The following is a 144,179-nucleotide window of genomic DNA, read 5'->3' on the forward strand; positions in this document are numbered from 1 at the left end:
TTCTATGCCTGTTCAATCAGTTCCTTAACCTCTGAGCCCATCAGTTCGTCTCCACCCTATTTAGGAATATTTCTGATGTTACTTTTGAGTTGGATTTTAATAACTATGCAGGAACTTTTGTTGAGCTTTTTTGTAGACTTTTCAAAGAGATGGTGGAAAATAAAGTTTGTAATCACCTGTGGTCTATTATGAAAAGTATAGACAGGCATTGACAGTGAACAATCTTTTGGGTTTTATTTCAGCGCCAGGGCACACTACTCCATTATGCAGGATACCCTATTTGTATATATTATCACCCTTCTTTGTGGGCTTGCAAGGCACACATTAAGGATGACTTATGAGCAGGGCCACTGGGCAGGAGAGGAGTCAATTATCCAACAGGATCGATTAAATTCTACGACAAGAAAAGGCAAATGATGCTGTGTAATGTGACACATTTACTGATAGTATTGCTTCATTATTTTGTTATTTGTACATATATTAACACAGTTTATCAACCAAACACAGCAATAAGCAACACAAAAATGACCAGTCAAACTTTGCATAGAGTATTCCACTGCATGGCAACATTGCAGTGTTTTTGCAGCCACGGCCCGTGGAGGGAATTCCGGTGGGGCAGAAAGGCGGGTGGGGGAGGGACAGGGTGGGGGGTGCTACAAAACGGAATATGGATAATTGGAAGTAAGTAAACAATCTAATTCATAAAACGAATTTCGTAGCGCGCCCTGCATCACAAAAAGCGATGCAGCGCGCGCTACGAAATTCGTTATATTAATTAAATTGTTTACTTACCTCCAATTATCTATATTATGGTTTTTAGCACCCCCCCACCCAGCCTCGCACTGCCTTTCTGCCTCACCGGAGCTCCCTCCACGGGCCGCAGCTGGTTTTTTGTAACTCTTGATCTGTGTGAGCTAAAAACAAATTATTTTTGTTAAAATATGCAAATTAAGCAGCAGATGATGAAATATGTGGCAATGTGGCAAATCCATGATTGTGTGGAAAATGCTGCTGCCACAAAAATCACAAAATTCTTGTGGCACTGCATATGCTTATATATAAAATGGGCTTTTCTTGCATGGTAAAGGCATTTGTTATACTACGTCTCAGTTCAGTGTATTTAGACTGCAGCCTAACAGGAGCACCATGGTGCTCCTAGCAGACGTATATATTTGTCACATATGTTGTGGTTCTGAAAAATATGGATCCGTTACAGTACCGGACTCGAGAATAAAAACTTCGTCGAAATAGGACGAATTTGGTATCAAAAGACCGGAAATGACGAGTACATCAAGCACATGTATTTTCAGTATATTCGAGTGACAATTTCACCTCGAAATCGTCATTTACCTTCTGAACCCTTAATTGCATGTTGCCCTTTTCATAGGCCTTAATCCAGTCGAATTTGATTCCACAAGGACACGTACTCCTTAATCGACTTCTTCCTGACCCCAGTACAAGTTAGAACCATTGCCCCAGGTCGAGCTCGTTAGGTCAGTTCCCTCCCAGTGACCAAGCAAGATAGTATCTAGGCCCAACCGGCCATAAAGCCATTTCAGCACGCACACCTGCCATATCTCGCTCACATCTTTCTTCTTTCCTTTTCCTCATTTATTTTATGGTGGGGAGGTGACCATTTTTATTAGGGGTCCAGCGATATCTGATGAAATGTTGGGCCTTGCCGGATGATTTGTTATGGGCATCACAACGTGAAATATGTACATGTCATCATGACTCTGCTTTCTTTTGTAATCAGTAACCATAAATGAAATACCGCTCACCCAAGGAATGTTTCGCCAAAGGGCAAATGTTATGTATAAGAAGAGAAGCCTAACTTTGTGAAAGTGTGCAGTCTCCTGAATATACTGGCATTGTACTTCTAGGACCCTGTCACCTTGGTTGCAGCCAATAAACTAATCTTTGACTTCACCTAGAAGACTCTGAAGTTTCTGTGGGTCTGACTCAGGAGAACCCGAGGTCTTTGGTGTGTTGATCCCCTGGCACCGCTGGGTTACCGGTTCGGTACCGGTTCCTAAAAACCCAGTACCTCAATTGGCGCCCAACGTGGGGCAATTCCAGTGGTACCAATCAGCCTGAAGATCGTGAGGAGCTTCGTGTGAAAATTCCGGAGGAGGGCCCACCACCTCATCGACCCCTGCATGTCGACGTGGTCCGAAGGTCTTTACTGCGAGGTTCCCCGCTTCCCGACGGCTACAAGGACTGCTGCCCTGGCTATCGCACTGATGTTGGACCCTTGACATTTTCGGTAGAGCGAAACGCTGAGACGAGTCTTCTGGTGAAGCCATCGATAATTTTCAGTTAAGTATAAGTGGAGCGTCTCCTAGTCCTTAGTTGGACTTACTTTGTGATATCTTAGAGATACATAAAGGTTTTTATTGGTTCTTGCAAGTACCATAACCGAAGGATTCGTGTTTTCACGAGCAATATCGTAATCGATAACTCCTTTGAAGTTTTGGAACTAGACTAGAGAGAAAGGATGCCTAGTCTTAGACTCGGGAATTTGTTTTGTCTTGGTAATAATAATAGGGACTCCCGATTGGAGGACTCATGTCCGGTTCCTCCAGTTGGAACTCCGACTTACGAGCTATACGTTAAACATGGGGTAGGCCCCATCGTTTACAACGAGGTATGGATTAAATACACTAGGAAAGACGGTGTTTTAAAATGGCCCCAATATGGTAGCTTTGACTCTGAAATCTTAGACAACCTTGAAGTTAAACTCTTCAAAAAGAAAGCCCGGCCGGCGATGTTTGACTCTTTCCGCATATGGCGCAAAGAAGCCAAACAAAAAGAGATTAAATTAACTAAGAAAAATAAGAGAGAAGAGGGACTTTCAGTAATACAAGCTGCCGTGCAGTTTAAAGATAATGAGGAAGAGCAGATAAATGAACAATTGCACAGGCAACGTAAAATGGCAATAGATAAATGTTATCCAGTTTTGCCGTCTCTTCAGCAAGGGACAGTAAAAGAGCGTGAAAAAGACCAATTAATGTCGCAATTGTTAACCTCGCCACCGCCCTATGCGCAGAATGCTACCGCACCCCCGCAACCTTTAGTTGCACAAGCTGCGCCTCTGGCTTTTCCACAGCACCCACCAGCTGTTCTTCAACTGGCTCCTACTTCTTCGGTGCAGCCTCCTCTAGGCCCACCGACCAATTCTGTTGCTCCTGTGTTTTCTACGATCTTGCCTACTGTACTTTCTACAAATGCCCCTTCTATGATTTTGCCTAGTACCACATCTATTATTCCTCATACCTCTTCTGTCATCTCTGCATTCGCTTTACCTCACCCCGTTCTTTCATCTGTTTGTTCTTCCGTTTCACCTTCCTTTCGGCAGAAAATGGCCAGTACTGTTACTAATCTTCTTTTACCACTTTTCGGGTCGCCTGCTACGACCCCTAACATAGGAAAAAGACAGTTGCGAAGTCAACTGCCCGATTATCAAGAGAGAGATTCCCTGAATAATTTAGCTCGGAAATGGGTCATGGACACTGCAAAATATGATTTACAGTCTGTCATGGAAGTTTTCCATCAATGGGAAACAGCGACACAGAGATATGTGTTCGAACAGATGTGTGTTTTTCTTTGCGAAGATTTAGAAGACAATGATCAGGATTGCCTCCCACAAGAGATGTGTCGTATAAGGTTTCATTTTAGTCTGGGTATGATTGTAGGTCCCGATGTGGAAGAAGCAGTTGAAATGCTATTATCACATCGAAGTAAGGGGAGTAGTTCTGGGTCACCACCAGAATCTAGTGCATCTAGTAGGAAAAAGGCACGACAATACCCTATGAGAGAAGTACCCCCACAATGGAGAGAGGGTGACGCGACAGCTGTCCCACCTGTCCTGCCCCACTTTCACCGAGTATGGGTACATGTTCCATGGAAGCGAGCTGAAGTTTTAGCACTCAAACAAACACTACCAGATCCGCGTAAAAATCCTGCAGGGTACTATAAAGAATTGTCGCAAACTGCTGGATCATGCATTATGAATTTAGCCGATATCGATATGTTATTCGGGAACGTCGTTCCACAGCCTTTATGGGGAAAAATTCGTCATGAAGATCATGACCAGGAATTAGGTGACACGTGGGCTAATATTACTGTTGCAGATGCACGACAAGTTGGTGGTGCCAAGCCTGAGCCCCTGATAGCGGAATTACCTGGTAGGATAGTAGATTACATGAAGACAATAATGCCTGCGATACGTGTAAATTGGGATAAGTTATCTGCATGCAAGCAAAAGAAAGAAGAAACTGTGTCAGATTTCTTCACCAGATTTGAAGAAACATTCATTGACCACAGCGGTCAAGACATGACCACAGAAGGTGGTCAGAGATTGTTTGTCGATAAATTTGTGCACAATCTGCTTCCAGACTTGTGTAGAAAATTGAAAGATTCAGAAAGCTCTTGGGCAGTCTCATCTTCAGCCCAGATATTAGCTACCGCACAGTACTACGAGAATAGAGACAAGGATGAGAAAGATAAAGTAGAGAAGAAAACAAGAGAACTCAAAACGAAGGTTTTGCTACAGCAAGCCTATCCGCCACGAGGTGGTGGTAATAAAAATAACAATGGTCAGAATAACTACCGGAACACTTTTCAGCAGCCTCAGAGAAACTTGCCGAGATTCGAGTACGATCAAAACCGCGTAGGTCCCAATCAGTGTTTATACTGCAAACAAGAAGGTCATTACAAGTATGACTGTCCTGCCCTGCCGCAACGTACAAACGAGTTTTCTGGCGTAAGAGGTCGTGGTAGTCAGCAAGCGCCTAGAGGTAGAGGGCGTGGAAACACCCCTCAGGACGCACGTCCCCTTCCACCACAAAACTCTATGAACAGGTTTGACCAGCAAAATAACGTATCTGACAGGACAGCTCAATACTACGTCGATGAGTATTACCCAGAAAATGAGCAGTGGGAGAATAACGATTGCTAGGACAGCCTTAGACGAAGAGAGGGAGTTGTTTCAGTTCCAGTAGATCAGAGTGGACCTTACGTTGAGGTGATTACATCGGGTGTGTCAGAACCTTTTCTGTTGGATACTGGTGCCACAAAGAGTTCTATTATGCACTCCAAACTCCCTCGCGCACCTTTGTCTGGCGAAATGAACGTTTCCGTAGGTTTTTCTGGCGCCCCGGTTAGAAATCCGATTTCTGACCCTTTATCTCTTTCTGTTGGTCCTTGTGAATTCGAAGCACCCCTTATTTTGACAACAGGTTGTGGTGAAAATTTGCTAGGATTAGATTTGCTAAAAAGATTGTATGCGACTTTGTACTGTTCTCCCTCAGGAGTACAACTGACTTTAGGTAAGAAAGTGGTTTCTCCCATGTATTTGTCGAGAAATACGCTTCCAACAGAATTGACACTTCTTCCAGATATTCTTTGGGCTACTGGTCCGAATGATGTGGGTCTTTTAGAAATTCCACCATACGTTGTAACATTGAAGTCGAATGTCAAAATGCCACGAATTCCCCAATACAGAATATCCAATGAGGGCGAAAAAGCTTTGCTAGCGATTGTTTACGAGTTGATTGAGAAAGACGCAATTGAAGAAACACGAGGCAATGTTTGCAATAGTCCTGTTCTGCCTGTTTTAAAACGAACTGACCCTTCTCAGCCACCTGTGTATAGATTCGTGATTGATCTTAGGGAAGTAAATAAGATAGTGGTGCCACAATTCCCAGTTGTCCCCGACATTACAACATTATTGACTATGATTCCAGCCTCCGCATCATGGTTTTCGGTGATTGACCTGAAGAATGCTTTCTTCAGTATCCCGATTGCTGAGGAGAGCAGGGATATTTTTTCCTTTAGTTTAGGTGGTCGCAGTTTCCGCTTTAAACGCGCTCCTCAAGGCTACTGTGAGAGCCCCTCAATATACAGTCAAGCTCTGAAAAGTCAGCTTGACGCAATGGTTTTGCCCAAAGGTTCCACTCTCGTACAGTATGTGGACGATTTGCTCATAGCCGCGGATACTGAGAAAATATGTAAACTGGCCACATTGGCACTACTGCGTCATCTATGTGATCTACATCACAAGGTGTCACTTTCCAAGCTCCAATATTGCCGACAAGAAGTGACCTACTTAGGTCATCTCTTATCGAAGGAGGGAAGGAAACTGACCCCAGAAAGAATTCAGGCAATAGCTAAATTGAATGTGCCAAGAACACAGAGAGAAGTACGCGCTTTCTTGGGCATTACATCGTACTGTAGACAGTGGATTCCAAATTTTTCGTTATTAGCCAAACCCTTATTGGCACTAACGTGTACAAATACACCCAATCCCATTCCTTGGTCCGACGAGTGTCAGAAAAGTTTTCTCGAATTACGCACAGCATTATGTTCGGCCCCTGTGTTAGGTAACCCCAACTACAGTAAGCCCTTCACATTATATGTCCACGAGAAGGAGGGCTGTGCATTGTCTGTGCTGACTCAGTTACACGGAGATAGACAACGGCCATGCGCCTATTTTTCGTCAACTTTGGATCCGGTAGCACGAGCTTTGCCAAGTTGTCTAAGGGCCACAGCAGCAGCAGCTGTTTCTATTCGACAGTCTGCAGGCCTAGTAATGAATAATACATTAATCGTGATGGTCCCGCATGCAGTAGACACATTGTTAAATAGGACCAAGACACAGCACTTAACTAGTGCTCGACTGTCCAGTTACGAATTGACGCTACTAGCAAGCCATGTGCACATCAAAAGATGCAGTACCCTGAACATAGCCACATTGTTACCAATTGCTGAGGAATCAGATGCTTCAGAAAAGCACGATTGTTTCCTCAGGACGGAGGAGGAGACCAAAGGGAGAGTTGATCTATCCGACACTCCTCTCGCCGAATATGATGGTACATTATGGGTGGATGGTTCATGCTTTAAACTCCCAAACGGTAACGTGACTACAGCGTATGCTGTCACAACTTTGCACACAATCGTTGAAACTGCGCGAATACCACATGGTTCGGCTCAAGCCGCCGAACTCGTGGCACTTACGAGAGCATGTGTGTTATCAAAAGGAATGAAAGTGACTGTCTATACCGACAGTCAGTATGCTTTTGGAGTGGCTCACAGTTTTGGACGATTGTGGAGAGAACGTGGGTTCCTGACTTCGCATGGAGCTAAGATTCAGCACGGTCAGTTGGTGAATGAGCTTCTTGAATCACTGACGTTGCCCCTGAAAGTAGCAGTTGTGAAATGTAGTGCACACAAGAAAGTGATCGATGATGTTGGTCGTGGAAATGCATTTGCTGATGAAACTGCTAAAGAAACGGCAAAGAATGTGATGAGCCGAATGTATGTTGCGAGCCCAGAAAGATGGGCTGGCGATGTTGGAATATGTGAAGACACAATAGAGAGTGTGAAGTCCATCCAAGCTGAGGCCACGGAGAAAGAGTTAAGCATGTGGAAAGAAAGTACAGGGAGAATGGATGTAAATGGTTGTTGGATTGAATCGACAGAGCAACAAAGATGGTTGTTACCCGATGCGTATGTGCCTGCAGTGGTTACAATGGCTCATGGGATGGCCCATATCAGCGCGAAAGGGATTTGCGACTTGTTGGCCCCAGTGTGGAAGAATTCAGGGATTCCCAAGTGTGCAGAGAATGTTGTCAAGAATTGCATGGTATGTCTGAAAAACAATCCTGGTAGGGGAACCCCAACTCCAGCTGGTCATTTCGCACCTCCTACGTATCCGTTCGAGGTTTTGCAGCTAGATTTCATACACATGGAGAGGTGCAACAACTTAAAATATGTGCTCGTGGTTGTTTGCGCCTTCTCAAGATGGGTAGAAGCCTATCCCCTAAGGGACAATACTGCCTTGTCCACAGCGAAAGCCCTTGTGAAAGAGTTCTTCCCCAGGTTCGGAATGCCTAGAATGGTCTGGTCGGACAACGGAAGTGAATTTGTGGGTTGTGTGATGAAACGAGTGTGTGAAGGGCTAGGCATTAGTCAGAAGTTCCACGCTGCAAATCACCCCCAATCAGCTGGATTAGTGGAATGTTACAATGGCACGCTTAAACTTAAATTGGCCAAAATCCAAGCGAGCACGGGTCTTAAATGGCCCGACGCTCTACCCTTAGCACTCCTATCCACCAGAATGACTGTGCATTCGCGAATGAAGCTCAGCCCCTATGAAATAGTCTTTGGTCGGCCAGCCAACATATGGGGAGTGCCTAGGCCCACGAAGTTTAGCGAGCTGCAACACCCAATTTTGCTTGACTATTTGTATGAATTGACGGCTAAATTGCGTGTTTTATATCAACAGGTCCACAACACCTTGCCTCCGGTTTCCGAGACACCGGGTCACTCCATTGACCCTGGCACCTGGGTTCTGGTCAAGAATTTCCAGAGAACAAGAAACGACCAGCCCAGATGGACCGGACCTCACCTCGTCCTCCTGTCTACAAGGTCAACTATTAAGGTGGAGGGGAAGGCCAATTGGGTCCACGGGATCCATTGTAAGAAAATACCTTTCCCTCTGCCACATGACCAATGGGTCCGGACAGGAGGCACTGACTCAAAGCGCACAATTGATGAACGCGTAAAAGAAGACAGTAAGAACATTTTTCAAGAAACTACGCCGCCATCAGAACAATTGAACTCTGTGGAACCTGAGCTACTATTTCCGGACCAGACAGCACCCGGGAAAAGACGCTATAATTTCCGACCGAGAAAAACAGACTAAAGGAAAAGTGATTTATTTTTGATCCGAGAGAAAAACATGTGGACTAATAAAATAATGAATTTTTTCCTTCCAAAATGCTATTTTGAAAATGCAGATTCTCCCATCTAGGTAACTTGCTTATTTTTGTTTTTTTTTGAACCGCCATCCGGGTTCCGCTGCTAGGGTCGCGGTTGACTAAAGACTTTTGGGTGCAGCTGACAACAATAGGTTGCTGGTTCCAGTTGGTCGAAGGGAGCCACCCTAGACTGACGGAAGCATCCCTTAGCAGAAACAACCTACCGCCGCGGGCAGCACCTTAGAGAGGATGGAGTTTCCTGATGTGGAGAGAACTGCCAGACAAATGAGCTTTAAGCAGAGACTTTTGAAAACAATGAGAAAGAAAATTTTTATAATGATGTGTATTTTTATGATATTTAGCGTAATGGTGTTTTTGATAAGCTATGTTTTATTCTCTTCTCATATGACATTCACGCCTACTACATCACCCATACCTCCCCCTACTGTTTCCTCTCATTCTTTCCACTCTTTGCCTGACCACGAATCAAATAGGAGATTAGAGTTCCTTAATAACTCCTTCGTTCAGCTATTACACCAACACCAACTTGTAATGAACACAACCAACTGTTGGGTGTGTGGTCTCATGCCCCACACCACGGATAGAGGTATCCCCTATTTGGTCCTGCCATTTAGTCACAATGGGTCAGTATGGGCATATAGGACAATGTTCATATATGCACGAGAAATCCAACCCCTACGTTCTGTAAAAGACAACCTCAAGACTAGCGCCCTAGTGAAGGGTATAGTTGACATGATCAAGGAAGTGACTTCTTACGAAGATACCCCAGACGATGAGATACTTGCATATGTAGGTTGGAATGTGACCGGATATGGCACTACACTAAGTGAGAAACAGCAAGCTAAGAGATCGTCCCCTATCTGGATCGTGCCCCATCAAGGTCACCTGTGTCTGCAAGGTATTGGTAGGAATCCCAGAGCTCAGCTAGGGAAGAGTGTCTGCACAGAAACGTATGTTTTTGGATCTCAGACTTCCCCCGCCTTTTTAGCCGCAAAGGGTACTTATTTCATCTGTCACGATAGAGCCTATACATGGTTGCCCCCTGACTTCTCGGGCTCATGTTTTGTCTCATTCCTGTTACCTCCCACCTACACAGCAGCGGCGGATTACCATCGGACAAGGATAGTCCGAGGTGTTTTGAGTAAAGAAGACACTGCGGGTCAAGAATTTGGTGACTTTGCAATGGGTATTCTGCCGTTCTGGGGAGCCATGGTTAACAGCAGAAACATAAGGCAATTGACAAGGGTAGTTGAATCCACTGTGATCGAGACTGCCGGTGCCCTTAGTAACCTGACTGCTGAGCTCCAGTCGGATCGACTGATGACCCTTCAGAACCGGGTCGCTTTAGACGTAATACTTGCGGACCGGGGTGGAGTATGCAAATTGATCCAGTCCAGTTGTTGCATTTTCATTCCAGATAATGCTCCAACAGTGTACGGGGCCATCTCCAAACTACATAAGATTTCCGAATCTATTCATGTGGATAACGGAGATTGGTCATTAATGGGATGGCTCTGGGGACTGATATCTGCCTGGGGATGGAAAATTCTGATGGTCATTGGGATGGTCTTAGCCATTCTTTTCCTGTTCTGTCTATGCATACAGTGTGCTCCTGCAATATGTGGCCTCTGTGCTACATCATGTGTAAGGAAGCCTGTGTCAAGACACGAACTCAGCACTAGAATGATGTTGCAGCAACACCTCAATGACTTTAGGAATATAGATCTGGACTCAGATTAACATAAGGATAGATTAATTGCCTATGTAAGGGCAAAAGGAGGGTCTGTGGTTCTGAAAAATATGGATCCGTAACAGTACCGGACTCGAGAATAAAAACTTCGTCGAAATAGGACGAATTTGGTATCAAAAGACCGGAAATGACGAGTACATCAAGCACATGTATTTTCAGTATATTCGAGTGACAATTTCACCTCGAAATCGTCATTTACCTTCTGAACCCTTAATTGCATGTTGCCCTTTTCATAGGCCTTAATCCAGTCGAATTTGATTCCACAAGGACACGTACTCCTTAATCGACTTCTTCCTGACCCCAGTACAAGTTAGAACCATTGCCCCAGGCCGAGCTCGTTAGGTCAGTTCCCTCCCAGTGACCAAGCAAGATAGTATCTAGGCCCAACCGGCCATAAAGCCATTTCAGCACGCACACCTGCCATATCTCGCTCACATCTTTCTTCTTTCCTTTTCCTCATTTATTTTATGGTGGGGAGGTGACCATTTTTATTAGGGGTCCAGCGATATCTGATGAAATGTTGGGCCTTGCCGGATGATTTGTTATGGGCATCACAACGTGAAATATGTACATGTCATCATGACTCTGCTTTCTTTTGTAATCAGTAACCATAAATGAAATACCGCTCACCCAAGGAATGTTTCGCCAAAGGGCAAATGTTATGTATAAGAAGAGAAGCCTAACTTTGTGAAAGTGTGCAGTCTCCTGAATATACTGGCATTGTACTTCTAGGACCCTGTCACCTTGGTTGCAGCCAATAAACTAATCTTTGACTTCACCTAGAAGACTCTGAAGTTTCTGTGGGTCTGACTCAGGAGAACCCGAGGTCTTTGGTGTGTTGATCCCCTGGCACCGCTGGGTTACCGGTTCGGTACCGGTTCCTAAAAACCCAGTACCTCAATGTGGTGGTGTAAATATACACTGGACACCACATATGACGTTTGACTTTCAAGACCATAGGCAAACATTATAGACCATTCACAATTGACTTAATAGGATGTTAAATAGGCACAATATGGAGTTCCAATGCACAGCACATGTTTAAGAGGGAACTACACACACATTCTATGGCTGCTTAGCAATGGTAAAGTGCACAGAGTCCTATGCCAGCAAAATATGATTCAGAAAAAGGCAAAACGTCTAGAGGCCACCATGCAGAAAAGGTAGATTTTCTACATGGGCATTCATGCAGACCCTATGCAAAGAGCTCATTGGGAATGACAGAACACCATGTCCAGTGGGCATGTGGTAAGATCTCTCACTGCAAGGCTGAGACAGCCTTGTGTGCTCCGATTGCAATGGAGCTGAGCACATAACTCTGGGAAAAAGTCAGATCATATTAATAGAGCATCTAGGTGCAGGCCAAGATCAATACTCAGTGAATTTATGGCTGGGTCAAATGTTGAGCTTTGCGTCTGAGCTTACTGGGCACAGATGAGAGCTATTCTGGGAAAGCTCTATGACAAAGGTGCTGTTCAGGCACTGACTGAAGGCTAAGACACATAACCAGGGATGCCCAGGAATTATTCTCAACTGCTTTGGTTTTAGAGTAGTTGAACACAGGGCTTGGATAAAGGCCAAGTCCTTCATTTAGAGGGTGGGGAGCACAAGGCTCGCCTTCTTTACTAAACCCTGTAGAGTGGCAATGTTGGTGTTGGGAAAGCTCTTGGTGTAAGGTGTACGTTTCTGTCATGCACCACATTAACTCCCCATGCACCCCAATGCAAACAGGGCAAAGCCTTTGATTGGAGCTAGTAGGCTTGGCTTGCTGTACATGACACTAGGCCATGTCCCGCACCGTGTGGCCCTTCTTTAAAACTCACAGGACACAGCCTTTGCATATTCCCAGTGGGCACAATGTAAAAGATGCTGAACACCACCAATCGCTGCAGCAAGTTCTACTGCTTTTGGTGATGGTCAATAGGCTCAAAGTACAGAGCGCGACGGTCATCTGTAAGCCGATCCCCCTTGTCCACGTGGCCTGCTGGGAATGCCATCTATTCAGGAGGAAAGCTGTCTTCCTATGAGAAGGTTCTAGAGGTCCAAAAGAACTCATGTCCAGAAGTCATAAAGTCCCACACTCAAAGTATACTCCAGTGGGAAGCACATAAGGGATTATCATCAAACAAATCACAAAAAAAATCTCAATTAATTGAACTGGTGAGATGGACAAGGACGGTTTGCTGGTGAGTGCATCTGCTGTATGCTTACCATGTGAAATGCCTCTTTCAGCTATAGACAGGCAGCATTTATCCTATAGAGAGCAGTAGATTGTTTGTAGTGGCGTAACACAGCCCCCCCGCAGCCCCCGCTGTGGGGGTGGCAACCTCCAGGAGGTCCCCTCAGCACAGTACTCTGGCTGGAGAGCCCCTGATTGAGTCCGGAGGGGGGCCCTCCACGTACCTTGCAGGGGGACCCCCTCAAGTTTCGTTATGCCAGTGTTTGTTTGTATTAGAGTTGAAACATCTATGGCTTTTCCCAAATAGATTATTTTTTCAAATATTTGTATTTACAAGTTGGGGATACTTAGTTCCTGCACATGCACTCTGTATTCCTTTCTGACTTTGCACTTTGCCGCCTGCACAGAATTTTCAGTGAATAATAACATATGTCAAATGAATATATGACCATGTTGTTAAAATAGTGATATGGGCCATATTATTTATCGGTTGCACTCAGGCCTGGACTGGCCGTTGCGGGCACCGGGCAATCCCCTGGTGCGCCGCATGGGTGGGGGGCTGCTTTGCCGTTTTTGTTACAGGGCCGTTTCGGCCCTGTAACAAAATCGACCGAAAACCAGCCCTGGCAACGAGCTCAGCCACACCCCCGGACTCACCCCCCCCCCCCCCCCCCCCGAGGGGGGCCGGCCGAGCACTCTGGCCCTGGTTGCACTGTTCATGTTTGGACCACGGCGCACCTTTAAGCAGGTACACCGTTTGCAAACATGAACAGTGCACTCAGTTACAATGAATGCGCTATCCTCTGTGCAGTCACGGTCTCGAGCTGCCGTGGGGGACAGCACATTCAAAGAAGTAAAGAGCAGCTACTTTAATCAGCTGCTCCGTGTTTCACAGTGCAGGCAGCACCCTGGACGTGTCAGAGATGCCCCTGCAGGTGTGTGCAGTGAGTGACCCTCCTTGCCGCTCTCAGGGGGCGCACCGACAGTTGTACTACCTTTTTGTGGTGCAATGTGAGTGCACCTCCTGACAGCTTCTATGCTTTTACACCCATGCCCATAATACAGCGTGAGCGCAGAGACAAAGAGATTCCCTAATTTACATGGGGCCGTTGTACTTTGTTTAATACCGTCCCAGGCCTCTTTATTTTATGTGCTATTTGAGACAATATACTCATTTGGAGTGAGCTGTGGGAGACTCTCCAAACGAAAAACTCTCATTTGAAGTTAACCTCGGGGAGCCCTTGTTTTTGCTATTCCCAAAGGCAACACTGGTGTGCAAACAGCATTTGTAAAGCAATACTAAATGGCTTTGCTAAATATTAACAATATAGGTTTTTATTCTTTAATCTATCTAGTAAATACAGAACAATTTAAAAAAATGTTAATATAGATATTTTGTTTGTATGCACGTATGTATTTATGTATGTAAGTACCTGGCATTTCTAATGGGCAGAGCTAGCCAAAAGGCAGCGGAGTACTGTACAGTGTCTAAGACAAGCATAAAGTCAATGGGTGATAGGAGTGGAAGGTAGGTTACATTTACATAGGTTGCAGATAGTTACATATGTATCAGTAAGGTATCTGTATTTCAATAAAATGAGGTAAGCTTGGGTTGTGAGATCAAGGGTTTGTGCTTTTTATTTTTAATCAATTCCTAAGCTGTAGTCCTTTGAAGGATGTCCCTAAGAACAGATATGAATTATCCTAGGTACAAATTGCTGAGGTAACTAAAGTAGTGCAATAGAAATGATAACATTATTTCCCGATTTGCATGGTCCAAAATATCCAGATATCTCATTGGATCAGGGCTGTGATTTCTAATGATGGCATCCCATTCATTATTCTGGATGCTATGGGTATTCTGTAGATAGGTAAGGGGCTATTGAACTCTTTTGAAGAATGATAAGGTAGTAAAGAACTTGGGGGCATATTATCAAGGACGGGCGATACATTATCGCCGCTTTTATCGGCAGGAAACTGCCGATAAAGCAGCGATAATGGGCTTGATAATATGCTCTATGAATTCCTATCGAAGCCCATGTTAGATGTGAAGACATCTAACATGGGCTTCAATAGGGATTCATAGAGCATATTATCAAGCCCATTATCGCTGCTTTATCGGCAGTTTCCTGCCGATAAAAGCGGCGATAATGTATCGCCCGTCCTTGATATTATGCCCCTTGGTGTTCCTGATTGTCTAGTAAAGGAATTTCACCAAGCAATTTGTTTATGGAAAATTCAGGGTGTCAAAAGATGGTCAATATTATGTAGTCTGCAGCCTGGAATTGTGAGGAGTGGGATGATAAAGCTCCAGGGGATGCATTATAGCAGGGGTACTCATAGTACGGCCCGCGGGCCGGTGGCGGCCCGGCAAGCCTTCCCTGGAGCCCCGCGGACATTGCACACATCATACCAGTGTTTTAATTTTTTTTTTTTAAAGAGTGTCTGCAAACTAAGTTGCAGCAGCGCGACTCAGAGACTCTGCTGCTCTGTGGGGGCCGGCCGGGGGATTCCTGCCATAGTTGGAGTGGAGCTGCAGGGGTGCTAAGAGGTGAACAACACAGCCTCATTAACATGCTAATGGTCTTTTAAAGACCTGTTAATGTGCTCAGTGCGGCTATGTGTTCCGAAGCTGTCTCAGCCGGGGCTGACACAGAGGCAGGGTGAGATGACAGAGGGAGAGGGAGGGAGAGGAAAAGAAAAGGAGACTAAGTGAGGAAGGGAAAGGGAGAACGGGTGTGGGAGTAAGAGAGGGAAGGAGGGAAAGGGAGGGTGGAAGCAGGGCTCAAGTCGAGGTACCACGCGGGTGGAAGGCGTCCCCCCACTTATTTTACCTGGAGCTCGATAACTGGTGCAAATGGAGCAGCACATTCACTATTTGGCCTCTCTGGGGTGAGATTGGAGCTCATTCAGAACGCTGCTCACGCGCTGGCTTCGCTGATGAAATCGCATCTAAGGGGTGAGCGAGAGGAGGCAATGAATCTGATGGTGCAAGCCACCTTTCGTGACATCACTTCCTGTTGTGACGTCAGCGTCCCCCCAGTTCTTTTTTTAGGACTTGTGCCCTGGGTGGAAGGGAAAGGGAGGGTAAGGGAGGGAAAGGGAGACAGAGTGAGGGAGGGAAAGGGAGGGAAAGGGAGTGACAGTGAGGGAGTGAGGGAGGGAAAGGGAGATCGGGTGAGGGAGTGAGAGAGGGAAAGGGTAGGAGGGAAAGGGAGGGAGGAAGGGAAAGGGAGGGGAGGGAGGGAAAGGGAGTGACAGCGAGGTAGTGAGGGAGGGAAAGGGAGGGAGGAAGGGAAAGGGAGGGGAGGGAGGGAAAGGGAGTGACAGCGAGGTAGTGAGGGAGGGAAAGGGAGACCGGGTGAGGAAGGGAAAGGGAGACTGAGGGAGGGAAAGGGAGACAGAGTGAGGGACTGAGGGAGGGAAAGGGAGACAGAGTGAGGGAGGGAAAGGGAGTGACAGAGTGAGGGAGTGAGGGAGTAAGGGAGTAAGGGAGGGAAAGGGAGACAGAGCGAGGAAGGGAAAGGGAGACATAGCGAGGGAGGGAAAGGGAGACAGAGTGAGGGAGGGAAAGGGAGGGAAAGGGAATGACAGTGAGGGAGTGAGGGAGGGAAAGGGAGATCGGGTGAGGGAGTGAGAGAGGGAAAGGGTATGAGGGAAAGGGAGGGTGGAAAGGAAAGGGAGGGGAGGGAGGGAAAGGGAGTGACAGTGAGGTAGTGAGGGAGGGAAAGGGAGACCGGGTGAGGAAGGAAAAGGGAGACTGAGGGAGGGAAAGGGAGACAGAGTGAGGGAGGGAAAGGGAGTGACAGAGTGAGGGAGTAAGGGAGGGAAAGGGAGACAGAGGGAGGGAGGGAAAGGGAGACAGAGTGAGGGAGTGAGGGAGGGAAAGGGAGATGGAGAGAGGGAGGGAAAGGGAGACAGAGTGAGGGAGGGAAAGGGAGACAGAGTGAGGGAGTGAGAGAGTGAAATGGATGCAGGGAAAGGGAGGGAGGGAAAGGGAGGGAGGGAAAGGTAGGGAGAGAAAGTGAGTGACAGAGTGAGGGAGTGAGGGAGGGAAAGGGAGACGGAGTGAGGTAGGGAAAGAGAGACAGAGCGAGGGAGTGAGAGGGAAAGGGAGACAGAGTGAGGGAGTGAGAGAGGGAAAGGGACGGAGAGAAAGGAAGGGAGGGAAAGGGAGTGACAGAGTGAGGGAGTGAGAGATGGAAAGGGAGGGAGGGAAAGGAAGGGAGGGAAAGGGAGTGACAGAGTGAGAGAGGGAAAGGGAGACAGAGTGAGGGAGTGAGAGAGGGAAAGGGAGACAGAGGGAGGGAGACAGAGGGAGGGGGACAGAGGGAGGGGGACAGAGTAAGGGAGAGTGAGAGAGGGAGGGAGAGGGAGGGAGGGAGACAGAGAGAGAAAGAGAGCGAGAGAGAGAGATGCGTGTATGCTGGGTCTGGTGGCTCAGTGGATGAAGGTGTCCGCTGCAGGGACCAGTGATCAACCTCATGGTCAGTTTTTTTTAGTTGCTCTAGCCCCGCCCCCTCCCACACTGACCCCGCCCCCACTGATGCGGCCCTCGGACACAAACCACAGTGTAAATTTGGCTCAGAGAGAAAGTTTGTGAGTACCCATGCATTATAGAAACGGTGCACTGCCCCAGTCTACACCATGGATCTTCTTGTGCTAAACGGGACAGTGTGCCCAGTTGCGATCAATATTCTGCCCCCTAGAACAGCTGTGAACTTATGGCAGCACAGGGAAAAGTGCATTAATGAAAGGAGGAGAAGCTGTTTGAAGCAGCCGCTCTGTCTTTCACTGTGCAGGCAGCACCCGGCCTGTATTTGAAAGGGGGACAGAAATCTCTCTGTAGGTGGGTGGAGTGTCTGACTTCCCCACCTCCCAGAGGGTGTCTGGGTGTCTGTGAGACCCACTTAACCCCCTCCAGGGGGCTACCCTAATGGTCCGCACTGGCTGTGCACCACCTCTTTGTGGCACACAGACAGTGAGCCTCCTTGATGGGCTCTTTGCCTCTGCGCCCGCATCCATAATATGATGGGGCAACAGAGGCAATTTTTTGCTCATTGCTTGGGGGTTACTCCCCCATGCAAATGAGCGAGTATCCCCTGAAGATACTGCTGAAACTATATGTGCCAGTGCTAACTATATCACAGAAGGTGCCAGGAAATGCAACTACTGTCACTGTAATACCAAAGGGCCCTAGGGTGCAAGAAGTGGGTTCACACTCCTGTTGCAACCCCAGGGTACTTCATTGAATATGGGCCCAAGAGGCTTGTTGTAGCAGCCGAACTACAACGAAAGGGTTTAGGGTTATTTGCAGTAACCACATCTAGGGATAAGGGCAGGCCAGCAGGAGGTTTAGAAACTTTTGTAATTCAGTCTAAAGAGTGTAATATTTTTAAGTTCGATATTGTTCCATTACATATCTTAACTGTGGTGGTTGAATATAGAGTGTGAATAGTGCTTTCAAATATATTTTTTCTTTTGGAACCCACTGAGGTCGCAACTGCGGTAGCTGTGTTTAAAGGTTATGTAATTCTTAAGAGTAACGTAAATAATGAGGTTTTAAACAAATAGATGTTTTAAGTCACTTTTATGAGATTTTTATACAATTCCTTTAATAGCACATAATGTGGTGTAACATTTATATGGACATGGATTGTTTGAATAAAAAAATGTCATTCTTTCATCAATCATTCATTCATTCATCCATTCACTCATTCATCCATTCCTTACATCATGTGAGTGTAACATTTTTTGATGGAACTCGAAAAAGCCTTTAATGTTTCAATAAGGATTTTCGAGTGATGGATATTAGCGAAATGCTGCATCGGCTCAAATTTCTAACCTAGGCGGTATTTTGGTATCCTAAACTATTGAGCAAGACAGGGCTTTCCAGAAATCAAGAAAAGAGGCATAGATATTATATTAAACTGGCTATTTTTATTGTTTGATGTAGAATGTAAGAACCTATTTGTAAAGCTCCGGAGATATGATGGTGCATGCATTATTGGTGCAATATTTTACCTGAAATATAAAAATGCTATTTAATCTAATTAAATAAAAGAATTAGGAAGAAAGAATGCGAAATGAGAATTTGTGTATTTATATAAACTATTTGCAAACAGGGAGTGGAACGCTTGGGAACAGGAAGTGGATTTTTCCCGTTTGTTGTTATAAGGAAAATCATTTCAGCTTTTTTAGGGAACGGCAACAAACTCAAGCTCGTCAATAGATTTGGAAGTTTGTGGCCATGATGAAGTACACCACTTTTTTTCCTTTTTTCCTTACAGCATGAAGCAAAAAGAAGAGTGTAAACGTTTATGTTTGCCTGATTTACAGAGTTGCATTATCTTCGTTTTCTTTAATATCTGTTGTGGGGCATATTATCAAGGAAGGGCGATACATTATCGCCGCTTTTGAACGGCGATAGTGGCCTTGATAATATGCTCTATGAATTCCTATCGAAGCCCATGTTAGATGTGAAGACATCTAACATGGGCTTCGATAGGAATTCTATAGAGCATATTATCAAGCCCATTATCGCCGTTTTATCGGCAGTTTCCTGCCGATAAAAGCGGCGATAATGTATCGCCCGTCCTTGATAATATGCCACTGTGTGGGGTAAGTGCTTGCCTCTGCAGTAACCTCATATTAAGACGTTTTCACCTGTTTTTGCAGCATAGTAATTTGACAGACACGCCGTGGAACTCTGGAACCTCCTCGACACAACATCACCAGACATCGCCTTCCTCACGGAAACCTGGATGAACGCCTCCTCAGCCCCCGACATCGCCATCGCCATCCCGGACGGGTACAAGATCATCAGGAGGGACCGCGTCAACCAGACCGGCGGAGGCATCGCCATCGTCCACAAGAACACCATCCGCATCACGACCGACTCCAACGACACCTTCGCCGCCGCCGAGCACCTCCACTTCCAGATACACACCGACCCAAAGACGACCCTCAGAGGCACCCTCGTATACAGACCCCCGGGACCACGCACACAATTCAGCGAAGACATCACAGACTTCATCAGCCCGCACGCCCTCCCCTCCGCCGACTACATCCTCCTAGGGGACCTCAACTTCCACCTGGAGAACAACAAGGACCCCAACAACGCCGCCCTGCAGGACAACCTCGCCAACCTCGGACTCAAGCAACTGGTCAACACCCCCACCCACTACACCGGCCACACGCTTGATCCCGTCTTCTCATCCAGCAAGCACATCACCTTCAGCCACTCCACCGGACTCCACTGGACTGACCACAGCTGCGTCCACTTCAGCTTCAGAAGAACCACGACGCACCACCACCCGCAACAGGTCCCTCACAGAAGCTGGAGCAAGATCACCGCCGACCAGCTCACCACCTCCCTCAGCCAGAACCCACCCGCCAGCACAACGGACACCAACGAAGCAGCCCGCAACTTCACGCAGTGGCTGACCGCCTGCGCCGACGACCTCGCACCACTGAAGAACCCTCCCAGCAGACACAGAAGCAAGAAGGCCTCCTGGTTCACCGAAGAACTCAAGGACTCCAAGAAGAACTGCCGCACCCTCGAGAAAGCCTGGCTCCGGGACCAGACCACAGACAACATGACCGCCCTCAAACAAGCCACCCGCAAGCACCACCAGCTTATCCGCACCACCAAAAAGAAATCACTGAAGGAACGACTGGACAACAACGCCCACGACAGCAAGGAACTCTTCAGCATTGTCAAGGAGTTCTCCAACCTCAGCACCGGCAACAACAACATCACTCCTTCACAAGATCTCTGCGACTCCCTCGCCTCGTTCTTCCACTGCAAGATCGCCGACATCCACAACAGCTTCGGGGCGCCATCCACGCACCCAACCGTCGAACCAACGCCCCCCACCGCCACCCTCCGCACCTGGACCACGGTGACCACCGAAGACACAGCCCGCACGATGAACACCATCCACTCCGGATCACCAACCGACCCTTGCCCCCACCACGTCTTCAACAAGGCCGACTCCACCATCGCACCCCAACTCCGGAACATCATCAACACCTCCTTCAACACCGCCACCTTCCCGGAGAGCTGGAAGCACGCCGAGCTCAGCGCCCTACTGAAGAAACCAACAGCGGACCCCACCGACCTCAAGAACTTCCACCCCATCTAGCTCCTCCCTTTTCCTGCTAAAGTAATCAAGAAGATCGTTAACAGACAGCTTGCCGCCTTCCTCGAGATGAACGGATCCCTCGACCCCTCACAGTCCGGTTTCAGAGCCAACCACAGCACCAAGACCGCCCTCATCGCAGCCACCGACGACATCCGAGCCCTGCTCGACAATGGGCACTCATCCTCCTGGACCTCTCTGCAGCGTTCGACACTGTCTGCCACCGCACCCTAGTTCAACGCCTCAGCAACATCGGCATCCAAGAGAAGGCACTGGAGTGGATCATCTCGTTCCTCGCCGGAAGAACACAGAGAGTCCGCCTCCCCCCGTTTCGATCCGAGGCCACCGAAGTCATCTGCGGCGTACCGCAAGGATCATCACTCAGCCCCACCCTCTTCAACGTCTACATGAGACCTCTTGCAGCCATCGCACGCCAACACAACCTCAACATCATCTCCTACGCCGACGACACCCAGCTGATCCTCTCCCTCACCAGAGACCCCGACACCGCCAGAACCAGCCTACACGAAGGGATGAAAGACGTCGCCGAGTGGATGAAGAACAGCCGCCTGAAACTGAACTCAGACAAGACGGAAGTCCTCATCCTGGGATCATCATCCTCCGCCTGGGATGACTCCTGGTGGCCCCCCGCCCTGGGCACCACTCCCAAGCCAACAGACCACGCACGCAACCTGGGCTTCATCCTGGACTCCTCCCTCTCGATGACCAGACAAGTCAACGCCGTCTCCTCATCATGCTTTCACACCCTACGCATGCTCCGCAAGATCTTCCGATGGATCCCTACCGAAACCAGGAAGACGGTCACCCAGGCACTCGTCACCAGCCGACTGGACTACGGAAACACCCTCTACGCCGGCACCACAGCCAAGCTACAGAAAAGACTCCAACGCATCCAGAACGCCTCCGCCCGACTCATCCTGGACATCCCCCGACGCAGCCACATCTCCGGCCACCTGAGGGACCTGCACTGGCTCCCCGTCAACAAGAGGATTACGTTCAGGCTCCTCACCCACGCACACAAGTCTCTCCACGACCTGGGCCCCAAGTACCTCAATGACCGCCTGACCTTCTACACGCCCACCCGCCAGCTACGATCCACTAGCCTAGCCCTCGCCGCCGTACCACGCATCTGAAGAGCCACCGCCGGAGGAAGATCCTTCTCCTACCTTGCGGCCAAGACATGGAACTCCCTCCCCATCCACCTTCGGCTGACCCAGGACCATCTCGCCTTCAGGAGACAACTCAAGACCTGGCTGTTCGAGCAGTAGCTGACCCCTTCCCCCAAGCTCCTTGAGACCCTCCCGGGTGAGTAGTGCGCTATACAAATGCTATGATTGATTGATTGATTGAAATGTGCTGTTCAACCAGTAGATGAGCGCATTTCCATATTAGCTTTTCAAAATGTCATATTCATGTTGTTTGCAAACGCTCAAAAACAGATGTGTCCCCTCTTTTAAGAGCGGAGGAGCATCGCCCCTCTAATGCAAGCGCCACAAAGATGAAAAATAAAATGGTAATAAATTGAATTCAGTACTATTTAATTTTTTCTCTTTCCCCAACCTGAACCGAGTTTGGGGGCGGGCCACTGCAGTTGACTGGCAGTTGAGAAGTGGTGCTCAATCAACCAGGTGAGAGTGTGGATGTCACTTTGCCCAGCCTGAATGCGCACTATAAAGCACTCCAGCCGGCTGTCTTAGACAGCCGGGCGAAGAGCAAGCACAGGCCCCCAGTGCCTCAGTGAGTGTGGAGCCAGTCCACTGCAGCCAACCCTGGTGCTTCCATCAGGCTGCCTCTACGTCTACAGCATTAGAACAGCATCTTGATTGGAAAAGGGTAGTTGGCTGAGGCTCGGAGCCTGTGCTGGTGGAGCCACTGATAATGAGACGGAAAGAAGCACTGAGGGCAGAGGCAGAAGGTAAGTAAATCTTTTGATAATTTTCTAAATTTAATTTAATTTACTGACAGACACTGTGGAATACTGGAAGTGACTTCAGCCTTGTAGGAAGGTGGCTACCTGACTATGGTTACCCCAGATTTTTTGCCTTGTGTTTAGCTGGTTTTTGACTTAGTTGGCCTGGTTCCCTGCTAATCAGGGCCCCAGGCTATCTGCTCTCTCTGTAAAATGGATTCCATGTACCCTAGGTACATACCACAATTGGAAATGGACTCCTTGTCAGCCCCTGTACCATGCACTATAGGTGCTCAGGGCATAGGTGCCACCAAGGCCTACCAGGGGCTGCAGCATATCTTTTGCCACCCCTGGCTGGTTCTTAAATTGACACAACTGGCTGATCACTCAGCTGGGACAAGATGGTGTAATCACCTCTTGCTTAGATATAGTATACCTATATCTAAACCTATATCTGGACACATATAAACCTGTGAGCCACCCCTATGGAAGGCCTTATCAATCCTGGAGGCAGAGTGCGTGGTTTAATGTGAGATGGAGCTCTAGCATGAGCTGAGCCTGTTTGCAGCTGTCGGGAACAACTCCCTAAGCTGTTCCAGGATAATGCCATACCATATACTATTAAGTGCATTATAATCCTCGCGGTTATATAGCAACTTTGGTTTGGCTTTATCAAAACATGTCATGTAAGGTGTCATACGATTTGGAATACTATCCCCTCGCCAGTTCTGGTGACGGGGATAGCATTCCACCCCTCTAGAGGGAGAAGACATGTTACTTTACTGAAATGCGGTTGATTTTTAAAAGAGCCTCAGATCCACAAAATGGATGCTTCTGCCACAGACACAAGTCTGACCCCCTGAAGCTGACCGAAACTCAGCCAAGATGGCCTGTACAAAGGGTTTCCTGTCACAGGGAGGTGTCACACCACCCCAGACAGGAGATAGTGGATTGTAGCAGGGAGGTTTGAAAGAAATCAGACACTGCATGGGGAGCACAAGGCTGCCCCTTGCATAATCCGGCCAAACCGGTTCTGGGGCACACCAGCCCCTGTCCCAGCGCGGCCTGGATCAAAGGAAAGGGGTGTACCCACCCCCTTCCTGGGTCCCACCCATAGGAGGGGACCTAGCAGGTAATCCACCCCCCTAGATTGGTATAAGAATGGGAGCAGTGCCAATGCACTTCAGATTATCCTGATGAAACATAAGAAATGAAACTCTGGAACCTTCCACATCCTACTCAACATAGAAGACTGAATAATCTCCCTTGTGGTCAAGGAGTGACCACCCTGTGCAAACAGGCACCATCCAGCACCTCAACATCTGCTTTGTTGCAGTTCCTGCCGGAACTCGAGCGACAGAGATCAACGAGATCAAGCTTGCCTGCCTTCTAACAGCCCCATCCACAGTCCCTGCAGAGCTGAGACCTGTGGAGGCGACCGAAAGCGTGGGGCATGCCATCTTGAAAAGACCACGAGACGCTGACCGTGCAGCCCACGAGTGACCCTCGAAGCTGTACACCAAGGTTTGAGAAGCCCCAACCCTGAGCCACTCTTGCACCGAAGTTCACCCCTCTACACTTGACGAGTGCTGCGTGGGGCCCTTCTGCTTCTTTTGGCTCAACGCGTTGGCCCGGTCACTTGCCAGCTGGCTTGTGGCCCCTGTGCCGACGAAAACCGACATACGACTTGTGATTCTGGTTGCTCCAGATTTGCACCCACTCCCCTGAAAAGGAGTACCCACTCTGACCCTCCTGGTCCGAGTGAGAAGCAATCTTCCAGTTCCGGTGGATTGCTTTTGCCAAGTGTTGTTTGCTCCAATATTGAAGCCGACAGCGCCGACCGCGAGAGCCTTTGTGGGACAGATCGTGACCCGCTCCTGGACATTGCAGAGGCCCCAGAGCCCACGTGACAGTGGAGAGAAGCTCCTCAACAACCACCTGATTGCGCCCGACATTGCCTGGTTCCATCCTGGTTCCACCCTGGTCACTGCTGAGTGACCCAGACTCTGTCCCCTCTGCTTTCAGGTACTTTACGACTCTGATCCACCCTTGGATCACACCGGACACTTCTCCTTCCCATCGCCTGCAGCATCTTCAGCTTCAAGCACCCAGAACCTTCACGACGAAACCCGACGCCACTTCGACCCTATGCACCTGCTTCCTGTGGGTGAGGTAACATTGCAACGCCGGTGTTCCCACACTGGTACACACCTCTAGGGTCTGTGTTTAAAGTTTTGTCCTTCTAGGTTCAGCGGAAGTATCCTAAAACTCTATTTGTGTAACTTTTACGCACCATTGACTTGCATTGGTGCATGCGTGTGCTTTAAGCACTGCACCCGAATCCCGCGGGCTTTTCCCGACTTCAGCATTGCTTGTCCCGACTGCTCCCAGCGATTCCCTAGGCCCTAGGCCTAACCACTGTTTGATTGGTATCTCTTATACCACTTTCTTAGTATATGGTCTGAGTGGCCCCTCGCCCTCATCCATAATTGTGCAACTTTGTATGTTATACTGTGCTTTTGATTTAACGCTTGTGCTCCTTTGTTCATAAAGAATACTGGGGATTATTTTAAGTAATAAATACATATATTTTTATAATATATACTTGTGTGGTGTCCTTTCATTTGATATTACAGGACTGTGATTGGTAAAACAGCTCGCTTAACACGACCTCTTTAGTTAAGCCTTCAAGGCTGCTTAGTCTATGCTACCATTAAGATAGCTTGTCTACAAGGTTGACTTACAACCAGACACCATAAGGGATAGCTTGGACTGATACAAGGTGGCTCCAGAATTGGAAACATCATATATCAGGCCAACTTCTCACAAGCCTCAACCGTAGAGCTCTCAATTGTGGCCTGTGATATACGTTGCAGAAAACAGACCACGGTTTAGAGCTTTGGCATTAAACCTAAGGGCACTGCAGGGTTTTTTCAGTGCCTGTCAGTGCCTTCAGATGTTCACCTGACCAATTGTATTGGTTGGCAGCAGCCACTGCAAAAAACAATAGAAAGGGGTTCATGACCCCCATTTACTAGAGAGTCCATAATGCTGCTTTCAATCATAAGCTGAAATGGCCATGTTCATCATGTAGGGTCCTGTTGCCTTTACTAAGCTTATCAATTTTAATTGTTATAAACTAGCAGCTCCTGGTGCCATCCTCGCTCCTTGCAAAGTGAAATATGCTAACTACTGACAGATCACCTAGTCTGCTTGGCAGCATGTATAATATAGCTAGTATGGTGTCTTCTGTGGAGAGTGAGTGACTAGGCAGGATGTGCTGCGACCTGGGTCCATTTACTGAAGCCTCTTTCTTCTTACTTGTAGACAACAGGGCTACTGGAGAAGGGTGTTTGAGCAAAGGTGCGAAAAGGATGTGCTGAGAATTGGATCAATTCACTGACGCTTCCTACTTACTTGCAGGAAAGATGAGCACCTGGCTTTGGTTGTGCCTTCGGACTAATGGAATAGTAAGACTTAAAATTCCATGAAGCTGTGCAAAAGGGGAAGAAGAGAAAGACCCATATACTCTCAAACATTTGGATACATTTGAATAATAACAGATTATTCCTGAGACTTCTTAACGGATTACACACATTTCTTTTATGGAGTAATAAAGTGAACTAAAGACTAAGGGCCTCAGTTTACAAGTCCATTGTGCCACCGGTGCATTACTTTTTTAGACACACAGGTGGTGCATATGTGCCATATTTACAAGGCCACATAAAGTCACCCTGTGTGCAGTTTAATGGCCTTGTAAATATGGGCCCCTTTCACGCATTAATCTGCATGAAAGGGGCATTGGGTGGGTGTTCCCACACATCTATAGAACCTGACACATTCCCAGATGTACAAAGTGTCATGAATTTTTCAATGCGTCAGAATCCTATGCCTCAGGGGAGGCGTAGGATTGGTGCAATGAGGAGAAATACTTTTATTTTTCCTTGTTTTTGCTCTTTCTATGTGTTAAAAGGAGAATATTGCCTTTGATGGTTGTTTATGTACAGGAAGGTGTCCCATCCTGCACATAAAAAAGAACCCCTGCTATGCAGGCATCCTTGAAGCATGGTGCAAGGATGTCTGTGTTGGTGCATGGCTGCTGTTTGTGTGGTGGTGCAGGGGAGGACAGGAATGCCCCGGATCTTATGGATATGGTGCACTCCTGCCCTTTAATTTTGACTCACAACAGTGCTGCAGAAAGGCTTGATGTGTTTCAGTGCATCAAAAAATAGTAAATGAGGCCCTGAGAGCTAGAGAAAGACTCAACAATATATGGGAAGAAGTAAACAAGTTTGTCATAAGTGAACTAATACTAATAAACTTATACGTTTAACTACCAACCTGCTCTTGTTCTGTCTGGCATTTAATTACACCCCATCAACATTTGAGGCTCATGGAGGCTCAGGAAGGAAAGTAATTCAGCCACAGGTGTTTGCGGGATCACAACCAAGAGGCTGGCCAAGACCCCCAGCAATTCATGCCTTATTTGGAGACTTTTGTATTCTGATTCAGGAATCTGGTGGTTACCCAATTTAGAGGTATTTGGTGAATACGTGAGTGAGTAAATTGTGTAAGGATTGAGGCTAGTGGGATGAAGTGGGCTATGGTGACCTGGTGTGGCATGTTCTCTCAGTATATAATTTAATTTCCTAGTGGGGCTGATAGAGCGCGCAGGTCACCCGACTACAATTTACCAATACTCACCTGGGCCCATAATTCAATTTTTTCACAGTCATTGGATCAGGTAACCCACACTCTACTGCCAGTCTATTTTATTCCACTAATTCCTATACCATTGATTTACCAATCCTTGTCACTGGTACCTATTACCACAATGGATCAGGGAGTTAGTTGTAAAGAAAGCAGTCGATAACAAAATAACAATTGCACTCATATAATAACCACAGACTCAGGGAAGGTTTAAATTCTTTATCTAAATTTCATCATAAGTCATGATCCATAGATTAAATGCGATGAGGCTATCAATAACCAAGATTAGAAACAATGTATAGCTATGCAAAAGAGATATTATGCCAACCATTTAGCAAGTTGAAATAAAGGGAAGGTAAAACAGGGAACATGCTATTAAAACAGACTTGCACAATTTGTCTAAGGTGGGAAAAAAGAAGGAACATGCTATATAACACAACTTTAAGCAATTATCAAAGGGTGGGTAAAAAGTGGGAACATAATATGCAATCACGAAATCAATTGGAGCATATAACTATAGGGAAGGTAAGAAAATGGAACACACTATTAAATCAAATGAAAAATTCGATCTTCGCAAAGGGAAGGGTAAGAAAAAGAAACACATGCAATCAAAGCTTTTAAATTTTAGGGAGGGCAAAGAATAAGACGCAAAGTATAATGACAAACTACCCACACAGATATATATTTACCTAGAATGGTGTGATGACCAACCCTGGCCACGGGTCAGTTAAGGACAGAAAAGAACCCCAAAGTTGCAGTCGCCAGTAGGCCAGCCGGTGCAGATTAGAATCAGGACAGGGAAAACCAGATTTGGATCAGGACCGGACCTCCAAAGGTTAAGACCAGCACCCGCAGTTCAGTTGCAACGCCTACGCTACTCCCTCTCTGCAAGGAATCAGCCAAAACCCTGATTGGGTTACAGCATATACCAGCAAAGTGCTTCGCCAGCACTTCAGCTTCCCGAACCTCGATTGGGTCAGTAAAATCTTTTGACAGAGTGCTCCGCAGCCCTCTGCTCTTAGTCCCCTATTAAGTGCGTTGGGTCAGTGACAGGTCAGCTATTCGGACAAGTCGGACAATTTCTCTAGCTAAACCTACGCTAGTTATACTATTTTCCAGGTCAGGGTACCACCCCCCCATGTTGCAAGTGTAAGGATCCCCAATTTCGATTGGACAAAAGAGGAGGAGAGGTCATCATACCATACCAAATTTGAGACTTTTACCGTCTCGTATTCAAATTTACGTTCCCGCCCATCAAATTCAGGTTCACATGACGTCTTCATTCCTCCTAACAATAGATGTTCTATTTACAAATACATTGTATTTTTCCAGAGTTCATGGGGGCATTTTCCCAGGAGCATCTTCTCAGTCAGTCAGCTCCTTGGCCATAGTCCAAAGGCCACTGTTCTGGAGACTTGCGATTCTCGCGCAGTCGCAGTTTCAACAAATATGGAGTACAGCGTTATGAGACAGGCCAGTTTTCGAAGTGCAACATGAAATGGAAAGGAAACAGTTTTAGAACACAGAAATAAATGAATACACTGTATACCATGAATTTCTACTCTATACCCAATATTTTATAATAAACTATAGCATTAGGATTAGGCAGAACGAACAGCTTAGCAAAGCAGCAGTGCAGGCCTCTTGCATGTGACAACACAGAGCAGCCATATTACCTCTAGTGCGCAGAAGCAACAGATTCCCTCCAAAGCTGCGAGTATGTCAAGTCACGTCGATATGACAGACGCATGCGCAGTAGAAATTCCCGCATGGCAGCAGCCATTTTAAATGCAAGCATATTAGGATTTGTAAACACATAAGCAAGCTTCACTCGGATTCCCAATATTGAGGAAAAAAGGGGCAAATTAATAAGACAAACATGCTGATTACATAATTAGAGTTATTCGAGGTTCATGAGTTCAAGCAAGTCGCTTTTCGTGCAAATCCTTGCTCCATCAGGGCCTTTGAAACAAAAGGCTAAAGTGTGAACACTGGGAGCTTAAAATAGGATGTAAACACTCAAGCCTTGATTTGGGATGGTGCATTTGGGTCCCGCTCTGGCGGAAGTGAATTTTAGGGACTTGAAGTGTCGTACATGAGTCCTGAAGAGGTAAAACTAAGCTGTGGTTATATTGGTTGAGGTTGATCACTGGAATCCTGAAGAGAGCGGGAGTTGATGGATGTGAGGGGAATTCTCTGAACTTGGAAAACAAATTAAAGTGAAGGTGGGTCCTGTAGACCTGATGGGAGCGGAGGTCACTGGAACAGTGAGGTATCAGTGTGAATACTAAGGAACCTACAGAGATATAGTCATTAGCAATGTGATTTGAAGCACCTGATAATGGAATGATGGTCACTGTGGACCATTATGAGGAGAAGGCTCTTCCTACCGGTGAGGGGTGGTGGCTGTTTTACACAATATATGTAAGTGGTAGGGGCATGCTGTGATAGTGGGGCACTGTGGTCCTGAGTGGGAGAGGAAGGGACCTTTCTGAAATTATAGCATTAGATTCCTCCAGGGAGAGGACATATCAGGTTGTTAACCTGTGGCATGCATTTATTACATGTAATCTCCTTATCTCATACGTGTAACATGTATTGGACGTGCTTGCCACATTTGTATCATTCAAAGCCACCTGTCTGTTTTTTGCAAGTGAGAGTGTAAGTATGTCTTTGATCATTTGTGCCAAAAATTGGTGAGGTATTCAAAGAATCTTTAAGCAGGGTCCACAGTTAAATTGTGCAAACCAGAGACTGTAGAAAACTGGGTTTCGGGAACCATACTCAAGAAGCAGCTACAATTTCTAGTAGGGTGAAGTCACAAGCAATCCCCACCTGTGCTTAACCATCTGGTAGCAGGCTTAACTTAGAAAATATTTATGCAGCAATACAAACAGTAATACAGTGAAACCACACCAATTTAGAAATATTTAATAAATTATTTGACATCAAAACAACAAAAATCCAATTAGTAGAACAAGAGATAAACAATTATGAAGATTTCAGTAAAAATAATGCCTAGAAACACAAAGCGCCAACTGCAGTTAGGTGGTCATGCCGTACAGGGGCAAAGTCACAAGTTCAAGCCAACTGCGATTAGGGGTGGGCAGTGAACTCTGCTCCGCCAGCGGAGTTTGTGGAGTTTTGCCAACTCTGCGCTCCACTGGCAGCACAGAGTTTGCAAAATAACTCTGACTCCGCTGCGTGGCAGAGTTTGCCCCGTCACCAACCCCTACTTATTTGCCTCAGTTATAGAAGTGCAAACAGTGGACCATGGTGTCTTAGGCCACATTTAGGAAAAGGAAAGAAACCCTATCGGAGGCCACCCAACTCCTTTTTGTGCAGAGTTCTCATAAAGAACTTTTGCTGTAGAAAATATTGGCACTGTGAGGTAAACATATATCTTTCCTTCAAAATACCCATTCTGTTCATCCTGTTGTGCACACAATCTGCAGTGGAAATTGTTCAAGGCGCTTTACTAGGGGCATGGCAGGGTCACCTCACTATGGTGATTAACCCAGCAGATGGCTTACACCGTAACAGTAACATTTATGGTATTACCTCACGAAATAGGCGATCATGCCTATAAATTATAACACTTCTAATTACATGGGAGTAGTCGGGATTTGACTGTAATACTGTTCCACATCGCATTGATAGTTCTGACGGAGTTGCAATAAATCTGTCAAATGTCTGGTCCTGCACTTAAAGTGAAAATCATCATAATGGTGTTTGCTGCCCTACTCAGCAAAGAAATCTTTCCAGGATCCAGCAACTCAACAAGTTGAACTATACCCGCTACTTACACAGACAGTCTGTGAAGCTTAAAGTTGGCTGTCCGTTGTTGATCTTTTGACGGATGTCATTTGTCCACGCTTTCAGCACTTCTATGTCGAACAACAACTGATTCCCTGGCTCAATATATATTGGGCGTGGTATGGAAGGTGGGGCGGAACTGTCAATGTAAAACGTAAACTATGGTGAGAGGTTTAGCAGCATCTTAGCCAATCCTCGTACGCCGAATAGAATTCCGAACTGTTGACTGGCTGAGGTGTCGCACAAGCCTCTGTCTCAGTCAGGCTGGGAGGGTACAGCTGGCGGGTGCTGTCTTGTTCGGAGTGGACTGGGCTTGCTGGAGGCACTGGTCAGTCTAATAACCTCTCTGTGCCATACTTTTTCACTCTATGGTAAGTGAGACAAAAATGCACTGTGCAGTTGGCCGGCTTGTACCCATCACTGGTTGGCTGTGACTGGCCAAAGTGTCATGCTTGTACAGACTGATTGGCTTGTCTTCTCTTTGCTTTTTATTTTCTCAAGCACTTACTGGCATATTCTGGTTGAAAGAGCCGAGGCGGGATCCAAGGTTTGTAACTTTTTTTTTCTCCTTCCCTTCCATTGCCAGGAGTGGAGCCTCTTCAGAGAATATGGAAATGGCGCTTTGTTGAGTGACATAATGAGGCAGACTTTGGTTTGATGACATGAAAGGCTTTGGGGCAGGGTGCCTGTGCTTCCACACTGGGCGGTGCTGCTGCAAATGCTACAGGATGCCAAAAAGGGTCCGGCTTGTATATTTAAGAAACCCAAGCTGGACCAGCCTTCAACTTAGTATTTTCCTGTCTTTTCTGGGCTCCTCCACTGCTCCCAGCCACATGAAATGACTAAGCCTGAAACAAGAGGGCCTAGCGAAACTCCGCGGATGTCCACAGAATTTTTATTCAACTCCAAGGAATTCTGCGTAGTCAGGGCCGTTTCTAGGTGCTGTGCCGCCCTAGGCGAGTATTGAAAAATGCCCCCCCCCACTCCCTTTTTCAACCATCACTCTCTCCCCCGTCATCCAGGCTAGAAGAATAAATGCATTAGATAGTCTGCCATTTATTGCATTATTATCCTTCTACCTGTGTTTGGTACTCGTTTGTAACATGCACACGTCACTTTTCTCTTGTAACACACTGTTTTCTACCTCTTACATTTTGTTTGCTTTCGATGCCTGCACAAGTGCCACCAGTGCCTACGTAACGTTTGTTCTTGTGTTTGATTGTCCTCCATTTATTGCAGTATTATACCTCTATGTTTACTTTGTACGCTTTTGTAATCTGCACACATGTCACTTTTTCCTCCTGTAATGCACCGTTTGCTACCTCTTGTATTTTGTTGGCTCACGATTGTCACTTTTGCCTAATTTAATGTAACATTTGCTTTTGTAATTTGTTCACTTGTAATGTTCTCATGTATCAGTTCTGTTCCTATTGTGAAGCGCTCTGACACCTTCGGGTAAAGTCTGCGCTATGTAAAAACTATAAAAACGCATAAATAAGGGAAGGGGTTCTCTGCTCTTTCTTCTGCACACTCTCTTCGTGCTTCCTTGACCCCCTCTCCCGTGTCCTACTACTCCTCCAGGCTCCAGCCGCGCTCACATGCATGGAGATAGATTCTATAAGCCATCATCACCTCACCTCAGTCACAGGCCGGAGGCCTGGACATGGGGCCGCCACCACCGCCATCTTATGATTTCAAATCAATCTCAGATCTTTTTAGCCTGCCTGGCCTGCTGCAACAAACAGACCCGCCCCGCCCGCGCCACCATCCAAACCAAACCTCACCCAGACACCTGGCGTCAGTGCTACCTAACCCATACTCATGCTCACTCAGTGTTTTGCGCCAGCCAGGCCCACTCCGGCCGTGACCGTGAGGAGTGGACGGGCTCGGACAGGCTCGGAGATAACAGAAACAGATAATAATTCACACGTCTGCCGCCGCCTCATTTACAACATTAGCAAGCAGGCCTGAGTGATGATGAACAACGTCATTATTACATAATGATTCATTTGCAATTGAATTTGCATGCAATGCATCCGATCCGAAATATGTATTTAAATTTATTTTCGCAGCCAGCGGCCTTCTGACTGACTCACCGGTGCGTGCACTGCTCAGTCACGACGTTACGTATGTCCCCACGACCAGGCCTGCCCACGACCACTGTGCTGTTTGGAGGGCCGGCGGGAGACGGAGTTGGGACCGGACAACAAGACTGTGTGTGGCACTGGCAGCAGCAGGGTGGCAGCTGCAGTATACTATACTAATTATGGTAAATTGAATTCACGGCCATCACATGGGGAGCAGCGCGCCAGCCGACACACACAGTCCGACCGTCCCCCGCGTGCGCCGAGAGAGATGGTGGCACTGGTGCGCCGTGCGCGTCACCGTCACTGGGCTGTCCTCCCTGGCTGAAGAACTGCTCATGGATTGGCTAAAAATTTTCCCCACGGCCGTCATTGGTAGCGCTATCCAGCGCTACAAGATTGACGGCCCTGGGGACCCACACTTACACTACGCGGAGAATAGTAAGGCACTGGCTATTGCGGAGAACACGTTTTTGAGAAACTTAGTTTCACTTCCCCCCTCGACCCCCCTGAAACCACTATTTTATGATATGGGCAAAAAACCAATTGCAGAAATAGTTCAAATACTCCCTGTGCTATTCTGGGTGCGACTTAGACGGACCCCAGAATTGACAAATTATGCCCTAGTACTGGACGAACTAATCACTCTGAATGCTTCCGGCAAAATAAGGTGGCTCAACAATTTAAAAAAGCTGGTAGAATCTATAGGCCTGGCCGAGTCTTGGGCCTTGCAAGCCCCTCCCTCTAAACAAATTGTTAAGAAATTATATTGGGAATGGGCTGAGGGCAAAGATCTCATTACTTCAAGCTGGGGACCTCTGACAAACAACTTCCTCGTTCATAAACCCGGCAGGAAGTTGGAACCATTTCTGGATTTCATACAGACCCCCAGAGATAGAACCCTGTTCCTAAAACTGAGATACGGCACCCTCCCTTTAAAAAAATTCATAGAAGGGTGGAAGGGCAGGAGGGTTCATGATCTAAAATGTCCAGGTTGTTTGTGTCCGGTAGAATCCCTTGGCCACTTTCTGTTTGCTTGCAATGCCTATAAACATGCTAGGGCAAAATGGCTGAAACCTGTGTGTAGGGAGATGGGCGTTAGAGACCACATATCAGCTTTGCGTATTATTTTAACCAACACTACCTCAATGTTTATAGTTTGCGGGATAGCTAAGTATCTGGCCAGTGCTTGGTTTACACGATCTAGACTGCTTTTAATGACTTAAGAGTGCATCCCTTTAATATAATCTCTGTAGACTTTCTCCACTTTTTTAAACTAATTTTAATGATGATTTTTTTCTTCTAATGAACCTGTAGTAATACTTGTAAATGTTTAATGTGGTTTTATGTCTGTACTTTTATGATATATTTTATCGAATAAAGTATTACAACACTAGTGTGTCCGGGCCCGCACCCCGCTTTACACACACACGCTACGGTGCGCGCCACCCCTCGCCCCCGCCACTATGCTAGGGTGTGACGCTCGGCTCTAAACTGTCTGCGCAACATCATGATGTCACAAGGCAGCAATTGCAAACAGCAGGAGCGCTTGCACAGTGCACTCGGACTCCACTGCATGATTGATTTCCTGTTTCCTTCCAGACTAGTGCCACCCACAAACAAAATGCCACCCTCACCATTTTGCCGCCCTAGGTGGCCGCCTAGTCCTGCCTAATGGCAGAAACGGCCCTGTGCGTAGTGCAACTCTACGAACACTGCCCACACCTAACCGCGATAGAGCATGGTCCAGATACAGGAGCCCAGTTAGGCCCACTGAACAAGAGTATCATAAATTCTAAAAGCAGTGCATTGCATGGTCCCATGTTGAGGATGCTTTGTGCAGCGGCTGCTCCAAAGAGCTGCAGCAGCTAAGTGAAGCCTTGCGACAGGGATGCATTGAGCTGTGGTGATTCCGATGCGAGTCCTTGTGTCGGAGATGCATTACACAGAGGCAGTTCTGACGGGCTGCAACTGTGATGTCCTGTGTAAATGATGTGCTGTGCAGCAGCAGTTCTGAGGAGCGGTGGCTGCGATGCGAGGCTCTGTGAAAGGGATACATCACACAGTCAATCAATCAGGGATTTGTAAAGTGCACCACTCACCCGTGAGGCTCACCAGGCTCTGGGGAGAGGGGGGTCATTTCGGACACAGTGGTGGTTCCAATGGCCTTGCGTGGGGACGCATCGTGCTGCAAAGCCTGTGGTGTCCCTATGGCTTCAGGACAGGAGGTCATCCAACTGACCCTTGGAGATTCGTCTTAGAGTCCTGGGACACACAGGCAGGCTGGAGTCAGCAGGTCAGGAGCAGCAGCAGAAGAGTCTTGATGCAGCAAAGCAGGTCATGGGCAGAAAGCTCCTTGGTCAGCAAAGCAGTCTTGGGCAGCAGAGCAGCCTTATCACAGCTGGGTAGTGCTTCTTCTTGCAGGGTTCACTGGTCCAGAAGTAATCTGAATAGTTTGCCCACTTCGAAGTAGGAGAAAATTCTGGAGGATTCCACCCCAGAGGTTCTTGGAATTTCCTGCCTCCCTGCCCTGGTCTCTGATTGTCTGGGGTCAGAATAGGCAGAGCCTTTGTGATGTGAGAATGTGGCAAGTGACAGCTTCTCCACCGTATCAAGTCAGAGATAGTCTATCCTGCCAACCCATCTGGCCTTTAATTCTCTGTCTGGGAGCAATGCACAAAGGCCAACTGCCAGTGAAACATAGTCATGTGACACAGTAAACATCGGCTTCAGGCACCAAATAGTTAGGACAAGAAATGACAACTTTCTAAAAGTGGCATTTTCAGAATTGTGAATAAAAATCCAACTTTATCATTAAATGGAGCTTTAAATTACAAATCTTTAGAAACCAACTCAACTTTCCAATTGAACAATTAAAAGTTATTAATTAGAAGGGTAATAAGTTAATCCCGTTTTATTCTATGGGAGAGGCAGGCCTCACAGTAAAGAAAAACTAATTTTGGAGTTTTTCACTACCAGGACATGCAAACTTTAAAAGGACAAGTCAAATATTTTAGTGCACTGTTCCCTGCCTTCTGGGATGTTTAGGGCCTGACTTATGAGTAATGAATATGTAATAAAAACAGTGGTTTGGGTCTGACAAGAGGGTTGTCGTGCCAGGTCGAATTGGCAGTTCAAAACTGCACACACATGCTGCAATGGAAGGCCTGAGACCTGTTTAAAGGGCTACTTAAATGGTAGGCAATCAGTGCCGCAGGCCCACTAGTAGCATTTAATTTACAGGCCCTGGGTATATGTAGTAGCACTTTACTAGGGAGTTACATGTAAATTAAAAATGCCATATGTGTGTAAGCCAATTTCACCATGTTCAAAGGAGAGAGCACAATTGCCCTTAATCCAGCGAAAACAAAGTCAGCAAAAACATGAGGCTGGAAGGCAAAATGTTGGGGGGAAACCACTCCTAGGATATCAGGTCTAATAGAGTCCTTGAGGTAATTCCTGATTCGCTGCAGTATTTGCAACCATTGCAACCAATACCAGCACCAATTCAACATAATACAACCAGGTGCAAAAGAATTACAATTTTAGGTCAATCAAAGTGTTTTGATTTAAACATTTGTTTGGACTGGAGGCTTATCAATTTATCATCTTAGCTCTTCATGTTGTGTATGGGGTCTTGAATTTGACCCTGGATTCACAGATCACTCGGTGCACAAAAAAATTACAAGATAGTTTTACATTTTACACATTTTGTGCCTAATTTCAAGAAGGCCAGATGAAATGTAGCATGATATGGGACTAAAACTACAGATTCTAGATTGTATCTCCACACCTGAATCCAATCATTACAAATTAAGGTTACTGGAGTGCAAATAACTAGTGGTTCAGAAATTACTATGTTGTGTGCTACCGGTTGCAATTTTATGTTGTACAAAAAGGCCTTTTAAATGGTAAGTACATCGACTCAGTGCTTGGTGTTGCATTGTCCTAAGCACAGGAAAGTGCAAAATGTTAGTAAATACCCCCAAAGTGTGACATTTATTATTGAAGTGAACTCCCACATGTTGACAACTCATTTTGACTAACTTTTATAAACTAGAAAAAAGGCAAATGACCGATATAAAAAAAAAAGTATGTGTTTAGGATACATTCTCGTTCACACTATGTCAAGGAACCAATCATCACCAAAGACAACACAAACATTCATACCTTACTAATTAGCATGAGCTGGACAAACACTAATATGTGGATAGATACTATCTGTTAACTGGCTATCCCTATTGTCTCACCTTGAACGTTTTTTCACTTCCTGCGACAACTGTAATTATGAATAGATATTACATGATTTTATTATTGCATCGAGGTTCATTCCAAGGGGACTTCGCTATTGATTCCCTTTCTCTTGTGCAGGTGATTTGCTGGCAGTAGGTGGCTGTACATACTGCTTCAGTTTTATTCTGGGTAAATATTTTGATCCAGGGATTCCTTCTGCTGAACTCTTTCCTAGAATCAAATTCATGGATGCCAATTCACCAAGATGCCAGTGATTTCAGAAGTGAAAACACATATCCTTTGACCTTAATGACATCATTGGTAGTAACATCATATGACCTTTCACCATGAATTTTTCCAGGAGGCCATGTAAAGTGGCTTTAACCCCGATGACATCACAATAAGTGATAACCCAGACGTTCCATAACAACTGCACGATTATTATAACAAAACAACATTAAACATGTTTATTTTTTATGCCACCTATATTAGGGTGCCCTCATGACTTTTCAATGTTCTGAGGTGTAATACTAGCCCTGAATTGTAGTAAATTATTGAGACAAGTAAACCAGACCGCTTCTAAGAGAGTTGTGCTGTCATACCCGGGAAAAAATGTTTAAAAAATGGTGGCCAACTAGTGCAATTTAAAGTACACGTTTCACATAGATTTGTTAAATATTCACGTCCTTTCATGGTGTGCCAAGCCAATGAAACCTGACATTCCCCAGGAGTTGACCACATTTTTTCAAAATGTTCTATGGGTGCCCCAATATGCCAAAATAACATTGTACGAGGGCCAGCATTTTGTCATGGGTGTCCTCTTATGCCACAAATTACATACAATATACCAAAGTATGCATTGGCACTAATGCCATTTATTATGCCATGGGTGACCCTTATGTCTGGACATACTTCAGTGTGTCTGGCCAGCATTTGATCACAGTTGACCCCACTCATGACAATAATCACCTCCATTGTGCTTTTGCCAGCATTTTGCCAGAGGTGCCCCATGACAAGTATTCCCTCAAACATGATAGCTTAAGCGTTTTTTCACAGTTGCTTAATATGTCAAAATGTCCTCTATTATGCAATACCAGAATTTTACCATTACTCCAAGCACTACCTCTAGTACGAATTAACCCTAGTATGTCAGTACCAGTATTTTACCTATATTGTGAGAGTTAACTCCAGTCTGCCAATATGTTGTCACAAGTGCCTGTCAAGCTAAGGATGGCCCGCATGAATATTATGCTATGGGTGCCTCCATAAGACAAGAATTGCCTTCACTATGTCAAGGCAAGTGGCAGACTTGCACGTGTAATATCAAATTCTCACTCACAATCATTTACATTCATTCACTCACTTCCCCACATTTCTTCATTCTCACTCACTCACTTGATAGTCACTCTTACTCTCCCTCAGTATCATTTACTCTGATTCACTCTTACTCGCTCAGTGTCTCACATTATCTTTCACTACCTGTCATTGACTCTGACTTACTTTCACTCATACACACAAGCTTACATATTCACACACTTGCACATATATACGCCCTCTCACACTCTCGCCTGTAGGCATGCACACATCATACATTTAAAAGCATTTTTTACTTACCTCATCTTCCAGGGAAAGTCCCATTCCAGCTAATTGTGCTCTGATTCTATTACACTAATAGTGAATTATGCAATATCATTCTCGATTAATCTAATAAAGATTTATAGAAAACAAGGAGAGTGGAGCACCTACATGGGTGTGCTGGCCTGTCTTCCTTGCCTTGATTTTGTCATCTCTGAGGCCAGGGTTCGCCAATGCTGTGCCAAGGGGCCAAGGATCACAGCTGCAACCCCTTACAACACCTAAATGATGTCCATGGTCAAAATTATGCGTGGCACACATATGTAACTCACCATCTATTAACCAGTAGGCCACACTTCCCATGCAAAGGCAATGTTAAGCCTGACATAACTGAAGCTTTTCCAACATAGTCAGTCATGCCCTGTCTTAACACATGAATGAGAATAAGTGCAGATACCCACAGCTCTATATAAAAGCCAATTTCTGGCACTGAAGAATGTCGAGTTGCCTTGTCTTGAATACACTTCATTCCTCTTCGACCAACCTGCGCTTCATACCTTTTTATCTCACTGTTTCAGGCTCTTTTTAGGTTTTGCATGCGCTGTGCTTATGATTAGGTTTCTCTGGCACAATGCTTGGGCTGTGTTTGTCAAATATATATATAATTTAAATCTTAAAAGGGGCTTACATCTCGCCCTTACTTTTTGTGTGTTCGTCACTTACTTTTCCTTAGTTTCTGTTGGTTGTTGCCTGCTACATCCTCAATCAATCAATCAATCATAGCATTTGTAAAGTGCACTACTTACGAGTGGGGGTGTCAAGGCGCTGGGGGTATGAGGTGCTGCTACTGCTCGAAAAGCCAGGTCTTGAGGAGTCTTCTGAAGGTCAGCAGGTCTTGGGTCTGCCGTAGGTGGATGGGGAGGGTGTTCCAGGTCTTGGCGGTGAGGTGGGAGAACGATCTGCCGCCGGAGGTCACTCTTCGGATGCAGGGGACTGTGGCGAGGGCGTGGTCGGCAGAGCGGAGCTGGTGGGTGGGGGTGTAGAAGCTGAGTTGTCTGTTGAGGTACACTGGTCTGGTGTTGTGGATTGCCTTGTGTGCATGGGTGAGGAGCTTGAAGGTGATCCTCTTGTTTACAGGGAGCCAGTGCAGGTCTCTCATGTGGGGTTTGATGAGGCTGCGCAAGGGATGTTGGGGATCAGGCGTGCAGAGGCATTCTGGATGCGTTGAAGCCATTTAAGGAGTTTGGCCAAGGCTCCTGCGTAGAGGGCGTTTCCGTAGTCCAACCTACTGCTGACGAGGGCCTGGATGACCGTTCTTGTTTCATTGGGGATCCACTTGCAGATCTTGCGGAGCATGCGGAAGGTGTTGAAGCAGGAGAAAGAGATGGCATTGACCTGCTTAGTCATGGAGAGGGTGGAGTCGAGGATGACCCCTAGGTTGCGTGCGTGGTCGGTGGGTGTTGGAGCTTTTCCCAGTGCGGTTGGCCACCAGGAGTCGTCCCAGGCCGACGGGGTGGGTCAGAGGATAAGGACCTCTGTCTTGTCTGAGTTCATCTTCAGTCGGCTGTTCCTCATCCATTCGGCGACGGCCTTCATTCCTTCGTGGAGGTTTGTTTTGGCGGTGTGGAGGTCCTTGGTGAGGGAGAGGATCAGCTGGGTGTCATCGGCGTAAGACATGATGTTGAGGTCATGCAGTCAGGCGACGTGGGCGAGCGGTGCCATGTAGATGTTAAACAGCTTTGGGCTGAGCAATGAGCCCTGTGGTACGCGCAGATGATCTCGGTGGCTTCGGAGTGGGAGGGGGGAGGCAGACACTCTGTGTTCAGCCGGAGAGGAAGGAGGTGGTCCAATCCAGGGCAACCTCTTGGATCCCGGCATCATGGAGGTGTGTGTGTAGTGTGCGATGGCAGACCGCGTCAAAGGCGGCTGATAGGTCCAGGAGGATGAGGGCCGAGGTTTTTCCGTTGTCTAGCAGGGTCCTGATGTCATTGGTGGAGGCGATGAGGGCAGTTTTGGTGCTGTGGTTGCTGCGGAACCGGGACTGGGACTGGTCCAAGATGCTGTTCTCCTCGAGGTAGTGGGTCAGTTGTCTGTTGACGGTCTTCTTGATGACCTTCGCCGGGAACGGGAGCAGGGAGATGGGCCAGAAGTTCTTGAGGTCCTTGGGGTCCGCCTTGGGTTTCTTGAGTAAGGCGTGGATCTCAGCATGCTTCCAGCTCTCCGGGAAGGTAGCTGTCTCAAAAGAAATGTTGATGGCTTTCCGGAGATGGAGTGCGATGGTGGTGCTGTCTTTGTTGAAGATGTGGTGAGGGCATGGGTCTGACGGAGATCCGGAGTGCATAGTGTTCATGATCTTGATGGTGTCGTCGTCGTTAATGTTGGTCCAAGAGAGCAGGTAGTTGGTGCGGATGGTGGTCGTGGGGGCGGAGGTCTTGGTTGTTGTCGTGGCGGTTGTGGCGTTGAAGCTGTCGTGGATGTCTGTGATCTTGCGATGGAAGAAGGTGGCCAGTGAGTCGCAAAGGTCCTGCGAAGGTGGGATGTTGTTGGTGTTGGAGCTGGGGTTGGAGAGTTCCTTTGCGATTTTGAAGAGCTCTTTGCTGTTGTGTGCATTGTTGTCTAGGCGGTCTTTGGGAGGCTCTTTTGGCGGCTCTGATGAGGTGATGGTGTCTGTGGGTAGTGTTCTTGTGGGCTGAGTAGCTGTCCAGTGTACGTTCCCGGAGACAGTTCTTCTCTAGCTTCTGGCAGGTTTGCTTGGAGGCCTGGAGGTCTTCAGTGAACCAGCTGGCTTTCTTGCTGGTGTGGCTGTTGGAGGGTTTCTTGAACGGGACGAGGGTGTTGGGGCAGTCATCGATCCACTGTCTGAGGTTGCGGGCGGCGGTGTCAGTGGCGGTGTCGGTGGCTGTGTCGGCGGCGGTGTTGGGGTCAATGGGGTCGGCGGGTGGGCTTAGGGCGAGGGTGGTGGTTAGCTAGTCTTCGGTGACTTTGCTCCAGCAGTGGCGAGGCAACTGTTGGGTGCGGTGGTTCGTGGTAGATTTCCGGAAGGTGAAGTGGATGCAGTGATGGTCGGTCCAGTGGAGTTCGGTGGTGTGGTTGAAGGAGACGTGGGGGCTTGCGTAGAAGATGGGGTCGAGCATGTGGCCGGAGGAGTGGGTGGGTGTTGTGACGAGTTGTCTGAGTCTGAGGTTGGCTAGGTTATTGATCAGGATGGTGGAGTTGGTGTTGTTGTTGTTCTCGAGGTGGAAGTTCAGGTCCCCGAGTAGGATGTAGTCTGTGGCCTCAATGGCGTGTATGCTGACGAAGTCGGCGATCGAGTCGCTGAACTGTGGTCAGGGTCCGGGGGGTCTGTAGACGAGGGTTCCTCTGAGGGTGGTGTTGGGGTCGGTGTGGATCTGGAAGTGCAGGAGTTCGTCTGTGTTGAGGGTGTCGTCGATCTTGTAGCCTTCCGAGATGGCTATGGCGGTGTTGGGTGCCAAGGAGGGGTTTAGTCAGGTCTCTGTCAGGAAGGCGACATCTGGGGTGGTTGAGTCTAGTAGGTTCCAGAGTTCAAGGGCGTGTTTGCAGGCGGAGTGGGTGTTGAGATGAATGCATCTGAGGTAGTTGGGTTCTTTCATGGTCGGAGGGTTGGCGGGCCGGATGCAGGTGAAGCTGCTGTTCCGGCAGGAGAAGGGTCCTTGGGTGCACTTTGGGCGGCCAGGAAGCAGGTGTATGATCGTCCAGCTTTGAGTGCGTGGAGGGTGCTGGAGTCGTAGCGGAGGCAGGCGTCGTGGTGTTAGCGGGGGCCAGGGCTCCTGCCGCTTGGCGCGGTCCAGGCACAGACGGGCTTGCCTTAAGCGTGCCAGCGGCGCTGCCCCTGCGCGGCCTCCAAATAAGGGGAGGTGGGAGGGAGGAGTAGCTCGGAGGCGGGAGCGGGGTGGCGAATGGGCGAGTAGGGGGGTGGGGCTGCATGGATGCAGCGGTGGGAAAGAATGCGTGAGGACGGCAGGGGCAACAGAAGGCAGAGACAGGACACAGAAAATAAAAACAATAGCAGGAGGGGAAGAAAGCAAATTAAGGCAAATCACAGCAAACAAGCAGAATCCAAAAACAATACAGCAGCAGTGCAATAGGCAAATACTGACAAGAGCAACACAACAGCTTGGGTGGGCGACCTTCCCGAGAGCAGGGTCAAAGGTCGCTCCTTTCACCGCTTCGCGGCCTCCATATAAGGGGGAGGTGGGAGGGAGGAGCAGCTGGGACGCGGGAGCGGGTGGCGAATGGGCGTTTGGGGGGCGGGCTGCAGGGACGCAGCAGCGGAAAAGAATGAGTGAAAACGGCGGGGGGAACAGAAGGCAGAGACAGGACAAAGAAAATAAAAACAATAGCAGGAGGGGAAGAAAGCAAATTAAAGCAAATCACAACAGACAAGCACAATCCAAAAACAATACAGCCACAGTGCAAAGGCAAATACAGACAAGAGCAACACAGCAGCGTGGGGAGCCACCTGCCTGAGAGCAGGGTCAAAGGTCGCACATCCTGTTGTTCTTCGTGGGATTTTCTTATCAGTGGGAGCTTGGCTCAAGCACTCTTTTTCATCTGCTTTTTTCAACCTATTTGTTATTTGTGAACAAGCGTGTTTGGTGGCTGCATGTGATTTTACTTTTGTCCTCTGCCCTTCACCTAATTTCCCTGTGGCTTCCCACTTTTTTTTTATGTTGTACAACCTCCTCCCCCTTGCAACACTCTTTATCCCTATTTCTCAGATGGATGGCTAAATGCCCCTCTCTCTCTTTAATATCTTGGTTACAAGAAATGTGCTGCTCACTCTTGCAGAGCTGCAGGTGCATATACAGGCTAGTTTTTAGCCTTCTGTTCCCAATTGAAGCTGTCCGCAAGGAAATCTTGACGGGACCATCCAGCATAAAATGCGTCAAGCTCCCTTTTCACTAATTTTATATTGTCCCTCCACCCCCAATTTTGCAGAGGCCGCCCCCAAAGGGGGCCTCGAGGGTTGGCGCGATAACTGATGCCAGAGCCCCATAGGGATCTAGTTCCAACCACCTGGAAGTGCCCCGAAGTGGAAGGGGTGCTTCCTGCATGGAAACCTTGCACCAGAGAGGCGCTTGGTCACCTTGGCTAATGGGGGGGGCAGGTGATGTTTTGAACCCCCCAATCGGGCACCTGCCCGTCTCTGCGGGAATAATGGGGGAAGGGGGCTATAAGGTGCCCCTCCCCATTCTACAGCTCACTATTACATTGTAGAGCTGGGGAGCGGCACCAGAGGATTTTCAAGAGGATTGTCGAGTGTTGCGATTGTTGCTATCTTACTGGGTTCATTGCAGCATCAGGACAACTCTCCTCAGGTTCCACGTGGATCAAGCTTCAGAAAGTAGTTCCCCAGGCCTGCAGAGCTGCTGTGCCAGCAGAGCTTTGGAGTCTCGAGCAGCGTGCGGCGTCCGGCATCGGAACAGAGCATTGCGGCATCCAGGAAGAAGAGGTCGGACGACGCAGCGAAGGGCCGGAGGCCGTGGAGCAGGAATCCCCTCCACAAGGTACAACTGCATTTCCTTACTGGTCGCTGTAGCTCGGGGAACTGCATGCGCGTTCCTCTCCAACAACTTGGTCAGGAGCAAGTCCCTGCCCCGCCTACAATGATGCGGTCAGGCGGGGCGGCTCCAGCTAGGTTCACCTGCAGAGGTGAGAGGTGTTTCTGGATCAATTGGAGAGCAATGAATTATCTTTGCAGGCTTTCTCATTCCTTTCGTACACCAACCTGTTGGGCTCAAGAGTGCAGAGAATTCAAGTCTGGGACATAATTCTGTCAAGCAGCAGTGCTTATTCAGCACCAGTATATCATCAGGGAACGTCCCAATACTCTTGAGGGAGGCTGCAGCGGCCCGTGCTGTGGGTGGGCCAGACTGGCTAGCACAAGGGCATTGTAATGGCCTTCCATCTGAGCAGGCCACGGTTCGAACTTCACTTTCCCCATCCGGAGAGACCCAAAAACACACACAAAAAAACAGGGAGAGAACATTTGTCAGCTTTGACACTCGAGATCTAAGTCGGCATCCCCGGGGGCCAGGCTGAAGCTTCAGCACCCAGGGCAAGGGTTTCTGGAGCATACACATGCCCTGTTGACACGGGCACAACTGGGAACAGTTTTTGGTGGATACATAAGGCAGAAGCAGCCCGCCGCTTTGCAGGTCTCAACAGCTCAAATTTAAGGGGAAACTTTTTATGGTAGATCAGGGAAGCGTCTGAGGTGCCCCAGACCAGCTGGCTGTAGGCACACATGAAGGAGGCGAACGGGAGAAGATCCAAGCAACCACCTGAAGTCAACGGTCGGTTAGAATATGATAATGGCTTTAGATTAAAAATACAGACCAACCCTGAGATGGAATGGAATGAGTAGGACGTGTTTGGTTTTATACACACAATTATGGTGGAAAAAGAGGTAAAAACATGTGAACGGAAGGGCAAGCAGCCCTTTCAGGGCTCCGTTAACAAAGGCAAGGGCAGGACATGTTACAGGGCCAAAACATGCAACAATTGGAAATCCCCACCCACCCATGGGCCGGCGGCCATCTGCTGGAAATACGAGGCCAATAAGTGCACATGGGGGGCCTCTTGTAAGTTTCAACACATATGCTCCACCTGTGGGGACACACTGAGCATCAGGGTGCATACGCAAGAAAGCGTCTTGAGACCCTCACGGTTGAGTAGTGTGCTTACAATTCCCTGATCGATTGGTGATTGAAAGAGCTGAAAGGGGACAAGAAATAGCACTAGCACAGGCACAAGGGGTGTGGGGGGACTGGACGAATCGAGCAGTTACCAGCTAGCAGTGACCCCATTTAACAGGCCCCAGATCAGGCAGCTAGCGAACAAATAACATGACAAAGAGTGTGCAAGTAGGCTAGTAAAAGGTTTTGAGGAAGGTTTCGTTAAACCATGTGAGGGCCCCTTACCCTCAGGCAATGCCAACAATTTGAAGACATTTTAAATCATGTATCAATCTTTGATTTCTTTAATATCAATGCATCATCAAATTCCACATCAGATGTAGTTATTCACCTAGACTAATACATATAGTACCAAAACCAAACCAAAAGAAGAGGGTCAATAAGGTTTTTTAATCACCCAGTCAACCTAATCGTTACTTTCTTCTTATTTTGACCCAATCATAAATGCATAGAAAAACAATCTTTACATATTATTTTACAATAAACGGCGCAGCAAGAACAAGTGAGTAAATTGTGACAATTCGTGCATAAGTGAAAAAGTGCAGTATATACAAGTGATTAAGCAATGGGGATAAGGGTAGGAATCAATTCAATAGGCCAGATATTTTATAAATTCAAAAGTCATATAGTCCAGTGTGCTTGATTATTTAGCTATTTTATCCTGGATTCAATTAGCTGCTCCTCTATTTTTTAAGTCGTCGATGTTTTGACCCTAATTATGCCTGATTTGCAGGTCCGTACGGGTCTTCCTCAGGACAGGAACATGGGTAAGGGGGTGAGCGCCTGTCAATAAAACGGAAAGCGTTTGGTTTTGTAATCTGTGATAATTTAAAGGAACATTTAAAAATCGCATAGGCGATTAGGGGTTAAGGAACTCACCCAATAGTCTAGTGGTAGACTACTTTTCAAACTGTCTTGTTTCGAATTTTCATCAGGTTGGATTACATCAGATTATTCTGTAGGATATAACATGAATTTCAGGACAGGTTTCAATTATTACAGTCCTACGCATGGCTAGTGGTTTATGCGTTTCACACTTACCCAGATAAATTATTTCTGGATAATAAAGCTCATATTATTCAGTGTGATTCGCCATCTCTTTGTGCCTTAGCTTGTTTGTATTTTGATCGATCATCAACCGTCTGAAAGTCAAGTCAAGTATCCATTACTTGGAGCTATATTTAATAGATATAAGCAATAAATGTCAAATATCACCTAACCAACTTACCGAATCAACTTCGGTGTCTGTTGGTATCTCTCCACTCAATTCTTTAGTCGCATCGTGTTTGGTAATCTAGAGTTAGACGGAAGAATGGTGTCATTACCAAAGCTGTGTGTCGATTCCACCGGCATATAATCCAGTCTTAGAAAGCAGCTAAAAGCGATTGGACTCACCTATAGAGATAACATGCAGCCAGCTCGCGGTCACCGTACTGTCAAGTGGCGTTTCCGCATACAATCGTCAACCCGGAAGTCTAACAGATCATTTAACTCAACGCCTCTATCGCGAGGACGTTACGTCGTTGCTTAGCTACCAGACGCCAAATGATTCTAAGGGCGAAGAAGCAACGTCGTTGCTTAGTTACCAAACGCTCTATGGTCTATAGATGTCGGCCTGCTGACGTCATGGCGTCAAGGTATCAACATATTTGGCGTGTCCATTGCGTGTCCATTGTTAAAATTGTGTGTTAAATTCCAAATCAAACCTGATTTAATTGAATCCAATGTTACAACCAGCAATCAGTATCTAACTCCATCTGCAAATTGATGTAGTTTAGACTATGCAATCGGACTTTTTGGTCGGTTTTAACCACGATGCCTACATGAAGGAGCACAATACAAAGTCGATTTGAATTTCGACATGCAACATATTAAAACATATTAAAAACATAGGCTTGGGTATAAACATTGTTTTCCATCACACTTTCAACATATTACAATTTATGTACACAGTCTGGGGCGTTTTAATCGATAAGGTTGTATAAATACGCCATTACCATGAGAAGAGTATTCTCTTCTTATGTATACATTCTCAGTTTATGCAGTCAAAATTATTATATGCAGCATATTAAAAATTGGCCTAAGTTTTGGACACCATTATAGATTGTTTTCCATCACACTTTCAACATATTACAGTATATGTACACAGTCTGGGGCGTTTGATTAATAAAATTGTATGGATACGCCATCAATATGAAAAAGAGTAGAATATTCACTTCTCATGTGTACTTTCTCAGTGTGTACAGTCAGATCAGGATATCTAATGCAAAGGTCGATGACATGACAGTTGGCCCATCTGTCTGGCTATCTCCTCCCTCTCGTTGAGCCCTCGCTGCACGGTGTCTAGGCAATGTATCCATCTACATTCCTTGTAGTTTAATGATTTGGACAGTGAACCACCCCTGCTACCTATGGTTACTTTCTCCAATACTCTCCATTTAATCTCTTCTGGTTTGTGACCAAGTGTGTTGTAATGCTCGACTGATGGAGAACCCACTACGTTACACCTGATTCTGCTCATGTGCTGCAGAATTCGTGCTTTCACTTTCTGCGAAGTCTGTCCCACATATAGCATTGCACACGGGCACGTGATGGCATAAATTACATGGGTACTGTTGCAATTTGTAAATTGCATCTGTCGATATGTTTTGGTGTTATAGATGAAACTAGAACCTTCCTGACAGAAATCACACACCTTACAGTTTCCACATTTGTGATGACCCATCATTGGAGGAAGGTTAAACATGCTTCTAATGTCAGGTTGCTTCGGGGGTTCAAGAAAGGCCCTGACTACTGAGTCTTTTATATTCCTTCCTCGTTTGAAAGCAAATAATGGTTGATCCTCCGTCTTTACTTCTGTTGCCACCAAGTTCCAGTATTTCTGTATGATTTTCTTCAGGTCTGTGCTCCTCGTGTTATATGTGGTCACACAAACAATAGCGTTCGTTCCCTCTGCTTTCTCCTTGGTCTCGAGTCTACATCGATGATGTCCTAATGATTTGGTCTGGAAATGAAGTTGAACTAACTGAATTTCATACTTGGTTGAATAACAGAAATGTCGATATTCAATTTACGATGGCCCATAACAATGAGAAAATTGATTTTTTAGACCTTACATTTAGGGCAGAGAATGGACTACTTTACACCGATTTGTACCGGAAACCCATGGAGAGAAATACCCTCCTAATGTATGGATCTCACCATCCAAGAAATCTAAGGGATAACCTACCATATGGGCAGTACCTCAGATTAAGAAGGAACTGTTACCGGAGAAAGGACTTCTTCCATGAAGCTGACAACCTAACGAGGAGACTGAGGGAGTGTGGGTATCCATCTGGATTACTCAAACGCGCTAAGAAACGGGCATGGTATCAACCACGAGAGACTCTCCTCGAGACCAAGGAGAAAGCAGAGGGAACGAACGCTATTGTTTGTGTGATCACATATAACACGAGGAGCACAGACCTGAAGAAAATCATACAGAAATACTGGAACTTGGTGTCAACAGAAGTAAAGACGGAGGATCAACCATTATTTGCTTTCAAACGAGGAAGGAATATAAAAGACTCAGTAGTCAGGGCCTTTCTTGAACCCCCGAAGCAACCTGACATTAGAAGCATGTTTAACCTTCCTCCAATGATGGGTCATCACAAATGTGGAAACTGTAAGGTGTGTGATTTCTGTCAGGAAGGTTCTAGTTTCATCTATAACACCAAAACATATCGACAGATGCAATTTACAAATTGCAACAGTACCCATGTAATTTATGCCATCACGTGCCCATGTGCAATGCTATATGTGGGACAGACTTCGCAGAAAGTGAAAGCACGAATTCTGCAGCACATGAGCAGAATCAGGTGTAACGTAGTGGGTTCTCCATTAGTCGAGCATTACAACACACTTGGTCACAAACCAGAAGAGATTAAATGGAGAGTATTGGAGAAAGTAACCATAGGTAGCAGGGGTGGTTCACTGTCCAAATCATTAAACTACAAGGAATGTAGATGGATACATTGCCTAGACACCGTGCAGCGAGTGCTCAACGAGAGGGAGGAGATAGCAGACAGATGGGCCAACTGTAATGTCATCGACCTTTGCATTAGATATCCTGATCTGACTGTACACACTGAGAAAGTACACATGAGAAGTGAATATTCTACTCTTTTTCATATTAATGGCGTATCCATACAATTTTATTAATCAAACGCCCCAGACTGTGTACATATACTGTAATATGTTGAAAGTGTGATGGAAAACAATCTATAATGGTGTCCAAAACTTAGGCCAATTTTCAATATGCTGCATATAATAATTGTGACTGCATAAACTGAGAATGTATACATAAGAAGAGAATACTCTTCTCATGGTAATGGCTCGATTAAAACGCCCCAGACTGTGTACATAAATTGTAATATGTTGAAAGTGTGATGGAAAACAATGTTTATACCCAAGCCTATGTTTTTAATATGTTTTAATATGTTGCATGTCGAAATTCAAATCGACTTTGTATTGTGCTCCTTCATGTAGGCATCGTGGTTAAAACCGACCAAAAAGCCCGATTGCATAGTCTAAACTACATCAATTTGCAGATGAAGTTAGATACTGATTGCTGGTTGTAACATTTGATTCAATTAAATCAGGTTTGATTTGGAATTTAACACACAATTTTAACAATGGACACGCAATGGACACGCCAAATATGTTGATACCTTGACGCCATGACGTCAGCAGGCCGACATCTATAGACCAATAGGGCGTTTGGTAACTAAGCAACGACGTTGCTTCTTCGCCCTTAGAATCATTTGGCGTCTGGTAGCTAAGCAATGACGTAACGTCCTCGCGATAGAGGCGTTGAGTTAAATGATCTGTTAGACTTCCGGGTTGACGATTGTATGCGGAAACGCCACTTGACAGTACGGTGACCGCGAGCTGGCTGCATGTTATCTCTATCGGTGAGTCCAATCGCTTTTAGCTGCTTTCTAAGACTGGATTATATGCCGGTGGAATCGACACACAGCTTTGGTAATGACACCATTCTTCCGTCTAACTCTAGATTACCAAACACGATGCGACTAAAGAATTGAGTGGAGAGATACCAACAGACACCGAAGTTGATTCGGTAAGTTGGTTAGGTGATATTTGACATTTATTGCTTATATCTATTAAATATAGCTCCAAGTAATGGATACTTGACTTGACTTTCAGACGGTTGATGATCGATCAAAATACAAACAAGCTAAGGCACAAAGAGATGGCGAATCACACTGAATAATATGAGCTTTATTATCCGGAAATAATTTATCTGGGTAAGTGTGAAACGCATAAACCACTAGCCATGCGTAGGACTGTAATAATTGAAACCTGTCCTGAAATTCATGTTATATCCTACAGAATAATCTGATGTAATCCAACCTGATGAAAATTCGAAACAAGACAGTTTGAAAAGTAGTCTACCACTAGACTATTGGGTGAGTTCCTTAACCCCTAATCGCCTATGCGATTTTTAAATGTTCCTTTAAATTATCACAGATTACAAAACCAAACGCTTTCCGTTTTATTGACAGGCGCTCACCCCCTTACCCATGTTCCTGTCCTGAGGAAGACCCGTACAGACCTGCAAATCAGGCATAATTAGGGTCAAAACGTCGACGACTTAAAAAATAGAGGACCAGCTAATTGAATCCAGGATAAAATAGCTAAATAATCAAGCACACTGGACTATATGACTTTTGAATTTATAAAATATCTGGCCTATTGAACTGATTCCTACCCTTATCCCCATTGCTTAATCACTTGTATATACTGCACTTTTTCACTTATGCACGAATTGTCACAATTTACTCACTTGTTCTTGCTGCGCCGTTTATTGTAAAATAATATGTAAAGATTGTTTTTCTATGCATTTATGATTGGGTCAAAATAAGAAGAAAGTAACGATTAGGTTGACTGGGTGATTAAAAAACCTTACTGACCCTCTTCTTTTGGTTTGGTTTTGGTACTATATGTATTAGTCTAGGTGAATAACTACATCTGATGTGGAATTTGATGATGCATTGATATTAAAGAAATCAAAGATTGATACATGATTTAAAATAGCTATGTACATACCCGACAGAACCATTGTTCATACTAAAAATATACTGCCCAGGTTCTGAGGGATACTGGGTTACCCCATAAGAGACTTACGTAAACAATTTGAAGTCAGCGTTGCAGCACCCAGAGATAGTGCATCAGAAGATAGAAAAATAAATAGCCCGATAAATGATTGAAGGCCCCCGCCTCTCCCGTACCAAAAGGATTTGTGATCTCTCCATTGGGGGTGATTCCCAAGAAGGAAGCAGGGCAGTTCAGACTCATTCCGCACCTTACATTCCCGAAGGGGAGTCGATGAACGATGGCATCAGCCCTGAGGTATGTTCAGTGGGCTACGCAGCAGTGGATGATGCTATTGACCTCGAATGGGCAGCAGGCCATGGTACCCTCATGGCGCAGGTCGACATTGAGTCCGCATTCTGCCTCCTCCCAGTTCAGTTTAGCTTTCACCTGTTCGGTTTCCAGTGGAAGGGGTCCACTTACTTTGACAAAGCAATGGCAATGGGATGTTCGGTGTCCTGCGCATATTTTGAGCAATTCAGCACCTTTTTAGAATGGGCTTTGCAAGATTGGTACCCCGCAGGGGGCAAACTGCACTACCTCGACGACATCCGGTACGCAGGACCCGCCAGGTCAGTGGAGTGTGGTTAGACCCTGGCAGCATTCCAACAGCTAGTGGGGAGCTGGGAGTGCCATTGGCAGCAGACAAAACAGTAGGTCCTACCACCCGTCTCACATTTTTAGAGATTGAGCTCGACTTAATTGCAGGAACATCCAGGCTCCTACACATGAAAGTAAAAGAATTCAGGGACGACATAAGAAACTTGTGAGGTAGGGAGAAGGCAACCCGCCACGAGCTACAACATCTTATTGGAAAGCTCATTTTTGCGGCCAGAATCATCCCCGCCAGACGCCTAACAAAGTTAACTACCTGTCTCATGCACAAGCAGCATCACGTCAGGTTGGGGACTGGGAGAAGCACGACCTCATAATGTGGGACACATTCCTAGCAGATCTTAAGGGCTTGTTGATATGGAGCTAGGGTTGGGTGACAGCCAGGCAGATTGCCCTGTTCACAGATGTGGCAGGTAGCACAGGCTTTGGGGCAATCCTGGGGGACAAGTGGTGGGCAGGGCAATGGCCGGACAACTGGTGTAGACAGGGCGTCATCAACAACATCACATTTCATGGTGGTCTGGAAGTGAAATTTGAGGGACATGAAGCTGGCGCTCTGGTCCGATAACAAAGGAGTAGTGCAGGCAATCATAGGGGCACAGCCAGGTGCCCGGACACACTGAGGCTAATGTGTTGCTTGGTTCAATTACAGTTGGAAGGGAACATAGAGCTGAAAGCTTACCATGTACCGGGAGTGGAGAACGCAGTGGCGGATGCACTCTTTCGCTCACCGATGAGCATATTCGAGGAGCTTGCACCGGGAGCAATAGAGGGACATGACCCCTTTTCCAGAGGATTTATGGTCTCTGGCGGGACAGACTTGTTGATACTAGTGAACCAGGACCTCACCCCGAGGTGGTCTAGTGCTACAAGAAATATGCAGAGACCGTGATGCGGATAGGAAAATATACAGACACTGGGCAATGCAGGCGAGACAAGGAGGGCTGTTGAGCAGTTCATTCAGTGGGCATTCACAAACAAAAGGTCAAAGTCCTGGGCCCAGACCCACCTGTCAGCAGTAACACACTTCTCTAAGTTAATCACAGGACAGTATCTCACTGCCTCCTACTACATCAAAGCAGTAATGAAGGGTTTGAAGCACTAGGAAGGGGTAAAAACGGACAACCGGAGACCCATAGACTTTAATAGATTGGCCTTGCTCATTGACGCTCTGAGGGAGATAGCAAAGGACACACAAACTGTTCAAAGAGGCCTTTGCGACCACATTCTGTGGGGCATTTAGGCTTAGCGAGCTAGTGACACCAGCTATGACAGGCCCCACGGGGCATTGCCTGCAGGTAGCTGATGTCAGCCCCGGAACGGCAGTGGTGGAACTGCGGCTGAGAAGGTAAAAACTGACCAGGTCCGCAAAGAGGCAGTAGTACGGCTGGAGTGCATCAATGATCTCAAATATTGCACAGTATGCTGCCTACTAGCTTACATGGCATCACGCCCAGTGGGGGAGATCCCCTTGTTCAAGCATAGCAATGGGAACCTCTGGAGAAAATTCCAGTTCTCAGCAGTCATGCGCCAGGCCCTGTGCAGAGCGGGGCTCCCACCGGCTTCCTTTGGCTCTCATTCATTTAGGATCAGGCGGCAACCACGGCAGCCCAGCACGGGATGTTGGAGGCAAGGATTAAGGCCATCGGCAGGTGGTGGACCAAGGCAAACAGAACCTATGTGAGTCCCCCGCTGCTGTAAAACCCGGGGAGGGAGCACACGGGGGCATGACCACTGCAGCTCTTGGTCTCCTGACATTGTGATTATTGCCCCAGCAGGACAGTGCCCCCGGCTGGTATGGGTGGTGGGTCGCTCATTTGTTTCCCGGATGAATTTGTGGTGGCACCTGTACATACCATCTAGGTTGACCTACCTTTTCAATGAATCAGAGACCTGAGGTTTTCCTTATATATTGTGTTCAATCACACCATGTGAGTTTGTCGGCTGACAAATCTCCTCCACAAGTTGAAGAACAGATGAGTAGCACACCTACGAATATCGAGGTGAGCGCAAAAATGCCTACATAGCTCTCCCCCCTCGCTTTTAACTCTGACATACACGAGAGCCTGACCATATCTTATTACATTCATAGGCTGTCCTAATATATTCCAGTACTGATGAAGACCCGCCTTCGATGCACATAAATCAGCGCATCCCACATAGGGTCGAAACGTCGACGTTCTATCTATATATTCATTTGTACAGAGTCCCACAGAACCAAAGAATTAATTCATCTTCCTGAGACTATTGTGTTTTACAGATGATATTTCCTCATGTATTGTTTTGTTTATATCTATGATTTATTGTATGTTTGATTAAATATTTGGAACACTCAGTCACCAGTCACGACTCACTCACTGTATGCATTTTTAGTTAATGTTTTGTTTGTTTTTGGACAGCTTGGCTAAAGTCATTTTGAATTCAATACGGAAAAAGGTTGAATACTAAAAATTTATTTTTTTCTCCCTCTGTGGTCAGTGTCAGTTCTTCTGATATATCCTTCATTGGATATATTGTTTTTCCTTGTATGTATTCAGTACGTGTTTCAAAGTAATTGTGTTCCCAATAGAACCATTGTTGTTGTTTAATTTTAAATCTTAAAAAATTTAAATTCACCTGAAGCAATCTTTGCACATTGTACTTCGCACTTGGTCAGCTCGGCGTCTTCCCTGGTACATCAGGATTGTGCCGTTTGCGTGGAGGGAATTCTGACGCAGACCGGAAGTGCTGTTCTTTAGGTACAAGGCACAGCGGCAGTTAGCAGTCTAGCTGCTCAACCAGGTCCATAAATACGGATGCCTGCCTCAATGCGCAAGGGACGCGCTAGAGGATACTATTCCTCTTGTGTGTCCAGTGAACGGATCGCATGGCCAAGGGATCCCAGCAATTTTCTATGCGTTGTTACTAACATACTCTGGCTAAACATTGTAAATCTATTTGTGAAATCCATTTGTGAAATCCGTTTTTAAACTTGCCTAATTTAAAAACGTAAAAATTTAAAATGTACCTGTAGCAATCTTTGCACATTGTACTCCGCACTCAGTCAGCTTGGCATCTTCCCTGGTCCGCCACAGTTCTGTTTGCGTGGAGGGGATTCTGACGCAGACCGGAAGTGCTGTTCTTTAGTCACAAGGCACAGCGGCGGTTAGCAGTCTAGGTGCTCAACCGGCTGCATAAATACGGATGCCTGCCTCGACGCACAGCGGACGCACCGTTGGCGTGCCGAAGGCGCGCCTAAGGCAAGCCCGTTTTCGCCCATCCGCCCCCGACCGGGCCATGGGGCTTTCCTGCCTAAACTGTGAATGGGGATGCCAAGATGCCCTCACTCCACCCTTAGCAACAAACGTAACTCATCACCATAGCAGCCTGACACAAAAATGCATCTATTTTAACACCAGCTCATTTCCCGAACATAGCATGTAGATTTGTGACACACTGGACGATTTAAGCCCAGATCTGGCCTTCGCCACCGAAACTTGGCTTGACGACAATGACTCACCTGATATTGTTTCAGCCCTTCCACTTGGTTACAAAATATTAAAACAAGACAGGATAGGAAAGAGAGGCGGGGTATTGCTACTCAAGTAGGCTCCCATGAGATCCTAGCCTTTTCAGTTATGATCGGTGCCCGTATATTACTGGGAGGAGAAGTCATTTACAATCCTGCGGTCCAATACCCCGGACTATGCTCTAATTTACTTGCACAACTATTTCCTCTCTGCCTTAAACAGAATCAATTCCTGGTCATAGGTGATTTTAATATCCACTATGAAAACACTGCTAATCCAGGTGTTAAACACCTGGAATAATATATGGCCATAATGCAATTAACTCAGAGGATATCAGATCCAACACATGTGGCTGGACACACACTGGACCTAATGTTCTCAAATATAACAGTCATTAATATTCACGAAATTAAACCACTAACATGTACAGATCCTTAATCTCCTTTCCCTAGCTGTTCCTATTAAGTCATCTAAGGCTGAAGCTACACAACAATTAGGGATAAGGTTTTGGAACCGAATTACTCAGGAAATCTTTCCTATGCACTTCATTCACCTAGACCAGGACACATTCAATTCTCACTGCGCAAGCACCTCAGCCACTCTACTACAACAAGAAATAGAGAAGTCGCTTGACAAATGCGCCCCCAAACTGAAAAAAAACTACCAACTCGAGACCTGAAAAGTGGTACACTCCTGAACTAAAAATAAACAAATGAAAATGTCGCATTCTGGAGCATAAATGGAGACTGTCGAAGGACAACGTAGATAGGCAGAACTACCCAGCAGAACTGAAAATCTACCACCACGCTCTAAAAAATGCCAAAACAAAGTACTATACGAGAAGGATAAAAGATAACAGCAGCTCGTCCAAGGAACTCTATAAAGTGGTTCGTGAACTAGGTAAACCCACCAGTCTATCACAAACCGTGGCTCCTATGGTAGAGAACGGTGAATTAATAAATAATTTCTTGACTGATAAAGTGACAAAAATGTATGCATCCTTCGATAACCCTCCTGAAGATGATAATGATGACTAGAAAAATCTGGCTCCTCACCCCTCTGTACAAACTCGCCTAGACACTCTGACTCCCTTTTCAGAGGAGGAAATGACTAAAGCCATGATTGAGGTCAAGGCAGGATCCCCACTCGACCCTTGACCGCATTTTATTTTCTCCAAACTAGCACCAATTCTATCCCCCGTGTCACTGAAATATTCAACCAATCTCTGGAACAAGCGTCATTCCTAGACATTTGGAAGAAAACCGTAGTATTTCCACTATTAAACAAGCATTGGCATAGCCAATAGGTCTCGCCTTTGGGACCTTATAAGTGTTTAGCCATGCAACAGTTGATGTTGTTGCATCAAGGATATTGTACTGCATAACTAAATACTTATAAGGTCCCAAGGGTGAAACCTATTGGCTATGCCAATGCTTGTTTTTATATCCTTCCCTGATTAGGAACAGCCTGGGTTCTTACATGAACTGCATTTTTATCAAATCTGTTATATCAGCTGGGAAAAATAGTTCCACACCGAAAGCAAATTCACTTTCAGGGGAAATAACCTCAATACCCACTTCATTATTAACATAAATTGCAGTATTCTAGGCAATGCATTCAGTGTTGTATTTATCGTTGAAGACGCCCTAGAGGCCTCAATGGCAATTCCATCCCGTATACTATATATTAATTATGTTTTACCAATAGAAGGCATATTCACCCAAGACAGACAAATGATGAAAGGCTTGGAACAACTTATTTTGTTTTTTTAGAACGCCCAGACCCTTTCCTTGCATACGTGGGCTTATAGCCACTGTCATGTATGGTTATCTAGTCATGCAAGATAATTCTTGGCTACATTTTCTGTACAAATTATATTTATGTATTGAATTCTGCACCCTGCGCCCTCGGTCAAGCCACTACCACATCCAATGCTGACGCAGCCCTTGTCAGGCACTTCCCATGTCGGACCTAGGGAAACCTAGTGCCACAGCAGGAGTGCTGGAAATCAAGGCCCTATTGCGTATGACTGGAGATTGTCAAGTACTGATTCTTAACAGATCAAAGTCTATGTCTCGATCTCTGGTGTCTCTCTCCAATAAGGACAGTAAAGCAGAAGGCATTTCTAGTTTACGAACACCCATTCGGGTGCAACATGTACAGTTGAAGTTGAGCAAGCTCACCAATTTACCGTGTTTCAAGCGGAAATAAAATGCTTATTTTTATACTTGATTAGATGATGTACTCAACTACAAAAAATAACATTTAATTAAAAGTCAGTAGCAATAACAAACGATAAAAATTGCAGCGCATGTTGGCCTATATCTGGGTTTATAGTCTGTTTCCTGTACATGGTATTACCGTATACTATTTCACACCCTCCCCTCATCTCCAGCAGCCGAGCTTCCAAGACCCACTTTATATCAGAAGAATGCATTACAACAACATGGAAAACCAGGTTAACCCTTGAGCATCCGCATGCTACCGGTGCAATCAAGGAACAGCTGTGCAGCTTCCACCAATGAAAATATGCATCTCTTATCCTTCAGCAAGAATTATTGTCACTGCCAGCCGCACATAGGAATTTGATTTTAGTAAAGTACAAACTTGTACAAACGATGGGCCTCATTTATGAGGCCGTGCGTCACTTTTACGCTGCCGGTGCGTCACTTTTTGTGACGCACCAGCAGCGTAAAAAATGTGCCTTGTTGCACCATATTTACAAAGTGACGCATCTAGGTAGATGCGTCACTTTGTAAACGCCTGTGCTACATTATACCTATGCCAGGTATAATGTATGCAGGGGGGCCGTTCTGACGCAAGAAAGGGTCATAGAAGTGACGCAGTGAAATCTATAAGATTACACTGCGCCACTTCTAGGACACAAATGCATCAATTTCTTACGCCTGCTGTGAGGCAGGCGTAAGAAATTGATGCAGGCCCTTTCACACGGGGCTTGCCAAATGTGAAAGGACACATTGCTGGAGTTGCCTCACTTTTGTGACACACTCTAGCAATGCGTCACTTTTGCTCCATACAGATACGTTAGAAATACTGACGTATCTGTAACTCCTTGCGCCATGATGCGTCATACTGTAAATATGACGCATCATTGGTGTGCGCAAGGAGGGCGCAGTGAAAAGTGACGCATCGCTGTTTTCACACAGCGATGCGTCACTTTTCAGAAATGAGGCCCGATGCGTTTTAGACGCTTGATACATTCTTGCGTTCCTAAAAATGTATGAAACTGGTACTATGGTAAAGTGCTCCAAGACCTCCAAATCAAGTGCGCACTGTATGAAAGATTCAAAAATATGTGGGCTGCTGGACTATCCATTTGTAATGCAGGGATGACAGGAGTAACTACCCCCCCATTGAATTCCACGGAATGTTTTCGTTCCTCGCGAGTCTGCTGCAGCTCGGGGTGGTCGCTGTGCTGCTGGTGACCTTTGAGTTGTTGATAAAGACCCGTCCCCAGCTGCTGTAATGTACACCAACACTGTTGTGCTTAGAAAAAAAAAACATCAGGGATTTCAAGACAGGGCTTTAAAGTCGAATTAGAATGGACATGTAAAACCACACATCTCTTTTGTAGTTCTTGTTTACAAAAAAGGGATGTGTGGTTTTACATGTCCGTTCTAAGGGGGAAACACACGTTTTGCTTGTTTACTGACAAATACTTTAAAAGCAATAAAAGTATTTGTTAGTAAACAAACAAAACGTGTGTCAAGGGAAATATGCAACGCCTTAAACTAGCCAAGATTTGATTTTTTTTTTAAAAATCTAACATGCGGAGAGGATGAAGCTCCTCAGAACGCACGAACGCTAAACAGCAGCAGAGGTTTAATTTCTGCTTAAAAAGATGAGCAAGGGTGTGGTGAACGGAGAGGGATAGCGAAGATAATTTCTGCTTATTGGTCCACTTAAAAATCAAGCTTAAAAACAGTGCGAGGAAAGAGTAAATGTGGCTCGGTGAAGCGCGAGAGCTCAGCCCAGAGAAAGCCAAAGCAGGAAGTAATAAATGGCACCAAAATGAAAGCTGCGGCCACAAAAGTGGAAGGTGACACAAAACAGATGAAATGCTGGCTCCCAAGAGCAAATCGCTCTGGGAGTGAACATTTGCCTAAAAGCTGGGACATCCACACGCCTTTGGCCAATTGCGTACTAAAGCCAGACGCAAAGACTAATGGTGTGTAAGCACCACATGCACGAGCTTCTCCTGAAGCTGAAGCGATTCCAAGAGGTCGATTTCGTATAGCAGCGCATGCGCACTGCCATAGGCTCGACCTAAAAAAGCAGAACTTGGAATATATAACCCAGCTAACTATCGCCCCATCTCTCAACTACCTTATTTATCCAAAGTTCTGGAGCGCTTAGTTAATAATCAACTCACCACCTTCCTTGAATCTAACAACCTATTTGACCCTTCACAGATGGGCTTTAGAACCAATAACAGCAAAGAAGCAACTCTACTAGCTGTGTCCGATAACATCAGAACACTAGTAGACCAGGGCAGTGCTGTCGAATTGATCTTATTAGATCAATGCTACGGCTTTCAATACTGTTTCCCATAATAAACTACTCCAAATCTTATACATAAAAGTGATCTGTTCCAAAGGCCTATTATGGTTTGCCTCTTTTCTGAAGGATCAAACCCAAACAATTCAAATGGGATCCTGCACCGCCACCGCAAAGAGCATTAAGTACGAAATCCCGCAGGGAGCTACATAAAGTCCCACTCTTTTTAACGCCTACTTTTCATCTCTGGCGGATATCAGTAGGAAATGGGGATTTGATATTTGCTCCTACGCCGATGATACACAATTGGTGATTCCATTGATAGACAGGCTGACCAACACTGAAACAGAAAATAATCTAACTGTCTCACTGAACTCGCAGATTGGATGTCCCAACACTGTCTAAAACTAAACATCAAAAAGTCAGAAATTCTGCTCTTCGGTGGTGCCCAGGATATCTGGGACAGTAGCTGTTGGCCCCAGGCAATGGGCACTGCCCCAGACCCCAAGCGAGTGGCAAAAAATCTGGGTATCATCTTTGATGAAACCCTATCTATGCTGGACCAAGTACGCACACTGTGTGGTAAAACCAACGCCACACTGAAACTTTTCAGGTGACTCTTTCCTGGATTCCACAAAATTGCAGACAAACGGTCACCCAGGCTCTGCTCATGAGCAGACTTGATTATGGCAACTCCCTTTATGTAGGCATGGCTGACTATCTTTTCACCAGACTCCAAGTAGTTCAGAATGCTGCCGCCAAACTAATATGTAATAAAAAATATATATAGCTCAGCAACCCTATGACTGAAGGAATTACACTGGCTCCCAGTCCGCCAGCGAGCCAGCTACAAGCTCGTCTGTTTTGCGCATAAAACCCTCCATAACAAGGGACAACACATTTTAGAATTCCAAATCCCTTGCGTAACCTGAGATGACGCCATCTAGCTTTCGCCTCTATCAAGCACACTTCAAAGGCCAGAATGGGCGACCGGTCCTTTTCCAAATCAGCTGCGGTCCTCTGGAACAATCTACCCCTTGATCTTCGCTTGACAGAAGATTATCTACTGTTTAGAAAAAAATTGAAAACTTTCCTGTTCCCTAGAGACTGACTCTACCAATTATCAATTACATCTCACTCTAATCCGTCCTAGCGCCGTCCCCCGGGATGATTGATGCGCTCTACAAATACTGTAAAATACAAAATACAAAATAAAGTGTATTTTTAGGTCCCTTATGCAACCCATCTATTGTATATGATTATGTGTTGGCGTTTCGAGGCCAATTCTGAGCTACATGAGGACCATGGATGTTGGAGGCAGTAAGGGAGAAAACAGACAAGGGTCTTTGCAATAATCCAGAGAATTTAGGCTTTAAAAGGTTTATTGATCAGCACAGCATAAGGTCCTTGTACAGCAACAACAGGATGACAACTGACAGGCAATTCAGAATGCTACATGAGCAAAGCTCTGTTTAGAACATAGAATGCATTGGGGAACATAACATGTCGCATGCATTTAAAGGAGAAAGAGTAAAAGATTAAACAACAGTAAAACTCATGACAAGGATATAACAGTCTTGAAATTACGAGAATGCCATCCAAGCACAGAGAAATCCCTTTTGTTTCAGTGGGAAGAAAATGCCTGGTATCAACTGTGTGTGTCAAGTACTGCAACACCCATAAGTGATGGCATGTGTAGTCTACAACATTAAAAAAAACGTTTATGTTGTTGCAATGCAACTCCTACTCTGTAATTGTTGCACGAACTCGGTATTGTGCCACTTTACAAGAGCACCAATAACATCTCACATGTTCACATTAATTTTTTTCTTAAAGGGGGGGGTGAGATTAAGTGATTTGCCAAGAATCACAGGATGTGAAGGCGACGCTGAGTTTAATTTCCTATTTGTATTTGCGTGCAGCTTGGGCTCTGCCTGTTCAGAATCCTCATTTATCGAGCTTCAGCGTGGTCTGTTCTCATGTAGAGATTCCTAAACAGATTTGGGACTGTGCTCGTGAGCTGACCTGAGCATAAGATTGGGAGCTGGAGCCAAGCTGCTACAAGAAAACATGATGAGATTTTGAGCAGCAGCATGTTATAAATAGATGCCTGGCCTTGAAACACAGCTTGGCAAGAGAAACAGCTTGGTTCACTGCTTTAAGTGTCCTATGGGTAAGCAGTCAATCTGTCTCGTCAGTATAGAAAGGTATGGACTAGCTGCGTACAATCAGAAATTGTTTTGATTGAAAGGTTGATTTTCCTGATCGGAGTCTAACCTTTGTAATGTAAGTTCTTTTTGTAAACCTAAAACACTGAGTAGCTAGAGTCGAACTCATGGTTGGTAATGAGAGTTAAATTGCATCGTCCTTGGTAACTTCACAGACTTTCAGCTTGTAAATAGGCCTGTATACAACACGTCTGCTTTGCACTAGGGAGAATCTTTGGGCTTCACAGAAGCGCCCCAAAGGAATGTTATATTTATAGAATTAGTGCATCACTCAAATCTCTTAATGTTCTAAGGTCCATGAGTGAAAAGCTTACCAATCCTTGTGGCTTCCCGTGCAGGAAACTGCATCGCTGTTTTAGCGGCAGGAAACTGCAGCTAAAACGGCGATAATGGGCTTGCTAATATGCGTTATTGAATTCCAATAGAAGCCCAGGTTAGATGTCCTGCACATCTAACCGGGGCATCTATTGAAATTCAATAACGCATATTAGTAAGCCCATTATCGCCGTTTTAGCGGCAGTTTCCTGCCGCTAAAACAGCGATAATTTTAACGAGGTTCTTGCTAATATGCCCCAAAACTCGATGAGCTACTCACAGATGGAACTTGGAAACTCGAGCAGTGTTATTGCTTGCCAATATTACAAGAACTTTGCACTGGTGACAAACAACAGGGCAAACCCGTTTGTTCAAGACTTGCTGCTTGTTTTGAAATGGAATGAAGCAAACTGTACTTGCAAGATGGCTAAATGGATAAAAATACGTATATTTTCATGTTTTTTGTTGTAAAATAGGCTGTCTTAAAGGGGAAAATAATTTTATAGCGATATTTATATGTACAAATGGGAAAAACAACGACAAATCTGTTTGCCTTTTCCAAACTTTGTTCGTGGCTAAAATGCGGATAAAAAATTCCATAAGATGCATATAAAATGATTTAGAAGCTCAAAATTGTGCATATATGTTTAGCACTGGTACTGTAACACATATTTCCTGCGTTTGTACTGCTGCAGAAATGTTTCTCTAATAGGGAATGACAACTTTTGTAACATATTGATTTGGATACAGTGATAGGCTTTCTTCAAACACGTTTTTGTGCTCTTAAGGCACAGAAATCTGCATACCCCTTCCTGAATGTATGTGTGCTTTTTAGATCTCACCTACCAGACAGCTTTTAGCTGTTTGTTTGTGAAAGACCTCTTTTGGACCATACCAAAAACATAAATTGTGCTTAGAGCCCAACGATTGCTTGACATTAGTTGGCTTTATTGTCACTCTCCTGTGCTTGCTACTTATTCGATGGCTTGCCTTCCTCTTCTTGTGCCTGTCCATTCCTTCGAGCAACACCTCTTTACCATAATTTTCATTGGATGACTTGCTTTCTTTCACTGCTCACATTCAGGGAGCTAATGTTTTCTTTCTTTCAGTTCTCCATGAGTGCATGTATTCACTCCCTCGTATGCTGCTTCCTCCCAAACGCTTCCCCACCCCATGCACTCTCTGTTGCTCCCTCATCCTTACCCCTAAGTTCATCCATTGCTTTAGTCACATCAGCCCTTCCATTTCTATTTTAAGTTGAGCCGGAATAGCACATGAGCTGCATGCATGCATTATCACTTGCGAGACACTACTGTTTACAATAAAGGGCTTGGAATCCATGCATTGCTTACTATTTGCTAGCTTCAGTATAACTCTTCTTTGCAGCCTCCTAATTGCCCAGCGCAGGCCAGGTGTCACTTCCATTCCTTTCTGTGGAGTCCGGATCGAGCACAGATCAATTTAATTTATCTGCTGCTCACTCTGTGATTCAGGTATTATTTCTTCTTTTCCCCTCCCACTTCCCTAGACCTCATCTGCTGCTCGTTTCCTCCTCCCTCCCCTGTTCTGCTTCCTCCTCCCACTTTTTATTTTTCGTACGGCACAAGGCTAAAAATAAAAAAGAGTGATATGATGAGATAACATTGGCCGCATCATAGTGATTATTTTCCTTTTCTTAAACCATGTTGCCCAGCATTTCGCATTGACAAAGTCAATAGTTTGCAAATAGACTAAACATATTGGCTTTGCCATTGCTTGTTCATCACTGCTTTCTCTGTTTGCCACTATTTTACTATCTTTTTCTTTATTTTCTGTTTCTCCCGTTACTGTATTCCTCTCTCTTGGTTGGGGTCAAAGTCTGATGATAAAAAAAAAGATCCTGTTCGCAAAAATGAGTGTTCGTTGACCACCACCTGCACACATGAAAAATTGCTCACTATTCCAGCACAAACACAAATCAAATGAGTCCCATTTGTATATCGTTTAGAATTTGCCTGTTCTAAGGATCTTTTCTAGGTGCAAAATAACAGTTTTATGCTGCTAAAGCTCAGGTATGGAAAGCTGAATCCCGCAGACATTCAGGGGCAGATTTACAAGCCTCTTGCGCCACTTTTGCGTCATTTTTCCCATGTTAAAAGTGACGCAAAAGTGGTGCAAGGGACTTGCAAACCTGCCCCTCAGTTTTTGCATCTCCTGCTGCCCCAGACCTGTACCCAGGTGCCTACATGCAATGAATGGTTTGCTCTTAGATTGAGATAGTCATCCTTGGACTGCTATCACCTTGGAATGGTCCCATCTTTCACTATTCCTAATTCTTCCACATAAAAAAAATCTCTTGAACCTAAAGTCAAACTACAAGGCTCCCATGTAAGGTCACTTCCTTAAACATTGTGGAAAGTATTCCTCAAACACTTGGCACTGAATTAACATTAGCAGCTACTAATCCCATAAAATTTTAAACGTCTCAAGAGTTTTTGATCAGTCACCTGCAAAAGCCAGGTGATTGCCGCACAATTTACTTGGCAGCAAATGGCTGCCAGAGACATTCCAGGAAATCCACTGGAGATGTGTAGTGCTACTGACACACCTCCCGGTAATTCCCAGAAATGGTTGTAATGCTCCAGAGAGGCCCACTTTGCTGGAAGCCTCATTATGATATCCATGCCCCTATAGCGAGAAAAGCACTCACCTCGACTTTGGGCAAATGAGGATTAGCCAGACAGTCTGATCAGTGAAACATTTCTTGAAGTTTGATTTCAATAAGTGTGTATTGCAGCTACATCTAAATATAAGCTATGACTGTCCCTTTATGTCCAGCCTCCTGTCATTGTCTTACTGCTTTCTACAAATGTAAATGCGAGTGTTTAGGATTGATATGCAAATCACTGGCACTCAGTTTATACACCTTCTGGACCCACTCCTGGGGCCTCATTTATGAAAAGTGACGCATCGCTGCGTGAAAACAGCGATGCGTCACTTTTCACTGCGTCCTCCTTGCGACACCAATGATGCGTCATATTAACAGTATGACGCATCATGGCGCAAGGAGTTACAGATACGTCAGTGCTTCTGACGTATCTGTATGGCGCAAAAGTGACGCATTGCTGGAGTGTGTCACAAAAATGATGCAACTCCAGCAATGTATCCTTTCACGTGGGGCAAGTCCCAGGTGAAAGGGCCTGTGTCAGTCTTACGCCTGCTGTGAGGCAGGCGTAAGAAATTGACGCATTTGTGTACTGTACTGACCCTGTCTTACGTCAGAACGCCCCCCCCTGCATACATTATACCTGGCGTAGGTATAATGTAGCGCACGGGTTTACAAAGTGACGCATCTAGGTAGATGCGTCACTTTGTAAATATGGTGCAACAAGGCACATTTTTTACGCTGCTGGTGCGTCACAAAAAGTGACGCACCGGCGGAGTAAAAGTGACGCACGGTCTCATAAATGAGGCCCCTGAACCTGTAGGTAGCAGAGATGGGACTTCAGCAAAGACACGCACCTGCTCAGCAATGCCAGGCCCCATCCCTTCTGCCGCTTCATTTGGTATTTTATAAATTGATGTTCCTCTTTTCTATAAAATGTTTTCATTTTCTCACTTGTTAATTTACTTTTATGAAACTACTGCAGGAATATTAACCTCTACTCCTAGTTTAACAATGAATGCGAATGTGTGGTCTGTTTAATTATTCAAGCATTCTGAGTGAATGCTCTTTGTATTCACTTCTATGTATTTGAATATTTTGCTGGTCAAGAATTGTTCCATTGTTCTGGCAATCAGTGTGCAGGCAGATGGCCCTTCCCAACATTCATAGCACAATCACTTTTATGTTAGAGCTACTTTAATCTTTCTGTTTGACAGTAGTTTTTGTATTCTTGGGCGAACAGCTATTTTGCTGTAAATTTCTGCAGCTAGATATGGTGCAGCAAACGTCTGGCTCCTGATAAAAAGACGGCTCCGATGAGCCTTCAATAATAGAGATACACAGTTGTCAGCTAAGAAAAATAATGAGTAAGAAGCAGAAACACCAGTGACCAGAAATTACTGGAATCTTCCTTTTTTATAAAGAGGAAAACAAACTTTGAGATGCTGAAATAAATAATGTAGTAAACTAAAAACAAGAACAGTTGCAATCACATGTATGTTCCAAGGTGGCACTGTGAGGGACAATTTCAGAAGGACAGCGATGGTTTTATGAACCATGAAATGGTGCTAAAGTTCTCAAGAGTATGTGCAGTCGGTAGCTTATTGGAATCATTTGAACATAACACTATCTGGTGAAATTCAAAAGAAAATCCAGACACATTGAGACAAACTCAAAATGGCCCCTGTAGTAGACAAAGCAGTCATGTTATTCTTACAATCGTTAAATAGATCGTTTAGAGATTTAGGGGCGTATTATCAAGAACGGCGTTAAAATTTATTGCCGGTTTAGCGTCAAAAAACTGCCGCTAAAGCGGCGATAATGGGCTTGATAATATGTGGTGGAGAATTCCAATAGAGGCCCATGTTGACACCAGAACATGGACTTCTATTGGAATTCTCAAGGGCATTTTATCAATCCTATTATTGGCGCTTTAAGCAGTTTTCTGCCGCTAAACCAGCGATAATTTTTAACTCCATTCTTGATAATATGCCCCACAATTCTAAAATAAAGTGAGGAACTGTGAGGTATGGGCGTGGCGTGTGAAAGACAGAGGCTTCCCTTTGCCCAAACTTCCATTGTCTGACTACAGAAATTCCTGATCGTTCTGTACCTTTAAGCTAATTTGTACGATGCATATAAAAGCTGTTGGTACCGACTAGATGGAAAGAAGCACACTTGTGTAGCTGCATCAAAACAGAAATTCCACGCTGTCAGCTATTTCAACGTGTAGGCATATTTATTGCAGTTGATATGTAAACTTAGTTTAAAATGTGAACGCTTGAATAACAAGCAGGCACACATAAAATATACATTATTAGGCGCTGATTAAACGCAGTAAGAGACACATGCATTATTCCAAAGTTATTAATTTTGTGACAGAGTTTAAATTGCCATACATTACATCTGCATGAACGGCTCCAGACCCCCCTGCAGTGCAGAATGTCAGGCGATGATAACGGGGTGAGAAAGAAACTCAAGTCAAGGGTGAAATTTTAACTAATGCCAGCTGATGGAATTCCTTATCTGTCTTGACAGTGCAAATTCCAAAAGGACCTGAGGTCGTCCTAACGATGCCAGTCTAAACACCACAGCAATTAAGTCGGTCTCCGTTGAGCAGCCCTGTTTGTTTTTCATGGCCGCGCGGCTGTGGGCCCACGTGCTGGATCTGCAGAGGGAAGCGGTGAGATGCAGTTAGGGTTTGGTTCAGTGTTCCAGTGATGAAATGCGCGTGCCCAGAACTGCACAGCAAACGGAGGCAAGCGTCTGGCACACAGGTTAAGGGTTCATTGGATCCCGGAGTCAGGAAAAATCAGGATGCACCATTCAATGCAGGTAGGTCTACCAATGTCCTCACTGACGAGAAACGCCAAGGACACATGCATATTATTTAGACCATTGAGTCATACGGAAGCCTTGATGTATTCAACGGCACATAGCTCTCTCCTGATCACAAGTTTGCAACGGAATAATACCATAATATATGCTAATCAAACAATTTCTTTTTCCTCTGTCTAAATTGATTTAACTAGCCTAATTTTCACCAGCTTCCAGTAATTGCACTCCCTAGTTAGGTTTCAGCATCATTCCTATTTCTCCTAATGCCTAGTCGAGAGCTGTGCACAATACATGCCTCAATATTGATTTGCAAGTTTTCATCTTAGTATAATATTGTGGCAAGAAGTAAATATAGGTAAGTATAGATTTAGTATTCTGAACACCACATATACACATTGTTGGACTTGACCCTCTCACCAGGGGCACCACCAAACATTTTGCCTTGACTGAATTTGTTTCTGCTGGCCTTAGGACTCTGTGCACTTTACACCTGCTAACCAGTTCTAAAGTGCTTGTGCTCACTCCCTAAAAGATGGAAACATTGGCTAACACCTGCCTGGCATTTTTAATTTACTCATAAGTCCCTAGTAAAGGGGTATGCTATTTACCCATGGCCTGTATATGAAATAATATTGGGCCTACAGCACTTATTATGCCACCCGCTTATGTAGCGCTTTAAAACAGGCCCAAGGCCTGTGAAAAGAAGTACGACTTCAGGATTGGTGAGCACTTACTTTATTATGTCCCATCAAGGCAGCTCCCGGGCAGCAACTGCCAAAGCAAGACATTCCATGTTCCACGCAAGGAACAGTGCTACAGGAGAATTCTACAAGGTAGAACGTAATACAGATCCCAACACACCTCCCTTCCTATACAATAAAAGAAAAAAAAGAAAAAGAGGAGAGAAGAGAAGAGGGGAGTAATAGATAACAGGACGATAAGATCAATATAAGAGCAAGAATCAACAACTGAAAAACATAATATCATAAATGTATAACATATTCCTGAATCATAACCGGAGAAGATAACATTCTGGAAGAAAAACAAAGAATCATCAATGTATAACATAGTCTTGAAACTTAAAAAAAAACATAGTTAATCAATGCATATCATAGTTTTGAAACTTAAAGGGAGTACATCCCATCCTGGAAGGTAACTTTTTGAAAGAAGTTCAGTCTGAACCAACGTTCCTATTGGAAGGAACTGCATTAGAAGAAGAGCAACTTGGAGGAACAATAGATGCATAAGCAGGCTCCAAATGAACACCCATCTTCCCACCAACGTACACAGTTTTAGATTGAGGAACTACAGAAATGACACACTTGTTCCAAATCTTCCCATTCTCCAACACTATCACACGCTCTCTTACTTCACTCACCCTAGCCGGGGCTGAGAACCGAGAAGTCCCCTTGCAAATGAAGCCAGGCTTCTTAATTCTTACCCAATCTCCAACACACACAGGAGAAACTCTTTCAGAAACACTGGTGTACCTTGATTGAAGTGCAGTTCTCACATCCGCTAGCTTGCCAAGTCTAGCTTGATCGACTTCTTTCCTGGACATCCAATCTTTGTTCAACTGAGAACCGGCAACTCTTCCCCTAAGCAGAGTGAAAGGAGACATCCCAGTACTAATATGAGGAATAGTTCTAATTGTCCACAACATGCCTGCCATGGCCATGCGCCAGGGTAAACCATTCACCAAAGCCAATTGCAGTTGATCTTTGATAACACGATTAAAGCGTTCGAACAATCCGTTGCTGCGAGGATGATAAAGTGAGGTTAAAACATGTTTGATGCCATGCTCTTTGAGGAAATTTTGCATTCCCAACGACACTAACTGGGTCCTGTTGTCTGTCACTAGTAATGCAAGAAACCCCTCCCGGAGAAAAACTTCCTTGAGGAAATTAATGACAGACAAAGAATTTACACACTCCACAAACTTGATCTCGGGCCACTTGGACATATAGTCCACTAAGACAAGAGCACACAAAGGAGAACCTCCAGAAATCCCAAAAGGACCTGCAACATCGAAAGCCAATTTACACCAGAGTAGATTCTTGACAACAACAGGATCAATAGGAGAGGGATGAGTTACTTGAGTCTTATTACTCAGAACACATGCACAACAGTCCCTGACATAATGCTCGATGGACCGTCCACTCCGGGCCACCAAAAGTCCTCTCGGATTCTGCATTTCATAGCGCCAATACCAAGGTGACCTTCGTGAGCCAGATTTAAAACTTGTTTTTGCAAGCATGTCGGAAAGACCAGAAGACCACCCCTGCGTAAAATTCCATCCTCCATGGATAACTCATCACAAACCCTTTTGAAAGGAATTAACTCAGGAGACAAATCAATGATGATAGGCCAACCATGAACCAAAAAGTCCACAACCATCTTGATTTCACTGTCCTCTGACAGATTTTTTGCAACCATTCTCGCTCAGAAAGTGCATCTTTCACAATGTCAACAATGGCACACACAATGTCCAGATCCTCCTCAGAAGATTTGGTGATGTCTTTGACAAGGGGTAAACGGGATAGACAATCAGAAATGTTGTTTTTGACACCTGCAACGTACACTAAACAATAATTGAACACTTGAAGTCCGTATTGCCATTTGGCAATTCTTGGAGTGGCACGACCACCACCTTTGGTGGTGAAGAGATCCATCAAAGGTTTGTGGTCGGTCCTGAGGATGAATTCATTTCTCCACAGGAAATTCTGAAAATACTGAACACCCCACCATAAGGCTAACGCCTCTTTCTCAATGGTGGAGTAAGAACTCTCAGCACCACGAAGAGTCCTGGAGGCAAACCCAATGATCTCCTCACGACCATCACTTCTCTTTTGCATAAGAACAGGGCCAATCCTATGTTTCTGGTATCAGTAGAAACAATGCATTTGTCATTGATATTAAACAATTTCAAAGGGTGTGCTTGCACAATTTCCTTTTTGAGAAGATCAAATTGGTCAACACACTTGTCGCAAAACACAAACTTAACATTTTTCTTAAGTAATTCACACAAACAGGAGGTCTTATTAGCAAAATTCCCCACAAATTTGGCATAGTACTCCACAAGACCCAGGAAGGAACAAAGTTGGTCTTTATTCATGAGTGAAGGTGCATTTTGAATGGCATCTAAAATTTTAATTTTGGGTTCAATTCCTTTGCAGGAAATAAGGTGACCCAAATAATCGACACCCCCCCGAAAAAATGTGCACTTGTCCTTCCTTAAGGTTAGCCCATGAAGTTTCACAGTATCCAGTACATGTTTAACTCTGCTATCGTGCTCTACCTCAGTTCGTGCATACACAAGAATATCATAATGGAAAAACACGACTCCGGTTGAGTATTTGAATAGATTCCCCATGAGGCACTGAAACACAGCCGAAGCCAATGCCAGACCAAAAGGCATTTGTTTGTAACGGAAAGCTTCTTCCGGTATTATGAAAGAGGTGAGATGTCTGGAGTCCTTGCTTAACTCAACCTCGAGGTAAGCTGAGGAAATGTCGTGCAACGAAAAATACCTGGCTCCATCTAGCGTCGCTAACATTTCATTTATATTGGGCAAAGGCTGGCGGTCGATCAAATATTAGCATTCAGATCACGCAAGTCCACACACATCCTAAGAGACTTGTCAGCGTTGCGAGCAAGAACTACCAGGGCCAACCATTCGGATCCTTCAATGGCTTCAATCACATCCATGGTGCATAAGCGTTCAAGCTCATCAATTCCACACGCAAACTCAGGGGTACCTTACAAACCCTATGTACAACAGCCTTTGCACCACTTTTTAGGATGATGCAGTGCTGAAAACCTTTTAGCTTCCCAAGTTTGTCACACAAAACTTCGGGATACTTCTGGATCCACTTATCGCCTGATAAATGTCTCACCACCAACGCATTAGGTGGATTGGAAGATGAAGACGGAGTGTAAAAGTTACGTGCTTTATTACTAGACAAAACCATGTCAGGATGATTCAGATCAAGACTGTTACTGAGTTCTCCTTGCTCCTCCCATCCTAACAAATTTGCACCATTCTCAACAATGTATACAGTTCCTGTGGCAAGATCGCCACAGAATTCCAAATTTGCTTCAAATTTACCAAGAACTTCCACTCTTTTGCCCCCATAAGCAACCATTCTAATGTTAGATTGGTGCAACTGAATGTCTTCTAACCCCCCAAAATCCTTGGCATTGATAAGGGTAAATGGGGAACCGGAATCGGCCAAGAAATTTACATTTTTCCCATTCACACAGACAACACATGCAGGGGATTTTCTTTTACGCAAACCACCCATAGACGCAATTTCAACTACACCCTCAGATTGTAAAGAGGAAGAGGACAACATTAACAACATATTATCACTATCTTCACTATGGTCAATAAAGTCTTCTTCAATGGACTTGACAATTTGCGTGTACCATTTGTTGGACACCACATTTGAAACAAGTCTGGTTCAAAGCAAAACAGAACTTCGCATTTCCTAAGTGATGTTTGCTCCCACAATGAAAACAAAAGATTTGTGCTTTTTCAGATGTCATTTTAGGCAAAGGTAGAGAAAGTGAATTTCACATTGTATTTTCAATGGGAACTTTGGTAGACTTAATATTGTGCTTTGATGACAACAGTTTAACTTCAGTGGGTTTAGGAGGATTGAGCATTTCCTTCATGCAAAGTTGAGAATGTTCAATGCTGTTTGCAAGAGTGATAGCTGTTTTGAGATCGGGGTCGTCTGATGACAAAAGCTTCTCTGTAATTTTCTTTCTACATGTGCGCTCGATTAGTTGATTACGTATGATTTCATCCCTAAATTCTCTGTAGTTGCAAGTGTTAAATAGGGTTCTGTGCTTTGATGACAACAGTTTAACTTCAGTGCGTTTAGGAGGATTGAGCATTTCCTTCATGCAAAGTTGAGAATGTTCAATGCTGTTTGCAAGAGTGATAGCTGTTTTGAGATCGGGGTTGTCTGATGACAAAAGCTTCTCCTGAATTTTCTTTCTACATGTGCGCTCGATTAGTTGATTACGTATGATTTCATCCCTAAATTCTCTGTAGTTGCAAGTGTTAAATAGGGTTCTGAGCGCACATACAAAATCGTCGATACATTCAACAGGAACTAGGGCACGTTGTAAAAACTTGTGACGCTCAAGTACAACATTCTTTTTGGGGGTCGAACATTTTGTCCAAAGTTTTGATCAGTGGTGCATAGTCAACACTGAGCAGAGAATCACCGTCAATACCGCCACTGACACGAGTGCTGATGACTTCAAGAGTCACAGTTTTCAAAATGGTTCTACCCTCTGCACCAAGATTATACATAAGAAGTGCTTTCTTCTTATTTGTGGGAAATATGTCACTATCGATGGCTTCCAAATAACTCTCAAATGTATCCCTCCATTGTTGCCATATAATGGGAGGGGAACCAGGAGATTGTAAGAAGGGTGGCGGAGCTAGCTTGTGATCCATACTAACACTGTGCGTGGGTGTGTTGCTGTCCAAAAATAGTAACTGCTTTCAAGGTATAAAATAATGCACGTAAACACTGAGAAATCCTTATGATGCACACTGTGAGTGCATCACAGAAGTAGGAAAAGGAGAATTTGTGATAAATGGTGGTTGTGCGTGATAATGAAAGCAGAATAATGCAAACAATAAAGAATTATGCTGTGCACATCAGCGATTATTCCATAAAATGTGCACATACACAATAGATGTCAAAGAACTGTGGGCATCAGCAGTGAAGGCAACATTAATATTGCTGTGCTGCTGTGCTGACAAAAGAAACGTGGTAATCAAATGAAACAGCTGTGCGCGTCAGTGTAAAAGCAACACTGGTGTTGCTAAGGCAGCGCTCATTTGAGGAAGTGAATGACCCAAAATGGCCACACATAACGAATAGACGTTGCATTGAGGAACGTCAGGCTGGTCAGGCAGGAGCATGCAGCACGTCTTGGCAGAGACTACGTCATAGGGGCAAGGTGCAAGAAGCAACAGCAGCTTGCTTCAATTGCGCGCACCTACAGCAAACAACAAAAGTACCTTGAAATGGCTAGAAATAGCCAAACTCGATGGTGGAGGAATCAGGACTGCAACCAGAGCAGGACAGGAGTCTACAAGGATGGTGAAACTGTAAAGAAATGCAGTGGAGTAGAAAAACGCCACACCGGAGAGATAGGACTCTATTCGTCGGCTCGAAGGAAGCAGGTTCACTCTGAGAGGGAGGCCGAAGACGGGACAACTCGTCACCAATGAAAAGAAGTACGACTTCAGGATTGGTGAGTACTTCGTTTATTAAGTCCCATCAAGGCAACTCCCAGGCAGCAACTGCCAAAGCAAGACATTCCATGTTCCACGCAGGGTACAGTGCAACGGGAGAATTCTACAAGGGAGAACGTAATACAGATCTCAACAGCCTGCCATTGCAGAATGTATTCAGTTTAAAACTGCCAATTCTACTTGGCAATATAACCCACTTGCTCAGCCTTAAACTCCCCTTTTATTACATCTCAATCACACCGAAGGTAAGCCCTAGGTAGCCTATAGCATATTGAGCGTTGTTCTTAAAAGGTTGGAAATTAATTTTTAAGTTTTACATGTCCCGATATCGAAAAAAAAAAATCACTACTTTGAGGCCTACTTCTCCCATAGGATAACATTGGGTTACCAATTCACATCTAATAAGTGCTAACCTTTGATTGAGAACAGGTAGAAAAGTCATATTTGGTGCCTTAGAATTTGTAATTCAAAACACTCTTTAATCATAACCTTGGAATTTAAGTCTCAATTTCGAAAAGGCCACTTTTAGAAAGTTGGCATGTTCCCTCCCTATTTGGTGCCTGCAGCCTGTTTTAGGATCACATGCCTGGGTGTAGTTGGCAGTTGCTCTCTGTATATTCCTCCCAAAAATCCACAGAGAAGTGGGATTAGGTAAGCCTGGATGGGACACTGCTGGCAGGATCGGGGGCGGATCTAGACACAGCCCCACTTGCAAATCAATAGGCTGTGCCCTGACTTCACTCAAACAACTTCACTCTAGCCCATTGTGCCTGCAACCAGACTGGAGCCAGGGCAGAGAGATGGAAAATTCCAAGCACTTCAGAGAGAATCTATAGAAACTTCTCCTACTTCAAAGATAGCATCAGGTATAAAAATAGGACCCTCAGACCCACTCTTCAGTTCACTTTCTGGACTTGCAGAAGAACTCTCTGAGTTATCCTGCTGCTGTGGCCAGCTGTGTACCTTAGCAGACTGCTTTGCTGCACCTGGAAGGACTGCTCTGCTACCTGAAGCCTGCCTTGAACCCTCAGTGGCCTGCCCTGCTGCTTGAGCCCTGCTCCACTATTTGAACCCAGGACTACCAGAGTGTATCTAAGTGCTGGTTGGTCGGCTCTGCTCAGGGACAGAAAAGACTCCAATGATCTTGAACCTTCACCTGGACCCAGCCTGAGTAAGTCATGACCCTCCAAGTGGTGCTGCTCCAGTCTTGGATTCTTGGAAGTGGTGCTAAATGTGCCCAGATAGAAAAAATCCAAACCTAGAGACTTAGAAAATTGTTGGCTAAAAACTGATTCAAGAACCGAGAGGAGGCTGGGACCTACCTGCTTGTCGATCCACCAAAGATGCATTGCCAGTCAGCCTGACATTGGGACAGCTCCTGCTATGTTCTTCTCCACAGAAACAAATCCTGTTCAGCGGATCTATGCAAAAGGGGTATCAGTTGTCGTAGAGCCCACGTCAGATACAGCCTTCAGCTTCATCCCGCTGGAGAGTTTGACTTCTGAACATGACACTAAGGTGTATAGTTACAAAGAAGTGATGAAGCGCAGCATTATCCTTCTTGGCTTAACACCGTGCTCCGCCACTTCTGAAAGGCAAGGGTGCACTGTATTTACAACAATATGGTGCAGCCCTGTGTTTCCCCCTGCTCTGACACTAAATTCAGCTTAGTTGCTAGCGCCAGCGCAGTCACACTGGCATCAAAGTGCAAGGTTGCCTGCTTTTTGGGGAATGATTGTTTATGTTCAGTAAGTTGTCCCTTCCTGCACATAAGCAATCCTAAATGCCAATTTGTAACTTCTATATATATGCTGCTTTGCGCAGCATACATAGAAGTTGCAACTCGTCATTTTTAAAATGATTGTTTATGTGCCGGAAGGTATGCCTTTCTACACATAAACAATCATGCATGGCATTCTGCTGTTTTTATGTGTGCTACACAATGCATTACACATAAAAACAGCAAAAATGAGGAGAAATAAATAATTTCTCCTCTTTTGCCTGTTTAAGACCAGGTTTTCCTTGGTCTTAATTTTGGCGCTGCCCCATATTTACGCCTCTCATATAAATATGGGTTAGTGTCAAAATCAATTAGTGTTTTGGCAGAACACTCACAGCAACACCTGTTGCCCACCCCTTTCACATTAAGCCACGCTACAGCCTTATAAACAAGGTTAAGCCCTTATCGCCACCCCAATATAAAAAAAAGTGACGTTCTGGTTGAGATAGTGGCTTGTAAATATGCCCCTAAGTCCAAATGCTAAAATCTTCATGGTCCCTTTGTTTAGCGTTACCTTGACACAAACACTACCTGCACCCTCTCCCAAGTCCAAAGGTAGGCACAAACCGGACCCAATCCACTACTTGTATCCACCTGTGCTCAATCTCTGTCAGCTATAACTTTTGCCTTTATTCCGGTCTCGAGCAAGTGGATGTTCTCAGTTGGCACAATGGAATTTTAGGTGCTTGTTTTTGCCTTAAATTAAAAAAAAAATCATAACTCCGGTTCTACAAATTGCATTTTGGTCTTTTGGGTGTCAAAACATTTATTAAAATGAACTCTATTTTTCTAAATTGGTGTGAGATTTTTCTTGGGTTGTGTTTTTACTTTATACCTGACTGTGTGCTGCATAAATACTTAATGTAAAAAGAACAGATGATGGACGGAATGCTGAACAAATCAAACTTTCATCCCCAGTCACAGATCTGGGTTAAATATATAATTTATTTGCACAACCACGACATTCCAGTTTAGAAGAGCAATATGAAAATCTGTCTTGACACTGCTACCCATGGGAACAGTCCAACCGGTCCCAGGATGCTTGTTTCTGGTCCAGGGAGGACCAGGCTTGGCAGTCTGGGTCGGACTGTTCCCATGAGGATTAGGGTCAAGGCTGATTTGCATATGGTTGGGTCTAAACTAGGGTGACATAGTGAGCAATAGAGCGATGAATTTAACCCAGATTTCTTGACTGGGGGTCAATGTTTGATTTGTTCTGCATTCCATCCATCATGTGTGTGTCTTGTGCATAAATACTTAACACATTGCCTATAAATTATGCCTGACTGCTTTTGTGACAAGCTATCAGAGGGTTAGGCGTGGGTTATTTTAATCATAGCAGTGGTTCACCCTGACAGAGATTGTGACTGTTGAACTGCTGGACAGTTGCCATTTCAACCTGAGCCCACTTCCTCATCTCTGCCTCCAAACGGAATATCTGATGTGGTCTAGGCAATTTAGCTACTTTCCAGAACATAGAGATCTGGTGCTTTGACATTTCCCCTAGTGTTGATGTTAGTACCTTCCAGTAGTCAGTCGGATTGGGGACCAGGACAGGTGGAAGAAGAACGCATCCTCCATGTGACATCTGAAACAGTTAACAGGGTCATTAGGATTAATGTGGTGAAATCTACCAGGCATCAAATACATCCGATTTCAATATTTAAGCCAAATATGTTTGAAAACAGCGTTTCTTGAGACCAACTTTGGGAAGTGCCAAAAACGGTCCCAATTTTGATCTGTAAATGATTTGCCCAAGCATTCCTCCCATTTATCGTAGACTTCTCACTGGGAGTCATGTTCTACATCTTTTAAGCCCCTTACATAATTGAATTTCCGGTTCACAACCTGTGTGCAGCATGAGAAGTGGATGAAGCACATTGTCCTTCAGGATCATCCCCGTCAGCTCACCATACCCTGCACATTACCTGTCTAAACCTAAACCTATTATAAGCTATGAACTGTCCACCTGAAAGATCGTCTCTCCAAGTTTGTCTAACATCGGAAGGTTGCTGGCTTTCTACAAAGCATTCTATCTGGTTATTTTTTTCTACCTGTCTTCAATCCTGCCATCCATAATGATTGGGTGAAGAGGTGAAACAGGTAATCCCACCCCTAATATACAAGGGCCAATCCTCCCTCATTGGACTATTTAGTCTCTGCAGTTAAGCTGTACGTTGGTGTTTGTCCTTTAATGTTGCAGCCAGTATCATAGGGACTTGTGTTTAGCAAACCATCACTGCACTCATTTCAGCTGTGCCACTAGGTAATAATAATCCAGATCCAGTGCTTCCAGTCCGATCAATAGCATTCAGAGTGTAAGTTTACTCAGACCCTCCCTCCTCCTGACAGGGCCCCAAGTTATATCAATGAGCAACTATTTCAAATGCTCCAATAAGCTCAAAGGGAGCAACAGGGATATATTGGCAAAGTAATATAAAAACATTTAGGAGTACCACCATATAAGTCAGAACCACTAGGCCTAGTTAAATATGTTAAATATTTTTTTATAAAGCGCAAATGCCCAGAGACGTCTAGGTGCTGATATGTTATGAAGAAATGCCGGCTAAATTCATAAATGAAAAGCCATGTCTTCAGTGCCATGCCAAAGGGCATGTGGTCAGGCATTCATCTAATATGCAAAAAAAAAAGAGTGTTACACAATGTAAAGGCCCCTGTCACAAAGCCCCTACCGTTCTATGAAGCGTGCTAGAATTTTGGAGCAACAATGTACTTGGCCACGCTTGAATGGAGGAGCCTCTCCGGTTGATACCACTTGAACCGGTCTTTGAGAAAATTTGTGCCAAGATTGTGCTGAGCCCAAAAGCCTCAAAAGGTAATATAAAGGGCTTTAAAGCGAACCTTTTGTTTGATTGGGAGCCAATGAAGCTCCTGTAAAGCAGGTTTGGCAGACTGAAATTTAGAAATTCACAACAAAAGCCTAGCAGCAACATTTTGAAAGGACTGAAGCCCATTTATAAACTGCACTCGCATGTAAGGTAAAGCCGGTTGCAGTAATCCAGCTTTGACTGCATCAAGGCTGTCACTACTGTTTTCTGCAAAGATGAGGCTATGTAATGAACGATCTTTTTCACTAACATGAGTGTATAAAAGGAAGTGGAGATAGTAGAATTACCTCGATCCCCACCGACAAGCTTGTTGTCCATAAGAACACTCAAGTTATTTACCTTCTTGGCCAGTGAAGGCAACAGACCTAGTTCAAGTGGTTAGCAGGAAGCTGTCTAAAACGAGGTATCTTTTTCAAAAAGGAGGACCTCAATCTTGCTGGTGTGTAGTTTTTGACAGTTTTTACCCATCCAATCATCAATTGCAAGCATACAGTTTTAAAACCTATGATCGGAGCTGCTTAATCGCTGTCAAACTGCCCTAAATAATACAGTGGTAGTTTGAGTATAGTTGTCAATGAACTCATTTGCAGGGTCTTTGTATAAGCTAACCTCTAGATAATGGAAAATATCTGGTGCCCACTCAATTCCCAGCACATCACAATGAGTCCCTTCCACTTAGTTGAAAAGTCATTTCTTGGCCCTGTTTATACGAGGATTGATGCTCGGCTGAACTTGTTGAATACCTGCATTACCCCTCCATTTATTTCCAAATATCCAGGGTGGCAACTGTCACCCTCGTTGAGTAAATCAGTAGAGAAAGGGAGGATTGGTCAGACCATCACGTCTTCCCTTCAATAATATATAAACAAAAAATGGTGTTCCCTTTGGTTATTCATATAAAGGTGAACCAGAGATAAATGCATCACATTTGATTGCTGTATCTATGTCACTAAGAATATCCTTTTCAGGATGCATAGCCCCTCACCCATCAAGGTTGTATGCATCATCTCATGTTGTGCTCCAGATTGGGTGGGCAGTGCAATACATGAAGGTCCCCTTAGTAGGACTCCTTGATGGAAATCTTTTTCTTGCCCTTCTTCCACTGGAATGGGAAAACGATGGTAGATTGGAGGTTAGGGATATCGTGATAATAGAATTGACTATGACTAACCCCAAAAGTATTATTTGATGCTGGGCATTGTCCATGACAAGAATAAAACAATGAGCAAACCACTCGAAAATGAGTGGCTCATGAGTCCACTATGTGGTCACATGTTTCATGTCTTTTTGCACAGCATGGGTCAAAATGGTATCTCTTCAGGACCGCAAAATAAAGCCCAAAGGCCTCTGTTGGGACTCTATATATATCTATCATTGATATGTCCTTCCAAGTGAGTAGTATGAGCACTTCTGTTTAAAGGTGAAAATATAGTCAGTCCCTAATTCGGGAACTCACATTTCTTTGAAGTATAATGTTACTTGGAAGGCAAAGACAACAATACAAAAACAAATAAATGTGACATAAATACATGTTTTCATGACAAATAGCCATTCTGAAAAGATAACAAAAATATAATGGATGGTATGCTTGAATCAATCTCAGCCACTGGCATTTACTCGGCTAGCTGTGGTATACTACTATGCATTCTCGTGCTGCTCCCAGCGCGAGAATGCATTCTTACTTCTCTGTTCTGTTCTAGCGCTCTGGACAACGTTTGTCAGTTGCCCGGAGTCCTGGAGCAGAGCAGCTGTTTACCTGTGGGTGTCTCTAATCTCCTACAATAAAGAAGACTACAATTTCACTTGAAGACTCCTGCCTCCTTCTTCATCCCACTTACAACATTTGGCGACGAGTGGTTGAACCCCTTAAAGACACCCACCAGGAAGATACTCGGCAGACACTCGGCGCATCGTCATAACAACAGCTCTCGACGGAACTTCATCGATATAAATTTAGTCCACTTTGTCTTCATTGGAAAAGGTTTATTTAAAAATACCTCCTGGACTTCATTTTATGATCTTCGGCCTCCTGCGGATACTCGGTGACGTCATCGACAAACGGATCAGGGCTTCGCCTAAGTGTTCCAGTGTTGAGACGCTACACGTCATCATCTGCGAGGTACGAGGATTCTCTACTGGCTGACGTGAAGCTGACGTGAGACTCTGTGGGGATGCAGCTCTCATGCAGACCAAAGCGTGGTGACGTCATCACGCTAGCATTGGCGGCCATTTTGGAGGTCGCTTAGCAACGCTACACGGAACAACTATTTCACGAAGCCGACTCCGTTTTTCTTCGAACTTTCTTCTTTCCTCATTTTACTTCGCATTTCGCCCTTCATCGGATGGCTTATGTTTAGGGCATTTTAAAGAAAAAGGTATGGTTTTCTTTTCTCGGTGACAGGCACACCATTGCCTGTCTCTCAAGATAATTTTTATAGGAAATAAATACAATAATTTTGAATTGAATTAACAATTAATTGAAACTACTTCTCTTCATACTTTGTATAATATGGCTTCTCCACAACAATTTGCACAGACCCCACCCTTTCTTCAACTTCCTGGCAAACCAGCTATTCCATGGCGTCAATGGGTTAGAGCATTTGCTAACCATATTATTGCAATTGATGCTGTGAAGTTTAGCCCGGAGAGAAAAGTAGCTATTTTATATGGCTGTTTAGGTGTTGCTGCACAAAATGTTTTTGAAAATCTTCCCAGGTCCCCTGCCCCTATAGGTGAGGCAGGTGACCACTGAGATGAATATAAGGAAGCTTTATCTCGCCTGGCGAGACATTATGGTGAGGAACCTAATGAAATGCTGGAAAGACATAATTTCTTTAAAAGGAAACAACGAGAAGATGAAACTGTGGAAGAATATATTGCACAGCTAAGAATTTTGGCGTCAACTTGTGAATTTGAGTCAAACCCTGATATTTACATCCGAGATCAATTTGTTTTTTCTTGCTATTCAAAGAAAATCCAACAACGCTTATTAAGTTACAAAAAGCCTACACTTCAAGAGACCATTGACATTGCTAAGAGTATTGAGAGATCCATCACAACATCAAATGCTCTTAATAATGATCAACCTTGCAATCCTCTTAAGTCTATCCCAAAAGATAACTCAAATGTCAATGTAGTAAATGTTAACAGGCCTTTTAAGCAGTTGCCTAGGAAACCAAATTCAAATTCTTTTTGTTTCAGATGCGGCTCAAAATCTCATCTTGGTCATAGTCCAGCGTGTCCTGCACTGGGCAGAAGATGTGTTTTGTGCAAAAAAATGGGACATTTTCAGAGTTTATGTAGGTCTGTTAAAAAGCCTTCCAGACCATCTGTTAACACAGTTGAATGTTCGGAATTTGATGAATGTGTGGATGAGTTTCAGGATTTAGTTGTTTCTATTCAATGCAATTATATTCAAACTCCGAAGTTGGTAAAAGGTCCGGTGGGCACAACACTGTTTGGGGAAGTTGAAATCTCCATAATCGCAGATTCTGGTTCCCCAATTACAATATTGTCGGATGTTACATTTCATGAAAAATGGCTCAATTCTATTGCCTTATTGGAGTCTGATGTCAGTCCTAAGGCGTTCGGTGAAGCTGACATTATCATGCTTGGTTTTTTCAACTACAGATTAGAGTGTTTGGGAAGGTTAATTATTACAAAAATGTATGTTGCTGTTAAGGGTCGCAACATAATTGTGTGGCAAGATCTTGCGAAAATGGGTTTGTATTTGGTACCTGGTTCTGATAATCCGTTGAGGATAGGTGAACCACCTGAGGATTATTCTCCTGCTCCACCTTTTGTTTCTGAATGTCTAATTGTCAATGACCAAAAGTCTGATATTAAGCAGGTTTTGGATAAATTTCCAAAAGTATTTTTAAAAAAAACAGGTACTGTTAAAGGATTCCAACATGAGATTAGGTTGAAAACCTGTGCTCAACCTGTTGTCCATAAGGTCCGACCAGTTCCTATTAGTGCGAGGGAGGAACTTAAATCTGTTCTCGCTTCACTACAAGATGATGGTATTATTGCATCCTCAGATTCATCTGAATGGGTTCGCCCATCGTTATCGTGCGAAAAAAAAATGGCGAGGTTAGGTTATGTGCCGATTTGCGCCCTTTAAACAAAAATATTTTGATTGACTGCCATCCCCTTCCCAAAATTCAAAACCTCCTTGCCAATTTGGGAGGGGCAAAATACTTTTCCATTATTGATTTACGTTCTGCATACCATCAAGTTCCCCTCACTAAGGCTTCCCAAGAGCTAACCACATTTGTAACTCCATTTGGAGTTTTCAAATACTTAAAACTTCCTTTTGGCCTGGCATCTGCCGCCAGCGTGTTCCAAAAGATCATGGATCATCTTTTTCATGACGTGTCAGGTGTGCAGGCCTATCAGGATGATATTTTAATTTTTTCGGTTGATTAGGAAACACATTTGTCACATCTTACTTCAGTTTTGAGTAAACTTAATGATGCGGGCATGACAGTCAGAGCCGATAAATGTAAATTTGGAACTCAATCTTTAGAGTATTTAGGACATACCTTGACTCCAGAAGGAATCAAACCTAAGTCTTCTCTCATTGAGGCTATTTCTAACGCCACTCCCCCCAAGGACAAAGATGCTCTTCGTTCTTTCCTCGGTTTGGCAGAGTATTATGCTCGTTTTGTAAAAGGTTATGCTCTGATTGTGGAACCTCTTCGTGCTTTGTTACGCAAGTGTTCAAAATTTGAGTGGTCAGAAGATGTTGGTGCATCTTTCACTCAGATTAAAAACATGATTATTGAAGCACCTGCTTTGCATCCTTTTCAAGATTCTGCTAGATGTTTTTTAATGGTTGATGCAAGTTTGACTGGTTTGGGTGCTGTTTTGGGACAGTGGGTTTCAGGAAGAGAGCACACGATTGCTTTTTCTTCAAGAAAACTAAAAGATTCAGAAACGCATTATAGTGCTATAGAGCGTGAATCTTTAGCTTGCGTTTGGGCCATAGAAAAGTTTAAAAACTATATCTGGGGACGTGAGTTTGATTTGTTCACGGACCACAAACCCCTCACTCAACTTCTCAATGGAGACGGCCTTGGAAGAGCCTCTTCAAGACTTGTCAGACTCTTATCTAAGTTACATGAATTTCATTTTTGTATTAAACACATTGCGGGTGGCAAAAACGTTAGGGCTGACTGTTTGTCACGAATGGCTTTTGATAATTCATCTGATTTAGAAGACTTTGATGATATTGAATGTGTAGTTGCTACTCTTGATGCTGTCAAGTTGTGTCCATGCATTACTGAAGAATCTTGGTCCAAGGCTTATGATAATGATCATAAATTAAAATTAGTAGCACAGTACGTCACCAAAGGATGGCCTGAGACTAGGAAGCTTTCAAATGAATTAAAAGCTTTTGCTATGATTTCCTCTGAATTGTCATTGGTCAACAATTTAGTTATGAGACATGATGTTTTTGTACCTCCTTCTGGTATTCGGAATGATATCATTAGATTTGCACATCAAGGTCATCTTGGTATTACTAAAACGTCTCAACTTATCAAATCCCATTACTGGTGGCCTTCTATCGAGTCTCAGGTTAAATTGTTCATAGATTCTTGTTGTGAATGTTTACTTTCAGATAAAAAGTGGAAAATGATGAATACACCTCTTCATCCGGTTCCTTTTCCAGTCCAACCTTGGGAAAAAGTTGGGTTGGATTTTTCTGGCCCTTTTGAATTACTACCTCATGATATGAAATATATCATTTTGTTGATTGACTATCACTCAAAATGGGTGTATCACATGTTTTGTGACTCTCCTTCTGCAAACAATGCTGTAAATTGTTTGAAGAATGTCTTTATGATTGAAGGATGTCCTTCCATTGTAATTACTGACAATGGTTCTCATTTCACTGCTGAGAAGTTTGCCTCATTTCTGATTGAACATGATGTTGTTAATTTTAAAGTAGCTCTATATTCACCTACTTCAAATGGTTTAGTAGAGCGAGCTAATAGATTGTTGAAAGATGCTGTTCAGACTGCAATTTCCTCTCACTGTGATGTTAAAAATTTTCTTGAAAATAAGTTGTGGTCCTATAACATTTCACCTCATAGTACCACAGGTTTATCTCCATTTTCTTTGTTAAGAAATAGAAATGTTCATACTAAATTGTGTCCCACTTGGTTATGTCAAAAGAGTCTTGAGACCAACCTTAAAAAGGAAATTTCTATTTCTCATGATTGTAACGTATCTAGTAGAGTTTTACAAAAACAGAATGTAATGAAAGAAAAACATGATTTTGGAAGATGTTTTACTTCTGTTGATCTGAAGATTGGTGATTGGGTCCTTATTAGGAATCCAAAGAGAGTTTTGAAAGGTCTCTCCAAATTTTCCACTCCCGTTCAAGTACCTATGTTAGTAAAGCCTCTGCTTTGCTTGGTAGTAGAGGATGGTGGAGTAAGAGAGCTTTGGTACATTTAACTAATTCTCAAGCACGCTCGTTGCTCAACTTGACCAAGAAACAATTTGATCAGTGTGATTGGTCATTTTGGATAAATGCTCCTGTTTCTCATACCTCCTCTACTTTAGATGGTGAATCCATTCATCCAGATTTAAGTTCTCCTTCAAATCCCACAGTTTCTCCTTTCTCCTCTTCTTCAGAGGGTGTAGAGGGTGAAACTCGTCAATCTTCAGATTCGACTGTTAGGTGTAGGAGGTTACCAGTCAGGTTTAATGATTATATTCTGGATTAAAATTTGTCATTTGGTTTGCAGTAACTGGTTTACAGATTTTGTTTTACTCATGTATGTTTTATTCTCTTTCATTGTGAAGAGGGAGAAGTTGTGGTATACTGCTATGCATTCTCGTGCTGCTCCCAGCGCGAGAATGCATTCTTACTTCTCTGTTCTGTTCTAGCGCTCTGGACAACGTTTGTCAGTTGCCCGGAGTCCTGGAGCAGAGCAGCTGTTTACCTGTGGGTGTCTCTAATCTCCTACAATAAAGAAGACTACAATTTCACTTGAAGACTCCTGCCTCCTCCTTCATCCCACTTACAACACTAGCATCTCAATCCTAATAATTTATTTGCTTACCTTGCTACTTCAGATTAGACCCAGCTATATGCAAATCTGCCTTGATCCTACTGCAATAGGAAGAGCCCAGCCCTAACTACCAAGCCAGGACTGCTCTGTACCGGAACAAAAGCAACCTAAGACTAAGTTTGCCCTAGTTGGGACTGTTTCGTCTGGTGTAGCGTGGTTCCAGTGGGGAAGTGAGCACAGGACTCACATCTGGGCATCCCCATCAGGGCTGGACTGAGAACCAAAATCGGCCCTGGCAACGTGCTCGGCCGGCCCCCTGGGGGTGCGACCGAACTCTTTGCCGGGGCCGGTTTTCGGACGATTTTGTTACAGGCTGATTACGGCCCTGTAACAAAAACAGCCCCCAGGGCCCAGAACCGGCCCGCACCCTTGCGGCGATCCCAATCACACATAAGGCATCACAATGAAAAAAATAGCCATTCCCAGTGCATAAATGCTAAACTACCTTGTGGGCCCTGACTGACTAAGTTTAGGGTAACACTCCCATGAAAGCGCCTGGCCCTGGCTCTACTCGAGGTTCTTTTGGAGCCTCAACCCTAAAATTAACTGAACCTTCATGTGGCTTCTATCTATCACCCATGCCACAACTTCATATGTCGAGAATTAAAGACAAAAGATTTACTTTTAATGTAAATTGAGAGAGGGAAAGAAATACCCATCAACTAGCTGAAATGCAAAATGTAAAACCAGAAAACCTGGGATCAATCCCGGTTTCCCACTTGACCAAACTGTGTTAGCTTAGGCAATTGTTTTATTTCACTATCTCCCCTGCTTCTTCATTCTCATATTTGAGAGGACCTTGAAATACAATGGTTCAGGGTGTACACTGTACAAAACCTTCACTTGTGGTTAATTTAATAAACTATAACGTTGTTCCATCTACTAAAGAACCTAACCCACCCAGCGGGTGCACATAGCAAATGACGTGTCTCTTGATTCACAAAAGGAATTGTTGTAATAGTGGGGAAGGCATGAATATTTCTAAATTCACTTTTAATACATGCCTCTCAATTCAGTGATGTAATCTGATGTAACAAAGAAAAGTGCTTCTGTATGGTAATGAAATACACTTTATTAAGTTTTGAAGAGGCACTTGCATATTTTTACATGTATACTGCAAGATGTCTTTATAAAAGGGATTGCTAAAGATAAGGGGTGCAGGGCACCTTCTTTGCTTCATTTACTTTAATTCAGTTATATAATTGATGTTGTTTGTTTAATATCTTTATAAATGTTAGTTTCAGTCAAGTCAACAGCCACCCAGTGTGCCGTTCTACTTTTGACCAGACGGCTGCATGTAAAGGTCAGGAGGGCTGAAAGCAGTCCCAAGGCTGTACTTTAAGTATGCCTGGATTAAAATGTATAATCTGTCCTTTAACTTTTCCTATGTGTCAGCTACAGCCTAACCAGTGACCATATCGTTCTGGACTTAGTCAGTGGGGTAAATTGCCATTTCTAAAGTCACACAAGTTACATTTTTAAATAATTTGCTCCATATCTTGTAGGCAGCAATGTGTGCATAGGGATGACTAAATATATTAAATCAGATTTATTACCTTTCAAAATGGTGATTTGGACAGGTCTGTGCAGAAGGATTCCAGCTGCTGCTGTCAAGCTACACCTGACATCGTGAAGCCATGCTTTCAGCGCCGCTGTAGTAGATTGCCCAATAAGTCCTGCAGTTTGCAGGTAGCATTTAACTTTCCATGCCAGTAGTGTATTTCTGCCCCATATATTATGACCTTATAGGAAAGTTAATAAAGTCATCTTGGTTAAGCCAATGTAACCAGATTTAAAGAGGGAGCGCAGGCACTTTCTGCTGTTCAGCAGAGGTAACAGTGTTCTGGGTCCATCAAAAATAGGGTCCAGAAAATGGTGAGAAATATGGCATGACCATGCAGAAATAGGCGGATTTCTTACACTGAATGGCTATCTCTCCACTTAAGTGGCTAGCAAGTGTTGTGCACTCTTTTCCACTTAACTGTAGATGTAATTAGAGTGGGGTGGAAATAATCAAGGTAGCTGTCTCACGGCGTGCTCTGTTGGTTGGTACTGTTGCATGGAATGTGCCCTAATGACATTCTGGACATTATATGCCCTATAAGCAGCATCAATACTCTTGTTTCCTGACATAAGAGCCTTGCAGACCCAGAAGACAACAACTAAACTGAAGGCATGAAAATTGCGAACCTTTTCTGGTTTTCTGACACAGATACATGTGCTTTATAGTACCCTTCTGCCACAAGTCCACCACAACTCACTTGATTCCTGCCTTCAAGAAGACATGATAATTTTTCTCGGAGGTCAAATAAATGGACCTTGCACTGCGCAGCCTTACATTGTTATAAGGGAGCAGCTTTTGTTTGGTGGATAAAAACAAGAAAGTCCTTCAGCGTCATAATGCTATTTTGTCCCAGAGCTCAGCATGTTTGCACAATTTCTGTCCTGGCACAGGAACTTCTATTGAAATCTGATGCCAATAGTCACATACAAACAAGACAATTAGTGTGTATGTATTGTGTTTGGAAAGAAGAAACATTTAGACACCAAACATTGTTAACATGGCAACTTCACCCAGCAATGGCAAACTCAATTCCTCCATTATATAAATTAACTATACCTTTCCTATAGGCTCAAATGTTGTATGAAGACAGAATCGGTAATTGTGTCATGTGACACAGATTAGGAATTACCTTATACTCTGTAGTGTGATGATACTCCTGTTATTGAACATTTACAACCTATTAGTGGATATTCTTATGACATTTTGTGACAAAAACGTCTATTTAAGGGATATATAGCTAATGTAATTCATCAGTGATGGCTTGTTGTACACGTATAACTCATTCTTAATGCACCACCCAATACTTCACATTAGGTTCTTCCGATAAAATCTCAAATGACACTATCAAAGGCATCACTGGTGATATCACATATCAGGTTGCTAATGGTATTATCAATAGCACAACTGTTATGGAATCAAAAATGTTACTACTAGTAATTGGAAGATTGCAGTTATTCGAACTGCTAATGAATGGTGTTGCAAACATTAACTATTGACCAAAGTCCACACATGCATTGACAACCACCTGCATTTCCACTGAAGAGTATGCAGATTTCCCAATAGTGACGGCTGTAGTTTCAGTGACAGTCAAAAGAGGTTATTACATGAAGACCATAAGCCAAAAAGTCAAAGAAGTGCTTTTACATGCTGAAAAGTGCCGATTTCTTCCCAAAAAGTGTTGTTACAGTTTGTAAAACACACTCATATTTCCAAATACTGCCATCATATTCCTCAAAGTGTTATAATGTAGCAATTATCTTCTCTTCTATTCACTCCTTTGCTTTCATAATCTTAAAAGTATCATATTTTTTGAAGGTGCCAAAGGTTACCAAAAATTGTCAAGCCATATGCCCACACTACACCACCATGTGAAATAGAGCCGTTTGATGTGAGATGTGAAGCAATAATTGTTATAAAAATGACGTCATATGTTATCTCACAGATTATGTCACTGGTGTGATTTTACCTGCAGTGTGATGTGCAAGGTGATAAACGGTGCATTGATGGGCATATGGTTAGGATAGTAACAAAATATTATTAAGGAAATGTATTTATTGTTTAATGTATCTAAATTGTAATTTTATCAGAGATAGTAGCTGTAATAAATAAGTCCAGTAACCACATGGATATGGTTGGAAGAGATCTTTAATCCAAGATAAGAGGTAGAGCAAGAGCAGACCCTCCACTGCAGCAGCAACGGGTAAACTGCCACAGTATAGAATCCACAGTACAAACACACCAAGAATACAGAATATGGAACATCAAACAGATGAGTTCTACAAAGACTAGAAAGATAACTTTACAATGTACTACACATCTTCTCCCTTTCTGTTTTAAAAAAACAAAACAAAAAAAACAACAAAAAAACTTAACAAACAAAGTCTTGCAAATAAATAGGTGGTCGACGAGACCTAGGAGAACGTGTACACACAAAATCATTGCGAACAGAAGGAACAGACTGCAAAGGAGCGGGAGCATCACCCCCTCCAGAATTACTGAATTCATAGTGAACTGAAGGCTCCACGGGTGTGTGATTGGCTAACAAATAGCCACTAGTAGAAGGAACCTCATAACCAGGCAAAGGAGGAGTAGAACTACCTTCAGACAGCGAGGGAACAGAAACATTAGACGAAGCAGGTTTCATTCTCTTATAGAGAGCAACTCTTCTAAAGTTCCAACACTCTCCATTATTAAGAATAACACAATGATTAAGCACCTTCTTTACCTTAAAAGGACCTTTGAATTTAGACAAACCCTTTTGTAGTCTGCCCAACTTAACTTTGACCAAATCCCCCACAAAAAAAGGAGAGGAATCAGGTGCAAAAGAAGAAGAAGTGACTTCAGCCTGTTTTCCTTCCAAAACACCCTCCTGTGTTTGCAAAGTGACGACATCACTCATCCAAGAAGGAAACAACTTCAAACCAGGATCACGTCCTCTCATCAATTGAAAAGGCAACAGATCTCCAGCTGTCAAAGGAGTGGTGCGGTAGGCCCACAACATTTCATTAACCATCTTTCTGACAATACACCCACTACTAGAAGCCATTTGGATAATACCTTTAACAACCTTGTTGGCCCTCTCACATATCGCATTACCCTGGGGATTATATAAAGACGTACGATGATGTGAGATACCACATTCCTTTAGAAATACTTGCATATCCCTAGAAGTAAGTTGAGGACCATTATCAGTGATGATGGCTGAAGGCAAACCCTCATCTTTGAAAAGATTCCCTAAAAACCTGATGGTATTAGAAGTAGTGATGTCATTAGTGAAGTGCACAACCAACCATTTGGTAAAAACATCAACTACCACTATGGCGAATCTGTCCCTCTCATTTAACTCACCCATCGGGCCAATGAAGTCAAGGCAAATAGTGTGCCAAGGTAAACAAGGACTCTGTATATGAGTATCAGGAATAGCTTTTGGACCTGTTTTCAGGCGTTTTTCACCCTCCCTGCACATTGGACAATTCTCGATCCATTCTACAACCTGTGAATCGATGCCTGGCCACCAAAAGTGGTCCTTAATGCGTCTTTGAGTGAGAGTCTGACCCATGTGACCCTCATGTGCCAAAGCCAACAATTTGTTTCTCAACCCAAAAGGGGGTATACATTTCTCTTCACGCCTGGAATCCAACTTGATAAGTTTAACTACCTCCTGAAGAGTAAGATCAATAGCCATTTCCTTCAACCAAGCACTAGCTGAAAAAACTCCCTCACCAACAAAAACAGCATCTTTAACTGAAGCAACAGCCACATCGTCCATGTCCAAGGGCACTTCTGAATCATGAAAAGAACGCCAGTCTAAAGACAATCTCGAAAGGCAGTCGGCTTGAACATTCCTCCAACCTTGAATATACTCTACAGAGTACTGAAATTCCTGCAACCTGGCTGCCAATTTCATAAGCCTTTGGAAAACTGGGGGGTATGGCCCTGTGGACTGAAGTGGGGTTGGGCCCAATATATGTAGAAAAACAAGTACCCACACTTCCTATCGTTTAATCTCAAATGATTTAAAGCAAGAAATGAACCAACTTTATCATGTTCATCTCGGCAATTACTTATGCCTTTTATTAGTTTTTTTGAAAAAATGGTATTTTTAGAAAGAGAACAAGGAGTTCTCCACAAACATGGCCACACGTTTTTAGTGAGTGACTTTTACAACAACATATGTGCAAACATAGAAAAACAAACAGTCAATACATTTCATTTCATGATATGACGTGAGTTTAAAACAAACAGGTGGAAAAAAGAATAGTGCAATCAAATACGATGTCAAAATTATTATTCAATAGACATCAATGCATTCATGCGATCATATCAAAAATACTAAAGTGCCAACAGATATTTTTAAATCAATAAGGTTCAGTCCCCTTTGTCAACAACAAACTTTTTCAATAATTTTAGGATTTTATCCTTTATGTCAAACTTGTAGGATTTTTAGTCCTTTTATGCCGACGCGTTTCAAGTGTGGGTGTCCTGTACCCACACTCTCATCAGGGCTGAGTGAATCTTTTTCCAATCCTTATCCTAGTGATAAAAAACATATATGTGCTTATTAAAACCCCCTTCCTTAGGTTTTAAATTTTTTAGAAATGGTGAACAAAACAAGGCGCCTTACCTCTGAGTTGTAGAGGTAAAGGTCACACTTGAATCTTTAGAATGAAGCGGTGTGCGTGCTTCTAAAAATATAAACATTGGTTCATGTTAAATGAATCTATCCAACATCATTAAATGCTGATGATCAGCCGTTATGCGAAGCCTAAGGCAAGGTGTTTACCTTTCTGGATGTCTCCTGAAGGGTCAATATTATTTGTTGTTTTCCGTCTATCGGTTGCACGGAACCCCTCTTCTCACTCGTTTCTGTAAAAACGAGTGACCGAAATGCCATTATAGTTTCTACATGTGTTTAACGAATACGCTTTAGGTAGCGAGCCACTGAGCCACTCACCGCGAATCCTCTCGCGCTTTAGGTGATGTCTTTAATCCTTTTCCTAATTCAATGCTCGTGAAGTTTTCCTTATTCTGTAACATTAAAGGGGGAATTAATTCAAGGGCGCTGTACTTAGATTTATAAATCTAAATTGGTTTGAGCGTTCCGAGGATAGCCGCTTACCAAAGTTTTGCTTGCGTCTCCTCTCGCAACAACCCTCAGTCTGAATGTTCAGTGTTGTGTGGGACGGCTGTTGCCTATTTGGTTCTTAGAACTTTTTAGACCAATGAGAGGGGAGTATTGCAAGAGCACCAGGGAGGTGTCTTCTGGGAGTTGTAGTGAATGAAATTTCTCACAGTCTATTTAATTCACTCATTGAGTTTAATCCCTTATTGATGCTGTCAAACTTCATAATAAGGTATGCTTCCTTACGTAACAGCGCTTGTTCGACATCAGGCGACCTATGTTTAGGGTCAATGCTTGATAACACAGTCCAAGTGAAGTCGGACTCCTTGTGTTCAAGGGCTGCGAAATGGTCGACCATTGGGGCATTCGGGACTCTTTTCTTAAGTCGTGATCGGTGTTGGGTTATTCTGGCATTCACTTGTTGGCAAGTTTTTCCAATATATATTTTGTTGCACGCACACATTATTGCATAAACTACATTCTTGCTCTTACAGTTTGTTTGCATCTCGTGTCTCCATTTGATGCCACTGTGACAAAATTCATTTCCTTCTACGGTGCTACTACAGGAGGCACACATACCGCATTTGTGGTGTCCAGTTATTGGTTTTAATTTCCACTGTGATATAAGATCACTTTTAGGCTTAGCGACATAGCTGTCTGCCCGGATGATTTGTTGGCCAATACTTGGATTTTTTCTCATCGCGAAAATTGGTTTCTCTAGGGGGTTTTCCAAACCCTCCAATAGGTGCCAATTTCGCAGTATTATTTGTCTGAATTTGTTGGTGTGGGCCCCATATGTGGTGACACAAACCAATTTGTTCAGTTCCTTTTTTGGTTTTATTTGAAGGAGCTCTTCCCTTGGGGTATATCTCGCTCTTTTGGCGGAATGCTTTAACAATTTTTTTGGGTAGCCTCTCTTGATCATTTCATCGCAGAATGTAGCTGCATGTGTCTCAAAATTAGTTAACTCAGAACAGTTTCGTCTAATCCTTAGTAATTGGCCGTATGGTAAATTCTGTTTCAGACCTTGGGGATGCGCACTGTTATAATGTAAGATGGTGTTTTTGTCTGTCTGTTTTTTGAATAGAGAGGTTGAGAACCTGTCTCCTTCAATGCCTACTTCCACATCCAGAAAGGTCATTTTCTTATTGCTGGAATCAATTGAGAATTTTATATCTGGGTGTCTTGCATTCACCCAGTGATAGAAATTATCCAGCTCCATCTGGCTACCCTGCCACAGTAGCCAAATGTCATCAATATACCGTGCCCACTGTTTGATATTCTTGCTGTAAGGGTTATTTTGATAAATGAATTTTTCCTCATACTGGGCCATGTACAAAACCGCCATTTCCGGCGCATAGGGACAACCCATGGCTGTCCCTTTGATCTGAATAAAAAATTCATTTTCAAATTTAAAATAGTTGCATTTCAAAGAAATTGCTGCCAATGAAATAATGAAAATGGTGGGGACCCTGTGAGGTCTCACACGCTGCTCAAGGTAATATTCCATCACTTCGAGGGCCTCATCTTGAGGGATCTGTGTGTACAATGAATTGACGTCCATTGTGGCCATCAATTCATTTTCGCCATCAACCGTAGTTTCTTGCAACTTGTTGATGAAATCAATAGTATCTCTCAGGTAAGATTTGACCTGAGGTAGAAAAGGCTTTAAGAAGAAATCAATATATTTGGAAATAGGTTCCAATACTGAATCACAGCCGGAGACAATTGGCCTCCCGGGGGGTGTCTCTTGGTTTTTGTGTATCTTTGGCAAAAAGTATAGTATCGGTGTTCGTGGTGACTTTTTATTTAAAAATTCGAACTCCTTTGGTCCAAGGAAACCACTCTCCAAACCTTCTTTTGTGAGTTTGCTAATCTTATTTTGAATCTCAAACAGTGGGTCCTCTTTGACTGGTCTATACCATTCCCTGTTGTTTACATGTGCTTTTCCCTCGGATAGATACATCGTGCGTGGCCAAATTACCACCGCTCCCCCCTTATCCGCTTGCTTAATACACAATGGAGGTGTCTGTTTTTAGATCTTTAATGGCCATCAACTGATTCTTGCTGACATTGTGGCGGATGAAGCTTTTACTTTTTTCCAATTTTGTGAGTGATGATAAAATCGCCTGTTCAAAGGCGTAAACCTGTTTCGGTATATTTGTCATTGGCAGAAATTTTGATTTCACCCTTAACCCAGTGGTTTCCCTTTCAGGGGTGGGTTCGGCACCGGCAAAGAAGGCTCTCAACCTGATCTTACGGCAAAATTCAATTGCCTCCAGCTTAAGTTTTGTGAAGTCTGTTCTTCGACTGGGCACAAACTTTAAGCCCCTACTTAATACCAGTTTTTCATCTACCGTTAAGATTTTATCTGAAAGATTGACAATGGTAGACATGTCTAATTGTTGTAATATCTGTTCCTCGTGCGCATCTCCCATGGTTCTTTGAAGCGGACCGGTTGTTGCCCGCCTCTCCCTAAAAAAGGTTGATTTGGACCCTTTTTATTTTGTCCCCCTTGTCTATCTTGTCTTGAATCAGAAGAGGACCCCGATGACGAGGTGGAAGAAAAAGTGGAAAATCTTGTTTTTGATCTTCCTTGGAAAGTATTCAAAGCCCTCCTAGACTCTACCGTTGTGTAGTAGTCCTCCTTTAAGAAGGGATATACTTGGTCAAGTTTAAATGACTTAGAGTCTCTTTCAAATTGAGAAGTTTTCGTACTTATCGTGATATCTTTAAAAGTTTGTATTTCCTTCTCAATCTTTTCGAGTAGAGCTTTAGCCTCAGTCTCAGTTTTGTTATCTGCAATAGCCTTTATCAATTCTGTAATTTCCTTTTCCTCCTGACTACATAGACGTTGGGCCGTCTCTATTGTATGGACCATCAGGTCTCTGCTACATTTTGTATTAATGTAGCTGAAACCTTTCTTGTATTCTACGTCCTCAACAAAGATTACAGGGATGTTCTTAACCTGTAGTCCCCAAGGTATGGTGCCAGCCTGAAGGTGCTGTAGAAGGAAATAGCCGTGTAGTTCGGTTCTTATGTGTTTCTTTTGAAGTCTAGTTAGTTTATCAACTTCATTTTGATTTTTTGCAGTGGTGCTTAATGAAAGACCTGGGAAGGGATTAGAAGCTATTAAATTTTGGATGTGGCTTTCTGTGAAGGACAGCGTCTCATTCTCTGACATAATTTAACAGGAGGTTTTCTCCTGGTCTGAATTAATCAAGTGATCTGGGAAGTTGACCGTGAAGGTCAAAGTCCAGACCCACTCGGGTAACAACCCGCGCAAATACTTTGGAAAACTGGGGGGTATGGCCCTGTGGACTGAAGTGGGGTTGGGCCCAATATATGTAGAAAAACAAGTACCCACACTTCCTATTGTTTAATCTCAAATGATTTAAAGCAAGAAATGAACCAACTTTATCATGTTCATCTCGGCAATTACTTATGCCTTTTATTAGTTTTTTTGAAAAAATGGTATTTTTAGAAAGAGAACAAGGAGTTCTCCACAAACATGGCCACACGTTTTTAGTGAGTGACTTTTACAACAACATATGTGCAAACATAGAAAAACAAACAGTCAATACATTTCATTTCATGATATGACGTGAGTTTAAAACAAACAGGTGGAAAAAAGAATAGTGCAATCAAATACGATGTCAAAATTATTATTCAATAGACATCAATGCATTCATGCGATCATATCAAAAATACTAAAGTGCCAACAGATATTTTTAAATCAATAAGGTTCAGTCCCCTTTGTCAACAACAAACTTTTTCAATAATTTTAGGATTTTATCCTTTATGTCAAACTTGTAGGATTTTTAGTCCTTTTATGCCGACGCGTTTCAAGTGTGGGTGTCCTGTACCCACACTCTCATCAGGGCTGAGTGAATCGTTTTCCAATCCTTATCCTAGTGATAAAAAACATATATGTGCTTATTAAAACCCCCTTCCTTAGGTTTTCAATTTTTTAGAAATGGTGAACAAAACAAGGCGCCTTACCTCTGAGTTGTAGAGGTAAAGGTCACACTTGAATCTTTAGAATGAAGCGGTGTGCGTGCTTCTAAAAATATAAACATTGGTTCATGTTAAATGAATCTATCCAACATCATTAAATGCTGATGATCAGCCGTTATGCGAAGCCATCTTCGGGGTCCGGTTTCGAGGCTACAACTAGGTTTCCGGCGGTTCGAGAGCACCGAGGGCGATGTGCCAGGTTCGCTCCGATCCCCTCCCGTGACCCATGGTGCCATTAGCGCCCATTTTGAAAGTGCTGTTACACTCCAAAATTTAAGGAGTTTTTTGGAATGAGTAACTTACTCTTCCCCCTTTTTTAAGCACTTTTTTCACTTTTTTAATTTTCACTTTCACGTCCCCAGGTTAGGGTGGGTGATTAGAGAGCCCATACCGCCGGGGTTTAGTCCTGACGAATGCCTTGGTAAACAACCACCCTTATGGCAGAAACATGTTGACTAAGTAAATCTATTTTGAGTATATTCTGTATTTAACCAACCATAATCCTTGGCAACTAAATCCAGACACTTAATACTCTTTGTGCCTTAGGGATCACTCATTAAATTTTGTTTTGGATACCCTTTTTAAGGCACTTTTAAATTAATTCACTGTAATCTAGAGCACGCCCTCCCCACACAACCCGCTCCGCAGTCTATCTGGCGTCGTAGCACACCAAAGAGGCACTCGGCCTCTTTGGTGGGGCCCGATGATGAAGCATGACACTGACTAGGTCGGTGTGTGAGGGCTTTCTTCATCACCCAAATTGGGTGTGCTAACCTTATTTCTGACTCCGTTTCGTGTGGTCCTTAAAAATCCCTGAAAGTTTGATCAGAGATTGTTCTGACCTCTCTCTTTTTGTTTATGTACGATTGGTTGGGGACTGAGAGAGTGTCTCCTTTCCCTTGCTCTCCCTTTGTTGTTGAATAATGTAATTAGTATCAAAAGCGTTGTGAGAGAATACACGCTCTAAACCAGTTTCGTTAAAGTACCTGAAGAGATATAAGTTTGACCAGTTACAGTGTCCGGAAACACAACGTGGTGAAGAGACGTGAAAGTCTTCAAGGTGCTGATGGGAAAACGGCTTATGACAAAATTATGGCCATAATATCCAAATTAAACATCACCAACTAGAAACGAATGCGCAAAAGACGTGCGCATCGTCGGAGAAGATTGCGTTGCTGGAGGTGAACTGGTTACCGAGGCAACTCAAAATGGCTTCCTTATACGTATTGACGCTGCGTAGACACTTCTCACGTTGTGTTGCGTAGAGGTTTCACACGTAGGACTGAAGTTCGAAAGACGCGAGGATTCTACAGGCAGCCAGACATCATCAAAACATTCACCAACTCTTCAAGAACATTCTACCACGTCATCAGTAGGCAGAAGGAAGAGACGGGAGTAGAGCGCCGCCGTTTACAGGAGACAGCGGAGTGAAGAGTGAGGTAAGTGAACGGAGAAGAGAGGAGACATCCGACTGAGAGAGAATAAGTATCTTTACACGGCAAAGTCAAATAGTGTAACTAGCTGAACAAGGAGGCTTCGTTCAGAAGTAGGACGGTTTCCACAACAATAAAGTAGAAAAAGGGTACATTTTCACATAGAGTCTTTAAACTTGCCAGATACTGAAGCGGAAGTAAGGATTCCGAACGCGGTGGTCCTCTGCTGACGTCTTTAAATGTGTAGAAAGGTTAGACCAACAACGACGATGTAGAAGGTGGTTCACCTCGAATTGGTCCGCTCTTGGCTCTTCGATTAGGCAGCAAAATGCAGGGTTCAGTTCCAAGTCGCCAAAAAGTTGTAATAAATAAGTCCAGTAGCCAAGTGGATATGGTTGGAAGAGATCTTTAATCCAAGATGAGAGGTAGAGCAAGAGCAGACCCTCCACTGCAGCAGCAACGGGTAAACTGCCACAGTATAGAATCCACAGCACAAACACATCAAAGAATACAGAATATGGAACATCAAACAGATGAGTTCTACAAAGGCTAGAAAGATAACTTTACAATGTACTACAGTAGCCATAATATTTGCACTGAATCCCTGGCTGTACACAGTGGATACTGGACAAAAGGCATGGTTTTCGACAAACCCCTTTCCCAACTGCCTTAGTCTACATTGCCCAAAGTATGTGGCAGATACTGCCACAGTGAATGAGCATTGGACCTTACCAATGTCCAGTACGTATTACAGAAATATTCAAGCGGTTCGTGGGCTCATTTAAGGTACAGTGACGTGAGAACCACACTGCAAATTGGTGGGTTTCCCATCCCACCAAATTTAGAGTTCCCTCACATCACTTACCGGTGGGGATGTCCCTCACTGAATTCTGGCGGGGTCCCTGCCTGCTTAACGCGTGTACAATCATTTGTAGTGGTCTGTTCTGCCTTAAGGCTTCCACCTTTGGTGCATTGGGTGAACCTCCGGTGCTCATGATGTAGATGTTTTTTGCCCTGATCCGCCATGTATGGCATGGTGGAACCAAGCAGAGAAAATATTCAATGGACCACATGGATACAAAGAAAACTCCTTTCACTTCAAGTCCATTGGCTTTTAATTTGTCAGAAACAAATCCCCACCTTGGGACTCAGCCATCAACAAACCTCTACATATTTATAATGCTTTTTCCATTACAAGATGGCCTGCCCAGTTTTCATTTAGATGAAAGTGCTTTTTCAGGGTCGTTGGGAGAAATGTCCTCATAAATGCACTGTTGAAAGAGGCAGTGATTCCTCAATAGGGAGAAGGTCTGCCCCAAATTGGGAAGAGGTAAAGGCTTCACAACCAAAGGAGGCTTGGTATACCTCACATTAGTATTTATATGAATTGAATAAATAAATAGCATACCCTTTGCCAAGTACCCGTGCCCACATTAGCTACTGCAGGCATGCTGTGGAATGCAGGTCATGACAGATTTCCAGCCAGGCCAGCACTTAGGATTCATCCACTCAATGCCCACAGAGCACAACAGCAGCCCATGCCCTCCGGGACATGGCTTTTAATTATGCCCTGTTCACAGTATAACCATCAACAATCTGTTTAGGACTGTGGATATCAGGTGGTCCTGATGATCTGTTGCAAATTGGGTCTCTAGTTAGGGACCACAATCTGAATAAGGGTAAGTCAGATACACAACCTAAATTAACCTGTGGTCACCCTCTGATAGCTTGGCACAGATCACGATGCAATGTGTAAAGTATGTGTGCTACACTTGAATTACAGTAACACAGTGAAACACCACAATAAGACTCTGCACCAGTTTAGAAAAATAAATAATATTCGGAGAAATAAAGCAAAACCAAAATGACAAAAACTCAAATAAATAGAACTTGAGATAATCATTTTTAAAGACGAAACTGCAATATAGTGCTTAAAAGCATAAAGCATAAAGTGGGGTTATCTGGTTATACTTGACTGGGGTAAATCCAAAAGTTCAGGCTGTCTGCGATGGAATGCAGGTCTGATACAGAAGCCATGCAGGATCCACTGAGAAAAATACCTTTCCGGAAGATGTGTTGATGCCAATGCATCGGTTCTGAGTCAGGAGGTTGGGTGGATGTGCAATTGTCGGGCCTTGCAGATGAGTTCTGTGTGATAGTTGAACCCCCTTGTGCTAAAGGCGATGCGTCCTCATCGAGCCTTGTAGTTGGGTCCAGCATCGTCATCAAACCCCTTTCCGTGAAGGTGCTGCCTCATCGACAAACCTCTCCATCAGATCCTGCATCATCGTTGAGCCACACAGGGGTGTACTTGTAGCAGCACTGCATCGATGTTGAAGGGGATGCTTCTGTTCCGATTGACGCAAAAGGTCACCATGCATGGGTTTTGAAAAGAAACAGTTGCAGAACCCGCTTTCAAGGCCCAGGACTGAATTGGCACCTTTTGGCAGGGAAGTACTCACAGTTGGCAGAGTCCAGTAGTTGAAACAGAGTTGACGGAAGTCTATGATGGCCCTTAGAGTTCAAAACAGGAGGCAAGACAGCAAGATTATGGAGTCGCTTATGTTCTTGGAAGATGTAGAAATGCAGGCCCAGTCCTTCTCACGCCCAAGCAAGAGGCAGCAGGCCAAACATCAAAGCAGTTCAGCAGAGTGGCAGTCCCTCCTGGAAGCACAGGTGTCCTTCTTCCTTAGATCCAGAAGTGTACTGAAGTCATGGTGTCAGAGGTCCAGTAATTATACCCATTTGAGACTTTGAAGTGGGGGAGACTTCAAAGAGAGGCTTTTGAAGTGCACAAAGTTCCTCTGTTCCCTGCCCTGGCTCCAGACTAACTACAAGGGGATATGCAGCTCTTATTGTGGAGACAAGCACAGCCCTATTCAGGTGCAAGTGTCAACTCATCCATCCAATCCTGCCCAGGATAAACTATCAGGATGTTAATCACCCATCAGGATGTGAATGGCCCATCAGGCACACGTCAGCTCCCTTTGTGAGTGACTGTTTAGAGGTAAGGCACCAGACCCATGTGTCACCCACCCCAGACGTTTATTCAGAGGCATGCAGAGCCACAGACTTGGTTAAGATGGAAATGCCAACTTTCTAAAAGTGGCATTTTCAGACTTGAAACTTAAAAATCAAACTTCACCATCAATTGGGATCTTAGATTGTGAATCCAGAGACACCAAACTTCAAATGTTTATTCTTAGAACTGGGGGTCTCCAGTTTGCTGAGGTAGGTACCTTACTGGGGCAACAATCACTTGTAAGTTCTGGCGGTATTAATGAGCAGTTCACGATGATCTAATGCAGTCCTAATGCAATGCTATGCAGTTCGTAATGCAGTTCGTAATATAAAATAAGACAGTCCTTAATGCAAGTACTAATGCAGTTCGTAATGTAAGAATAATGCAGTTCGTAATTTAAGAATCAATGTGCTTCGTAGTGCAAGAATAAGGCAGTTCATAATACAAGGAATAATGCTATAAGCCAATCTGCGCGGTCATTTCGGGCACCACTAGGCCCCAACAACAGAGACAACGTTCATAAATTTAAAGGGGTGGCCCGGTACTGCTGGGCAGGTACGGGCCGCTCGGGGACTCAGCATGTCTAACGCGGTGCAGCGGGAAAGAGAGATCGGAGCACTCCTGTACCCCTCTGCATGCCTATTCAGGCCACACACGCTTGTAGCTCCTGACCAGAGTCCAAGCCTTACCTGGGGTGTGCTGTCTCGCTCTCTCTCTTCCCGCTCATCGAATGTCCTGCCGGGCGGTCCCGATGACGTTGCAGCTCCTTTGCTAAGCGACGCTGTAGCCGGACGGGTTACGGCGCTGCCTTCTCCTTCGTTGATGATCTTGGGCAGATTCCACTTGGCAAACAACGATCACGATCTCTTTCACTTGCAGCTTCCTTAGCTCCAAGAAATCCTTTAGAAAGTTGCAGCTCGGGCCGGTAGCGGCAAGCCTTACTCACACCCTCAGTTACGATGTCGGCTCGGGCCACAAACAGCAATGCAGCAGCGTGGAGGATGTTTCACGCTGCGCGGGCAATGGGGTCACGGGGCATCTCGTAAACAGTACCACAGTCACACGGTAGTCTGAGGCATGAAAAATCACTCACACCAAGTGTTGCTGATACACGGTTGGAAATTTTGATGTTCCTGAGTTTCCACAACAGAGAACCAGCTCTCCTCGGGCCCTTGGAGACAAGTTACTTCAGGACACAGCACACAGCAAAGTCCTTTCAATCAGGGGGACACAGCACACAGGAAAGTCCCTTGTCCTCTCCTTAGTAAAAGCAGCAAACTGCAGGCCAGTTCCAGAACACACAGCAAGGGCAGTCCTTCTTTTCAGTCTCTTCAGCTGTTCTTCTTTGGCAGAGGTTCCTCTTGATCACAAAGTAGTTTCAATCCTTTTTCCGTCTTGAGTTCAGGGGTTTCAGCTCTCCCATTTATATCCCTTAAAGCCTTTGAAGTCTTTGTGTTCAGTGGGCTCTGAGTCCAGTCCAAACCTATTCCGGGTGTCTTCCTGCCAGTGTCCACCCTCTTCCTTTGCTAGTGAGGTTCTGGGCCTCAGACGCTCTGCAGGAGGTGGAGCCATCCTTTTGTGGCAGCAGCACAGTCCTTTACACATCCAGCGGGCTACTCCTCCCACCAAAACAAAGCCGGCCAGATTGCTGCTGTCTCACCTACTCTTTCCTGGTGTCAGGACACCTCCCCAGACCTTGTCACATCCAAACCCAGACAGTCCATACACAACGAGTCAGAGGCTTGCAGGATAGTTAGGACAAGAAACCAGCCACTTTTGAAAGCTTAGTTTCTAAACACACAATTCAAAAACCATGTTCACAAAAAGATGTGTTATTAAATCCTGAGTTCAGGCACACTAAACTCCATCCCTCCATCTTATGCCGTTGGGAAGATATGCTGGAAACATGTTACACAGCTTTCCCCATTTTGTCCTATGGGCAAGATGGCCTGGCAACAGTGAAAAATGAAATTGGCAATATTCCATTGTCAAGACATGGTACACACCTCAGTACATGTTCCACTTGCTCAGGGGGGTACCTTGGGCCTACTATAGGGGTGTCCGATGTGCATGCAAAAGGGAAGGGTAAGGCCTGTCAAGTGGGTGCACTTGTCAAGACGACAAGGCAGTTAACAAACTGCGCGCAGGTACTGCTGTGGCAGGCCTGAGATCTCTTTTTAGGGCTACTTATGTGGGTCGCAAAATTAGTACGGCAGGCCCATTGGTAGCAGTTGCATTACCAGCCGTGGCACACATAGAGCACTTTACTAGGGACTTTACTAGTAAGACAAACATACCAATTATGGACAACCAATTACGATAACACTTTATACAGGGAGCACTTGCACTTTGAAATTGTTCAGCAGTGGCAAAGTGCCCAAAGCATCTAAGTCGGCAACACCATGTCAGAAAAAAAGGTCTAGGAGGAAGGCAAAAAGTTTAAGGAACTTTAGCCAAAAAGGGCCAAGTCCAACATCTTTCTTTTCACAATTGGAAATTACACTTATAAAATATAACGAGGTAATCCCAATGCTAACCCATGGAGAGATGTTCCTTGCAGTAGTGAGAAAAGAATTTAAGAGTATTTCACTATCAGGCCATGTAAAACTATAAAGTACATGTCCTTTTTAAATATGCCACAACCTGCTTTCAGGGATGTCGAGGGCCTACCCTAGGGATGACTTGCATGTAATAAAAAGGAAGGTTTGGGCCTGGCAAGTAGGTTAACTTGCTGGGTAGAAATGGGAGTTCAAACTGCACACACAGGCTCTGGAGTTGCAGGCGTGATACATGTTTAAAGGGCTACTGACGTGGTTTGCACAATTAGTGCAGCAGGCCGAAAAGCAGCATCTAATTTACAGGCCCTGGCCACATATAGTGTGCTTTACTAGGGACAAATAAGTACATTAAATATGCCAATTGGGGATAAGTCAGTGTTGCCATGTTTAGAGTAGAGAGCAGATGCACGTTTGCACTGGTCCACAGTGATGAAGTGCCCAGAATCCTAAAGCCAGCAAACAAGACAAGGGGAAACCACACCAAGGATGCCAGGTCAAATATGTGACCCCCACAGCTGAAGGTGGGGACAGCTAACTAACCCCTTGGGAGTTCTCTTCACTAAGGCAGAAGAACCTGGAGAGACCATCAGCACTGATGTGGTCTGTTTAATGGCGGTGTTACACCGTAAAGACCATTCCCTGTCGGGAGATGGACCACCCCACCTCCATTAACCATCTGAGGGGCCTGTGGTGTGTCTAAACCCAGATGTGAGTGTCAAGCAGGTATGCCCTTAGCTTCTATAGTGCACAGACCACAGCAAAGGCTTCCCTTTCTATTGTGACCCACCTCTGTTCCCGGGGAAGTAGCCTCCTACTGATGAATGCTACATGCTGATCCAGGCCCTCTTCATTTAGCTGTGAGAGCACATCCCCTATGTCATGCGGCTTCTCAACAAACTCTTGGGAGAAATTTGGGGCCTTGAGTAGAGGTGCTGTGCACATAGCTTCCTTCGGTGTGTCAAAATCTTTCTGGCATGCCTCTGTCCAGATCACCTGACATTGATGCTTCTTGGAATTCAGCCCTGTCAATGGGGAAACAACGGTGACATATTTCTTGATGAATTTCCTGTTATAGCCAGTGAGGCCTAAGAATGCTCCCACTTCTGTTTGGGTCTTGGGGGGTTCCCAAGCCAGAAAAATGTCAATTTTGGGTTGCAAGGGCTGCACCTCACTGCTCCCTACTTGGTGTACAAAGTAGACCACAGACCACTGCCCTATCTGGGAGTTACTGGCATTCATAGTCAGGCCTGTACTCTGCAGATCCCTAATCACTTCCTGGAGGTAGTTCGAGTGACCCTCCCAACTAGAGCTTAAAACTGCAATGCCGTCTAGGTAGGTGGCATTAAAATTCTCTAACACAGTCAGGACCTCTGGAAGGTGGCAAGGGCATTGCTCTAACCAAAAGGCGTCAGTCGGAACTGGAAGTGCCCTTCTGGTGTAGAGAACACAGACTTCTCTTTAGCCTCCTCGGTCAAGACAATATACCAGTACTGAGATGTTAAGTGAAATGTGCTAAGGAACTTGGCAGCTCCAAGCCGATCTACAAGCTTATCAGCTCTGGGGATGGAGTGTGCACCAGCCATAGTGGCTACTATGAGCCCACTATAGACAATACAGTTCAGGTGTGACACCTGGAGGGGCATTCCTGGAGACCAGCAACACTGGGATGGGCCAAGGGCTGTTTGAGGGCTCAGTAACTCCTAACACCAGCATCTTGGAAACTTCATCCTTAATACCAGGTTTCACTTTATCAGACAACCTATAAACTTTGTTCTTCACAGGTGTGCTGTCCCCCGGATCAATATCATGGGCACACCATTTAGTGAGTCATGTGGTAAAGGAGAACTAAGAGGCACATTGCCCCAGCAACTTCCAGCAGTCTCTCTGTTGATCTAGGGATAGTTTAGGGGAGAGGCTGATACTCCCCCCAGTGACCCATCCTGCTCCTTGGAAGATAGAAGGTGAGGAAAAGGGTCAATCTCCTCTTCCACCCCATCATCAGTATCTAGAGGCATGGTGATCTCTGGCCTCTTGGAGTGGGGCTTGCGGCCATTTGCATGCAGTCTTAAGGTTTACCAAGTAGGTGACATTGCTCTTGTGCTTCTTCACCTCATAAGGCCCAGAACAGCGGTCTTGCAGGGCCCCGGGATCCACTGGCTCCATGACCCACACCGTTTGACCAGGCTGAAACTCAACCAGAGTGGTATTCTGGTCATACCTGTATTTCATGTTATCCTGGCTAGCTTCCAGATTCTCCTGTGTTAGATTCTGTAAGGGGTCTGTCTGATTGTGGAATGCCAGCATGTAACTCCCTACATACTGGTGTGGCTTCATGGGAGCTTGTTCCAAGTCTTCCTTGAACAAACTGAGAGGTCCTCTAACACGCTTCCCATTCAGAAGTTCAAAAGGGCTGAAGCCAACCCCCTTCTTTGGCACCTCCCTGTCGGTGAATAAAAGACATCCTGCTTATGACTCATGGGTTTGGGTAGACCCATAATCATGCCTTTGAGGGTGCGGTTGAACCTTTCAACCAACATATTGGTTTGAGGGTGGTAAGGAGTGGTAACCTTGTAGGTTACCCCACACTCCTTCCACATGGCTTTCATGTAATTGGACATGAAGCTGGTACCTCAGTCAGATCACACCTCTTTGGGGAAACCCACAGGTGCAAAGTTCCCCATCAATGCCCAGGGCACGACAGGTACAGTCACTGTCCTCAGAAGGATAGCTTCCAGATACCGGGTGGCAAGGTCCAACAAGACAAAGCTAATCTGTTGCCCATGGCTGTCTTGGGGTCCAGAGGCCCATCGATATTGATGCCCACCCTCTAAAAGGGGGTGCTAGTGACAGGAAAAGGTTGAAGGGGGGCCCTACACTCCCTCCCCCCAATTTGCCACTTACCTAGAAGCTAGGACAGCACCTGCAGATTGCATCTGAGGCCTTCCTCATTTGAGGCCTTTAAAAGTGGGTGACAAGACTGCCAAAGGTCTTGTATTGCCCCAAATGACATGCCCGTGGCACATCATGAGCCAGAAACCAACACACGTGTTACACTAGGCTCAGGAGCCTTAGGCTCACTATATAGCAGATCATTCTTTCAGTAAAGTAGGTGCTTGCCAGAAGCATCCCCAGCTGCCTAGGCCTCAGCCTGGTGCCGAAAACCCACAAGAGTAGGTCACTCCATCTGCACCTTGCAGCTTTTAGGATACTTCCCTGGAGGGACCGCCTTCCTGCTGCCAGTTGGTCAGCTCAGGTCGGTTCACCAGTTCAGTAACATCCTCCCCTGAAGGTACCAGGGGGTCCCCCTCAGGGTGAGCCTCTTCCCGGACCACAGGAGTCACAGAAGCGGGTTTCCCGCACCCCTTGCCCTTCTTCTTTCTGGCAGGTACCTGTGCCATTCTTTCAGGCTCCAGGTCCTTCTGACATCACTTGTGAGCTGCCATGGACTGTGAGGTCAGACACACCCTCTCAGGCAACCCAATCATCTACAAGTGTGACGTCCGCGCAACCTCTTTCCAGAGGGTATGCTCCAAGTCATTGCCAAGAAATCACAACTAAGCGTGGGCGTAAAATCCGTTCCGCTCGCGGAATTTGTGGATTTTCGGCAAATTCGCAATCCGCGAACTCTCACGAACTTGCCGAAAATCCACAAATTCGCACGCAGCGGATTTTTTTGCTTTATGATACAATTTAGCGGCGTGCGGCATTCACTTACCGTCATTCAGCGTTTGCAGAGTTGTTTTTTTCCATATTTTGCGTGTGCTACGCCATTTTGGATCTTGCTGCGGGATCATGCGGGAGTTTGGCGACCGCGATTACGTCATCGCGGCTTGCCACCTTGCACAGCACGCATCGCGAGAGTTCGCAATTGCGAACACGTAGATGCGGCGAGCAGCAACAATCTCGCACTCGCGAAATTTCAAAATTTGCAATTTTGCACAAGAATCCACCAGCAAGCAGCATAAACCTTCTAAAAATGATGATTTTTATCAGAATAACTCCTAAGGTTGACATTTGCCTGCACTTTTTTTGCAAGGAGTCCATTTTGGGGGGCGGGGGGAGGAAGGAAGTGCCCCACAGTCTCCAACTTCCTGCTCCTGTCCAGCAGGCTCCTCCCAGTGCTTTCTTCATGTGCTGGTCACTTTCATTTGGATCTTGACCTGGAAGGATTACCTTTTGTGGATGCTGCTGGATATTTGGATTTGAGGCCTTTTTGACTTTCTTTGGATCACTTTTGGATTAGAAATCAACTTTCACAAGTAGTTTGTTTGGGGCATTACAGTTGCTGCAACTACAATTTTGGAACTTTTTCAGAACCTTAAATAAAAGATTTTGCGGGTAGCCACAGTATACAGTAGGACCAGGGTTAGTTATGGGTGCATGATACAACTGTTTTGTTGAATTTAAACATCATTGAGGGCATGGATGGTATGGGATTGTGCTGATTTGTATGTGTTTTTCGATTTTTTGGCTGTTGTTGGGGCCTTTTGCCCAGGGGTACTCAGTGGTGCATGGGCCTAGTCTTTCTGTGTGGTCTCTTTAATGTAAACATCATGGAGGGCATGGATGGCATTGGATTTTTTGATTTCTGTTTTTTTTTTTTTTTTTTGGCTGTTGTTGGGGCCTTTTGCCCAGGGGTAGTGAGTGGTGTATGGGCCTAGTCTTTCTGTGGGGTGTCTTGAATTTAAACATCATTGAGGGCATGGATGGCATGGGATTGTGCTGATTTGTGTGTGTTTTTCGATTTTTTGGCTGTTGTTGGGGCCTTTTGCCCAGGGGTAGTGAGTGGTGCATGGACTGAGTCTGTCTGTGGGGTCTCTTAAATGTAAGCATCATGGAGGGCATGGATGCCTTTGGATTGTGGTGATTTTTGTGTGTTTTTCGTTTTTTTGGGGTGTTCTGTTGATGGGGACTGGCCATGTGGGTGGGGGCCATTTTGAGTGCTAGTACAGGCAGGCCCTGGCCATGTGCTTGGGGTGCAAGGGGCCATTTTAAATGCAGCCAGTGTTGTCAGGCCTGCACCCATTTTGCCTAGCTTCCATCCATTATGCCCAGGGGTAGTGAGTGGTGCATGGGCCTAGTCTTTCTGTGGGGTGTCTTCTTGAATTTAAACATCATTGATGGCATGGGATTGTGCTGATTTTTGTGTGTTTTTCGATTTTTGGGGCTGCTGTTGAGGCCTTTTGCCCAGGGGTAGTGAGTGGTGCATGGACTGAGTCTGTCTGTGGGGTCTCTTTAATGTAAGCATCATGGAGGGCATGGATGCCATTGGATTGTGGTGATTTTTGTGTGTTTTTCGTTTTTTTGGGGTGTACTGTTGATGGGGACTGGCCATGTGGGTGGGGGCCATTTTGAGTGCTGGTACAGGCAGGCCCTGGCCATGTGCTTGGGGTGCAAGGGGCCATTTTCAATGCAGCCAGTGTTGTCAGGCCTGCACCCATTTTGCCTAGCTTCCATCCATTATGCCCAGGGGTAGTGAGTGGTGCATGGGCCTAGTCTTTCTGTGGGGTGTCTTCTTGAATTTAAACATCATTGATGGCATGGGATTGTGCTGATTTTTGTGTGTTTTTCGATTTTTGGGGCTGTTGTTGAGGCCTTTTGCCCAGGGGTAGTGAGTGGTGCATGGACTGAGTCTGTCTGTGGGGTCTCTTTAATGTAAGCATCATGGAGGGCACGGATTCCATTGGATTGTGGTGATGTTTGTGTGTTTTTCGTTTTTTGGGGTGTTCTGTTGATGGGGACTGGCCATGTGGGTGGGGGCCATTTTGAGTGCTGGTACAGGCAGGCCCTGGCCATGTGCTTGGGGTGCAAGGGGCCATTTTGAATGCTGCCAGTGTTGTCAGGCCTGCACCCATTTTGCCTAGCTTCCATCCATTATGCCCAGGGGTAGTGATTGGTACATGGGCCTAGTCTTTCTGTGGGGTGTCTTCTTGAATTTAAACATCATTGATGGCATGGGATTGTGCTGATTTTTGTGTGTTGTTCGATTTTTGGGGCTGCTGTTGAGGCCTTTTGCCCAGGGGTAGTGAGTGGTGCATGGACTGAGTCTGTCTGTGGGGTTTCTTTAATGTAAGCATCATGGAGGGCATGGATTCCATTGGATTGTGGTGATTTTTGTGTGTTTTTGGTTTTTTTGGAGTGTACTGTTGATGGGGACTGGCCATGTGGGTGGGGGCCATTTTGAGTGCTGGTACAGGCAGGCCCTGGCCATGTGCTTGGGGTGCAAGGGGCCATTTTGAATGCAGCCAGTGTTGTCAGGCCTGCACCCATTTTGCCTAGCTTCCATACATTATGCCCAGGGGTAGTGAGTGGTGCATGGGCCTAGTCTTTCTGTGGGGTGTCTTCTTGAATTTAAACATCATTGATGGCATGGGATTGTGCAGATTTTTGTGTGTTTTTCGATTTTTGGGGCTGCTGTTGAGGCCTTTTGCCCAGGGGTAGTGAGTGGTGCATGGACTGAGTCTGTCTGTGGGGTCTCTTTAATGTAAGCATCATGGAGGGCATAGATTCCATTGGATTGTGGTGATTTTTGTGTGTTTTTCGTTTTTTTGAGGTGTACTGTTGATGGGGACTGGCCATGTGGGTGGGGGCCATTTTGAGTGCTGGTACAGGCAGGCCCTGGCCATGTGCTTGGGGTGCAAGGGGCCATTTTGAATGCAGCCAGTGTTGTCAGGCCTGCACCCATTTTGCCTAGCTTCCATCCATTATGCCCAGGGGTAGTGAGTGGTGCATGGGCCTAGTCTTTCTGTGGGGTGTCTTCTTGAATTTTAACATCATTGATGGCATGGGATTGTGCTGATTTATGTGTGTTTTTCGATTTTTGGGGCTGCTGTTGAGGCCTTTTGCCCAGGGGTAGTGAGTGGTGCATGGACTGAGTCTGTCTGTGGGGTCTCTTTATTGTAAGCATCATGGAGGGCATGGATGCCATTGGATTGTGGTGATTTTTGTGTGTTTTTCGTTTTTTTGGGGTGTACTGTTGATGCGGACTGGCCATGTGGGTGGGGGCCATTTTGAGTGCTGGTACAGGCAGGCCCTGGCCATGTGCTAGGGGTGCAAGGGGCCATTTTGAATGCAGCCAGTGTTGTCAGGCCTGCACCCATTTTGCCTAGCTTCCATACATTATGCCCAGGGGTAGTGAGTGGTGCATGGGCCTAGTCTTTCTGTGGGGTGTCTTCTTGAATTTAAACATCATTGAGGGCATGGATGGCATGGGATTGTGCTGATTTTTGTGTGTTTTTCAACTTTTTGGGGTGTATAACTGATGGTTCTCTGTCTTCCATTGCTTTTAGGTGCACAAGAGAACCACCAGTGTCAGGAAGAAGTCCTGCAGCGGTGTGTGTGCAGCATAACGTCACGCGACGTCACGTGTGGCCACAGACAAGACAACTCTGCAACTCGTGCAACTGCGGCCTGCTGTTCTGACCTCTGAAGAAGATGGCCCCAAAAAAAGTTCCCCGTAGCTCCTCTAGCAAGAAAGTTGCCAGTAAGGAGCAGAAGAAGCAAGTGGGGCCACTTACCAAGGAGACTGGTGTGACGACCGCCACATTTTTTGGGAAAAAAATAAGTACGCCTGCAGCAGCAGCGGGGTCTGCTGGGGACCAAGCTGCCGGGAGCAGCACCCCCGCTCCATTGGGCTCAGTGCCACCACCACCACGCCAACTTAGGTCCAAGCCCTTGAGTGCTTTAGAGGCCGCCAGTATAGTTGTTCAATCACCATCGACCAGTGATGTTCGCTCATCGCAAGAAAGTAGCAGCAATGTCCCACAATCAACACAGGTGGTTGTAACTCATCTGACGAGTGTTCAACAAACACAGCCGCACCAACAACCACCTGTGCAAGTAGTACAAGCCCAAGTACATGTGGAAGGAGAGGCAGCGCAAGCAGATGCGCAAGCAGAGGTGCATGGAGCGGCACAAGTGCCCACAATAGTTGTTCCTCCCGAAGTAGGGGCACATCAGGAAATCGACATTCAAGCCGAGGTATCACATGAGGAAGCCACTCCTCCTGATGATTCATTGTCTTCCAGATCCCCAGCAAGGAAAAGATCAAGGATGGTGTCAACTTCTTCTTCAAGCCCCCTTCCTTCTGATGATATGGATAAAACTTGGGAACCACCACTGCCATCTGAGAGTGAGACACACCATGATCTGACAAAGGTAGCTAAGCGAAAAAGGAAGGTCCCCGAAAGTCTCAGAGTTATGGAGTGTGATGATGACGCTGAACAAGAAGTGGCGTATACTACTCCTGCTGATGAAGACTCTCACGACGATGACGCAGTCATCATAGACGTCACTCCAGCCTCAGCGGGCATGCAGCAAACAGACATTTTTACCCTATCCCGAAATGCTGCTGAGCGTGATGATGGCGACGTGACAACGGGACCACCACAAATGCAGTTAACTAGTACACCACCACCTACCGCTTCCATATTTTCTCGCCAGAAGGGACGTCCATCCACCTCCACCTCAATTAGTGGTGATGCAAGTGCACAACGTAGTAAAGTTCGGCAACACACATCCTCCACTTCATCTGGCATTAGCAGCAGGACCAGCAGTATCGCCTCCTCCGCCCCCCACAGACATTTGAAGTCCGCAGTTTGGGACTTCTTTAGTGTTTGCCCAAAAAGGGAAAACATAGCCATTTGTAGCATTTGTAAGCTTGCAGTTAGTCGTGGTAAGCTTGGTACCAACTATGGTACCGGAGGCCAGAGAGGTCATCTTAAGAGACAGCACACTGTCCAATGGCTTGCGCACCTAACGGAGATCAAGGAAGCCCGAATTGGAAGTCAACAAACTGTAACCGTTGATGTTTCATCTGATGATGACGATGAGGAAGAAGCGTCAAACATTTCTTCACCTACATCCAGTACCCCTGTCAGCAGCACACCCCCTGTGCGCCACACTAAGAGTGTGGGAGAGAGTGAGACACCAATGCGAAAAATTTCATCATCACCGAGCGTAACTGGGTCGAAGAAGTCATCATCTTCCCGTAAAAAAATGGTCCAGCCCACCATTAGAAGCATGTTGTTTTCAGATGCGCCATTTGAACGCAACCACCCAATGGTGCGCCTGTATAACACTAAGCTGGCTAAAATGCTAGCGCTGGACCTTCTCCCTTTTTCTTTTGTGGAAGGGGTTGGTTTTCTTGAATTAGTGGCAACGCTCTGCCCTAAATGGAAGGTTCCTAGCCGGTTCTATTTTGCCAGAGTTGCGGTTCCAGCACTACATGCAGATATGCTGGAGGCGATTGGGGCAGCTTTGAAGAAGAGTGCTGTTCACACTATACATCTGACAACAGACATGTGGACCAGTGGCGCAGGCACTGATTACATGTGCATCACTGGCCACTGGGTCTCTTTTTCAGGAGTTACAGCAAAGCTAAGGGCAGGTGTTGACACGGACAACGTTTTTAAAGCTGCTCGGAAACATGCAACACTAGCCATGTTTGGCATGGAGTCAAGTCATACAGCAGAAAACATTTTACAGGAGTTTAACACAAAGGTCTTTCAATGGCTGTCCCCCAAAAAAACGCATGATTGGTTATGTTTCCACGGATAATGGCGCCAATGTAGTTAAGGCCATGGATAAGGGTAACTATTTCAGAGTGCCGTGTTTGGCGCACTGTATAAACCTGGTTGTTAAAAAATTCTTGAGTGAAGAAAGTCCAGCGTGCGACTTACTGACCACCTGCCGAAGAATGTGCACACATTTCAGCCATTCTTTTAAGGCCCGGAAGCATCTGAGGGGCCTGCTACATGAACGTCGACTGCCAGTGAAAGCACTCATCCAGGAGGTGGCAACACGTTGGAACTCAACCTTCTACATGCTTGAGCGTCTGTATGAGCAGTTTACGGTACTCAATCAGTATTTCCTTACACTGGGTACAGCTGTGAAGGACCTGAGGTTACATGCGGAGCAATGGGAGCTAGTTAAAAGCCTGACAGACATGCTTCGTCCTTTTGAGGTCTTCACACGTGCAGTCAGCAGGGAGGACTGTAGTTTGGGAAAAGCTATCCCATTGTTGCGCATGCTACAGCACCACCTGAAGGCGGTGTCTTCTAAGTTTCAAAAAGATGAAGAAAAGCAAGAAGCTTTTGATTTTGCGGAGAAATTATTACAGCGCCTACTTTGCGATGAACATCTTCAAAAGATCCACACAGAACAGCATTACATTTGTGCTACTATTCTGTATCCACGCTACAAAAAGGCACTGGCAGGCAGAGCATTGTTTGCTTTTGGTGACGCAGAAGTTTCAAAGTACAAACGTTGGCTAGCTCTGTCAGCCATGAGGTTTGAAAGAGAACGGAAGGAAATTGAAGGAAAAGGCAGTACATCAGCATCAGCAGGCCATCCGGAGTCCAAAGAATTCACTTCTGCACCTGTGGCTGTGGCAGGAGTGACCTCTCAGCCATTAAAGACACCAGCAACCGGATCATCTGCACCAGACACAACAGCAGCATTGTGTGAAGAAGTCGATTGGCTAACTGAGCTTGGATTTGCTTCTGAAAAGGTACCAGCAAAAAGTACGCAAAGTGGAGGAACCGTGCAGAACCTTGAGTCGATGGTGCAGGACTATCTGAATGACCCAACAGAGGTCTATATTCATGATGACACATTGGCGTATTGGCATGGGAAAAGAGAATTGTGGCCAGAGATCACCAACCTGGCTATAAATTACTTGTCTTGCCCACTCGCAAGTGTGTCTTCTGAACGTGTTTTCAGTGCTGCTGGTGGCATTGTAACTTGCAAAAGGGCCCGCCTCTCCCCAAAAAATGTGGAGAGGTTAACAATGATAAAGATGAATCAGCACCTCATACCACCAGATTACAAAGTACGAGAATACACGCCGGAAGAAGACGAGGAGGACACCAACTTAGATGAGGGAATTTCTTCTCTGTTAGGTGACCTACTCCCGCCTGAATTCGCAGAGTATGAGGACGAACTCTGCTTCCCTGACACCGAGCCCTGAAAATGAGCCAATGAATCAATAACTTTCTTTTTCGTCCTTATTCACTTTTATTCCTGTGTGTATGTCTTTCTTTGTTTTGCAAAGTCAATATAAATAAAAAATTTAATCACCCAATCACAAAAACAAGCCCATCAGCAGAACTGTCTTCACTTATTTGCTTATTGATTTGAAGGTGCCGCAGTCTGCATTCCTCAGGTTCACAAGTTCACAAGAACATGCTCCTCTATCCTCCTCCTCCAGACTCCTATTACCCTCAAAGTAGAGGGCTGGATTACGCCCAATGAAGAAAGACTCTGCACTTGTGGGGGTGTTCTACTTCTTTGCGGGTGAGTTGACGGCTCTGGGGCAATTGCTGGGAAGGTCTAATACCGAAAAAAAGTGGTTTGGACAAAATCGGAGGCGAATTTTTCTTTGCGTTTTTGCTGACTTGCTTGTCTTTTTTTTAATTTTTTTTTATTTTTGTCTATTTTTTTTTGTGAAAGCAATTCCAATACAAGTTATCCAAATACTTAACCATAAAAGACAGCAACTGAATTTTTTTTTTTTAACAAGCAGAAAAGGAAAAAAGCCTACAAAAAACAAAAATTAACATGTTACATACAAGAGACAATAATATATTGGCAGCATATATTAGAGCTAAGTAAAACAATCAAATAGCCGTACTGCCGAAATATCGGAACGTATGGGACTGCAAAAAAACAATTGGGGAATCTTGACTATCACCTAGAAGAGGATAGAGTGGACCAGAGAGTAATGGGAGACCACACCTTTTCCCCTCGCATCCTAGATTTTACCCCCCTGGTAGCATAACATGCTAATTCATAATTATAAACTGCCAAAAACCGAGCAAGCCACATTTGGAAGCTCGGAGGATCTTCCTCCTTCCAGCAAGCGGCCAAAATAATGCGGTATACTGCAGTGCCAATAAATAGGATTGATTCCTCGTTGTGGCGCAATCTCAGAGTGCAATCATATCCCAGCATAAAAATAGTATGAGACTCCGGCAGATCGCGTCCAAACACCTCCTTCCAGAACTCCCAAATCATCTTCTTAAAGAGCCCCAAGCTGTCACAATCATAAAACATGTGTACAAGAGTCGCTGTTCCACTTTTGCACCTAGGGCAGCGATCACTAGAGGTTTTCCCCCATGTATACAATTTAGCGGGGGTATAATAGAGATTGTAAACTGTTTTATATAGCTGGGCTTTTAAGTTACTTGAAAGTAAAAGTTGGGAGGCCAGTGCCAATACCTTATCTAAGTCCACATCTGGGTTATCTAATTTGCTAGCCCAGACTACTTCCGTATGTTCCATGTCATCGGCTGAGTTGGCAAGAAGAGTATTATAGAATGTGCCTATTCTGGAGGAGGGTTTCTGGATGTCTTCTATAAGGGATATTCTATTCCACTTTATGTTAGGAAGCAAGTGACCAATGCTTGACCTCAATTGAAAAAATTTCAGATAGTCGCTATTAGGTATGTCATATTGGGTCTGGAGGACACTAAAATTGAGCTTTTTATCAGGACCTGGAAGATCGAATAGAGAGGTAAGTCCAAGGCTCTCCCAGTTAGCGAAAGTCCCATCGTTAATGTTTTGCGGAAAAAGAGGGGATTGCCAAAGTGGGGTATATCGGCTATATTTAGGAATTTGCATAAATTTTGCTATATTGGACCAAACTCGCCAAGCCCCTATAACAATCTTGAATTTGACTTTTTTATAGTAGCCAGGGTCATAATGTCGAAGTAGAAACCCTCTGGCTTTAGGACCAAGGGCCAGCTGATAAATTGAAGGAATGCCTCCCGCGGCTTTATTCTGTGTTATGTTGACCATGGGAGCGAATTGCTGCATATAAGCAGCCCAATAGTACAGGAGCAATTGAGGGATAGCCAGACCTCCACGATTGTACGGCAGGGACATGTATTTGATTGATATTCTAATCTTACCGTATTGCCAAATGAATTTGGAAATCTGGGAGTTAATAATTTTTATAAATTTGTCGTCTACTAAAAGAGGAATGGCGCGAAATAAATATAACATTTTTGGGAAAATGGTAATTTTGATATAATTGCCCCTGCCTATGATGGAGAGATGAAGGCTATTTACTCTGGCTAAGTCCTGTCTAATTTTGTCAATAAGGGGTTCATAGTTGCATTTGATAATGTCTTGAGTTTCAGCCGTAATATGCACTCCTAAGTACGTGGCCTTCGAAACCCGCCTAGAATCAGAGCAAAGCGTGTTTTGCGTGCATAAAATTACTGTCTTATCCTTATTTAGGGAGTAGCCTGAATAAGACCCAAATAAAAGTGTAGTGTCCTCTATTTCGACTAAAGCTGCCTCTGGGTCAGGTGTTAAGATAGCAACGTCGTCCGCATAGGCTAGGACTTTAGTTTCAAAGATACCTGTCACTTCTGGATAAATTCTAGGGTTGGCAAGTATTTTCAGAATCGGGGGATTAATATAAAGAGCGAACAAAATTGGGGAACAAGAGCACCCCTGCCTCGTTCCTCTTGATATATTAATCAAATTTGATTCCTGCCCCATTATTTGAAGTTTCGCTGTTGGATTGGAGTACATGGCTTTGATTGATTTTATAAATAGAGACCCAAAGTTGTAATGATCTAGGATGGCCCATAAATACTCCCAGGACACACGATCAAATGCCTTCTCGGCATCGAGAAGGATCATTGAAGCTTGGCCCCCTGTCACCGACATAATGTCAAATATTGTGATTGCTCTGCGGGTATGGTCGGTGGTGCCTTTCTCAGGGATAAAGCCATGTTGCCATGGACTAACCAATTGTGCGATGACTCTCCTCAGGCGGTTGGCCAAAATTTTTGAGTACAGTTTTGAATCAGAGTTAATTAAAGAAATTGGGCGGTATGATGCAGTGGAGTCAGCAGGTTTTCCTTTTTTAGCAAAGATAATAATACTGGTGACCTTCCAGGACTCTGGCGGGGTTCCGCTCCATTGAACCCCAAGGAAGATATCTAACAATAATGGGAGTATTGTATTACCTAGGATTTTATAGAGTTCTAGGGGGATTTTATCAGGGCCGGCCGCTTTCCCAGATGCCAATTCCGCCAAAGCAATTTCAAGCTCTGAGATGGTAATTTCGCTCTCTAATTCGTCCTTAGAAAGACTGTCGAGATTATTATCAGGACAGGAAAGGAAACTACTAAGAAATGTTCTGGCTTCTTCGCTATTATAGACCCGGTCCTCCTGATATAGCTTCTGGTAATACCTCTGGAACACTTTGAGTATGTCTTCTACTTGGGTGTATTCTAAATTATTCTCTTTTATTAAAGAGATTGCATTCAGGGAGGCCTGCTGTCTAGTTCGCAGGGCTAATTGTTTCCCTACTTTTTTGCGGTTCTCATAGAGATTTTTACGCTGGGATCTAAAGGATTCAGCCGATCTTTGAGTTAATACCTTATTAAGCTCTGTTTTACATCTTAAAATCTGGCAAAGTATTTGCAACCCATCTAAAGCCCTGTTCTCTGCGATCGCTGTTATATGTGCAGTTTCAAGGTTAGCTAATTCTGAAATTTTTCTAGAGTGCTCGGAGGCTTGTTGCCTCTGAACAATCGCTACATAGCTGAGGGTTTCGCCCCTGAGAGCAGCCTTATAGCTGTCCCACACTATATTTCTAGTGGCGCTATATCGATTTAAGTCAAAGTATACCTGGGTCCAGGTCCTGATATAAGAGATATAATCATCATTGGTCAGCAACTTCCGGTCGAATGTCCAGTTGCGGATCGTACGAGTTGAGGGAGATATATTTACTATCAGAGCCAAAATATTATGATCTGATATCAGCTTCGGGTATTTTGTGATGGTGGCTTTGTTTGCGATATCTTTGGTGGTAAATATATAATCAATCCTGGTATACTTATTGTGAGGGTGAGAAAAAAATGTGTAACCTGGGTCTGCAGGGTGCTTTAGGGACCAAATATCTACAAGGGTATAACTAGTTATTAATGAGCTAATTTATTTAAAAACCCTGGGCTTACGGCCACGATAGTTTGGGGTAATTGCACTATTGATATCTGAGCCGTGTGAAATATTAAAATCCCCTGTGAGAATTAATGGGTCGGGCGAACTTGCTAGATCAGTTTCTAAAGCCTCAAATACAGATGGGTCATCCAGATTGGAGCCATAAGCCGAACATATAGTCGCGCCGAGCGCCAACTCCACAATTGCCCATCTACCGTGTATATCCTGGGCCTGCCGGACCGGCTTGCCTAAGTATCTTTTGCCTAGGATAGCTACACCCCGTGTGTTAGCTGTATATGTTGTGGATACTAGGATATCATAGCCCTGAATTTGTAATAGGCTCCTTTTGTTCCAAGCGAGGTGAGTTACTTGTAGACAAATAATGTCCGGTGAGTGCTGCTTAGCTACTTCGGCCAGCCGACCCCGTTTGTCCCTGTCTAGGAGCCCGGCAACATTCCAGCTCCAAACGGTTATCCTCCCCATTGAATGTTGTACAATGTTCCTTTATTTCCAGTCCCTTGGTTGCTGTCTGCGTTTAAAAAGATACACATGTAAATATAGAACTGTTTTCTTTGCAGTGGAATTTCTTTTTTTTTTTTCATTTAACCCCCTTCCCAACCACATTCCCCCCTCCCCATCTACTCCCCCCTCTGTCCCCCCCCCTTGCTCCCCATGTGAGGCAAACAGACTCCATCAGAGTCTTAAGAGCGATGTGTGTGATCTCAGCTACCAGGTCCCTCCTGACATGCTAAAATAAAGAATAACTATATACAGGAAAGAGAAGAAAATAAGGAGCTCTGTTATAACATCAGACCAGCTACATTAGCTTTTCTTACTCTGATGCTAATAGTTTGTGACCACAGAAAAGCTTTCAAAAAGCATTTTCTTAAAAAAAAAACCAGTGAAGAAAAAAACAATCCAACCCGTGCTACACTCCTGACTACTTAAATTCAGTTACTGATCCATCTCAGGGTAATGCCATTTCGGTGCTACTGGGGCCTTGTAAATAATAAAAAACAACAAAAAAACAGATTGAGAACTTTGACAATGAGGCTTATCCATACAATGGTTTACCACTACCCAATGCTTTAACAGACGTTGGAGCTACGTACAATACACTGTGTATGTAAACCAAACTACATTAATTTTCTCATGCATTTTTAAGCTACCACACAGTTGTTCCCAAAGTTTGTCTATTTTAAGCTATCCAAATATTCTTGGGCTTTAATTTCGGAAACATAAAACTTCATCTGACCCCCATAAATAACCTTTAGGCGAGCAGGATTATTGAGGTATACTGTCGCCTTTTTATCCAGAAAAGGTTTAATGAGCTGGCGCAGCCTCCACCTCCTTTCGACCGTGGTGTGACAAAAGTCGGGTCTCGTAAAATAGGAGATGTCTTTTAGGGTACGTTTGGCATCTGGCCTAGCTTTCTCAAAAACTGCCTGTCTCAGCAAGAAGTTCCCAAAATAAACTAGTATAGCCCTGGGGTATGCTCCAGGTTTCTCGGGGGACCTCAGTGTGAGGGGCATACGGTGAGCCCTCTGTATCTCAACATCCCAGTTCCATTTTGAGAGCTCCGGGAGGGAATCGCGTAACAAATTTATACAAAGGAGCGGATATCTTCTCCATCAATTTTTTCGGGAACGCCCAGGATGCGCAGGTTGTTCCTGCGCTGGCGATTCTCAAAGTCCTCGAGCTTCCATCGCATGTCCCCAATTTGTGCTTCATTGGACTCGACCCTTTCTCTTAACATGATCACTTCAGTCTCAGTTGTTCAAGTCCTAGATTCAACTTCGGTCAAGCGGTCGTCAAATGATCCACAAGTCTTTACTAGTTTCCTCACCACTCCTTGCACCCTACGGAGTGCTGCCTGAGCTCTTCGACCGTTTTGGGACGTCTCCTCCCGATGGGCTGCAATTGCCTGTAGAACCGCATCTATATATGGGGGCGCCGGAGCCAGGGCCAAAGCGGAGGCAGTGGTGGCACTTGATGAGGGGAGGGCCACAGGAGTTAGCTGCTCGGTGTTAGAGTGATCCCAGTTCAGGCCTGCCCCATGAGTCTTACTTATCCGCTTTCTACCTTCTTTTTACCTGGGTTTGACGGTCAAGGCAAGGGGTTCTGGAGCATCCTCATCTTCAGACGAGCTGTCGGATTCCTTGGTGAGAAATGAGGTATCACCCCATCCTTCCTCATCAAGGTCAGCCTCATCAGAGAAAGAAAAAAAGTCTGTGGCTTCTTTCTCAGGATCCTTTTCTAGTGCCTTGTGAATGGCCTTGTGAATGGCGCCCCTCATGCCAGAGTCTACAGAGAGACCAGGGGATGTTAGTGATGGGGTGCCTCCAGTAGTAATAATCAAAGCTTGCTCATTGGTTATCCCTGGACAGGGGTACTCGCTTAAGCTTTTTGCATTGGCACTGTCAGCGAGATTAGCGCTGGGATTATCGCCAGAATTGCCTTGGGTCTGTATTTGCGCTTGCTCATTATTAACTCCAGCTAATGTGCAAGTGCCCTTGTCTCTGCCAGGATCAATACTAACGGTAGAGTCAACTGCTCCCCCTAAATTGGGATTAGCAACATTTAAATCAAGTCCGATATCTTCATAAATAGCCACAATGTTGCTCCGCGCATGAAGGATTGGTGCGTTATTCAATGAATTGCTCATCTCGGGACACGCGGGTAGCGGCAAACCTGCTGACTCGCCGAGAGTTCCTTCAATGTTCATTCGGGGCTCCGGCTCAAGCTCAGTCTCGGTAGCGTGGTTGGCCTTGTTAGTCTCAGCGGCTGATGTCTTCTCCGTAATAGCACTCGGTGCAAGGCTATTGCTGCTGCCTGCGGATGAGCCCTGACGCTGCTTCTCCTGACCCGGAAGCAAATTTGAGCCTTTCCGCATCAAATCTACAATCGATGGACCCGTAGGATCTTTTCGGGCATTTCTCCTCCGGACCCTGGTTGTTTCTGATACTGCAGCCCCCTCCATCCTGGATACCTGCGAGGGAGAGGGTGTGGACACTGCCGGCGGTATCACCGGGGAAGCTGACTTTTCCAGCACAGCAGACTGTCTCTCCGTGCCCCGACGTTCGGCTACCTCCCTCTGGGTCTGTCTTGCTGCCCTAGCACGGGCAGCTGTCGAGAGTGCTGGGGGTACCGCCACCTTAGGAGCGACCTTAGGAGCCATCCCCGCCGGAGCTACCACTGGAACGAGCGCTGGATCTGTGGCTGGGGTCCGGCTCACGGTTATTTTCGTATGGTGAATCCTGCGCTCACAGCAGACGGGGGTTTTTGATGACTGCTGCGGAGATCGAGTCAACAGGTAGTAGTGCCTTAAAACTGCGCGGGCAATATAAAAGTAGAGTACCACCGCCGGATGCATGGATGGGGTCCGGTCCGACACTGCAGCGGTAAGCCAGCCAAGTATATTTTCAATTTGTCAGCAGTTTCAAAGGCTTCAGGTTAGAGCGCATTAGCTGGTCTTTCAATCTGGTAAGTTACGTTCTGTATTTCGGAAAAAACAGAAGCTCCATAGCATGTACAGGAAGGAGCCTGGAAGCGTAACCACTGCGATCCTCGTCAGATCGCCATCTTGCCTCCTCTCCTACTTGCTTGTCTTTGAGGTGCTGTTTGGGGGGGTTCCGGGTGTTTGTGGGTGGGTTTTGTGGTCTGGGAGCACTGCTGGCACAGTCTAATTTTGATTGCATTTGTTTTTCAGGAAATCCATGGTGGAAAATGGGAGTTATGACCTAGCTGCACAGCGCGTTTGGACAGAAGGCCGAAAAATATTGTAAGTATGAGATTTTCCATTTTTGATTTTTGCCTGTTTGGCGGTGTTGTGCTTTTTTGCGGGTGGGTTGGCAGGTCTTGGGGCATTGCTGGGAAGCTCTAATACCGGATAAAACTGGTTTGGACCAAATCCATGAGGACAAAGTTTTTGCTTTTTCTGACATTTCGGTCAATTTAGCGTTTTCGGGGGCCTGTTTGGGGGGCTTCCTGGTGTTTGTGGGTGGGTTTCGGGGTCTGGGAGCACTGCTGGGTATGGATAGTTTCGATAGCAAGAGGTTTGAAGAAAATCCATGGTGGCAGAGGGGAGTTAGGGCCTAGCTGCAGAGCGCGCGCGGAGTGGTTTTGGAAATTGCCCAGAAAATGACAAAGTGCCCATTTTTGTACTTTTGCTTTTTGGCTGTTTGGGGGTCTTCTACTTGTTTTCGCCTGGGTTGACGGCTCTGGGGCCATTGCTGGGAAGCTCTAATACCGGATAAAACTGGTTTGGACCAAATCCATGAGGAAAAGCGTTTTTGCACATTAACTTAGGGCTCGTTAGGGTTAGCACTAGCAGCAGGGTTGCATGTGTTTCGGGGTGTTCTAGATTTTTGCAACTGAGTTCTGGGGTCTTAGAGCACTCATGGGAATGTGTAATTTTGGTTGCAAGTGGTTTGAAGAAAATCCATGGTGGGGAAGGGGGGATTTGGCCTAGTTAAAGAAAGCGTTTTCCACTATTCTTAACTTATGGCTCGTTAGGGTTAGTAGTATTGTATTGCATGTGTTTGGGCGGGGGGCTGTTTGTGGGGGGGTTTGCGAGTCTTGGAGCGCTGCTGGGTATGGATACTTTTGCTTGCTTGCAAGTGGTTTGAATACAATCCACGGTGGGTAAGGGGGGATTTGGGCCTACTTTACTTTCAAAGTACGTTTTGTCACCATTTTCTACTAGGCCTCGTTTTTTGAGATCTGATTGGGGGTCTTCTTAGGGTCTACTACATTTTTGCGACTGGGTTTAGTAAGGGTCTGGGAGCACTGCTGGGAAGGTCTAATTTTGTTCTAAAACACAGTTTACAGTACACCTAACTTGAGGGGAAGGATCCGCTAAATTAATTCGCCCATGCTTATTTATCCTTCAAAAGGAGACTCAGACAGAGTAGGCAATTTCAAAAATATTGTACTGTCTATTAGGAAACTCAAAGTGTGACTTTTTGCACTACACAGCGTACATACCTTATATTTATTTGTCAGTGGTGTTCTAATATCATCAATAATTACAGGCCGGGTTTCAGCCTGTGCAATGGGAAAAAAAGGATGAAGTCAGGCTTCACATTAGCGAGCCGCAATTCAGCATCCGGCAAGCAGTGGACAGGGCGTCTTCTGGTCACCAACATTGATGGACGGAGCGTCAGATGGAATGGAGGAGTCCCGCTAATAAGAGGAATGGTTGGATGCATCTTGCAACTTCCCAAATTCAACAGGACAACTACAACAGCATACAGATACAGTATCCGTTCTTTTCTAATTATCTTTTAAGTAATGTTATTGCTGTGAAGTTCTAGGAGTGTGACTCTGCATTTCTTTGATCTCTGCTTCTCAATTCATCCCTACAGCCATTGGATAGGTTTTACTTCTGCTATTTTTCAAACCTAATTTAATGTACGAAGTGTTTCTCTGAGTGCAGAGATAGGCAAGTGAAAACGCATAATTATTACTGCAGCCCTGTACTGTCGCATTCTTTCATTCACGGTTGTCGAAAGTGTTTTCAGTAACCATGCATGCAGTAGTGCATGCACTTCCTTTATGTCACTTAAAAGATTCATGGTTAGCTTTGTACCCAAAGATTTTTTTACCTTCAATTATTGTTTGTCCATGCTGTGCTTTTTTTTTCTTCTCTGAACAAAACTTTCCCAAAAACCCCCATTCCCATCCATTTTCCAAACCCTAACCCTCTTCCCCCGGGCTGTGTGGTTTTGATTGATGTGTGACTAAATGACAGCAATAATTCCACACACTTGCTGGGGAGGATAAGGTCATAGCAACAGGCTGGTGAAGGAATCTGAGGATATATTCTTACTCAGCTTGACACCGAGTCACTATTGGCAAATGAAAGCAGATTTTCATGTGCGCCATCAACTTGATTGGTCATCAAGAACATCCTCCTCCTAGACGTGGCAAATGAAATTATTACGCTGCTGTGTCCTTCACCTTCAGTACTATTTCTTGTAATAGTAGCCAATGTCAAAGAAATTCAATGCAAGTAGTAGTTATACTTTAAATACTTTACCATTTGTTAGGCTACATTGTGGCACTGTTCTAGTGTACTGTCACCTGCTATATTCTCTATCGTACCGTTCTAATGCTACAGTAAGGACAAACAAGGTTTCATTTTCTTTTTCAGATGCTGCAACTGCCACTGTGTAACACCACAAGTACCACTGCAATGATGACATTTTATCCGCCCAGGATTGCCAACCTTAATCGCCATTTCGCGTGCAGCCAGGACTGTGCCTAGCCCTATTTCCAAACACAAATTACAGGTAAGATAAGCGTTTGGGGGGAGGTAGTATAATGAAGTATTAGGAGAGACGAGAGACTGACACTAGTCCTAGAACTATTGAATTCACTTACTCTGTGAGAGGCACTTAGTTTTGTAAACATTTGCGGGCACATGCATCATTTGTTTTTGTATTCGCAAACGGTGCGAATCGGTAAAATCGGCCGTTTGCGAATGCAAAAACCATGTGTGGGATGCATCAAACTTGTTTGCACAATTCGCATTTTTTAGCATTTCTAAAAAATGCGAATGCATTTAAGGAATCGCATTTGTGCGATTCCTTAAATGGAATGCATCATTTTTTTTAAAAATTGCGAAAATGGAAATTGGAAGTGCAAATTAACACGAGGTTGACCATCGTGTTAATTTGCGAAAATTTTAAAAAAAACAAAAAAATGCATTTTTTTAACTTGCATGTTACAGACACACATGTCCTTAGGACATGTGTGTGTGAAACATCCACTTAAAAATACATTTCAGGGGTGCAGGGGGGGTCCTTTGGACCCCCCCTGCACCCATGGAATGCATCAACATTATGCGAATCCTAATTAGCAAATTCGCAATTCCCATAGATTCCTATGGGCCTTTTGGCCCATAGGAATCAATGGGAAATGCGAATTAGCAAATTAGAATTCGCATAATATTAGCGAATCAGTAAAAAATGCGAATATTAATCGCTAATATTATTAGGAAAAATTCATGCATCCCGTTTTGCGAATTCCAAATTGCGATTCGCTATTTTTCGCAATTTGGAATTCGCAAACGGCCGGGATGATGCATGTGGCCGCTGGGCCATTAGTACTTACACAACTTGAATCAAGATGCCACTTAAGTTTCAGGACTAGTGTTAAACCCCCACCCACCAGCCTCAAAAGCAGTAAAAAACACGTATGCTAAGATAAAGTTTAAAGTATATTTATATATCCAGTAACATAAATCTCCCGCAAGACCCAATCCACCCCCCCCCCGAACCCCAACGAATGTCCCTGAAAACGAAGTCCAAAAAAGTAGAAAACCCAACTCCCAATTCCCATCCCCCAGAAGTCTTTAAAAAAGGGGCAAGGGACAGTCTCCTCCTACTGGCTGCTGTTGACTTTTCGGGCCAGGTCAGCATGCTCCTTGCGGAGGGTCTCGAGCAGGGTCTTGGTGTTGAGGAGCTCCTGCTCGAGGTAGGAAACTCTCAGGGAAAGGCGGTGAATCCTTTTTTTGCAACTGCTGTGGGGGGCAGCTGATTTCTTTGCTGATCGGTGGTGGCGGGTGGCTGCGGTACCCTGGCTCCGTACCGCTGGAGACCTGTGCTGACTGGCTGACCCAGGGAGCGCGGAGGACGATGCAGGTGTTGCCGTGGATGTTGTTGACGTACACTGCGTGTCCTCCTCCTCCTGGGCCACCTGCCGCCGATATTCGGCGACAGTCGCCTCCAGCCTCCGTTGCCGGGCCCTTTCAGCCAGCTCCTTCCTTGTTGGTTTGGAAGGAGCATCTATATGAAGAAAGAAAGACATAGTCTGTAACCAATGCTCTTTAAGATTAACACAAAATGATTCAGCAGAAAGTTGTGTCACAGTAGAACTAGCAACTTGGAAGCGCAGTACATAACTATTGGGGCCAGTATCTATCTGACCTCCCACTTCTTCATCCTTGCTCTAACATTAGTGGGAGTTTAAGGAATCAATTCTACGAGCACTATGGACTCACTCCGTTAGAGTCGACTATGACAGTACACCAGTCTTATTCTTCTTCTTCTCTCTTGTTTAGCAAAATTGGTACGTTAACTTCTGCAAGCCGGCATAATGCCAGCGCAGTCAACTTGCACCAGAAAAAAACAGACGCCCGTCATGATGAGTGAGACAGACTTGCGTTACTGTACCAGTCCAGTACATGCAGGTGGTGATGCTCTTACTTTTCTATTACGGGTGGCAGTGAGAATACTCTGTTACAAGGGCTACTGCTTAATTAATTTAACTTTCACCCTACAGGGCCAATGAATAGATACTAGAAAAGGAAAATGAAGAAGATAAATAATCTGATTATCTATCACTGCACATGGTATGTATTTGCTTACATATGGGATGACTTTAGGTGCTTTGCTTTTTATTGAGTGAACAGTGATACATCCACACAAGAATGACCGAGTTCTACTAAACTCATTAACAGAGGTAGTGAGCGGCCATCGTAATAGCCGGATATATGCTGTGCTTGCAATACAAACTACTGCTACTATTCATGGTAGTATTCAGACAAAATTACAACTTCTTTTCCTTGCCTTTCCTACACGGGGATGGACATGCGGGTGCGGTGTTACATGCTCTTCAAAGTAACACTTAGTTCATCCAGTGACCGTCTACTCTCTCGAGATACACATATGCTATCTAAGAGTCAGATAGTACCATGATCCAGGCATCCATCCATTCAAACTATATGTCAATCATTCTTCTTCATGTCTCTCATCTGGACAAACCTTACGTTTTCTCACGGGGAACACACTATGCAGTCTGCAATCTCAATAAGTAAGGAATATAAGAGCTTACCACTGCCCGCCACTACCGTGGCAACCCGCACAGCAGTTTGGTCCGGCACTTGCACTGCCTCCTCCCCAGAACTTTCCTCCTCCACCTTCACGCTGGGCCCAGCACCAGATGTTCCACCTACAAAGTACATTTAAGAATGTTAGATGTCATAGACATACACCAATCACTAGTATTTTGTCTAGGAATGAAGAAATGTGAATACCGAAAACAAGCTAATAATTTGTGACTGTCTACTCTAAAGTAAAAATGTCCCTTTTTCCAGGGAAGGGTGTTGTCTTGCTGCACTTTTTGGCACAACTGATGAATGCTTGCTTTTTAACACGCACCATTTGTCTCATAACAGACAGAATATTCACTTCTAAGAACAAATCATCATCACTAGGACGGAGGGACCAACGATTCAGCACCAAAAAGAAAAATTAAAGTTCAAACCAGGCGAGGGCTCGGCTCGCCCACAATAAATGTGTGAAATAAATCACTATAAGCACTTTTCCATTTTTAATCAACCGTTTACGTTTTATGACAAGCTTGATTTTAATAAATATTTTTACTTTTAATAAAGCTTTAAAACTTAAATAGACTCTGTGGTTTTTGGTCATGAGTGAATGAGCAAAAGGTTTTGCAATTTGCAATGCATGAGCCCGTGCCTCTGACACTTCTGGACTCTGACTCCGTACTCTTGTCCTGCGTTGGATAATCATCATTGGGGATCAATCATCAATGAATTTGGGAGCTAAATGATTCTGCCACACTATCTAGTCAGTAAGGAGATTGGGGGTTCTTCAAAGTCTGATATCACTGAGGTATGTGGAAAGTCTACCTGCGCCTATTGTAATTGATAAACAATGCACTTTAGTGTCCATAGTTCTGTTTGTACAGATTTGTCCCTGCAACAGTAGTAGTATGGATTGTCCTCCTATCCAAACCAAAAGTAAAGTAGTATCTTATTCTTTCTGGTGGTCATTCACCTTTTTATTGTTTGGAATTGTCAAAGCATAAACATTTAGAAGGCTTGAAAAGACATTATGGACAATCCCAGAGGACTGCACTCATTGCATAGAGCTATTGCTGACTAGAATGGGAGTTTCGTTTTACACCTTTTGCCAAATGTTCAATCTTAGTTAGCTACACAGACAGACAAATAAGAATAATCTAGTAATACCACAGGGAGTCATAGTCGAGTCAGGATAAGAATTTAGATACAGTCTACAAGAAGATCAAAGACGATTTAGAAAAAATCGAATGAGGAACACTAGGAAAAAATAGGTACTCTATATTAAAATTAAAACTTACCGGGGCCAGCAAAGGAGCCCTCGCCTGACCAATCCTGGCCTTGTTCAGCAGCAGCAGCAGCCTCCACCAATGTCCTCTTGCCCCTGGGGGGAGCTGATGTACAACATGAAAGAAAGAAAGACCCAAAAACATGGATGATTGTTGTCAACCAAATCAAACATTTCAAAAGAACAATAACAAAATCTTTTGGCGAAATAGCAAATAGACAACTATTGAACGGGATATATTGACCTATCTCATGTGGTCTACTACGATATTAGTATTGCATGATTTGCGGACCATCGACTTGGAAAGTTATGCAACTCACTAAACAAACTACTAAAAAGGTTCGCCTAGGACTGGCAGGCAGCAGTCCGCAGCACGCGAAGTGACAGACAAACTCCATCGTGATTGCAGATCAGCGACAACACTAAAAAGTTTCCTACTACATTAACCAGTCATTAAAATACTCAAACTATCAATCCACCACCACTATTTCTTCTTATTGCCAGGTGTACAAAGGAAGGACTGGACTGGAGTCTGTAGGGGCAGATTTACAAGCCCCTTGCGGCTCTTTTGCTCCATTGTTGAGTGACGCACTGGCATAACAAAAGAGGCGCCATGGTGCGGCGTATATTAACAACGTGACGCATATGGGAGATGCATCATGTTGTAAAGCCCTGCGTCATCAGGGGGTGTTCCGGCGCAAGGGAGGGCGTTCCTGCGAAGGAACGCATCTTAAAAGTGGCTGAGGGAAATCTACAAGATGTCAATCAGTCACTTTTAGGACAATGATGCGTGACTCAAACCCTGCGCCTGCTTGAAGCAGACGTACGGCTTGACGCAGCATTGGGGAGATAGGGCACCCCAGAGCATTCCTGGAGCTGCGCCATCGTTGTCACGCAACTCCAGCAATGCGCCGCCTTTACGGCACAGATGCGTAAGGCTTCTGTGACGTTTTGGGCCCATGGTGCACCGCATTGTAAATACGGCGCACCATGGGTGGTGGTGGCGTGGCGCACAATTACTGGCGCATCCCTGCTACTTTGCAGGGATGCGCCGGTAATTGAAAATCTGACCCTTAGTGTCTAGCATTACGCAGTTCTTTACACTACACTCATACATAATTTCTCAGGCCAATGAAATGAACACAAAATAAATAGAAAACAAATAAGCATAGTAGCAAGGCTACTGAGAAGGAGAGCAGTGCACCTGAAATGCACAGAAGATTTTGAAATATAATTTACCTACAATGTAATCGGCAGCATTATTGCTCTTGGTAAAAAACAAAAATTTGCAATATAATAACACACAGAGCGGGAGAAAACAGAGTAGTGATGAAATAGCTAGAAATAGCTACTACTACTCAGCAAGCCCGGGGATCTCGATGCCGAGCACGTCCAGCAAGTCGCGTTCCCGGTCCATGAGATCCGTCCAGCGGTGGTGGCCTGGTTGTAGGTGCGCCGGACCCCAGAGTGTTCAAACATGGCCCGGCACACCTTCTCCCACCGCTTCCGGCGCTCCCGGATCCCGTAGCCGGTAGCGATCTTGCCGCCTCCCATGATTGTGTTGGGGAGGCGGCGCTGGACATGAAAGACTAGTGCGGCCACCTCCTCCGCACTAAAAATCTCCCGAGCTATTACTTGCTCCCCCCTCAAACGCCCGCACGGGAGCCGGGCACGGGGTGCGGGACCCTTCCCCTTCGCGGGGTGCTTCCCGGCTCCCTTTACCATGGTCTGGGCAGAAAAGAAGGTAAATAATAAAGAAGAAATAGAATAGGGAAGAAGAAAAGAAAAGAGTTAAAAAAAGTAGTTTAAAATTAACCCAAAGTAGCAGAAAACACAAAAATATAGAGCTAGAAAAATAGAGGGATAGATAATAAGTAAAATAGAACAAAAAAAACTTCAAACAAGCAAAGGATGGCAGAGATTGACAGAGGATACAGAAAGCATGCCCAGAACCATAGCAATGAATGAAAAACAAGATGGCCGCGCCCGTTGACGACCGCGTGGGTAAGTTCGCGCGAGATTTTTCCCGCGATCACACGCGAACATGTACTAGCGAGCCGCACACTTTGCGAGATTACACATAGCGCCCGGAAACGGAATTACGTCACGCAAACAAGATGGCCGCGCCCATGTACGACCGCTAGGGTAACTTCGCAAACGTTGCGCTACAAGCGGCTTGCGAACACGCAAAAAATCACGTGAACAAACACGCTGCAAAAAAACCAAATCGTGTATTCGCGGCTTCTGAAATCGATCTCGCACGAATTCGCGCCCCGCGAATCGCGCGAAATAGCAGAAAAACGATTTTTGCAAAACTGAAAGCACTCAGCAGGTGCAAAAGTTCAATCTTAACATTAGTAACCATTCCCTCTAGTGCTTCCTGAGGGGCCCCTCCAGAGTTCAGTTGCCTACTTGCAACTATTCTATGACCCTGCTCTGACCCTCACAGCAGGCTCAGAGAATAGCTACAAGTATGCCAAAGGTCCTGCTAAAAATAATTAGACTGCAACAGAAAGCAATTACAGATAAGGAAGCAGGTGCCTGACTGGAAGTTCAAATTCAGTGACACATTAATCAATCAGCCCCTAATTCATTCATGTCAGTTGAGGCAGGGCAGGTGTGCTTTTCCCACCATAATCTACAGTGATAAAACACAGGGTGGCATGGGTGAGCCAGAGGGTGGCAGTGGTGAAACAGAGGGTGGCAGTGGTGAAAAAGAGGGTGCTGTGATGAGCCAGACGTAGAAACAACATGGTCGTGACCGTTGCTACCCGACAAGTAAGTTCGCGTTGGCGAACTGGTAAAAAACCCTCGCGAAACGGCAGAAATACTTGCAAAACCCAAAAAAATTAAATCTGCTAAATTCGCGAGAGTTCGCGGATTTTGCGGATTGCGAATCCGTGAATACGCAAGTTCGCGGATTGCCAATTTGCAAAATCCGCCCATGCTTAATCACAATGGGGTAACCCAGTATCCCTCTGAACCTGGGCAATAGTATGAAATTTACAATTGGTTCTGTCGGGTTTGCCTTATTCCTTCAAAATATTCTGAGTATTCAGCAATTTATTCATTATATAAACAACAAATGTGAAGAAGAAACGCAAATCCAAATCAAATTAGGGTATATCCAAATACTTTTATAAATTAGTTTCATTTATAATTACCCTGAATTCACAATTTACATGGCTGTAAAGAGTACGTGGCGGCGCATCAAATGTGAGGAAGGTGATGTTTTGGTGCTCTGTGATATTCATGCAAGAGAAAAATATATATACAATATATATATACAAAGGTGACTTTAGGTAGGGTGGAGGAAAAGGGAAATGGGAAAATGAAATGAAATGAATGAAATGAAAGCAGGATTTGTATAGCGCATGGCTGCCCGAGAGCGTCCCAGCGCTGAGATTGCATATACAGCTGAGGGGAGGAAGAGGGGGGGGACAAGGGTAAAAGAAGGGAAAGGAGATTATTGTGGGAAGAGGTGCGTTTTGAGTAGTTTTCGGAACTTCATGTAGTTGGGGTCGGCCTGGAGCTGTGTTGGAAGCGCGTTCCAAAGAGTAGCGGCTGTGACCGAGAAGCGGCGTCCTCCAGTGCGGGCTTTCTTTGCTCTGTGGATCGTAGCCAGGTTCCTTTGAGAGGAGCGGAGGGGCCTATTGGGTTTGTAGGGGTAGATCATGGTCTTAAGCATTGGTGGCCCTAGGTTTTGCAGGGCCCTATGGGTGGTGCATAGGGCCTTGAATATGACTCTTTCTCGAATCGGCAGCCAATGGAGTGCCTTAAGTGCTGGTTTGGCAGAGAGTCTCCGGGGTGTTCCTGTCAGAATCCGAGCAGCGGCATTCTGTGTCCTTTGGAGAACATTAAAGGTAGCTTCTGGGGCTGCCAGGAAGAGGGCGTTACTATAATCTAACCTCGATAGTATTAGTCCCTGTATCAGCAGTTTTTGAGATTGTGCGGGGAGCAAAGGGAGAATCTTCCTGGCTGAGCGGAGTAGGCCGACACAAGTGCCGGCAGTTTTTTTGGCCTGTGTCTTCATGGATAAATCCTGTTCTATCCAGAAGCCTAAGCTCTTGAGTTCCGTCTTAGGCTGAGGAAGGGGACCTAGGCAAGAGGGCCACATGGCGGACGGGAGAGGTGATAATTGGTGACCCAGCAACATGAGCTCGGTCTTGGAGCCATTGAGTTTCAGCCTTGATTTAGACATCCACTTGTAGATTCCCTCAAGGCAATCATGGAGGTTTTTTATTTTTTCACCTTCAAGGGAAAAAGACACAACCATTTGGGTGTCGTCGGCGTATGTTACAGCTGTTATCCCAAAGGGAATTACCACATCCTCCAGGGGGGCCATGTAGGTGTTAAATAGTGTGGGGCTCAATGAAGAGCCCTGTGGAACCCCACACTGGAGGTGGAATGGGTCTGATCTTATATTCCCTTCACAGACCTGGAAGGTTCTGTCCTTCAGGAACGATGAAAGCCAGCTGAGTGCCTTGTCTCTCACTCCCAGGTTGAGTAGTCGCTGGATCAAGATCTTATGGTCCACCGTGTCAAATGCAGCGCTTAGATCCAGGAGGATCAGTAACACCGATCCCCCTGAATCCAAGATGCATCTGGCTTCCTCGACTACCTTTACCAGGGCGGTCTCTGTCCCCTGCCCGGGGCGAAAACCTGTTTGTGATGGGCGTAGGAGATTATTACTTTCAAGAAAGTTAGATAGTTGCTGGTTAACTAGTTTCTCTGCAATCTTACTCATACCTGGTAAGAGAGAGATTGGGCGCAGGTTCGAGAAGTCTAAGGGGTCCTGGCCTGGCTTTTTTTGAAGGGCTTTGACGATCGCATGTTTCCAGTTTGGGGGGACTACTCCTTGAGTAAGGGAGGCATTAATAAGATTTGTTGCTAGGTGTGAAATGACAGGGCCAATTTGTTTAAGGATACGGATAGGGGCAGGATCGATGGGTGAGCCACTTTTCATGCCTGAAAGAGTTTTTAGGAAGTCTTCGTTGGACAGTTGGTGAAAGCTATCTAAGGTCGGGCCAGTTGTGAAAGGCACCTGTTCCTCAGAGGGTTCATTGTTCGTTATGGGTGGGAGGGATTGTAAAATATTGATGATTTTGTTCTGAAAAAAGGATGCAATTTGATTGCATCTGGAAATTGTGGGTTGCTCAGAGGAGGGTGGATTAGGGATTTTGAGTAGCTCTTTGAAGATTTTATAGGTCTCTCTGGATGAGTTGGAAGCATTTTTTATTTTTTCATTAAAGAAGGATGATTGTGCTGATTTTCGTGCTAATTTGTAAGTTCTCATTGCTTTTTTATATTCATCTTTAATGATGGGGTCCCAATTTTTCCTCCAGTTTCGTTCTTTGATCTTACATATTTTCCCTAAGGTTCTTCAATTCTTGGGAGTACCATGGGGATTTGAAGGTGGTATTTTTTTTAGTTATATTTTTTTTGGGAGCAACTGTATCCAGAGTAGATGTGAGCCATTTGGTGAAATTTTCGTCTGCTTTTATGGGGTCAGAGAGAGCAGAGGGGGCCGAGCTTATCAGTTCTTGGGTCCAGCGCTCAAGTGAGAGTTTGGACCAAATTCTGTCGTGTTCTCTTACTGATGACGTTAGGGGGGTGTTAGGGTCAATTTTCCAAATAAAAGGGATGAGGAAATGATCCGACCATGGTAATGGGAGGATTGGTCGTGTTTCTATTTTAGACAAGTTGGAGAAGATAGGGTCTAGCAGATGGCCCTTGGTGTGGGTTACCTCCGAATTTAAGAGGTGTAAGTCCAGTGATTTTAGTTCAGAGATAATGTCCTTAACGGTGCTGTCTGATCTGTCCTCAAAGTGGAGATTAAGGTCTCCCAGCAAGATAAAATTGGAGGATGTGGTGCAGGATGAGGTCGTGAAGTCAAGAAGTGACCCAGCAAAATTTCCTAAGTTGCCAGGTGGACGGTATACGAGGGTACCCGAGAGGGATTTGTTAGGAGTAATTTGGAGGGAAAAGAGGGCGCTTTCGCAGTCATCAATTCCTCCTTCTTGTATCCTGCAATTAAAGGAGTTACGGTAAACAATCGCTATACCGCCTCCTTTTCCCTTTGGTCTATTAAGATGTTGTATAAGGTAACCATTTGGTAACATATTCACCATGTCAGCTTCTGAATGGGGTGTAAACCAGGTTTCCGTAAGGAAAAGTATGTCCAGATTGGTATCTTGGATTAAGATTTTAATTTCTAGGGAGTGTTTGCAAGCGGATCTACAGTTGAGAAGGGCAAGGCTAACAAGGTAAGGTGAGTGGCAAGTGGCTGTCTGGGGGGGTTGGCCCGGCGACGGGGATGAAAGGGTAACGGTAGGTGAGGCTGTGTCAAATTGTAGGAGGTAGTCCCGGGAATGGATGATTCGCTGAATATGGAAATTGGGCATAGTGGATGGCCCTGTGCCCGGCCTGGCCCGGACGGGCCCAGACGGGCTTGCCTCTGGCGCGCCTCCGGCGCGCCATCGGCGCGCCCGCTGCGCCCGCCCGCTGCGCGGACGAGATGAGGACTTCATTTTGTAGTGGTTGGGGCCAAGTCGCCCAGCCACTAGAGCGCTGTCCAATCCCCCTTCAAAGATGGCGCCTGTGGAGTCAGTGCCTCGAGGGGTGTTGCTAAGGGAGACCGGGAGCCCTGAGAAGCTTCAAGTCATGCAATTGTTCTGCATGAGAAAGCGGCTCGCTACGGTCAGAACGTGAAATTTGACTTCTGCCACAAGTTATAAACAGAATAAGCAGTGACACACTAAAACAACAAGTGAGAGTGTTTTAAAAGGCGCAAAGCGCTATTAAAAAGCGGCGCTTGTGAGATTCAGATCGTAATTTTTAAATTCATGGGTTTGGCCTCCCGGCTTCCGCCTCAGGAGAGATGCAATCAGGGAATGGAGAGGAACTGGTTGGAAGCTCTTTTGTAGTGGTTGGGGCCAAGTCGCCCAGCCACTAGAGCGCTGTCCAATCCCCCTTCAAAGATGGCGCCTGTGGAGTCAGTGCCTCGAGGGGTGTTGCTAAGGGAGACCGGGAGCCCTGAGAAGCTTCAAGTCATGCAATTGTTCTGCATGAGAAAGCGGCTCGCTACGGTCAGAACGTGAAATTTGACTTCTGCCACAAGTTATAAACAGAATAAGCAGTGACACACTAAAACAACAAGTGAGAGTGTTTTAAAAGGCGCAAAGCGCTATTAAAAAGCGGCGCTTGTGAGATTCAGATCGTAATTTTTAAATTCATGGGTTTGGCCTCCCGGCTTCCGCCTCAGGAGAGATGCAATCAGGGAATGGAGAGGAACTGGTTGGAAGCTCTTTTGTAGTGGTTGGGGCCAAGTCGCCCAGCCACTAGAGCGCTGTCCAATCCCCCTTCAAAGATGGCGCCTGTGGAGTCAGTGCCTCGAGGGGTGTTGCTAAGGGAGACCGGGAGCCCTGAGAAGCTTCAAGTCATGCAATTGTTCTGCATGAGAAAGCGGCTCGCTACGGTCAGAACGTGAAATTTGACTTCTGCCACAAGTTATAAACAGAATAAGCAGTGACACACTAAAACAACAAGTGAGAGTGTTTTAAAAGGCGCAAAGCGCTATTAAAAAGCGGCGCTTGTGAGATTCAGATCGTAATTTTTAAATTCGTGGGTTTGGCCTCCCGGCTTCCGCCTCAGGAGAGATGCAATCAGGGAATTGCAAATGGCCAGTGACACAGCGTTTTCTAGTACGTTCTGTGAACCACATCAGTTGGTATGGTCACAGAATCCCTTTCTAACAGGCCCAAAAGGTTTTAATGTCGACGTTTCAACCCTGAGAAAGCCAACTTAGCGGGCCATATCGGGTCTTCATCAGGACCGGGTGGGTAGGGGGGCCAGGTTGCCAAGCAGACAATCCACAGGCATGGATGGACTCAGAGGTACCTGAGCCCCTGCCCCATTCAAAGGAAACCAGAGCCACCAAGTAGTGGTGTGGTGATGTGTAAGGGCTGTGTGGTGGTGGCTGTCACAGTTGTCAGAAGTACCAACTTGGTGAAATATATTAGGGGCTAACTGCTCTGAAGACACCAGATGATAACTGATGACTGTCATGCTGGCTCCTGTGTCCCTCAGAGCCTCCACCATCTGCTCTTTGATGGTGACCCACTGACTTTACTACCTAGTACTGTCACAAATGTGAGTCCCCTGAACCATCTCTCCATCACCCAGGGACACTAGGATAATTTTCTTCACTTTCCTCAAAGCAATCAAGGGCAATCTCCTCCCCAAACACCGCATTAGCCAACTCCATTATCTGTCCACCGGTGTGAGGTATGCTTGCATGGGGCACTTGGCATCCCCTTTGTAGTGTTCTTCTTGCACACACTCATAACACTTCATGGGAGCTTTCCCTGCAGGCTTAATGTCAGGGAACAACTTTTTTCTTCTCAGCAGGGGGTTGAGAATCCCAACCCTGGGAACTTGCTTGAGGCCCTTTAGAGAACTCGCTACTTTGGTTTTGTCCCCACCCCTCTCTTCTGATGAGGACCCTGTCCACCCTTCCGCTAATCCCCCTAGATTCCTTCCTGTGGATTCTGGCGCTGACCCATAGCAAGCTCTCTGAGGTCAGAGAGCTTAGTGTCAATAATATGTTGGCACAGATTTGGAAAACAAATACTGAACATATGCTCTTTTGCAAACAAATTATACAGCCCCTGGTAATACTTTACCTCAGTGCCCTTCCCCCAACCATCCAGTGCCTTGCAAAAGGAATCTACACAATCCTCCCAGGTCTGTTGGGATAGCATCTGTCTGTCCCTGAACTTGTTGGTACTTTTCAAGGGTCAGATTAGGGCCTCCTTGATGGGGGGATACCTCATGCTGTCATTCCCTTCCAGGGACGGTAGAGTGTCCCTCCTCTCAGTAGGGATATTCCTCCACAGACTAGCTCCCATTCCTCCTCAGGGACTGTGTGCATCTGGAAAACAATTTCATTGGCCTCACATCTATGTCATATCTCACCTCAAAGTCAGACACCAGCCCCTTGGGTATGTGGTCCCTCCTGTCAGAGGGCACTGAAGAAATGCTGCCTCCATATTAGCTGGATTCATCCCTCCTGGTTTTGAAGTCCATCTTTCTCAGGCATGGGAGGGCGTTCTTGCGCAGGAACGCATCTTAAAAGTGGCTGAGGGAAATCTACAAGATGTCAATCAGTCACTTTTAGGACAATGATGCGTGGCTCAAACCCTGCGCCTGCTTGAAGCAGACGTACGGCTTGACGCAGCATTGGGGAGATAGGGCACCCCAGAGCATTCCTGGAGCTGCGCCATCGTTGTCACGCAACTCCAGCAATGCGCCGCCTTTACGGCACAGATGCGTAAGGCTTCTGTCAAGTTTTGGGCCCATGGTGCACCGCATTGTAAATACGGCGCACCATGGGTGGTGGTGGCGTGGCGCACAATTATTGGCGCATCCCTGCTACTTTGCAGGGATGCGCCGGTAATTGAAAATCGGACCCTTAGTGTCTAGCATTACGCAGTTCTTTACACTACACTCATACATAATTTCTCAGGCCAATGAAATGAACACAAAATAAATAGAAAACAAATAAGCATAGTAGCAAGGCTACTGAGAAGGAGAGCAGTGCACCTGAAATGCACAGTAGATTTTGAAATATAATTTACCTACAATGTAATCGGCAGCATTATTGCTCTTGGTAAAAAACAAAAATTTGCAATATAATAACACACAGAGCGGGAGAAAACAGAGTAGTGATGAAATAGCTAGAAATAGCTACTACTACTCAGCAAGCCCGGGGATCTCGATGCCGAGCACGTCCAGCAAGTCGCGTTCCCGGTCCATGAGATCCGTCCAGCGGTGGGTGGCCTGGTTGTAGGTGCGCCGGACCCCAGAGTGTTCAAACATGGCCCGGCACACCTTCTCCCACCGCTTCCGGCGCTCCCGGATCCCGTAGCCGGTAGCGATCTTGCCGCCTCCCATGATGGTCTTGGGGAGGCGGCGCTGGACATGAAAGACTAGTGCGGCCACCTCCTCCGCACTAAAAATCTCCCGAGCTATTACTTGCTCCCCCCTCAAACGCCCGCACGGGAGCCGGGCACGGGGTGCGGGACCCTTCCCCTTCGCGGGCTGCTTCCCGGCTCCCTTTACCATGGTCTGGGCAGAAAGGAAGGTAAATAATAAAGAAGAAATAGAATAGGGAAGAAGAAAAGAAAAGAGTTAAAAAAAGTAGTTTAAAATTAACCCAAAGTAGCAGAAAACACAAAAATATAGAGCTAGAAAAATAGAGGGATAGATAATAAGTAAAGTAGAACAAAAAAAACTTCAAACAAGCAAAGGATGGCAGTGATTGACAGAGGATACAGAAAGCATGCCCAGAACCATAGCAATGAATGAAAAACAAGATGGCCGCGCCCGTTGACGACCGCGTGGGTAAGTTTGCGCGAGATTTTTCCCGCGATCACACGCGAACATGTACTAGCGAGCCGCACACTTTGCGAGATTACACATAGCGCCCGGAAACGGAATTACGTCACGCAAACAAGATGGCCGCGCCCATGTACGACCGCTAGGATAACTTCGCAAACGTTGCGCTACAAGCGGCTTGCGAACACGCAAAAAATCACGTGAACAAACACGCTGCAAAAAAAACAAATCGTGTATTCGCGGCTTCTGAAATCGATCTCGCACGAATTCGCGCCCCGCGAATCGCGCGAAATAGCAGAAAAACGATTTTTGCAAAACTGAAAGCACTCAGCAGGTGCAAAAGTTCAATATTAACATTAGTAACCATTCCCTCTAGTGCTTCCTGAGGGGCCCCTCCAGAGTTCAGTTGCCTACTTGCAACTATTCTATGACCCTGCTCTGACCCTCACAGCAGGCTCAGAGAATAGCTACAAGTATGCCAAAGGTCCTGCTAAAAATAATTAGACTGCAACAGAAAGCAATTACAGATAAGGAAGCAGGTGCCTGACTGGAAGTTCAAATTCAGTGACACATTAATCAATCAGCCCCTAATTCATTCATGTCAGTTGAGGCAGGGCAGGTGTGCTTTTCCCCCCATAATCTACAGTGATAAAACACAGGGTGGCATGGGTGAGCCAGAGGGTGGCAGCGGTGAAACAGAGGGTGGCAGTGGTGAAAAAGAGGGTGCTGTGATGAGCCAGACGTAGAAACAACATGGTCGTGACCGTTGCTACCCGACAAGTAAGTTCGCGTTGGCGAACTGGTAAAAAACCCTCGCGAAACGGCAGAAACACTTGCAAAACCCAAAAAAATTAAAATCTGCTAAATTCGCGAGAGTTCGCGGATTTTGCGGATTGCGAATCCGTGAATACGCAAGTTCGCGGATTGCCAATTCGCAAAATCCGCCCATGCTTAATCACAATGGGGTAACCCAGTATCCCTCTGAACCTGGGCAATAGTATGAAATTTACAATTGGTTCTGTCGGGTTTGCCTTATTCCTTCAAAATATTCTGAGTATTCAGCAATTTATTCATTATATAAACAACAAATGTGAAGAAGAAACGCAAATCCAAATCAAATTAGGGTATATCCAAATACTTTTATAAATTAGTTTCATTTATAATTACCCTGAATTCACAATTTACATGGCTGTAAAGAGTACGTGGCGGCGCATCAAATGTGAGGAAGGTGATGTTTTGGTGCTCTGTGATATTCGTGCAAGAGAAAAATATATATACAATATATATATACAAAGGTGACTTTAGGTAGGGTGGTGGAAAAGGGAAATGGGAAAATGGCCAGTGACACAACGTTTTCTAGTGCGTTCTGTGAACCACATCAGTTGGTATTGTCACAGAATCCCTTTCTAACAGGCCCAAAAGGTTTTTAATGTCGACGTTTCAACCCTGAGAAAGCCAACTTAGCGGGCCATATCGGGTCTTCATCAGGACCGGGTGGGTAGGGGGGCCAGGTTGCCAAGCAGACAATCCACAGGCATGGATGGACTCAGAGGTACCTGAGCCCCTGCCCCATTGAAAGGAAACCAGAGCCACCAAGTAGTGGTGTGGTGATGTGTAAGGGCTGTGTGGTGGTGGCTGTCACAGTTGTCAGAAGTACCAACTTGGTGAAATATATTAGGGGCTAACTGCTCTGAAGACACCAGATGATACCTGATGACTGTCATGCTGGCTCCTGTGTCCCTCAGAGCCTCCACCATCTGCTCTTTGATGGTGACCCATTGACTTTACTACCTAGTACTGTCACAAATGTGAGTCCCCTGAACCATCTCTCCATCACCCAGGGACACTAGGATAATTTTCTTCACTTTCCTCAAAGCAATTAAGGGCAATCTCCTCCCCAGACACCGCATTAGCCAACTCCATTATCTGTCCACCGGTGTGAGGTATGCTTGCATGGGGCACTTGGCATCCCCTTTGTAGTGTTCTTCTTGCACACACTCATAACACTTCATGGGAGCTTTCCCTGCAGGCTTAATGTCAGGGAACAACTTTTTTCTTCTCAGCAGGGGGTTGAGAATCCCAACCCTGGGAACTTGCTTGAGGCCCTTTAGGGAACTCGCTACTTTGGTTTTGTCCCCACCCCTCTCTTCTGATGAGGACCCTGTCCACCCTTCCGCTAATCCCCCTAGATTCCTTCCTGTGGATTCTGGCGCTGACCCGTAGCAAGCTCTCTGAGGTCAGAGAGCTTACTGTCAATAATATGTTGGCACAGATTTGGAAAACAAATACTGAACATATGCTCTTTTGCAAATAAATTATACAGCCCCTGGTAATACTTTACCTCAATGACCTTCCCCCAACCATCCAGTGCCTTGCAAAAGGAATCTACACAATCCTCCCAGGTCTGTTGGGATAGCATCTGTCTGTCCCTGAACTTGTTGGTACTTTTCAAGGGTCAGATTAGGGCCTCCTTGATAGGGGGATACCTCATGCTGTGATTCCCTTCCAGGGAGGGTAGAGTGTCCCTCCTCTCAGTAGGGATATTCCTCCACAAACTAGCTCCCATTCCTCCTCAGGGACTGTGTGCATCTGGAAAACAATTTCATTGGCCTCAAATCAATGTCATATCTCACCTCAAAGTCAGACACCAGACCCTTGGGTATGTGGCCCCTCCTGTCAGAGGGCACTGAAGAAATGCTGCCTCCATATTAGCTGGATTCATCCCTCCTGGTTTTGAAGTCCATCTTTCTCAGGCATGGCACCTGAGTCCACGCCATTTTTTTCCTTCATGGACAATCTCTTTTTCTTCTCCTCTTCCTCCATGGCCAGCCTTCTCCCCTCAAAGGCTCCCTCTTTATTCAATTTGAGATTAGCCAGCTCCAATTTAAATTTTCTCTCCTCCCTCATGTCTGCCAGCTCCTCTGGGGACAGGTCTCTAGATGAAACACTGCTATGTGGCCTGAGAGGAACCGCTGCTCCTCGTGAGGTATTGTGCTCCTGGCCCACAGGTTGTCTCATATTCTCCATTGAATCCTGGTCCAGCTTCTCAGCATTCTCTATCTCCACAGCCCCCTTCTCTGTGGTTTCATGTGCTGCATCCCTAGCTTCTAGCCAGGTTCCCAGCCCTTTTTGCAGTTCCATCTTCATGGTTAAGCCTTTGGTAGAAACCTTAAGCCCTTTGCAAAAATTCTTCAGCTGGGTCACAGTATAGTTCTGCAGCTTGGCCAGCCCAAACTCCATGGTTGCAGGTGCAGGTGCAGCGATGGAACCTTCAATCAGAGACATGATTATAGGAAAAGAAAACAATGCCAATCAGAAAGAATATAACAATTAAAAATGCCAATCAAAGAGAGCAGAGGAAAATATTGCCAACAGGGAGCAAAGACAATTGATTCAAATTGGTCTTAGATGTGGATGTTGGTGTACACAAATTACTGTAAAGTACTGCACAAACACAATTCCTATCCTCACTGCTGATCACCAATGTTAGAAATTGGGTCTCTAGTTGGCAGAGGTTTGAACTCTGTCCAAGTAGTTCCCACAATCCTAGTCAGGTTAAGTCATATACACAACCTAAATGAACCTGTGCTCATCCTCTGGCAGCCTGGCACAGAACAGTCAGATGTAACTTAAGAGGCAATATGTAAAGTGTTTGTGCAATTCTTAAATTATAGTAACACAGGGGAAACACCACAAAAAGACTCCACACCAGTTTCGAACATAAAGACACTTTTTATTAGTACAACAAGACCAAAATGAAAAAAATCCAATAAGTAGAAATTGAGATATGAATTTTTAAAGACTAAACTGCAATATGGTGCTTAAAAATATAAACCCTAAGCAGGGACATCTGGTGGTGCTTGAATGGGGCAAATCCAAATGTTCAGGCTGACCGCAATGGAACGCGGGTTAGATACAGGAGCCTCACATGCCCTGCTGAGTACAGTAACTTTTTGGAGGATGTGTCAACGGCGAAAGCATGATACATCACTTTTGAGTCATGCAGCCAGGTAGCTGCATCATTGTCTGGCCTCACAGACTGGTCCCCCTTATTCGTCAAACTCCTTTGTGCTGAAGGCGATGCATCGTCATCAAGTCTCGCAGTGGACCTGCATCATTTTTTAACCCCTTACGATGAAGGTACTGTGTTGTCAAGCCTTGCAGTCTGGTCCTGCGTAGTGGTGGAGCCACGCAGGGGTGTCCTTGATATGGTGCTGCGTCGACATCAAAGGAGATGCGTTGGTTC

Source organism: Lissotriton helveticus, chromosome 7 (assembly GCF_964261635.1).
Source record: "Lissotriton helveticus chromosome 7, aLisHel1.1, whole genome shotgun sequence".
Lineage (NCBI taxonomy): Eukaryota > Metazoa > Chordata > Amphibia > Caudata > Salamandridae > Lissotriton > Lissotriton helveticus.